Genomic DNA, 102,393 nt, shown 5'->3' with positions numbered 1-102,393 from the left:
TGAGCAGCTCTGCCATGTTCTCCATCCTGCTCCGAGGGGGGAGGTGAACCCCCCACCCCACACAGGAGCCCCTCAGCTTTGGTGGGCACAGAGCCCTCAGTGAGTGCCAAGGTTAATGCACAGCAGTGCTGCCCTCCCGGGGAGGGTTCACTGCGAGCCCCAGAGCTCTTCCTCCAGAAACAAATTGCTCTTCAACTATTGCCACCTTGTGGCGTCTGTGACCCGCTGCTTGTTCCTTTTATCTGCTAATGGTGTTGGTGAGAAGCAGCAGTGTACACAGGCAATTTTAAAATGAAATGTAAATGAATCAGAAATGCCTACGGAGGAGCCATTAGCATAAATCCAATCAAAGGGCTTTGTTTAACTTGTTAAAAATGACTAAATATTTAGTGAGTGTGGGTGGGTGAGGTGATTCTTGCTCACACTTGGGAAGTTTTAGAAGCAAAACTAATGCTGATATCCTAAATGGCTGAACTTATAAGCAATTTTCTACCCTGAACTGTGTCTCCTCAGTCTATAACTCACTGGAATATTGTCCCCTGTTCAAGATCACCCCTAAAATATTATCACAGAATGTGCTGAGTTGGAAGGGACCCGCAAGGATCATCAGTCCAGTTTCTTGCCCTGCACAGGACACCCTGAGAGTCACACCCCGTGCCTCAGAGCATTGTCCAAACACTTCTTGAACTTTGCAAGGCTCAGTGCTGTGACCACTGCCCTGGGGAGCCTGTTCAAACACCCTCTGCGTGCAGAACCTTTTTCTATTATCTGACCTAAACCTCCCCTTACACAACTGCAGGCCATTCCCTCCAGTGCTGTCACTGTCACCACAGAGAAGAGTTCAAGGCCTGCCCCTCCTCTTCCCCTCATGAGGATGTTGAAGAGCACAATGAGGCCTCCCCTCAGTCTCATCTTTCTCCAGGCTGAACAAACCAAGTGACCTCAGCCCCTACACACACAGCTTCCCCCTCCACACCCTTCACCATCATTGTGGCCTTTTCTATGCACACTCTTTAAGAGTTTAACATCTTTCTCATATTGTGGTGCCCAAAACTGCTCACAGTATTTGCTTCTAGGAGTGGTTGGCTCACTCTATGAGATATCTGGTCTCATCAGAGTGGAGTGGGAATTCCCTTGGAGCAAACCTTGCCCATCCCTGTCATGCCAATGGTCCCATCCAGGTGGGATGCTGAGGGTGCAGTGCAAGCACCACCAGCAGAGCAGGACCACCATGACCACCTGTGTTGTGCACCACAAAAATCACCCTGGGGATGGTAGACTCAATAGAGAGGAAATATTTTCTACAATGAAATCGATTAAACACTGCAAGAGTTGCCCAGAGAGGTGGCACATGCCCCGTCCCTGGAAACATTCATGGTCAGGTTTGTTGGGGTTTAAGTTTTCAACTTCAGCCTGGTTTAGTTGAAGATGTCCCTGTTCATGGCAGGGGGTTTGGAACCAGGTGACTTCTAAAGGCGCCTTCCAACCCAAACCATTCTGTGATACTATGAACAAGAGACATTCCAGTGCCTACAGATTTTATCCAACTGGCAGGAATGGGAAGGGTTCACTCCTTTGGCCCCAGTGTTACCTGCTGAGTGTCAGGAAGCTGCTGTTTGGTGGCAGTTTCAGTGGCACCAGCAGCCAGCCCCAGCTCCCCGTTCCTCTGCTGCAATCCACCCATCCTGCTTCCACTCCTCACAATCCCACATTCACAGCAGCTTGTGCAGAGATCAAACCAACCCTAAAGTAAAGTGGGGAAACTCCAATTTTCGGAGCACACATCTACTGCCTGACCCATCGGTTACACTCTGGCTGTATGGATAGTGCTAAGGATCTTGGTCATAGAGATGCAGCTCTGCAGCTTGGATTAAATCAAAACCCGAGTTAAAAACAGCGCTCAGCCTTGGCTCTGCTGTGACTCCTTGGGCTCCGCAGGGATCTCAAGCTGGCAGCAGACGGGGCTTGGGGCAATGCTTTGCATTTGGGAAGAGCAGCTATTTCCTGCTGCTCTGCTCTCTGGAATGGAGCCGCACCGAGCGGGTGTTAATTGCCTTTTGGAAATCAAAGCAGCGGGCACGGGGGCTCTCTGCTGGGCTTTGCTTCCCCCAGGCACTGCCCATCAGCGGCTTTGCCTCCCTGTCTGCACAGGGAAACGCCTCACCTGGAGGGATGCTCTCCCCAGGGAGCATTTGCCCCATTCCACACTGCCCCAGCCTCAGGTCCTGCAAAGGCAGATGCTGCTGTGCAGAGTTCACTTAATGCCAATGCTGGGCACAAATCCTGGGAAAACACACTCAAATCTGTCAGCGGGGAGGGGAGGAGGAGCAGTGGGATGCAGGGAATGGGAAAGAAATGGAGAAATGGGAAGATTTAATGTGTGATTGTTTCCCTCCCTGTGGGATTTTGTGGGTTTTACTTTTAAATGCTGGGGAAAAGCCCTTTAGGAGAATGTGGAGCACTTCCCACTACTGCCAGGTGCATCTGCTAGTGCAGGGCTGCATTTGGGGGTACAGAGATTTGGGGAGCCCTCACACCCTCCTCCATCCACCCCCACATCCCAGCCTGTCCCACCAGAGGGTTCTGACCTCCTGGCAGCTCCAAGGATCCAGCACTCCATTGAAACAGCCTTTGCATGTCTTGGTGCATGTAAATCAGGGGCTTTCCAGGAGTTTCCTGGAGGAGCCACTGCCTGTGGGCTCAGCAATCCTCATTCCTCCTGCTAGCCTGGACTGGGAGCAGGAGAGTTCCTGTGAGACTGTTATGGCAACACACTCACATCCAGCCCCTCAAGGAGATCAAACCACCCAGCCCCTGCTCAGGGGCTTGGGCTTGGTTTGTTTCTGCTTTTCCATGGGGAAAACACACCATGGCACAGTGGTTATCCCTGAGGAGACGAGAGGTGGCATTGGGCACACCTGGTCTCTTACAGGGCACCTCACCTGCAGCTCTGAGAGCACTCTGCTGATGTTATACCTGTTTCCCATATAAACCACTTTTCCTCATTTGCTCAAGTTTTAAGTGCCTGCTTGGCACAATTCTGGGTGGGATTCAGCTCTGTTTCAGTTCAGGTGTGTTTAGGGGATCATAATTACATACTCATCTAATGGATACTGCTGGAGCAGGAGAAGGGACAGGGACAGACTTGGAGGGCTGGCTGCATGTCACCCTAGGGAGGGAAAAGGGAAGCTGGGAGCAGCAGCATCCTTCACTCCCACACCTCTGGTTTCCAGGTTTGCTGAGGCCATTTTGCTCCTTGCAACAGCCACTTGTTTCCCAGGGAGCTGTTTGTTTCCCTGCTTGTGCATCCCACCAGCCTTAGTTCAGCATCAAGAAGTGCCTGGCATCTCAAAAAGCTGTGGATGCCCCATCCCTAGAACTGTTCAAGGCCAGGTTGGCCTTTACCAATCCAATATATCTAAAGCTGTCCCTGTCCATGGCAGGGGTTTGGATTAGATGAACTTTAAAGATCCCTTCCAACTCAAACCAGACAGGGATTCTAAAACTCTATGGCTTAAACAGCACATTTGCCCTCTGCTGTGCTTTGGCAGCAGGACATTTCCCCTCTGGATTCACCTAAATTCCCAACCATCAGTACCAACCCCCCAGCTACTACACAGGGCTGGCAGCAGAGGAAAGCAGGAAAATCCTGGATGGAGAATAAGATTCCTTGCCAGAGAAATTATCTGAAGCAGGTGGTTCCAGCTCGGAGAAACTCAATTTATATTCCCAAATGACATGCTGGGAGCTGCTCACAGCTCCATCAGCAAGCACAGCACAGGCAGGCAGATGTTTTGGCACGTGCCAGCAGCTGGAATAGGATTGCTGGCTCAGCTTGGCTGCACCCTTCACTGCAGACAGTAATTTGGGAAGTCAGTGTTGGAGGCTGTATTGGGTGGCTGCAGCTCTGGCTGGCAGAACCACACAGCCCCTTCTGAAACAAAGAGAGGGAGCAAAGCTGGGCAGGAGGAGACACTGCTGGATTATTTACAGTTCCAGCCTTGGGGAAAGCCTGGCACAGAAAAGCACTGGCTGTGCTTGGGAGCAAAGGCCATGGTGGTGGTGATGGGGTTGTGCCCCTGCCATCCCCACTGCAGGAGCAGCTCTGCCCAGGGCTCATCCCTGCCAAAGGAAGTGGGGAATGCTTGGGGATGGCTCCAGTCTGCTGGGAGGTGGCTTAGGGACACGAAGCCCTGCAAAGGGAGAGGGACACAAGGAGCATTCTGTGGGCACTGCAAGGCACCAGGCTTGTCCCCATGCAGGTGTTGTCAGCACAGGTGAAACTCCAGGTCTGGAGGGGGAAGGAGGAGGTTCCCACACGGGCTGGGCAGTGGCACACTGGCAGTGTGGCAGAGGCTGAGAGGCTGCTGCCTCACCAGGCCCTGTGTGCTTGTTTTATTTTCTGTGTGCTGTAACAAAGAGCAGCTGTGCTGTGCCTGCTGCCCCAGACTGGCAGAACAAAGGGGCTCCATTAAATGCTTCCCCCACATGTGACAGGCAGGGTGGGAATACCAAATCCAATGCAGTTTTGCAGAGATTTGTGTAAATCCAAGAGGGCTGCAGCAGAAGCAGCCACTAACACAGCAAGAGGCAGTGGGAGAGCACACAGGCACATCTCAGACACAAAATGCCACCTTCCCAAACTGCCCACAAGGCTTCCCAGAGCCAGGCTTGCTTCCACCTGAGGTACAGCTCAGCCTGCCCACCCTGGGGAGAGCCCTCACCACCCCAGCTCAGGGCTGGTGGCTGCTTGTACAAGCCATGTAGATGCCTGGGCAAAAAAAAAAAAAAAACAAATAGAAACTGAGAAGTGAACTTTCCCTTGCAGCTTTTGGGGAGGCCAAGTGCAGGAGCAAAGTATGAAATGCTGCAAAAGGGATGAGGAAGAGACAGATGCTGTGAGGGTGCCTCTTAGTAGGGAGGGTTAGAGCAGCTTTATAGCACAGTGGTGTTTAACTGCTGGTGCAAAAGCAGCCAGGAGCCCCTCTCTGGGCACACAGCAAGGGAACAAGCACCAAGAACCCAGCAGCAGCTGTGTACACACCACCCTCCCCATCCCACATCAGCAACTGATGGAAAATGGGCTCCAGGTGAGTCTAGTCAGACCCCATAGGTCACTGACAGGCAACATCACCCTGTTTGACTGCTACAGGGTGGAGCTGGCAAGGGACTGGTGCTGGAGCATCATCCAGGAGCAGAACCCCAGGAGCTCCCATGGATGGATGTAGAACCCCAGGAGCAGAACCCCAGGAGCCCCCATGGGTGCCCCCTCCATGGAGGATGCTCAGCTGGGTGCAGGGGATAAGTGCAGCCTGCAAAAACACAGAGGACACTGCACTTTCTTGAACTGCTGTAAACCACAGTGGGAATGTTTAAAAGAAGCTGCCAGGCAAGTGTGATTTACTTGGCTTTTGATAAAATCTCACATCAGAGACTATTAATGCACCTTATCAAAGGTTAAAGGGGCAAAGTCCCCGTTTGGCAACAGAAAACAAAGACAGACAACATCTGCTCCTTGAAGCAAAATGAGCAAACACCAAGGCACAGCAGAGGTCAATACTGGCATCATTACTATTTAATACCACTTGTATATTAATGAGAGGCAGGAAAAAGAAATAAAACAAGACAAAGCAAACCAACAATAGTCCAAACTTACTTTACTTTGTCAAAACAGAGAGAGGTAGGGAAAAAAATCATGCTGTGAGATGTGCTTTACATGAGAAATTAAATTATCACACTAAAGTTTGCCAGTGGAAGTAGTTTCATAGTTTCAGCACATTAAACATCATATTCAGCCCAAGTGGGGCTGAACCAGCTGGTCCCATTTTACCAGCAACTTCATTGTGAATTCTGAAATGAGGAAAAAAAAAAAAGACAAACACTTTCGCTGTCATTTCTTACCCTGGTTTTAATCAGCCAGTATTTCCTCATGCTCTTGTGATGCCACAGTTTCTTGGTTACAAACATTGCAGGGGAAGGCTGCATTGTTTTATTAAAAAAAAAAAAAAAAAAAAAAAAAAAAAAAAAAAAGAAAAAGTTTCTGCTGACATTTAAGAAACAGAACAGGGAGAGTTCAAGCTCTGATCATTTTGTAAACACCAGAGATGCAGGACCGAGTCAGAATCCCACAAGGATCAGAAATATTGCTCAGCTTTAACCCGGATGTGTACACAACACAGCACCTTGGCCAAAGAAATCTGAGCTGCAAATAAACCACACTGCAGGTCACCCATGGAAAAAAGACTGATGAAATGCAGGCCCTGCACCTGTAAAGGCTGCAGACATCTGTCATGTCCTCAAGCCAGCACAGGAGGCAGCTGCCTTTGATGAGTGATCAGGCACAGCACAGAGGGTTTCACCTTCTTTTCTTTCTCCTTTTTGCTCTTCCTAAAGTGTGTGGAGCAGTCCCTTCTCATGGCATTGGACCAAATTGCTCCAATCATGGAGTTTCTGCTGGAAGTTTTGGACACAGATAACAAAAAATGCCTTTGGGAGGGAGGGAGGGAGGGAGGAAAGGAAATGTGATCAGTTTTTAAGTCTAGAAAACCACTATTGGACTCCAGGAAAATGTTCCATGAAGCTGGTGGCTCCAGCAGTGTGGGGCCGCCCCAGGGCTGCTGCTGGATCCATCACTACTCTCTCAGGGTAGTGTTTATGGGTTTTGTTTATGATCCTGCAGGAAAAGGACACTTCCCTGTGTGCACAGGACTCCCTTCCTGATGCCCTGAGTCCCTTCCAGGAGCCCCTAGAGAAGCAGGGGCAGGTGAGTGCTGGGGGCAGCAGCACACCTGAGGCTGCAGTGCAGGGCTGGCTCACTGCTCCTCCTGCCTCGGCTTCCTTGGCAAAGCCACTTTTGCACCCCTTGCCTGCCCACACAGGCAGCAGGGCCTGGGGCTCACGTCCACAGGGACATGTGCAGATCCACCCAAGGATGCTCCATCACTGTCTGTGCCAAGAAATTGCTTTTAATTAATCAGGGCTTCAATTATGTGCAGTTCTCATCTCTATACCCTGGTCCTGGCTAGATTCAGCTCTACAGAATCACATCTGTGGAGTACTAATGAGCATGAATTTCCAAGTATTCATGTTTTCTTTCATGTTACCACCTGGAAATCTCAATTTATTTTATTTTCCCCTCTGTTAAAGAAATGTCTAGTCCTTACAGATGTGCAAAAAAAGAAAAAAAAAAAAAAAGAAGATATAAATATGATCCAATTCCCTCTTCCCTCCAAAAATATCAGAAAGGAAAATCATGTAAGTCAGGGTTCAAAATCAGCAAGGTTATCTCATGGTTTTCCTTATACTTCATGTTTGGGGTTTTTTTTAAATGAGGTGCTGGTTGTAGAGGTAATGGCTAAATGCTGGAGAAATGTTAGATCAGAGCATCTGATTTCCAGCTCTCAAGATATTACAGGGGTTTTTTTCAGATTGAAATCATCTCTCAAGGAACACACAGATGTGATACAAGGCCAGTGCTCAGCAAAATCAGATCGATGGCAATCAGAAGATTCCGAGATCCTCCGCCTCCTCTCCATCTGGGAGGAGGGAGAGGCACTAAAGGGTTCAAATTCCAGGTCAGGACTGCAGATGCCACGTCCTCAATTCATCTCTGCTGTCAAAACCATCAGCCAAATGCCCCACAGCTGCTCACTGAGAAACAGCTTCTGTGTGTGGAGCTCGAAATGCTTTCAGAGAGCAACATGGAGGAGCCTGAAAATCAATTAATTATACAAATATTAGTGACTTCCTAAATGTGCTCAGTGCTGGGAGCTCCCATGCACCTCTGGTCCCCTGCACCACAGTCCTGGGGCAGTACATTCTCTGGGAGATAAAGAGAGTAATTAAAATCAGGCAAGAAAAGCAACACTTTATTTTTTTTCTCTTTCTGCTTGTTTTTAGACAAGACTTTTTCAAAGCCAGTTGCACGAAAAGCAATCTTTGAATTAACAGGCAATTACTTAATTAGGTACTTAGCTGCAAATTACATGAAGCAAAGTGCCTGTTTTATCTATTTGGAAATGTAAACTGGGCCTTGTGCTATCCCTAACACAGAAATTCCCTCCTTTCTAGAGAAAACTTGTCTTGCACATAAAGCAAGAGACTCATCTGAATCCTGATTTTAATTGCTTGGGAAAAGGGTCTTTGGAAGCACAAAATGCAGTTTCAGGGAGAAAAATGAACTGAGAAGACACTGGAAATCAGACATGTTAGATTCCAGTGATTTGTATATTAAATGCATAAGAAAAAATGGGATGCTTTGCAAATCAGTGGTGGAAAAGGGTTGAATTGAGCAGTAGTCTGTGACAATCGTGGCTGCTGGCTACTAAAACACAGCCCAGCTTCCTCGAGTTGTGCTGAACCCATCACCACCTGCTGCAAAACAGGATTACATTTTTGCTGAAGCATGCTGAAAACCACATTCTGGGTAAAAAAGTCACCAGCTGACACACCCAGCCTCATTGTTGTGGTACCTGCAGTCTTCCATGGGCCACACACTGATCAAACCCCTTGGAGATGACACCTGAGGAAATGACACCTCTATCTCCCTGGGGCTACAGTCTTGGCTCTGCACTCAGAAAAATTTAATGTTGGCCAGATTTTGCCCATTGTCAGGTCCATTTGAACGCCTCACTTTCCTTTAGCTGAACATTTTGGTGTGACATGGCTCAAATGTGACTTTTTGTCCAGTTTCTGGCCAAAATTCAGCATCAGTGGAGGACCTGGATCTGCAGGTGTCAGGTCTCCTCAGCTCTGGTTCAATTTCCCACCCAAATTGTTCCCAAACTCAAAGTTTTCATATTGAAGGAGAAGGTGTCCGAGCAAGGCAGACTTGTGCTTCTCAGGGGAAATATCAGTGTGAGGAGGGATTTCTTCACAGAAGGGATGATTAGACATTAGAACAGGTTCCCAAGGAGGTGAGGACAGGTTCCCAAGGAGGTGGTGGAGTCACCATCCCTGGAGGTGTTTAAGGAAGGCCTGGATGTGGCACTCAGAGCCATGGTCGGGTTGACAAGGTGGTGTTTGGTCACAGGTTGGACTCGATCTGAGGTATTTTCCAATCAATTCTGGGATAAGGGGAAATGGCCTTAGAGATAGGAGAGATTCAGATTGGATACTAAAGAAGTATTTTTCCTGTTAGGTTGCCCACACAGGCGGTGCAGTCACGGTGCCCGGAGCTGCGCTCCAGAGGTGCTGAGGCTCAGTATCCAAGGGGTTACACAGCGGCACTGCCGCCTCGCACTGCTCCATCTTAAAGGTCTCTGCCAGCCTCGATGGCTGCGGGACTGCACGAAGGGAGCGGACCCCACACACACACCGGGGCTGCCCACACGGGCCAGGCTGAGGGGCGGGGGCGTCTGTGGGGTGTGTGTGTGTGGGGGGGGGCGGTGTCGCGACATGTCGCGCTGCAACGGCGCGCGCCCCCGCGCGGGAACGCGCGTGGGATGCGGCGTGAGGGGGAGCGGGAGGGGGCGGGAAGGCGGCAGGGAAAGGGAGGGAAAAGCAGGGAAAGGGAGGAAAAGGGGGGGGGTTTAACCCCCCCGTGCCCGGCGGCGGCGGCGGCATTTTCTATTCAGGCGGCGCTGAGGGAGCCCGTCGCGCCCGGTGCATTGTGGGACCGCGCTGGGAGTCCCGTTCGCGGGAGGAGGCGGAGGGCGAGGAGGCGGCGAGAGCCGGTGAGAGGGAGACCTGAGGAGGGAGGAGGAGGAGGAGGGGGGGTGCAAGGCGGGGAGATTTAAAGGGGAATTCGCCTCCGCCGTTCCCGCCGGGCCGGGCGCGGGGGGTGGCGCGGCGCGGCCGGGGCGCGGGGTGCCCGCCCGGCCCGGGCCCCGCCGCCCTCCCTCGGCCCGGCCCCGGGGGAAGGGCGGAGGAAGGAGCGGGGATGGGGGGGCAGCGCCTCACCGCGATGCGGCCGCTTTAAAAAAATTTGGACGCCGGCAGCGGACGGGTTAAATTTTTCGCCCGCCGACATTTTTTTTTTTTCCCTTTTCCCTCCTTTCTCCCCCTCCCCCCCACCCCCGTGCTTCTCTCCCTCCCCATTACGGAGTGTCGCCGTGGGGTGGGGGGGTGCTGCTCCCAACATCCCCCCGGCCGTCCCCGGCAGCCAGGGGTGAACCCCGCCCCGGTGACTCCGTACCTGCACGTGGGGACACGGGGGACGCCGCGGCCGGACACCCGCGGGCTCCGTCCCCGCCGCAGCCCGGGCAGGGGCCGCTGCCGCCGCCGCTCCGAGCGCTGCTCCTTCCTCCTCGCCCTCTTCCCCCGCCGCCTCTCCGGCTGCACAAAGAGCGGCAGCGAAGGCCCCGGGTTTGCCTCTAAAGGCAGCGGCTGGAAATTTAAGGTGTCCCGGAGCCATGTCTGCCCGCAGCGCTGCCCGCCGCATTCCCCGGATCGATGGTGGCTGCAGCGCCTCGCCTCGTGTGCCTCGGGCGGTCGGGCTGGCGCTGGGTGCGCTGGGGTTGGTTTGGGGTACGTACCTGGCTCCAGTTCTCCCTCCCTCCCCCCCTTTTCGCTCCTGTGCTCCCCTCTCTCTGCTCTTTAGGAAGGCAAGGGTTAAACTTTAGCTTTTAATATTTATTATGCCGCTCTTTTAAAGTAAGAAACGTCTGGGTTAGGAGGTGTTGTCTGCTGCTGGGGAGGGATTCTTGTCACTCACATCGCAGTGCTGCATGGACTGCCAGAATCGCAGAATGTTCTGAGTTGCAAGGGACTCTCAGTGCCATCCGTCCAGCTGCTGGCTCTGCACAGGACAGCCCCAAGAATCACACCTTGTGCCTGAGAGTTGTCCAAACTCTCCGTGAACTCTGCAGGGCTCAGTGCTGTGACCCCCAAAATCGCCAAAACCTGGAATGTTGCTCATATGGGAGTCTGCGAATTACACAGTTGTGCACAGCTTTAATCAGATCTCTATTAGAAAAGTTACCGTATTCTTGCATTGGAGATGTTTTCCATTTAATGAAATCGTCTTGTTTGTTTCCCGAGTTGTTTTCAAACGGGGGAACCGTGTCCTTACATTCCTCAAGGCTGCAAAAAGTTCCTGGTAGGCTGTGGCCTCTGCATCCATCCCTGTGTGAGTAGGCAGGGGGTGCTAAGCTTAATGCACTTTTTGGTTAGATGAAGGAAGATGTTTCTCTTGTGGGGCAAGCTGCTTTTTATAATTTTCTGGAATTAATTAGAATGAAGCGTTAAAAAAAGAATGAAGAAAAAAAAATTCCCCCCCTCCATGAAAAGCTTTTGTCTCCTGTTTCTGTTGACAGGTTGTTTTCCAGACACTTTTTTTTTTTTTCTTTTGCAAGTGCTTAGTGTCTTGCATTGGAAGACAACGGCTAGGAACTGAATTCATTGCTCATCCAAGACACGTTCTTGTAACTAGAGTTTGGATTTCTGCCCGAGCCTAGGCTTTGCAAGATTTGTTTTAAATAAGTGCCACACCTCCCAGAGAAGGAGGGAAAGCACAGGGAAGGGGAGTTGGGCTCCACATCAAAAAGTTCTCAGGCAACTTAAAACTTCAGTTCCTACAAATTACAGACAATAAATTGACTTAAAGGTTTATGGAACAGATGTGCTTGTTAGTAAGTGCTGTGGAGGGCAGATACAGCACAGTCTGTAGATTTACTTCTTTCCCTCATTTAGAAACGTTGAACTTGGCAAGTATGAGTCCCTGGAGTTCTTCTTTTCAGCTTAACCTCATTAGGGCATGACCATCAGTGTCAGGTTTTGTCAGTGATGCCACTGAACTCTGTTCTTGTTGCTGTTACATAGGAACCTTGCTTTCTAAGAAACTACTACTAGACAGATTGCTTTTAGTAATTCCTGAAAACTTGTTCTGTGAGAAAGATGAATTGTATTTTATCGCAGCCATTCCTGTTTAGAAGTCAGTGTCTCACTTAGGCCTCTTATTAGTTTTGGAGTGTGGTGGATGTGAGTCAGAGTGGAAAAACGTTCTAAAATTAGACATGCATTGTTAAGAATTTTATTAAATGAATTGCATCAGTGTCTTTTTACATTACTATTTTAATGGACAATTCTCTGATTTTCTGTATCATTAGTTGACTAAAAAAGGGTTGAAGAAGCAAGAAACTTTCCAGGATTTTTTTGTTTATGAACATGCTAGAAGGTGAACTGGCATGCTTGTAGGTGAAGCACTCTGCTCAAATACAGCCTCTTTGTTCTTGTGCTGCCTGTACCAGCAGAGCACCAGGACTGTGTTTTCTCCCAAGGAGAACAGGTGTATTATGAAGCTTCAGGACTGAAGCAGAGCCATTCTTTGAAAAGCATCCCATTTTTGAGATGAATATGTTAATGGCTGAAATCATGACCCCACACTGGGCTGAGTACAAACAGATGTCTGTGCTGAGCATGCTGCAGGCTCAGGGCCCAGGCTGCCTTTTGGCCTCTGTGCTCTGGGAATTATTATTTCTTTCATTACTTCTGTGTTAAATGAGGACAGTAAGTGTGTTGGATTCTTTTTTTAATGAAAACCTTACGCAGCATATCTGGCAGAGTTTAATTCTCTGATTCACCTGGAATAGTTATAGTTTGAAATGTCAGAAGGATGGATAAGGAGTAATCCCTTTGTTGGGAAATGAGTTGTGTGAGATGTGCACACCTGTCTTAACAGGTGAACAACCATAACGAGCACTTCCTTTTCCTTTTAACTCGCACCATGTGGAAAACACGTTGTCTTGCAGGACTTTCCAATGTTCCTTTTTCTTTTTTTTAATTGTTGTTTTTGTTTTCCACCAAGACTGATCAGCAGGGAAGGTGATCGTGTTGCTGTGGTGGGAGCGGCCGCAGCCGGCGGGACAGAGCCATGTCTGTTCGGGAGTCCTTCAACCCCGAAAGTTACGAGCTGGACAAGAGCTTCCGTCTGACCCGATTCACTGAGCTCAAGGGCACGGGCTGCAAAGTGCCCCAGGATGTCTTACAGAAACTGCTTGAATCTCTACAAGAAAACCATTTTCAGGAAGATGAACAGTTCTTGGGGGCAGTTATGCCCAGGTTGGGTAAGTAGTTGCTGCTCTGGACGTTGCTGGTCCTTCTGCTCGGTTTACTTAGTGACATAATCACATTTGTGGTTTGTTCAACCAGTTTGAAAATTGTGTGCTGTTTAATGCATGCACAGCATCCTGAAGGCTGAAGAATGAATCTCATGCTGTCATTTGTTGGCATCTGGGATACAAGAATTTTATTTTAATTATTTAACATCCTGCAGTGCACTCAGCTACAAAGGCAAAACACTCAGGAATGGCCATTGTGATGGGCACATGCTTAGGTGTTAGTCTGCTCTTCCCTTTCCCCCCAGTAGATGCTGTGCAAACTGAAATCCTCTCAGTTCATTTCTAGACTTTTGTGTTCATGCATTGCATTTGGAATTTGATGCAATGGATGAATGAATTTGGATGACTCCCAGGTGAATTTCCTCTCCCCTCCCCTCTGTTCCTGGGTCACAGAAAGTGAGCAAGAGCCCTTCCTTGCTTCAGCTGACTGGGAGCAAATTGTTTCACAGCTGTCATTTTTCCTTTGAGTCCTTTCCTTATTCCCCACTCTAACTCTTTTGCTCACCTGTAGAAGCTGCCTGGGAAAGGCTGCCTTTCCAAGACCTCTGTGTTCTTGCCAGCTTCACTTTCTCTTTGATATTTGCACAATGATGCAAGCAATAAGGGAAAACAACCTGCACAAGCCACCTACATGGGGAACAGGGCAAACGTAGGTATTTTGATACCAGCTACTGTACCTAATATTGATATAGATAAATTAATGTAGATAATGTGTTTAATGACACTTTTAATTCTGTTTGTCTATTTACTCAGCCCTGCATATTCAATCTCTTTGCAGTGCAGAATGGTTTTTTCCCCTCAACTTAAGAATATCAATGGAGCATTTATTCTGAAGTTATTATCAGTTTAGTGTTCAATAACCTTATTTAAATTATATAAACATTACTAATTGTCTATTAGCAGGCTAACAGGCTGCAACCCACTATTCTGGTAGAGATTGAATATAATCAGAGATTAGTAAGGCACCCATGCTCTTGCTTAAACAATGAAGATCTTTGTATGAAGTATCTAAGCAGCAATTGTGTGTGAAGCTGGGGTGGCACTATAATTTAATATTCCCTGATAGAGGACACTTCCATCTTTTCTCATCCCCAAAATTTATAATTTCTCATCCCCAAATTTATATGTATTTTTCTAGATTAGGTACGCAGTTCACAGCAGCATTTCAGTTTGGCAGTTTTGTAAAATCAGCAATAATTTGATTTAGATTTCTTTTCTCTTACAAACTTAGAGGCTCTAAACAATAATGGAACTGCCAGTAGACTTCTACAGCTATATGAAAAGGTATAAAAGTAGATTTGTGCCATCAGTGTGTAGGTGTTATACTATGTAACAGAAAATCTGTTAGTAATAGAAGGTGAAGAGTTCAGATGTCTTTTAAAATATGCCTTTGTGACTGAGTATCCTTTAGCAAATGTGTCTTTGGATAAGTTTGGTGTGAGATTTGCCTTTGATGTCTTGTGCTGAAAAGCTCTAGACATGTAACTTTGCCCCCTATGCACAGGCATCATGCTTTTGAAATGCAGGCAGGAGGGAGGCTGCCAGCAGCAGGTTCAAGCTCTCCCCTTTTTAGTTCTGCAAGAGATATTACCCAGAGCAAAGTTAAATAGGACTGAGATTAAGAAACTGCAAATCTGATGTTTATTCTCAGAGCTGTTACAGATCTGAAATCAGTCATGGTTCTGACAGATTCCCTTGTTATTCAGAGCTGTTTTGGTGGAACATTAACACAGCCTCAGAAGGACCATCATCCTAGCCCCAGGTCTGTCTGTCAAACAGAGTTGGTTTTGCAGCATTATGGCACAAACAGGTGAACTGAGGGCAAAACAGCTCCTGCACCTGAGCCACTTCTCTGTAACTGCACATGGGCCCTTCCCTGGGGGCACTGCATGTCAGGCATAGTGGCTTGGGAGCTTCTGTGGAGATTGAGCAGCCCTAAGTTACTGCTTGAGAGCTTGTTAGTGCTCTTCCAAGGCAAGATCTCTTTCCTCTCTAGGCAGGGGAGGCAAGATCCTCTCACCTGTATACTGACTGCCTGGCAGACCTCTGTTCCCTCAGATGACAGCACCTTGCTCCATCCCTGTACAGGACTCTGCCAAACCCTGGTTTGTAGCTCTTGCTAGGGTAGTGTTTCATTAATTCATGGTGAAAAGTTCCTGTGTGACATCTGCTCCCTAGAAATGGGCTGTGTTTCATTAATTCATGGTGAAAAGTTCCTGTGTGACATCTGCTCCCTAGAAATGGGCTGTTGTGGAGACTCTTGCCCTGTGGGGCATGCAGAGCAATTCCAGGTAGCCCAGGAAGGAGATCAGCTTCCTGCATTGCTGCAGGGCACAGGGCTGTCCACAGGGCAGTGTGGCTCAGCCAGCATGTTGTGATTTGTCACCTGCCCCTTTGCTGTGGGCTCCTCTGTGGCAGCAAATGCTGGGAGGGTCTCATATCTCATGTTGTGTTTGAAATATCCTCTGCCAGGGAAAAGGTTGTGGTGCTCAGAGCTGTGGTTTCCTCCAAGGGGTTCTGTATCCATCAGGGGCTCTGCAGCCTTCCAGCCGTGCAAAGCAAGGCTAATGCAGTTGCTAAAGCTCCAAGTGGGTCAATCATCTCTCACCAAGGGCCTGGGCCGTGACCTGTGGAGTTCTTGATCCTTCTGAAGTGAGGGAATGTCCTTTATGAGATGCTGTGTCCCTTCACAACTCTCACTGTGTTTTTGTTGAGATTGGAGTGACAGGAAAACCTATTTGCTTTTGACAATATCAGTGTACTTAGTTCCTCTTAACTTTAAATGTACTTACATAAAAGCACAGATGTTCTTGATGTGCTGCTATGCTGCTGCAAAAGAATAAAAAACATTTGTAGTTTAGTTCTTGCCTTCAGCCATTTGCACTTATGTTCAGTTCCAACCAGGAGTTTTCTTTCTTTGCTTGTTTTTTCCTCTGACTTGTGCTATGTGCTTTTTCTGGCAGAGGAATTTGCCTTGTTTGTTTAGGCAATGTTAGGAGTTACATTTCACAGACATGTTTTGTAAACTCTTTAGTTAAGAGCAGCAGATAATTCAGGGTGCAGTTACCCACCTCACTCATGGATTTCTGTCTTTGCAGGAATTGGGATGGACACTTGTGTTATTCCATTGAGACATGGAGGTTTGTCATTAGTCCAGACGACAGATTATATTTATCCTATTGTGGATGACCCTTATATGATGGTAAGTTGGCTAAACTTGCTTCTGGGTCTGTTGCTGATTCAGGCTTCTCACCAACCTGATGGCAGTTCTGACATTTTCTTCTAGATGTGTGGTGCTATTTGTGTGATTAATTGCATTCAGAGTCTTTCCTAAACAGACATGAAGAGGGAAAGGCATCATTTCATCCTGGAATCTCCCATGTTGGCCAGGAATGCTGCAGTGCTGCTTTCTATGTAGGTGGAAGTTGGGAGAACTGCCACCTTTCATTCAGATTTCCCTTCATCTCTTATTCTGTGGGATTTGGTTTGAAAAGCCCAAAAGGGGGAAAAAGAGCAGCCTGGGAAGTAGCAGAGAGTAAACTCCACTTACAAGCAGAACTACATTGTAATTGGCCTTTTTTGAGGTATTGGAATAACCAGGTAACCCATCAGAACTGGAAATAGCCAGTGTCAGTAGTTGGCAATAGCAGCTGGCAGTTTCAGAGTGCCCTGTGCACACCAGCTGTCCTGTGGTGCCACCTCCACCTGAACATGGGCACATGGAAATGACTGGAGGGAAGGTGTGTGCACCTTGGCCTTGGCTCATTCTGTGCTCCTGTCACATTTAGTCTGGCTCAGCAGAGATTCCTGCATGTGTGGCAGTGATCAGTATTGACTGGAACAGATCCTGGGAAACAAATGAGCTTTAAAAAATACTTTAATAAAGCTGTAAGGAAATGTTAAGTGAAAGGTGCTAGAATTTGTTTTCTGTGGTTTAGATGTGACTCATTGCCTTTCTTCTTGGTGTGACTTAATGTTTTATGTGCTGCTGTTGGTTTGTTTGCTCTGTGAGACCTCTCTGGTGGGTTTTGGATACAGTTTGAGATGGGGGCCATCTTTTTTCTTTATTTTTTTTTTAGCATGCTTGCCCATGTGTTGTGCACATATGTAAGCCTAGCTCCTATAATTTCTCTTCCAGGAGAGCTCTCTTTCTGCAAACTGAGCAGCCAAAAATCTCAGGCTGGCCTCTGGAGTATGGAGTTGTTGAGCTCTCCTGAGAAATTTGATTCAAGTGGGCTGCTTTAATATCATGTGGGAACTTGTCAGGGACCAGAGGAGAAAAAATGTTTTGGAGATCTGTGTTCAAATTCGTCATCTGAGAAACTCTCTTCTCACCTTGTAACAAACACTTGAGGGACAGTGTTGAAGGCTGTGGTGTAGGGGGAGGGGTTGCTTTGTTTGGAGATACAAATGCCACAGGAGTGGATAGATGGGCCTGTGCCCAGATGAGGTTTAGGTCACTGTGGTAGGAGTGGAATGTAAATTTGGCCTTAGTCCAGCTTCAGTGGTTGCATCATAGTTACAGTCTGTGCTGTGCTCCACATGCCACCAGCAGCTGTAACCTTGGTGCTGTCTGACTCAAGCCCTTCACTTTTCATTCTTGAGGGCATTTATTTTAATCTGGTGGCTGGCCACTTCCTAATCTGTTTACATATGTGTGTTTCTTCCTAAGAGCTAACTGAGGATGGGGATTCTGTCTCAAGCCTTCTTGCTGATGCCACCAGTGATGATCCAGCAGGATTTGCTCCTGGACCCTCTGCTCAGACCTCTCCTAGGGGCAGGAGTACCCCAAGGGACAGTTACAGGACAGTCAAATACAGTTTGCCACGGGTTTATGGATGGTTGTCACAAGCAGAGGAATTGTGATGCTTGGGAATTTTGAGTTGGTGTCCAGGCTGTATAAAGGGGTGTGCTCTGGCCTCCTCTGCTTGAGAGATGCTGCTGCTGCCCTGCTTCTCCAAGTGCTTCTTTCCCTGCTTTAAGTCCAGGTGTCCCCTGACCCACCCCTGTTGTTACTGTGGCACCAGTATCACTCACCTGCAGTGCACACTGTCCTTGCCCTTCCCCTCAGTCTCCTTACCCAGGCACTTCTGAGTGGAGTGGGTGTTCCCTGATCTAGAGTCTCTTCCTTTCTCTGTGCACAGGGTTTACCTGCAGCTCCTTATCTGATCTCTCTTCCTAATTGGAGGAGAAGAAGCAAAGAGGGAAAGCCAAAAGTGTAAACGAACCCCAAGCTGGGTGCTGTGACAGAATTGATTAGGAAACAGCTGAGGAAGGCAAAACTGCTTGTGGACTCAGCTGAACTTCCTATTTCTGCTCCAGAAAACAGCTTTCACTCTCCTACTGCTTATTTTAAAATTAAGTTCTGCAGTTATATGCAAAATCATTCTTCCTTCTTTTCCTCTTTCTCCATCACTTTCACTTTGTCCTTGAAAATGCTCAGTCCATGTGCAAAATTATTCCTAGGATGCACACCTATAAAATCTGTACCAAGCATAGGATTTATTTAGCTTAAATGGCTTATTAGGAAAGTTACAAGCAATCAATAAAAGGTTTTGTAATAATTATCAATCCACTGGGACTAGTAGTGAATACTGGCCTCTGTTGTAGCACTGTGGAGATGCATATTTGAGTACAGGAGCAGGGAGCTGGCTTTCCCCTTACCTCCAGGAACCTTTTTGTTGCTGTTTTAAGAACCTTCACTCAAAACTGGAGATGGCTGTCTGGTTCTTCATCCTTTGCCCTTACAAATTTTTGTATTTGTATTGCACACAGACTTTGTGTTTCAGGCAGGTGACCTGCAGGACCTGGCCAGGCTGGCCCCTGACTGTGAGCCCTGCTGGGTTTGCTGGTGTTCACAAGAGCCCTGTGTTGTTCTCTCTGCTCCTTCAGACCTGGGAATTGCACTTCCCTGAATTTGTTTCCATAGTGGTTTTGGCAGTTGGCAAAAGCGTTATAGACTGACCTCTGACTATCAGAGGTATTGTCCTTATGGTTTTAAAAAGTTATCTGGCATTCCTAACAGGGAACCAACCAGCAGTTTGCTTGGTAAATACTGAAGATAACAGAAAATGGCTTGATAGTTCCACCAAAGGGAAATGGCAGGCCTATAGAAATTTAACAGCTAATATCCATCAAATAGTACAGTACACAAGTCTTTTCTTAATAGTTTAAAATTTGAATTATTAAAATATATTCCAGTTCCAAATATCAGGGATTCCCCTGATGCCACCAAAAACTCTTGAATTTATGAAAAACTATTATATTTATTTGTGATGGAGATGTTTCATGTCATCAGCAAGTGAACTAACTGTCTGAAAATATTACCTATTTGCAAATTGTATCAAATAAGCATGTTGTTGCTTTTACCATGGTGATGTTGCCTTTGAACATAATGAAAAGCACAGACTTAATATCATAAAGCCAGGTGCTGGTTACAGTTCTGCAACTGTAAACCTCAAACATTTCCATAGAATGCATGGAGTCTTCCAGAGTAACACAACAGAATTTGTCTTATATTTTAAAATATCTTGCTGTCCCTTAGGGCATGGTCTGTAGGAGGAAATTCTGCATCTGCATCAGGAAACTTGATGTGTCATCTCTGTTGGGTCCATACCTCAGAAACCCTGACTCAGATCCATTAATTTAGTACAATTAGAGTAACTAACCTCATGCAGTGTGAGTGATGGCTTCTCAGTCCTGGAAGCTTCCTGACTTCTTAGAGCACTCTTCAGCAGACAGACAGTTTTTCTCTTGTACAAGTTTTTGTTAGTGGAGATATTCACATGCACACACAACAGTCAGTAAAGTTGTTGGTGCTGTAGCAGAATTCAGCCTGATCTTGTCACCTGGAAAGTGCCAGATAAACACATAAGTCTCTGTCACTATGTGAGTGGTGTGGGTACACAGCTTCCCCCAGCAAATCCAGTTCCTGAGAGCCCTGAGCTCCTCTATTCCCTGTGTGTGCTGTCATCCCCAGAGCAGAGGAAGCAGCCCAGTGTGGGTGTGTGCTGGCAGCACAGCTGTATCCTCAGGGAAGGGGAGTTCTATCCTAGAAACTGAGCATTGCAGGCATGGCCTCCAGAGTAGGGCAGGGAACAAACATCTTTCTCATCAAGGACCCATCTCCTGCATATTCTGAGCAATGTGTGCATTTTGGATTTACTTCCTAGCAGTTGTGAGTTCCATGCCATGGCCATCTCCATCAGGATGTGCAGTTTTGTGCTGGAGTAAAGTTAACAGGAATATACCATGTAAAGTAAACAGAGCTTCTTATCAGGGACAGACTGCTGATCTTAACTTCAGCCTCTCAGATTGGGCTCAGATCCCAGTGAGAACTCTGGGATTCCTGTGGAGTCAGTGCTGAGCAAGACAGCTGGGATGAATTCTCTCCATGCCTGTAAAAGGAAGGATACCTGCACTTCTAGGTGGGCACATAGCACATAATGGACCATACCACATCTCTAGCTGGGTTTCTTAATGCTGTGGAATAAGAAGCTGTGTCAGAATGCAAACTCTGACTCAAACACTGGAAGCTTTGCTTGTGAGAAGTGTTTAAACATTCACCAAGAGTGCTGCAGATTTTTTTTCTTGTCTCTCTTTGTTTTTCAGGGACGAATAGCGTGTGCCAATGTCCTAAGTGACCTTTATGCCATGGGGGTCACAGAATGTGACAACATGTTGATGCTCCTTGGAATCAGCAATAAAATGACAGATAGGGTAAGACTTCTGACGCTTTTTCTTGAAGGAAGAGTCAAACAGCTAAATGTGCTCAGAATGTAGTTACCTTTAGTGTATTTTCTCCTCAAAGTTTGAAGCTGTGTAAAGAAGAAATGGTCTTATTGAGTGGCTTAGTTCCCAGGATCTTGCCTCGTAAACATTCTGAGGTTGTGTGCTGAAAGTTTGGTTTTCTATGACATTGTAATCTGCTGCCTTCATCCCCACCAAAATGGGGTGCCTCCTTCTGTCAAAGGCCAGCATTTGATGGCAAATTCATCTATCAGTCTGGATAGATGATTATGGGATAGTTTTGCTTTTTTTTTTTTTTTTTTTCTTTTTCTTTGTGGAAGAGATCAGCATGTATGTTTGTTTTTCTGTAGTAAAAAAGGAACATTTATTCTTAGAAGGATGTAAGTTGAAACTTTGATGCTTAATGGAGCCCAAATGCCATCTTGGTTAAATGTTGCCTTTTAGCACTCCTCTGCTGTGGCTGTACCTGATTACAGCAGCAGGATAATTGTTCTGAATTTCCAGCACTCTGATTACTCTTGCATGACCTTTTGAACAATGTTTCTTCAATGTAAGAGTATCTTTGCACCTCTTCTACACAGAGCTGTAAAACTGTAACTGTGTGGGATAACATGAGGTTTCAGGAGGCCAGACTCTTCTAAGGGTTGCTTTTCTGTCATGAGTATTTGCCACGAGGGCATTTGTTTGGAGTGGTTAAAGCCTTGGACCAGTCTTGCAATGATAGCACTGCTGTGTATGGAACTCTGACTTCTGTTTTGATCTCTAGGAAAGAGACAAAGTGATGCCTCTAATTATCCAGGGTTTCAAAGATGCAGCAGAAGAGGCAGGAACATCTGTTACTGGTGGCCAAACAGTGTTAAATCCCTGGATTGTTTTAGGAGGAGTGGCCACGACAGTCTGTCAGCCTAATGAATTTATAATGTAAGTTAAATCACTAAACAGTCAAAGGCACTGGTCTGAGGGATACAGTAAAAATCCTTTAAGCATTGTGTTGTGATCTTGTGGTGTGTCTCTGATGAATAAAGCAGTCCCTTCTGCTTGCTTTTGTCCTTAGCACTCAACAAGATGCCACATCTCTTTGTATATATTTGCTTTTTTTTGAACAGGATGTCCTTTTACTTCTCCCCACCCCCCAGTCCTTTTTGATCCTGTTCTCCTTTTGACAGGAGAATTAACTGTCTAATCTTTAAAGGCAGTGGAGATTGTTTTGAACATAAATTTCTGCCACACTTATACATACATCTCTACACCATGTCCCAGTTGTCCTGTTAATGGCTGTAGAGAGCTACAGAACTGCTGTCTTTGGAGCATTCTGTCCATTTGACAGTAGCTGATTTTGAATGTCCCACTGTGGCATGTTACTCTGTACACATGAACTCATTCATGATCTTAATGCTGGATATCTTATTTGGGTAAAAAAGGTAAATTTTCCCCCTTATCCTCTCTTATGTCTTCTCAAACAATTTCAAAGATGAGATGTAATTTGGTGTGTGTCTGACTGCAAGCATTGTTTTTTCCCAGAAAGAAGGATTAGCACTTTTTAAACAAGTTTGCAGCATTTTCCTCAACAATATTGCATGGCAGTGAATCCCAGAGGGTAGTTCTGCAATTAGTCAGTTTTTTAACTGTGCAGTAAGATGTGTGGGTCTGTGAAAATGTAATTATCAGCACTTATTCCTAACAACTGTGTAGTTAATATATGAATTCTTTGTTTCCAGGCCAGACAATGCAGTGCCAGGAGATGTGCTTGTATTAACTAAACCCTTGGGAACACAAGTGGCTGTAGCTGTCCACCAGTGGCTAGATATTGTGAGTACACTGCAGAAAAAGAAATAGGGAAGAGGTGTAAAGATGACTTTCCTCATTCCCTCAACATGATAAAGTTCAGCTCAGATGGGACTCATCTGTCACCTCTCTCCTCCTTCCTCCTTGATATGCTCCAGCCTTCCCTACTTGTGTGCAACATTCCTTTGGAATCAAAGCAGTTTACAATTTTGTGCTTAGTGAGCCCATCTTAATTGCACCTAATTCTTAGTTATTTCTCAGGCATTGCTGTAATAACCCAAATTGTTTACTAACAGAACAACAGACTATCATCACCCTGGGCAACATTGTGCCCTACTCCACCTGCCAAAATAATTTTCAGCACTTGCTGGTGGCAGTTAGGCCAGGAATGCTCTCTCTGTTCTTGGCCTTTCTGCTTGTGTACATGGAAGTTTATCTGCGTTTCACATGTATTGCCCTGTGCATTCAGTAAGAATATTTCTAGCAGCATTATGGATGTAGACATACTTCCATCTGTTACTTCAGGCAAAAATGTAACTACTGAACTGAAAAGTAACTGCAAAATTGGCATCTGCTTATGTTGTCTGGCTCCCAGTACGTGACTTCCAAATTGTAACTGCTCAGTTTACACTCTAAAATGATGCATCTTTTCTACTTTTGGGACTCCTGAGCCAAAAGACTGGCAGAGGAGTGAGCTGGAATCTACTTTGGTTTGGCTGTTGGCCACTGCATTGTCAGATGAATTCTAATGAACACAGCTAGTGTTACCAAAGTGGGAGAGAACCAGCTTAAATCTTCATTGGAGTCTGAAGTGTGAGCAACAAGGGAAAAATATTTTTCTCCTTCTTCATATGGTCTGGCCTAGCAACTTTGACCTCTTCAGAATCCTGTGTTTTCCACAGATGCAAGGATCAGGGCCTCAGATAATCTTGATATGAAAATGAAGTGAAACAAGATCCCAATTCCATAGTATGTTTTCTGGCTGTAATCTTACTTCTTAACATATCTTCTTGTTGTACTGATGAGCAGACTTGCAAATTAAGGCTATTCTGAATTTCCACATATTTCAAATACTACTAATTTCCTCAACTGTCAAACAGAAAAACCTGGTCTGAAAAATGAGGACAGCCAGGAAATCAATATTGCTATTACTGTGTGTAAGCAGAATATATATTTGATTGTGGTAGGAAAATTTCTGAGTAGCTATGCTACCTTTTCTTTAGCTTTGTTTTGTGAAAGTGCAGGGAAAGTGAAACTAGGTTTAATTACCCATCACAAATCCACCTGTAAATCAACTTTTGATGGGGAATTGAACTTCATATTAAAAAGTGTGTGGGAGAAGGTATAGTATATAGCAAGTTTATGTACATGCAAGAAAGGCAAACTGGAGTGTAGAGATATGCATGCTTAAAGGCATGAAAGGGGCTGGGATGTGCCACTTCAGAGAGGTTTTCTTGCTCTTTGCTGTTGTCTACAGACCCTTCCTATTTGGAAATCCAGTCTTGCTTTTTTAACCAGTTTGGGAGTTTTTGCAAATTTTTCCACCCTAATTCCCTGTTGACTAACCCCAGTGTCTTGTTTGCTGTAGTGGGGAGGAACTTTCGTCCACTTCATATCTTACTGGTGTTTGTGGCTCTTCTACCCTCAGCCTTGAGTTCTGCTTCCACATTGTTTGTGATTTCCATTTCCATCATCTGACCAGTTTCTGTCCTGTGATCAGCCCCAGAACTGGTTTTGAAACCTAAGGCAGAATGACTGCTCAGATTTCTTTCAGTCATTCCCAGAATAAGAATAATCACTATTCTGTCATCCCTGTAACAGCCACATCTTATTTTTTGACTTGGTCTCTCATTTGTGTAAACAAAAATGCTTTTCTTTAATTACTAGATCCAGTTCAACCTAATATCAGAAACTCTGATTTATTTATTTTGGCTGACCAGTCTTTTCCCCTTTTGCCATTTCTGGATTCTCTCTTATACCCCTTGAAGTCAGCACTCATTTGTTAAAACAAGATCCTTCCCAGTGTAGCATCACCTACCATTTCTTAATAGTTCCTGCACCTTTTGTCAAGTAAGATGTTTGTTCTATACATTTACTCTATGGAATGGCAGTGTAACTATTGTGGCTTCAAAAATCCTGTTTTCTCTGACTTTCAGTTCTCTGTAATTTTATTTTCATTGCAAAAAAAAAAAAAAAAGTTAAATCAGTTGTAGTATGGCTTTTAAAAATAAAATAGTTGCTTTGTTTCATTCTGGATCTGGAATCACTTCAGCTTTGAATGAAACAATTACCCTTTATAAAGGTATTATTTCCTAAATTGCTGTGAAACCCTTTTGGGATGAAGAGCATTTATGGGAATATGATGAAGGGATGAGACCATCCCAGACACTGGAGGAAGATGCTGGTATTAAATTGTAAAGGGGGTTTATGAAACTGCCTTAATCCTAAACTAGAGTGATTATAACCTGCCTTAGCATACATTCCTCTGACCAGGAATGTCAGAATATCAGGGTATTTCCTCATCAAAGTGCCCAGGTGTGAAGTCAAGAACAATCTCTTAAAAACCCAAGAAGCAAGAAATTACAAATCTCAACATCTGGGAACAAAGTCTTTTTTTTATTTATTTGGCTGTGGGCGTTCAATCCAGAGAGTTGCCTTGAAGGAGTTCTTTCCCTAGGGTACTTTATTTCACTCCACTCAGCTGCTGAAAGTAGGATTTGAGGTATTTAGTGCCTAACAGATCTTTAAATGAACTTTGCTGGGGTACTAAGGCACACACCTGACTGGAACATTTTCCCCTTCTTCAACTGTTAAATAAAAAAGTACATTTGGGATTAAAGGTTTGGGGTTTTTGAAGTGGTCAGGGTGTGCTTTAAAATATACAGCTGAAAATCTAAAAGAACCATTTTTATTTCATCCATTAGCCTGAAAAGTGGAATAAAATCAAACTGGTGGTAACGCAGGAAGATGTAGAACTGGCATATCAGGAGGCAATGATGAACATGGCACGGCTGAACAGGACAGGTAAGAAGAGATGTGTGTGTTGGAGGGGAGGGCTTGTGAGTATTTCCAATTCCATATCAATTTCATTCCACTGCCTTGGGGAACTGTGACACTTTATCCCTTTCATTCTGCCCCATTTCTCTGCTGTTCAGTGTTAGCAAAACCAGCAAATTAAAATCAAACGCTCTCTTGTAATTATACAGCAAAAACACAAAGATGCTGGATATGATTATGACTCATGTGAGTGCTGCAAGTAACATCCCAGTGAGTTAAAGGATGTTTTAAAGAGAAAAATATTGGATTTGTTCCTTATTTTCTTGCATAGAGACAGCTTGGCTGTGATAAGATTAAAAGAATTTGAAATAGAATTAAAAAAGGAAAAGCTCTAAACTTATGTAAGCTTCAATTTAAATTTTGATTTTAGAAAAAAAAATTACTTTGTTCTAATTCAGTCTTGTACTGTGTTTTCCACAGTGTGGAGTATATATGTGGAATATAGGTTTTTTCCTGTTTGTCTTTTTCCTGTTCATGTAGTGGGTTTTTTGTTTTGATTTTTTTTTTTTTGCTTTGAATTTTGGTAAAGGTTCTGCTTTTACCCTAGAAGTTTTAATCCAGGATTTCCCTTCTCTGTTCAAAGCATCTTTTGGCAGATTGGAGAATTAAGTGTTTCCTTACTTACTTCTCAGTTGAAGGAACAGGAATAGTTAAACATCTCATTTCCCATTTATTCAGTTTTCATTTCTTATGTCATCCTCCTGGTTTTTCATTCTTTGTCAAAACCTTCCAGAAAAGATAAATGACCAGCATTGCCTTATGGAAAAGAACTCTGTCCTGCTCCTGCATTGGGAAGCACCCAGAGAAAGTCAAAGTGTTCTCGGTTTTGTTTTTCTCTCCTGTTGTCAGACGCCTTTAACAACACTTAAATACTTTTACCTGGTGCTATTGTCCTGCAGGCTGGGGAGCCCTTTTCCCACCCTGGAGCTGAAAATGTGCAGGAATTTCAGGAATGTATAGGTGGGGAGGCTGGGCCCCTTCCCCCACAGCCGCAGGCTTTGCTCTTCAGCTCTTAAACTTCCAGTGTCCACATCTCAAGTTCTGATGTCACCATTGCAGGGCGGCAGGGAAGGAGATGTGAGAAGACTGAGCATGTGTGGTCCTTGCCCTTAGTGGAGCAAAGCTGAGCTCAGAACCTCCCTGGCCCTCAGCTTTGGGAAGTTTGGATCTGAAGCAAACCCCTGTTTCTTAGACTGCCAATATAAATGAATAGCACGTGTCTAATAGCCCATGCTCATAAATGCAACTGCCATGACAGATTTTCAGCATGATTTAATGTCTTAAATACAGATTGAATTTTTTTAGTGTTACATGCACTATTGGTGAATTCCAGTTCTCTTCAAGCACGATTTTATTGATTTTATTTATTTAACCCCACCTGGTTTGCGTTAAAGGTACGCAGCTTCATTTGGACTGTGTACAATATTGTTCAATATTGATAATTGGGTATTTTCTGATGTGGTGTTCTTTCCCCCTCCCTCCCCTGTAGCTGCTGGCCTCATGCACACGTTCAATGCACATGCAGCCACAGACATCACAGGCTTTGGGATCCTGGGCCATGCACAGAACCTTGCCAAGCAGCAGAGGAACGAGGTGTCCTTCGTCATCCACAACCTCCCCGTCCTGGCCAAGATGGCTGCTGTCAGTAAGGCCTGTGGCAACATGTTCGGCCTCATGCACGGCACTTGTCCAGAGACTTCAGGTAGGTGACAGCTGGGCCACCCTCTTCCTTCCCTATGAAATAAATAGGGCAGGAGATTGTCACAGACATTTCTCCACAGAAATCCTTTCTTTCGGATTTCTGCGTCTTCTGGAGGCCAGAGGCTTCAGAAGACAAGGTAAACAATTATCATCAGCTGCTGGGGAATGCAACAGGGACACCTTGATTGGCTCATTTCCTATGTTTATAATTAAGGGCCAATCACCAGTGCAAGCTAGGGGACTGAGTCCTTGAACACAACTTTGTTGTAGATTCTTTCTATCTATTCTTAGCTAGCCTAGCTGCTCTGCAAACCTCTCTCTATATTCTATTTAGTATAGTCATAATGTATTATATATAATATCTTAATAAATCAGCCTTCTGATCAAGGTACAAGATTCACCGTCTCTCTCTCACCAGCTGCGACCCACTCAGGTGCGGTAATAGGAGATCTTTCTCCTTTTAATGCCTTTATTAAAAATCAGCTCGGGTGGGAAGAACCAATGGGTCGTGCTCACACCGCTGCTGCTCCCAGGAGTGGCACAGAGGAGGAGGAAGAGTGCAGCTGTGTCCACTGGTCTGTGGGCAGAGCTGGGGCTTCCATCCTCACAAGAGCATCAGGATATTCCCAGTTTTTCAGTTCAACATTCAAGGTTCTCTTTAGGTTAGAGTGAAAGGTAAAAAGGGTCTTAGCAGACACTGGAGTCTGTTCCTCAACTCTAGACATTACTTAGATCTCTTAATTCCATGGTGGCTCGTTGTTTTTAGGGGTTTTTCCTGCTAGATTTGGTGAGAGGTTTCCTCATTTGCATACCAGCCCCAATGTCACCTCCTGCTCACAGTCCCAGGTACCATTTTCCAGGAAGCAGCAGGGTGATACTCGACAAAGGGGGATTTCTAACCAGAACAGGCAATTAAAGAAAAGCTATTAACAACAGGTGATTACAACATGAAATTATTAACAACAAATAGTTACAACTCCAACTTTGCAGAGTTCACAGGTTAAACCAATTGCTGCTACCTTTAAAAAAATTGGACAACTTTTCTACTCATAGCACCCTACACCTGCACCTCAGAATTCCATTTCAAACGCACAGATTGGTGCTGTGTGTTCAGGGGCACAGTGGTTTGGCACCTGGCCAGGCTAATGAGCAGCAGCCACACAGCTGTTCACATCTGACTCCTTCAGCTGGACTTGAAAACCACCATCCTGTCCTGAGTGTCTTCTGCTCCCATATGGAACATTACAGAAACCCTGCAACCCTCCAGTTTGCAGTTATAAGTTAGCAATGATTCTGAATTCTTTTGAAACCTGTTTTTCTCTGTTAACCCTGGAACAGTGGATATCTGTAAATTCCACCACACCTGGCACAGTTTTCTCAAAAGCCAAGCCACTGGCAGTAGTTTTGCCTGACAAAGGATGGTGTTTGGGTTGGTAGTATAAAATTTAGTGTTGGGTGAGCCAGTGTTGGCAGCTGAGGCCTTCTCTGTCCACAGCACACAGACATCCAAGAATACAGCTTACAGCTTTTCTCCTTTGCTTGTATGAAATCTGACTTTAGGGATTGTGACAAGCAGCAGAAAAATCAATGTTGCTTTCTGACCCATTTATTACTTGAGTTCAATAAAGCTGCCACTTGTAGTGACAGTGAGTACAACAGACTGCACTGAAAACCTGGCTGTGGACAAAACCAGAGAATCATCAGGTGATGAGAACTTCTGATGGTTTTGAAGTTGCCTCATTAAGAGTAGACTCTTCTCTGATGAGCATGATCACTGTCATCTGCTGGATGTCTTTCTATTTAACTTCTGTTCTGAATCTTCTGTTTAATTTTATTTTTTCTAGTTTAGTCTGACTCTTCTTTCTCTTTGGGAAATGAAGAGATGTAGCAACTGATCTATCTTTTTCTCTTGTTTCATTTCCCTGCCATCTTCTGGCTCTTCAGAAGTATTACCCACGTTCTCTGCAGTTCACAACAGAGGGGGCCCCTTGAAGCAAAACAGTTGGAAGATTTGGAAAAAAGCATCACAGTGAGAGCAATAAACTTTCCCCCTAGTGAATACATAACTTATCCTGATCTGCTGAGTTGTTCCTTGGCCCTCTGTGCTTGAGCAGGCACTGTCCTACAGAGACTGTGTGGCTCAGATGATGTGTAACAGGATAAGGGACATGAACCCTTTCCAAATGCAGAGTCAGTCAGAAGGGAGCAGAAATATCTGGTGGCAGCTTGGCAAGCTGTGTCAGTAAGGTTGGTAATACCAGTCAGATTCTTGAAACCCAGGAGCCCACATAGCTGGAGTGCCAGTACATTTATTATTTGGAAAAAGCCCAAAATATGGCATGATAAGAGCTGGAGCTGCAAGGTGCCCTTGCAGGTGAGTGGCTGTGGCAGAGGTTTGGGTAGCAGTTGGTGTGGGAATGGTTTAGCTGCAAACCAAGTGCTTACATCTTCAGAGCTGCCTGTCCTGCACCTTGGGGATACCCAATTCTCTTTTCACTGCAGGAATGTGAAACAGTGCAGATGGATGCACTGCCAGGAAGTGGGAAATGCTTGACTTCAGACTCTCTTCTGGGAGTGAGAGCAAGAGGTCTTTTTGAAATGCTGAGCAGCTTGCATTGTGCAGAGATGGATGATGATGGGAAAAACAGCCAGACAGATCTGCTTGGTGCTGAACTGTGGGTGCCTCAAAACACATCTGTCTGATTTGATCACAGCACTGTGTTTCTCACATTAGAGGTGGCCACAGGGATTTGTCACAGGGCAGTGTCTGCCAGATCCCCAAAAAAGATCTGTGGCCACGTGGACACACTGGCCAGGAAGCAGAATAACCACCCACAGGCTTTGGGCTGGCACTGCAGGGCCTGGTGGGTGTCAGCAGTGTGAGCTGGGCAGGCTCTGCTGGCTTGGCTCCTCAGCATTCAGACCAGGCTGTTTGCACTCCTCCTGTCCTGGCCTTGGTTTATGTGAAGGCCAAGGGCTGCCCTGCTGTGCCTGATAGCCAGCTGTGGGGAGGCCTGCTGGGGCTGCTCTGCTCACTCTGACACTTCTCTGCTGGCTTCAGCTTCTAGACACGCTCTGTCTGTAGCTTCTTCATCTGGGAACAGATGTTTTTCAGCTGAGTGCACAGGCAATAAGAAATTTACTGGAAAACTATTTGAATGGATTTTAAGGTTATTGAGTTGGGGTTTTTTTCCCCTATGTGCATTTGCTGGGCACCTGTTGACAAAAGCCAGTGTTGAAAAGATGTATTATGTCATCTGTTCCATCCTTGAGGCACTCTTGCTAATGGTGTAGTCTCCTAAAATTGCACTTTTATATGATTCTGAACTCTCTTTTAGGGAACTCCTTGGTAATGGTTAAAGTTGTAGTCAGGCATTTGGTTTCAAAAGAATGAGTTGTTTGTTAGAGTGGCTACTTGCAGAGGTAAGTCAGAGTAACCCTGTTTAGGACATTGATACATGTATGTATTTTTCACTCCTAATAACTTTTGGATGGTGTCAGATGACTCTTTTAGTGTAGTAGAATAACTCAGCAACTTGGTATTTGTGGAGATTGGGTGGAAATAGGCAGATGGATGGAAAAGAAGGAAGGGCTGTGTCAGTGCCTGACAAGAGGCAAGGTTAATGATGTCATCCTGCTGTAAGTCGTTGCAGGAGAAAGCCATTAGCAGGAGCAAGGACTTGGTTTTGATTCATGGACTATTTGTATCTCTGCTCTTAATTACAGAGCTTTGTCTGGCCTACTTTTGAAGTGTTCTGTGTCTACTTCCCTGCTTGAAATACTTTTTGTTAAAACCAGCAACGTTCAAAGCCTCTTAAAAAAAACCCGTTTGTTCTTACAAAGATAAGCCAGGACAGCCACCAAATGTCTGCATCCTTTCAGTCCCCAAAAAGCACAGCAGCTGGGAATGCCAAGAGCACAGACTAGCCTAAAAAACACCTTAAGGATTTACCCAAAGGGTTAAAGAGACTGGTCAGTGTACCAGAGAAATAACTATAATACAGAAATACTATACAGAAAGCCTGCTGCAGGTTGAGAGTAGCCCATAGCCTTTTTAAGCATTGTTGATCAGACTGGGATGTAGCCTGCAGATAGGGAGTGATTTCTTTTTTTCACCAGAAACTGGGGTTTTGTTCATGCTTTTGATCTTGCCAGAGGATGATAAGGGGGTATGTGTACAAGTGATACAAAATTGCAGGAAGAGCATGTGTGTGAAAAAAAAATTGAGTGAAGATTACTTTTCTGCTCTTTCTTGTTTCCTTTTTATATCATACTTGCACATCTCCCTTCTGTCTAGTTTGCACCTTCTCTGCACTGCCACTTGCACCATGACATAAATTTCTCTTAAATTTGATTTAGAGCCTTCCATGGGAATGTCACACCATTCCTTTGCAATTGATTTGTCTGTTACATCTGGAGTAGTTACAGCCACTGTCATTCAAACTTATGGGTTTTTTGTTGTTGTGTTGGTGGAAATACTGGGGTGTTATTTTGAAATGTCAGAGGTAGGCATTTTTTGGCTGGCACACTTTTCTTCAAACAGTATTTAAGAAAATCGCTTTCACACTTCCACTTACCCTTTTAATTAACTCCTCGTGTTCAGTAGCTGTTTCTTCATGGCCCTGAATGAAGAGTGTCTTTAGTCACCACAAGGGGTCTGTGTGCTCAGAAGAGCAAACATCAAGGTGCCCACTGTGCTGAGCAGTTGCCTGTGGAGGAGGAGGATGTGGCACAGGAGCCCAGGGTGACCTGCTCAGCAGATGGTGGCTCTTTGCCCCAGGCTGGCTCAGAGCTGGTGGCAGAACTTGTGAGGATGAGGATGCTTTGGGTCAAAGACAAGTGAGGCTCAGCATGTGCCCAAATTCCTCGGTGTGTGAATCTCCTCTTTCCCTGTGTTCTCCAAACATTTTCAATTCACTTGCCAACCTATCTTTTTCAGTGCTTTGGGATTCTAAGAATGGAAGTGCTTTTGGGTTTAACTGTGGAATGGTGAGCTTGCTAACTCATTACTGTGCTGCTTCTGAAAGCCTTCATTAGTAAATGAAGTAATTTCTATTGTGTCTGAGAAAAAAACTTACAGGAAAGGCTAAAAAGGTTAGAAAATTGTCAGACAGAGGGGTCACAAGGGCAGTCACAGGGAGCACTGCATCAGGCCTGTGCTTCATGTTCTGCCTCTTGCATTCTCAGCAGGGCAGTGGTCCCTGCTTTGATGAATGATTTCATTGCAGGCAAGGGGATTACTCACAGAATCAGCTGCCACCAATATGTGGTTACAGGTATCTGCATATGACCTTTATCCAAAATGTTTCTGTGTAGAGGCACTCTGCAGTCCTGTGAGGAAGGTCACAATGCTGGTGTTGTTTCAGTATGTCATCTGTTGGCATCAATACCACGGCCTTTTGCCAACATCTTTTGTGTGTATTTGGCTTCATTTATCTGAAACTAAACACTGCATTCAGGCACAAACATCTTGCTGTAGAGCCAGAGCTCGGACTTCTCCTGGGTCTTTTCTTGGAGTCTTTGGAGTTCAGCAGACTCCACTGGAGTCACCAAGTGCTTGTCCAAGTAGGGCTCTGGCATGAAATAAATAGGGTGGGAGATCTTTCTCCTTTTAATGCCTTTATTAAAAATCAGCACGGGTGGGAAGAAGTGACGGGTCACACTCACGCTGCTGCTGCTCCCAGGAGTGGCACAGAGGAGGAGGAAAAGTGCAGCTGTGTCCACTGGTCTGTGGGCAGAGCTGAGGCTTCCACCCTCACGAGAGCATCAGGATATTACCTGTTTTTTGGTTTGACATTCAAGGTCCTCTGTCCAGCCAACATCTTAGGTTAGGGTGAGGGGTCAAAAGGGTCTTAGCGGACACTGGATTCTGTTTGTCATGTCTAGACATCACTTCGACCCCTCAATTCCGTGTTGGCTCGTTGTTTTTAGGGGTTTTTGCTGGGTTTGGTGAGGGGTTTCTTCATTTGCATGCCAACCCCGATGTCCCCTCCTCTTCACCATCCTGGGTGCCATCCTCCAGGAAGCAGCAGGGTGTTACTTGACAAAAAAGGGGAATTCCCAACCATCAACAGCAGGCAGTTAACAAAAACTATTAACAACAGGTGATTACAACAACAAACAGAACTCCACTCTGGCAGCAACCTGTGAACTCTGCAACCTTTTAAAAAAATGGACAACTTTTCTACTCATAACATGGCAGAACAAAGCTGAAATACTTTTCAGTCAGATGTTCTGATGCTCTGCTCTCTCTCTTTGCAGGAGGCCTCCTCATCTGCCTACCACGAGAGCAGGCAGCGCGCTTCTGCGCCGAGATCAAGTCCCCCAAGTACGGCGAGGGCCACCAGGCGTGGATTATCGGCATTGTGGAGAAGGGCAACCGCACGGCCAGGATCATCGACAAACCCCGGATCATTGAAGTGGCACCACAGGTGGCCACTCAGAACGTGAACCCCACGCCCGGTGCCACCTCTTAATAGAGATGAAATAGCTGTTTGTTTTTGAATAGATCTATTCCCTTATCATCCTACAATTTAAAGAACTGTAAAAAGAAAAGAAAACTTGTTGTGTCTGCACATCTGGTGGCCTTAGGTCAGTTTATGAGTGGATACAAATAATAAAATCCATTGCCTTTTTTTCCTGTTACATTAACTGAAGATGCACCTAATCTTGAGGCAGCTTCTGAGTTGAGAATTATATTGTTATCCAATACTGTTGATTCATTTTGAATCTTTAGACACTTATCTCTTGCCGCATAGGCTCTTTTTAAAGGTGCTTTCACGTAGCACAGACATTACCAGTAGTAGTGTCGAATAGCAGTTTGTGTCCTTTCATTATGTGTATATTTATCGTGAATCTAATTTTGATGCCTTGAGTGATATTCCAGAAAGGCAATAAATTGACAAGACACACAGTGGGTTACCCAGTAGTAAGAGGTTGCATGATTGCATTCAATCTTTGATTAAAAAAAAATATTTTATTTTATTTTCTAAATTTTTTGGTAAAGTTTAGTCTTACCAAGAGCATCTACGACCCTGGACATTGCTTGGTAGTGCACTCAGTTTAAACAGCAAGTGCTGACTTTTTGCATGGAAAGCGCTTCAGAGTCGAAGGAGTAATTTTGAATTTCATTATTTGTAGACCTGACAATATTTACTGTATTATCAATGATTGTTTTCTTTATTGATAGTAAGGACAAATAAATCTTCTTTTTTTTTTTTTTGCAACGTGATTGGATGTGCTATAGTGCAACAAAGGTTTTGCAGACCAAAAGGAGGTTACTGTATAATATTCATTTACAATTCACTATATAAATAACTACACAAATAATTTTTAAATATAATCAAACTAAAATAAACCTCTGTTCTGTGGATGGTAGTGTTTAATACATTTTATATTTTGTATAGTGATTACAAGCCTTTTTTGTTTCTATAAAAATCAGCAGCTGTTTAGTATAATTCTTAGTATTATTTTGTTCTTTGCTCAATACAATTTTCTGCACGCTTTTGTGATCTGTGTTTAAAACCAACATTGCCAACAATGCAGCTTGAACTTAAGCTTGTTATTCAAAATAAATATTTAATTTTTTTTATTGCTCTTGTATAAGTGCATGAACTTTTTTGATTCCTATCTGAAATATTCACTAAAAGAGGAGAAATCCTAATTTTTAAAATTTATATTGCATGTGTGATTATATTGATAATTGTGATCACTCCTTGAATCAGTTCTCCAAGCTGTGATGTCCAGTGGTAACCTCGAGTACAGCTGAGGGCAAGTAGGTTATCTCCAAGTTTATTACCCACTTGATTTTGTTTATTTTACTTACCAGCACCAAGTCAGCAACATTTTGAATTGTTTTCCCTGCAAGTGCTGCTGTGCCTGCTGTCAGCAAGAGGAGGGCTCGTGGAGGGGGTGCTGGAGCCCCTGTTTGCCCGGCCAGCACCGGGAGCTGCCCCTTGCAGCAGCCCCACCACTGACCCCGCTCTGCACAGACACTCCCTGCTGTCCTGAGCTGCGCTGAACCCACTCCTGAAGCTTCTCCCAGGTTCTGGAATTTCCTCCTTGATACTCAGACCAGCGAGAAGAAAATCTTGGATAATTGTCACTGCAGCAAGAATTACAAAGGCTTCCATCTATAAAAAACGAGTTACTGGGTCAGATTGAGTCTTGCATCATGCTCGGTTTAAATTTCCAGTCTTCCTCTAATGGCATCTCTGGCAAACCTTGGCCCATCTTTTTTCCACTCAGCAGTGTTTTTAACAGACACCTTTTGCAAAGCTAGAATGTTTTGTTTTTTTTTTTTTTTAATTCCCCCCTTGTGAATGGTTTAAACCACACAGTCCCCTCACGCTCCTTTTCCTGGAAAAGAAGTCTGAGAGTTGTGGGTTCACCACAAAAACCTCAAAGCAGTAACCAAGTTTTTGACTTTGCTTTGAGAAAAAAACAAACAAACAAACAAACAAAAACTGTTAGGTTTTTCATGGCAGTTCTGAAAATAAAGCATCAAAAACCAGTTGTGCAGAAAATACTGATTTAATTTTTTTTTTCCCCCTGCTGTTTGGTGATGTTTGTTCTGTTAATTTTCTCTGTGGTCGTGGGCAAGACTGGATCTGTATAGGTTATTTTAGTTTTAAAAAATCCTAAGTAGATTAAATAGGTGCAGAACAGTTGAGTTCTTCTGTATGGGAGTGCATGCAGAAAGGTCACTTGCAGTTGAAACTGGCGCTGGATGTGTGTCAGTTTCCCTCCGGCAGAAGAAGGTCCCTGTCGGACGATGCTGTTGGGTTTTTTCACTCGCTGTGATAATGGCTTCATCAGCCAGGTGTAAAACCAAACTTGTCCTTGCCCAGACGTGCCCGGAATGGCAGAAGGTCCAAGGGAAGCTGTCTGAAGGAGGCTGCTTGTCTCTGGACTTTCGGAGGAAGATTTCCTGTCACAGCCGCTGGAGGCAGCTACGAGGAAAACCGCTCGGGTGAGTCGATTTAAAAGCCTCTCTCCCAATGCTTCCCGACGGCTGGAATTTACATCCCAGAGCGCTTCCTGGTGCGCCGCTGAGTGGGTGATAACTTGGGAAGTCCTCTATGAGCATCACCTTTGTTGACCAAGTTTCATGACTTGTTTTGCTAAATCAGAGATTGGAGATCCCAGTGAGCTGTAGGAGGGTATCTTGTAAGGGACTGGCAAGTCCTAAATCCTTCACCATTAAGCAAAACGCTTAGAGATCCTTCTTAAATGAAAGGGGTTTTGCGATGCTGGTGTCAAAAAAGCTGTGAGAAAGCAACAGTGAACAGTTGTTTTTAGTAGCCACGTCATTTATACAAACATAATGTACTTTGTTTGCATACGCAGGAATCTCTGCATGCACCATCTCCCATTCCTGCTTGTAGAACTCCATCCAAGTTATGAAAAGAGTGGAGAAAAAACTCTTTCTTTGAAAAGAAAGCATTTAATAATCAAAATAGTCACTAGTCTAATCAACACATTTGATAAGTATATTTTGGGAAAGTTTGTAACATATAGTTTTGGAAAGTTTGTAACAGTTGTTGCTCTTTAGCTGTTGTTTTCCTCAGCGTTTTGCTTCCTCCCTGCATCAGGGAAAAACAGCATTTTAAATCTGTGGTAATATGTAAAGCCAGAATAGTTTGGCCATTTTTGTTACGTATTTTTTTATTTCATATTCTGTTCTAAATTCAGGATTAAAGCTTTTCTAATAATGAGATAATGAAAGTTAATGTGACTGCTGCAGTGAGAGGGCAGCAAACCTGAGTTGGATGGACACAGTAGCTGGTATTTAGTGCTCCACTGATGTTCCACTGGAAGTCAGGTGAACAGCTGGAAGAACCACCTGAGTTCATGTCTGCAGTCTGACCACAAGATGTGATTGCAACCCCTGTGACTGGTTCTTGGAAAGTGGAAAGGTAATAAAATACCCTCTTGTTCAGCCCTTTGGTAGGTGTTTTTCCCTGCTAGGTGGTCATGAGGGAGAATGGGATCCCTTTTGGGAGCTTGGAGATCAATAAGGGCAACATGTTAGTGAGGGAGACTTTTCCTTTCTGGCTCACTGGCGCTGCAAGAGCCAACCACAGCTGGGGTTTTTACACTCTGTGCTCAGAGCACTGGTGGATCCAGCTGTCTCTGGTATTCCCAAAGGGATGTGTCAATAAGGAATGGGTGGGCACCCCCAGCTGAGAAGTTTGGGACAGCTGCAGAGAAACCTGGCAGTAGCTCCTCCTTAGGATAAGGGTTGGCCAAAGCTTGGAATTCAGCAGGGGCCAGGAACTAAAGCAAAGGCCAAGGCAGAGAATCATCGAGACCCTTGACCCTTTCCATGTCCTTTGTCACTATGCCCCTTGTTTTGTTCTCTGATTAATCCATAGCTCCCTTTCCCTCCTTCTCCCTTCTACCATCCATGGAAGCCCTTCTTGACTCCTCTGGTAGTGAGAAATGAACCTGCACGTTGGTGGTGGATTTTGTTGTTATTGTCTCATCAACATCTGTTTTCCCTGGCATCTCAGTTAAAAAAGCTAATTTTGCTGAGTTGGAGCAGCTGCCACTTCTCACCACAGTAAATTAAGCTTTCAGAAGACCTCATCTTTGGAATTACAGTTCTGATCATAATGTGGATTTTAATAGTCAATTGAGATGCTTATTAAATTATAAGACTGTGCATTAGGAATGTTCCTGTGCTGCTGGAGGAATCTCAATCGTTTAGGTTTTATTAGTTTTGTGATTTAATGAACAGAAAACATTAAAACAAAAAGCCAAATGCAAACCATCTGTATAAAAATGTTCTATAAAATTCAGGAAACTGACAGACATAGCTGTAAAAGTACTTTGCAAAGACACAGCCTCTCTTAAATTCCATCCATTTTAATACAATGATTAATGCCACCATCAGTTTCCTTAACAAAGAAAATTTCTGCCTTGTTTCTTTTACTGGGTTCATGACATTCAGCCTGTATTTCAGTGATGCTATCAATGGATTTGAAAATTATTCACTCTGGACTCTTTAGATGCAAAGGATGGGGGGTTTTTTTAGGTGTCCACACATTCCTAATTCCAGGGGGTGTGGCTACACCGCCAGCAGCCTCCTGTCACTGAGTGGTGCCGGCAGTGCCAGATCGATCTTTTGTTGTGCTAAAGTTCGATCCCTCAGCAGCAGGGTACAAATTCAGGGCACTGACCTCAGCCACCCGCTCTCCTGCCAAGGTGGGCAGGGTGTCCTCAGCTCTTTGGGGTGTGGCAGAATACAACAGGGCAGTCAGTGACACGGGAGTCACTGGTGTGGAGATTGCCAGAGAGGCTGTATGTAAAAAGGAATAATGGTATTTAATGCACAGAGATATTGGGGTTTTTTGAGGGTCTTCTTGTTTTAAAAATGAATATATTGGGAAAGGGTTCTTCATCCAGAGGGTGGTTGAGCACTGGGACAGCCTCCCCAGGAAGTGGTCACAGACCAAGAAGGTCACAACCAAGAAGGCTGACAGAGTTCAAGCAGCCTTTGGACAACATTCTCAGGCACAGGGTGGGATTCTTGTGCTTGTCTTGTGCTGGACTTCAGGAGTAGGACTGATGGTTCTTGTGGGTCCTTTCCAACTCAGGATGTTCTATGATTCTATATACATTTATGTATGTGTATATTATGTATATGTAAAATTCTCCTAAATCAGTACAGCCAAATCCCTACTTTTTGTTCATTTTTTACAGGTATGAAGGACACCTTTGCATAAGGTGCTGTCAAACATGTACCTATGGAAGAAATATCTACATTGCAAACAGGTCCATGCCACAATAGGCATGTGTAGTATTATTCTGCTTCATCTTTTTGACAGGGCTTTTACCTAAACTTTGCAACACATGAGATTTATTGAGGTTCCTGTTTCAGTTTGGATTGTGAAAGCAATTGCAGCATAGATCTAAATTATATATAGGCCTTTCAATGCAGTTATAATTAGGAGTTCAGTAATAAAGCTATTACTCTAGTTGCTTTTTTTTTTTCTGTTCCCTCTCACTAGTTTGATTTGAAGGACTTTTAACTTTCTGTTTTCTTATGACTAATAGTTTTCCTATGGCTCAGGAGTCAAAGGTCTGATTTTATTGGCAATGAAGGGTGCTGTCACTGCTGCTGCTGTTGTACTTTCACAGTGCCTGTACTCTTACCTCTGTGACTACACAAAATCGTTTAGAGAGGTTTTTTTCCTGGGTTCCCAACCTTGTTTGTCCCATTTCCATGAACAGCCTGTTCTGTTATGTCCCTGAAGGGAGTGACTCCACCAATCATACTGTAAGAGCCATAAATACAAATGTGCCACAAACCAGAGCAGTTTGTAAACCTGCTGTAGTTTATTTTAATCAATGGGAGTTTTGCCACTGAGTTTTGAAGGGAACCAGCTTAGCTTTATAAAGGTTATGTACAGAAACCCTTCCTACCCATGCCTTGGCTTCTGTTCATCTGCAGCACTAACAGGAAGCTTTGTGTATTAACAGCTGAGTTTTTGATCTACCAACATGTCAGCCCAGATTCCAGCAAAACCTGTTGCAGAATGGGAGTTGAGCTTCCTAAAGCAGCTGTAAGCAGAATTTTGCTGCACATTCTGTCATCATGGGCCTGCCTGGAGCTACAGGAGACCTGTGATGGTGCCTGTTTGGGAACAGGGCCTGGACTGCCCATGAGTGAGGGTTTTATGGACAACCTGGCAGGTGTGAGATCTGTTTAAACACTGGGGCTCAAAGAATCTCTCCAAACGTTTTCATGGAGGGATGAGGCGAACTCTGACGGTCTCCTTAGAGACGGGAGATAAGGCATCGATCCATGCCGGCCTCAGGAGTGCATCGTGCCAAGCGCTGCTCTCCACACGGGGCTGATGTAATTCACTGCTCCAGAGAACGAGAAAAAAAGGGGAAGCGGGAGGACGAATACAATGAAATCTGCACGGAAAATTCCAAGCTCTCCTTGGCTTCCCTCAGGCCCTTTCCCCGGGGGCGCTGCCGGCCCGCGGCTCCGGCGCTCTGAGGGCGCGGGGTCCCTCACGGCCCCCTCCCGCCCTGCACACCCGGGGCACGGCGGAGCCCGGCGGGATCCGGGCTCTGAGGGCTCCCGGCTCCGCCCTGGCTTCCCTCAGGCCCTTCCCACCGCCGTCCCGGGGCTCTGAGCATGCGGCGGCCCCGGCTCCGCCCCGACCGGGACAGCGGTGAGGGTGCCCGGGCGTCATGGAGCGGCTCGGGGAGCGGCTGGGGGAGCGCTCGGCGGCGCGGCTGGACACCATCCTGCGGCACCTGTCCCCGCGGCTGGCAGCGGCCCCGGCTCCTGTATCCTTCTGCTGTGGGGTCGGGAAGGGGCGGCAGCAGCGCTTTGGCCCCTGTGGGTCGGGGCCCCGCTTCCCCCAGCCTGGCCCGCTTTGCCCCTCGCTCCCCGCCCTTGTGTGCCCGTGGTATGTCCGACAGGGACACCGGGCTGGCAGGGACACACGGGGCGATCCTGCCCTGTGTCCTGGTGCTGGAGAACAGCGCTTCCTGGCAGCCCCGAGCGAATATCGGGGTCAGTATCTGACCCACCCCAAAGCCTCTCCCTGAGCTTCAGCCCCGCAGGCTGTGGGGAGCCGGGGTGCGGATCTTGGCCGTGCCCCCCAGCACCGAGCCAGAGGCTTCCCTGCAGCCAGTTCTCCTCCTAGAGATTTAAGGAATTCCGCATGACTTAGAAGTTGCACGGGAAGTCACAGATTCCTCTGAAAGGTACAGACTGGACTGGCAGAGCAGCAGCAGGAAAAACATCAAGGTTTGGTTTGTGAGTGGCAACCGAGGTGGAAATGTTGGAGGCTGCCAACATAAGGCAGAGGAAACCTGGGTACAAATTAGTTTTTGCGTTGATATGTCCCGTGGTTCCAAAAGTTACGTGGAGACTGCTTGCTAAGAATATTTTTAAAGCTGCTGTCATAAATGTTGCTTTAAAAAAGCTTTTTCACAGAGCAGAATGCTAACAAGTTACCTCTGAATTACAATACATAGAATAGGTTGTGATCAAACAGGATGTAGAAGTCCTCAAATCGATTAAAAACAATACAATTAAAAATATGAAAGCAGATGGATAGTTGTTGACTCAGACTGCCATAACACAAGTAGGAACACAAAATTAAGAATAAATTATGGGAAAAACACCCTGGTTGTAACATACAGGAAGTAAGGAGAGGTGCTGCACAACCTGTTCGTGTTTAAATCTGGGTCATGATGCAAATAGCTTTGGACCAAAACCTGGTCTAAGCTGGGCTGGAGCAAGAAAGGTGTGTGGGTAAAGTAAATTACAGACTGACAAGAATGATTTATTTGATACATCAAATGGTACATCAGTTCACTGGTTTTGTTTTAATATCTGTGCCTCGTGGTTTTGGTTGTCCAGGCAGCCCAGACTTGTCCTCTGAATGTTGCAAAGTGTCCAGAGAAAAACCAGTGAGAGGAAAAGGCACTACAAAGCCTGGGAGGAAGGGGCTGAAATGGAGTCCAGCACTGGGTGGGCTTGTCTGCTGTCCCCCCAAGGGGGAGGTGGAGGTGCTGAGAGGGCCCCATGTTGGGGTTCAGCCTGTGCCTGTGTCTCCATCAGCTCTCTGTGGACATTTAGGAGCCTGAGTGATCAGGAGTCCCATATTCACTGAAATTGGGCCTGAAATGTGGTGTGTGTGGAGCACTGGTGCCCTCAGTTGGGGGATTCCTTGCTCTGGGACCTCCTGTGCCAGCTGGTCTCCCCATGTTCTTCTCTCTGTCTTCCACCCAGTTCCCAGCACCTTTTCCTCCCTCTCATCATTTTTTGCCACACATTTTTGCATGTGTTGTTCTTCTCCCGCCCTGTGTGACTCTTGAAGCTTCCTGGTGTGGGGACACAACTGCTGTGATGAAACTTTATTTCTCATTCCCAAAGCATCCATGGTTTTATGAGCAGTGGAGGAAAGTCAGTGGTTTTCATAAAACCCTGAAGCAAACATGCATGTAAAGAACAAAAGATCAGCATGAAGATGCTCATTTTTGTTATGGATGACACTTCAATACCATGCATAAAGCTCTTGTGTGGCTTCTTTAGCAAATGGGGTTTAATTGCCCTGTTGATAAGATTGTGTCTCTGCATAGGAGAAAAAAAAAAATTTTTAAAAACCTGTTGAAATGACTTGAAGTAGAGGACAAGCCTAAAGCTCTCCTCTCTCCCTGCTGTCCCTGTCATTTGGAAGGGACCTGATCTCTGCAGTAACTGGAGAGAAGGTGAGGGTTTGCAACACTCTCTGAGAACATGAAACCTCAGGTTTACTCCTCTTCCTTTATTGTTTCAGATTCTTTTCATTTATAGAATATTTCTTATTATAATTTATTATTATGGAAGCAATTTATTATTATGGAAGAAGAATGTGGATTGAGTGTCCAGCACAGCACCTGCCTTTAGAATGAACACCACTGTAGGATTGAGGACCCATATCTGTAGATAATGTTCCAATCTATTTTGCTTGATTGTATATTCCTTAATTCCCACCCCAGATAAGCAATCCTACTTCAGCCCAAGTCAGTGTTGCTCCTCATTCAGGGAGGTTTTGGTAAGCTCCATCTTCCTTGGTAGAGATGAAAGCAAAACAACCTTCAGAGCTTAGCTCTTTCTTCCCCTGTTGGGAAGGATGAAAGTTTGACAAGAAAGTCTCACAGATGTGTGTGCTTGGCAGAAAGATTTTTAAATGTAGAGGCTGATGAAGGAATAGAGATGGAAGCAAGTTTTGATATAGAAGAAAAGAATTGCTGAGCCAGTCTTACTGCATAACCAATGAGGCAAAGGGTGTGTTAGTTAGAAGGGGTTTTTATGACTTTGAGCAAAGGATAAACCCACCTCAAAAAATATGTTTTTACCAAGCAGAAAGATAGCACAGGCAAACAAGTCAGCAAATGGTGCAAGTAGAAAAAAGGTCTCAGAATTTTCCACTGCAAGAAAACTGAAAAAAAACTTCTAGCTTAAAGTGTAATGTACTAACTTTTAGTGATTGGAAAATTGTAACATGAATATGGTAATTATAGTATCTATGATAGGCTATAGATAAAAGTTAAGGTACAGATTGGTTCTACTGCATTAAGATGCTCAGCAAAGAAAAGTATAGAATGCATTGTAACCAAATCCAAAGGGTCTGGAGCTGACAGCTGCAGGCACAGGCTCTGCCACCCATGACCCTGGACTGCTGTAACTCTTGGATCTAATAAACTGCATTTTGGAGAGCCCCTGGAGTCCCACATCCCTCAGTTCAGCTCTTACATTCCCCCAAGCACACATGTTGGTCACTAGGCGTGGTTAACGTGTCCCTAGGCGTGGTTAACGTGTCCCCAGGCGTGGTTAACATGTCCCCAGGCGTGGTTAACATGTCCCTAGGCGTGGTTAACGTGTCCCTAGGCGTGGTTAACGTGTCCCTAGGCGTGGTTAACGTGTCCCCAGGCGTGGTTAACATGTCCCCAGGCGTGGTTAACATGTCCCTAGGCGTGGTTAACGTGTCCCTAGGCGTGGTTAACGTGTCCCTAGGCGTGGTTAACGTGTCCCTAGGCGTGGTTAACGTGTCCCCAGGTGTGGTTAACGTGTCCCTTGTGTCCCAGCTACACCCTGGACAACGCTGTGCTGAGCAGGGAGCAGAGGCAGTTCTATGAGGACAATGGGTACCTGCTCATCAGGAACCTCGTGTCGGACCAGGACATCGAGCGCTTCAGGTACCTGCACTGCCTGACGGGCTGGGGGCAGCTCTGGGGAGCTGGAGGTCATTGGGCTCTTCCAACATGGATGTGCCCTCTGGTTTGCAGGAAGGAGTTCACCAGGATCTGCAGAAGAGAGGTGAAGCCACCAGGAGTTATGATTATGAAGGACGAATCCCGGAAATCTGAGTTTGGTCAGTCTGAAAGCGTGGTTAATAAAGTGCAGGACTTCCAGGAAGATGAAGAGCTGTTCAGATACTGCACTCTGCCTGAGGTAAAACAAACAAAGGGTGCTGCTGGTGGAAGGGCCTGCATGGAGGTATCTGACCCTGCAGGTCACTCCCATAAACACACAAGTGAGGAAGGAGGATAAGTCAGCCTTTAAGAGTGAGCAGGGGATGGATGGAGGTTGGGGCAGAAGACTTAAAGCAGTGCTGCCCTGCCCCTGGGGCTGCTCTGCCCCTGGTGCTGCTCTGCCCTTGGGGCTGCTCTTCCCCTGGTGCTGCCCTGCCCCTGGGGCTGCCCTGCCCCTGGTGTGGAGCCAGTCAGGAATGTGACTTGGCCAAACCATGCCAGGCTAGAGGGCAATATCTGCCAATATTCATGTGGCAGATGCAGCTCTGTGGGAGTACTCTCCCCATCTTTTCCACCCTTCTCAGCAGCCTGCAGCACCATCTTCCCTCCTGGCCTCCTCCCACCATTCCCATTTGTGTGCCAAGCCAGATCCTGCCTCCTGTCCTGCATCCTTCCATCCTCCCTGACCTCCTCCTCCTGTACCCTTGTCCTCAGCCAAACATCCAGCTCCCAGTGCTTCCTCAGCAACATTTCTTCTTGTTTTTCATGGTTCTGATTTTTTTTCCTAATGTTTTTGTCTTTGTAGGTCCTCAAATATGTTGAGTGCTTCACAGGGCCGAACATCATGGCAATGCACACCATGCTGATAAATAAACTTCCAGATTCTGGTAAGGAAAACTTGCATTAGTGGAAAATGAATGAATTATTGTGTGCATGCCAGAATTGAACTTAGTGTTTTAGAAAAGCTGTAAAAAAAATTAAATCCAAATAACATTGAAGATTTACAAAGCCATTTTGGTGATAGTTTGTTTTCTTTTTACCTTGATTTAATGAGACAAGATAAGAAAACACAGGAGAGTTTTTGAGGCTGCACAAAGTCTAAATAGTGTGGCAAATGAGGCAAGCAGAAATATCCTAACTGTATCTATTTAAGGAGCAAAATCAATGGCCAAATAAGTATATAAATTGTATATAAAAGGCTTTTCTGGTGTGGATGATATTTCCATTTCCATAGGGGGAAAAATAATAAGCAAAACTTCAAGAATATTTATTTATGTTTAGACTTCATGGAAGAGAGCCTCTAGGCAGAGACTCTCTGTGGAGGCTGCAGTCCATAAATTGAGGATTTTTTTCCCCTCTTTTAAAGAAAAAGCTAAATAAACATGAGCAGGGTGCAGCACAGACAGGGTTGGTTCTGCTTGCATCACAGCAGCACATCCAGTGCCTGCAGAGAGCACAGCTGTTGGAAGGGCTTTGTGCTCTGGAGGTTTGTGCAACTCTGTGCTGGTTAAAGTTCTCAAAAATGGAGAGCAGCCAAATTGAGTGATAAAAAAAAAAAAAAAAAAGTGTGCTGGTGGTAAAGGCCAGCAAAAGGAGCCTTCTGAGAGGTCACAGGCTAAGCAGCTTTCACTGTGTGACCAAGAGCCACCTCCATGGTCCATTTTGGGCTGGGATGGAAGCTTGGCTTGGCTTCCATGGCTGGGCTGGAGCAGCCCTGAGTACACCAGGTGTCTCCAGCATCCTCAGGATGTGCCACAGTGGTTGAACAGAAGGAGAAGCTGTGTCACAGTGCTGGGCTGCAGGTTTCTGTGTGTGTTGCAGCCCAGCAGACCTTCCTGCACCCCATGCACCAGGACCTGCACTATTTCCCGTTCCGGCCCGCGTCCCGCATCGTGTGCGCCTGGACCGCCATGGAGAGGGCTCACCAGGACAATGGCTGCCTCATCGTGCAGCCAGGCACTCACAGGACAGCCCTGAAGCCTCATGGCTACCCACAGTGGGAGGTAGGGACTCATGGAGGGCTTGGGAAGGACTCCTGTAGGGGGAGCATGTGCAGGTCAAAGCTGAGATTTTCAGTGATTTTTTTTTTTTTCTTACATACTGACACTGATTTGGGAGAGTGTTTCTTGTGTGACCTCACTCCATGTGACAAGGGTGGATCTGTCTCTTTTCCCACCTTCACCTGGAAAAATGTCCAGCACGTTGTGGCATGCGAATATAAACACATGCCAGCATTTTCCACTGCCCTTGCCAAGTGTGAGGGCTCTGTCTCCTCCTGTCAGCTTGTTCCTGCCCGGTAGCATGTGTACTGTCCCAAAGAGGAGAAGTCTGACAGTAAACAGCTGGATGGAATAAAATATCAGTTGGTATCTTCCTCTTAAGAGTGTGTGTTTCCTGGCCTGGCCTGTCAGTGGTGATTGAGCAGAAGGCTGGACTCCAGCAGTGGCATCAGGCCACCCTTGTGGGCTTTCCCAGTGCTCTTCTCTGTTCTCTCCAGCTGAGAATTTCATTGTCCAAATCCAGCTGCAGAAAATACAGAAAGTATCATTTTTCTGTATGTCAGGCTTGAGGTAGAAGGATTAGCAAGCAATAGTCAGATTTTTAGCTTGGCATGTGGAATATTCTCTCCAGGGGAAAGCAGATCCAAAGCTGTCCCTGCTGTGCTCTGAGAATCAGCACTTCCTCTAATTCTAACTGAGTGATTTCAGTTCAGCATCTTCTTTCCTAGGGTAAAACCAACAAACTTTTCCATGGGCTGCTTGATGAGGATGAAAAGATTCCCAAGGTTCACCTTGTCATGGAGAAGGGAGACACAGTGTTCTTCCACCCCCTGCTCATTCATGGCTCTGGGATAAACAGGACATCAGGTTTTCGAAAGGTAGGAAAACATCTCTTGATATAGTTTTTTATATTCTTGATTTTTTAAAAACAAAATTATCCAACTATCCCTCTGTTTTTATCCCCCACCCCCTTTGAATCCTTTCTCAGTTCATGAATATGTGGATGAATGTTTTAAAGAGTTATCTTCCTAACATGCTTCAGCACTCTCTTGTTTATTTATTATTTTATTTTTAAACACCTGTCTTCTGTAAGAATAGCATGCTGTGCAGCTGCTTGAGAAAAACAGAACAGGAGTAGAAATGAGATGTTGAATCTACATTTAAATTAAAGCCTGTCTGGCTGTACTTGCTTTTCTGAAAGCTCCCTTTCAGCTGTCCCAGATATCAGGACTTTATCTAATCTTTTTTCCCTGTCTTCCTGGTATCCCATCTCTGGATAACAGGAATCTCCATCATTCAATAAATAATATTTATTTATATGATTGCACAAGCCATTTTCTATAAAAGATTTGTTGACATGCATGATTCTTTAACTGAAACAGGGAAAAGTGCCCTCCTTTGGAGGCCTGGTCCTGTCTCAGGAGGGATTGATCCAGGCACTGGTTTTGTTTTGGTTTGCCTGTTGTGTGGCCTGTTCTTTCAGCAGTTTGTTGGTGGATTCAAAAGAAGTGGGTTGTGACCCTCTGGGTGCAGGAACCAGGAGCCCCTAGAGCACACACAGGTCTGGCCCAGCCCTGACTCTCCCTATTTCCACTCCAGCTGCTGATACTATGAGATCAAGCAGTACAGCTCATGCTGAGGGAGTGAGGGGGAGAAGGGAAGGAAGAAGAGCAAGAGAAGGAAGTCAGCAGCAAGAGTATTCCTCCAAGGGGACACTCTCCAGAGCTCTTGGAAAGGAGGAAGGGTTTTGCTGGCATGATCTGTATGGAAGGAGTGATGTGTCCACAATCTGGAATGCCTGAGTTTTTCCCAACTTTTTGAGTTGTTTGTAGTGAGTGTGACAGGGAGTGACACCCACTTTCCTCACACAGAGCATCAGCTGCCACTTTGCCAGCTCAGAGTGTCACTACATCGATGTCAAGAACACAACTCAGGAGCACCTGGAGAAGGAGCTGCAGGAAATGGTTTGCAAGAAATACGATGCAACCAACGTGGAGCTCAAGGTGAGACTCAGTGCCCTTTGGTACAAACCAGCTCAGTTCCCTTTCCCCAGTCTCTCCTGTGGCACATTGGTGCTCTTTGCTGTGCCCAGCTTGGCAGATCAGGCTGTGCCAGGCAGAGGTGCTTGGCAGGATGAAAGACCTGATGGTCAGAGGATGACTGGCAGGCTTTTTTGGGGCCTTTTTCCTCATAATGTTCACTGGCAGCCTCTTCACAACCCTTGTTCACTGGCAGCCTCTTCACATCCCATGATCTCCAGAAATTCCTTGAGAAGCTCTGCTTGTAAATAAAAAAATGTGGTCATTTGCCCTGAATTCAAAACTATCAACTGGAATAAATTCAGTGCTTGTCCAGTTTTTATGTCCACAGTTCTAACAGTTTCTCCCCATGGTGGGTGGATTTTTCTTTTAAAACAAATAGCCACATCTGATCACAATAACAAATGGATTTTTTTTTTTGCTTAAATATAATCCCACATCAGTTGTTTATACTCGAGGCTATAGCAGTGATATATATCTGCCTCAAAAAAGAAATGGAACTAATGGACTCTTGCTGAATAACTGAGACCATTGAGTAAAATAGAAAGCAAATGTGAATTCTTCAGGGATCCAGCCACTGAAAGAAAAATAAACCTTGTTTCTGGGGTGAAAGTGTTCTGAATATCTTAATCCACAGCAGTTCCCAAGCGTGTGCAAAGCCAGTATCAAGGCAGTAAAGTCTAGATGTAAAAGCAGCAATTTCATTTTAAAATGTACTTGTTTTACAATATCTGGGGCTTTCTGGAGGAGGGACCTTCTTTTTCACTGTCACTGCAGGCCCCCAGCCAGGTATCAATTAACATTGACTCCATGATTCTCAGGAGGCTGATCAATCACTTTATTATTCTATACTTATTAAGAAACCCATTGCCCTTACAGACAGATACAGGTGTACCCAGTTGGTCCTTTGAGCTAAATACCATCACCATTGGCCAATCAGGAAACCACCCTCTGGTAAACAAATCTCCATAACACATTCCACATCTTCACAGCAACAGGTGGAGCAAGTGAAGATAAGAATTGTTTATCATTCTTTTCTCTGAGCTTCTCCCAGCCTTTCCCAGGATGATGCCTGGGAGAGTTGTGCCTGCTGCCACATTTCACCCTTGCTGGTTTGTGTTGTTCTGTTTCCCCCCAGTGTGCCTGGGTGTTTTGGGGTGCCCAGCTGTGTTTTGCAAGCTGATCTTTCATGGCTGTAAAGCCACAGCTTGCTTGCCTTTCAGTTCCTGGGGTTATTGAGGTGCTTGGTGAAATCCAGAGGGATGTGTAGCGAGGCTCTCTCCTTCTCCTGAGTGGAAATGAAGTTGTTCTTGTAAGCCCCAGAGAAATCTCTGTGTTTTTGTGTAGCTTTAAGGATTTTTTTTTAGCCAGAGTTGGAGTTTTCTCCCATAGGAGTGCCCAGGTTTTATTTCACCTTCAGCAGATGATAAGAACTAAGTAATCCTCTACTTCCATCTGTGTAAACTGAAATCCTGATCACTGTTTTCTGGCCCTCAAGGTGCTTTTTCTTTGTCTCATTTTTGTTTTGAAGGATATTTGGAACTTCCGAGCACGGCTTGTGCAAGGGGAAAGAATCAACCTGTAGCAGAGCAGGATGGAAACCATGGCCCTGAGCATGAGCTTCTCTGAGGGAAGAACACAGAATTCTGGGCAGGCAGAATTCCCTTTGCTGACCTCTGTAATGGTAACTTAGCCAAATGCTGCACTGCAAAATCCATCTATGCTAATTCAGAGTAATTGCACTGAGCTTGGGCAGCTGATGTATGTCAAAGGAAACCTAACCTAGAAAAACAGATTTGCTGCAGGTGTCTTAGACAATCAAAGAATCAAAGTCTTGAAAGAACACTTTGATTTTCTTGGCGTTTTCATTCTTATTTCTTAAAAGTTTTTAACATGACACAGCTTTAGAATGATGCTGTACCAATATAGGATTTTATGAAAGAATTTCCAGTGTTTCCAGCTTCCTTTTCTGTGCCAAACAAAAAAAAAAAAAAATCAGTTTCAGACAAGCCCTCAGTGACATGGGGAGTTACTAGTGTAGCTGATGAAGATGTGGGTGTTGGTACCAGCACAATCAGTGGTGTAAGGAAGTGGTTAAAGAGAAAGCAGCAACCACTCACAGAGAAAATTGGGATTTATGGACAGGAATATGATTGCTGGCAGAGCTCCTCAAGCATGGCTTGGCATGGCATCACACCTGACCAGGCAGCTCTGGCACAGGTGAAATATGAGTCTGACAGTGTTGGGAGCTGCTGGGCCAACAGAGCAGCCTCCCACTGGCCTTGCCCAGCTGATCCAAGGCTGTGTGAAGTGGGGGAATCCTTTGAGTCTGGAGGTCTGGGAAAAGGAGCCTTTTGCTGCTGCCAGGTTGAGGAGGTGTTTGGATGCTCCCCAGGATGCAGTGGTGGCAGGGTGGAGTGATGCACACTGAAATGATCCTCTTGCCTTTGACAGTGTTTTTCCTTGCTTTCTGAAAGATTCTTTTGCTTTCAGGATCTATTTTTTGAAATAAAGAATAAACCAGAGCAAAACTGCACTCGAGGGCTGTGTTGTGTCATTGCTGCTGCTCAGAAACTGGTGCTGGGGGTGTTGTTGAACAAAGCATCAATGCTCAGCTTGTTTCCACTCCCCTCCAGTCCACCCAAAACAGGACCAAAGGCTGCAGAGATGGGCTCTTGTGGCACCTTCTGCCTCATTTTGTGATTCATCTTCATGCAGCATTTCTAGGTTTTATTGTTTGTTTGTTTGTTTTTTAAAGGTGAGGTTTGAGCACAGTTAAGTATTGGTCCTGCACCTTTGCTGCTGGAGTGAGGTGTCTGGGCTGTGGTTCCCACCTGGAGCCAGCCATAACCTCTCAGCAGCCTCTGGTTTGACCACAACACCAAGAATTCTGATCAGGGGTCACTTAGGACAGAGCCCCAGTGTGGCTCAGAGGGTGATTTTGAGTGTCCTGGTTCCCATGCCCTCTATAACCTGGCACTGATCAGCTCCTGTGGAGAGCAAGGGCCCAGCTGGGTGGTTCCAGTGAGTTGGAGATCCCTCTGGTGGCTTTGCTGAGTCCTTCCCATGGGATTTTCGGGAGAACTTGGTGCATTCTGTCTGGTTCACAGCACAGGACTGATGGAGGCTTCCCTGTCTGGTGTCACTGGTGGAGCTGGGTTCACTGCAGAGGGAGCTGTGACCACAGAGAGGAGCTACAGGTGTCACACTCCCAGTTTCAAGACTGACTTTTTCTTACCATAGCTAGGAAAGGAAAGGAAGAAGTTTACCTTTGTTTTTAAAAATTTATGCACCTCTGCCTATGGATTTCAGCTTACAATGCCTCTTTCACAAGAACAAACCCATCAATGACCTTGGAGATCATCCAAACTCAGCCCCTGATAAGAGACTTGTGTCCTCATTCCTTCCCACACCCTGTTGGGTAACCTCCCTCTGGGGCAGGCTGTGCTCTGTGCTGGGCAGAACAGCTGGCTGGAGCTGGATTCTCCCAGGATGGATGTGTGGTGTTGCTGGATCCCTCCTCTGTGGCAATAACACTTTGAGAAATAAACTTCTAAATCTGTTAGGCAGAGCTTCCAGAGGCAGGGAAATGCAGAACCTGATGAAATGCTTGGGTTGCTGGGTATTTTGGTGAAGCAGCACTTACCCTATTAGAAAAGTTGCTTGAATTGAATCAAATTAAAAGTAAAATATTTATTTTGGTAATAGTGTGTTTTAGTTTAGCCCTGGCTTGGTAGAATCTTTCTTACAATTTGGTTTGCTATAGGTGTTCAGGTTCACATGTTGGAGGTACTAAATTGATACTCCTAAATTGATGATCCTAAAACCTTCTTTCCAACTAACTTCATGTTCCTGCAGGTTATTTTAACCATGTTAGCCCTTCTTGGACAATTTTTTTTTTAATAGCAGCATCCAATTTTCAAAAAGGACCATGTAAAAATTAGACATCTGGCTGCTTATTTGGCCATCTGCAGTTGCATGAAGCCCCAGTGTTTCAGACACATTTTTTTCCTGCCTTGACATTTCACGTGTTGAAAACAAAGGCTTCCTGCAGCTTGGTAAAAGACAATAAACACAGAGAAGATCTTCTGCTCAGAATTTATGTGCTATTTTCCAGACTAACAGTTCAGAAATGTCAGATTTAGTCTGACTCCTGACCTTGCTGACAGCGGTTGCACGCTCAGCGCTTTGATGTGAAGTCACTGGGTAGGTGCCAAAGGAAGGATTTTGCATCCCAGCTTTGGCTTCTGGTGCTGTAGATCAAAGTCTTACTTCATGCAAGAGAAATGAGGAGGAAAAGCAAGTTTAATTAACTACATTATAGTTTTTTCAAAGTAGATTTGTCGCTCTAAGCCGATCTGGGATGTGGGAGATCCTTTTCCAGCAGTCATTTATAATCAGTGGCAGTGAGTGATGCCCAGTGTCCTCACAGCTGTCCCCTCACCAGCTTAGAGTGCTACTGCAGGGATGTTAAGACCATGATCCAAGAGCAGCTGGAGAAAGAAGTAATTGAATTTGGACATGCAAAATATAAAAGGGTTTCTGCTCCAGACCTTGTGCTAATCTTAAATCACTACCTTATCTTGTAACTCACTAGTCATTTTGGCCTTTCTGCTGATAAGGCTTCTTGTTGCCTGTCTGCTGGAGAAGCACCCTTGCTCCACAGACAGCCCCTTCACATCCCTGGAAATCAGCCCAGGAGCTCTGCAGATCCAGCTCTGCTCATCACTGTTCCCAGCCTGGGCTGCCAGATTTGATTTAATCCACGTTCTTTGCTGTATTTTCAGTGGAAATCAACTCGGGTAGGATGGGCTTGTGCCAGCAGGTGTTTAGATAGGAGAGGCTGTTATTCAATCCCTCTGTAACTGGATTTGCAAGAAGAGGATATAGTTTATAAAACAGCCATCTGAGCACCTTCTCTGCTCACATCAATCCAATGAGCCTCTTGGCTTACACCAAGCAGGGTTCTGTGCCTTGGAGCTTGTAGCTTTTAATTTCATTTAGTGTTGTCTGTCCATTTCTGTTTGAGACTTTGAAGAGACAGTGAATAAGTTAATGGGTGTTTTTATGGCCAAACAGATCTGCTCATATCAGGAAGAAGCAGGACACACTGCATTCAAAGATGCTGTTCTCTAGGTTTGCTGTTGCTGCTGTTTTGTGGGTTTTTTAAATGCAGGTAGCTAGGAAGAAATGAGCAAAGGTAGTGTAAGGAAAAATAAATAAATCTTAAAAGTGACCTCTAAAGACCAGGAGGGAAAACCTAAGAGCCAGATTCGTGTGCTTTTTGCCCCCTGTGTAAGGAACTTGCCCCAAATGCTGCATTACAAAAGTATTTCATGCTAATACAAAATAGGTGCAGCAAGGCTGAACACCTGATGGACTTCAAAGAAAACCTGACCTACAAAATCAGATTGCTGCAGTAATCAAATGATTACCTAATAATAATATGGTGAGTTGTGCATTACCTATTTTTTCTAGTCATTCTCTTGATATACTTTTGGGGTGATACTCTATTAATGTAAGGTTACCAATAATATAGTTGGTAAAATCATACTAATATAAAATTCCATGTGTAATTATGTGTTTAAAGTTTTTAACATCCTTCTTCTGCACAAAATCAACCAGTGAATCAGTTTCAGTTTGAGCTTACATGGGAAGTGACTGGGAGAGCTGATGGAGAACGTGGATTTTATTTTGTTTTTTTAAATAAAGATTAAATTGTAGTAAAACCAGCTTTAATGGCTGCACTGGATTATTTCTGTGGCTCAGAAGTTCTGTTGTGGCTTGTGTGGCTGAATAACCAAAGTGAACCCTGGAAAGGCAGGTGCTGGGTCTGAGGCAAACATTGGGGTGCTGCAGCTGAGAGTCACCCAAAAATCCAGTAACTGCTGTTCCTGCAGGATGTTTGGGCCAAGCCCATTTTGGAGAGAGCTTTGGGCAAAGCACCTGCCAGGCTCTCCTCCTCTCCTTGCTGTGACCACCCTGAGTGATCCCAGCTTCCCTGTTTTTAGAGCAGAGTATGCAGGAATTGGGGTAGTAGTGCAAGCCCTGGCACAAGAAAAGCATCTCAGAACAGTGAGGCACTCAGATTCCAATACATCCATCTCCCCCACTCCTCGTTTTCTGCTAGAGCTTTAGCAAAGGAACTGGTTTGGTTTCTTCATCCTATTTTTGCATACCAGCATTGCTTTCACTCCCATGGAGATACATGTCTTACATATGCCAGTCCTGGGGGCATTTATGGAAATAAAGCATTAACCCTCCTTTGACATTTTAATTTCTGCAGAATCTCCTTTCCTTGGGCCCAAGAGACAGGAACTGGCTAAAGTGTGAAGCTTTCAACGTGCTGGCTGAAGGCTGATACCAGCGTGGAATTCCAGGGTGGTTTTGGGGACTCCAGGTGAGAAATTCTGCAAATTCTATGAAAGCTGAAGTTACAGACCACAAACCAGTTCCTTTTGGTGATTCAGCACTCAGCTTGTGAGAAAACAAAGATGTTGAGGAAGCAACTCATCCTCTTCCTCAGAGCAATACCATGCAGACCCAGGCAGTGTTTGAATCTGTACTCTGTTTATTCTGAATGAGGGATCCACAGGAGACGTTGCCATTGCCAAGCAGTGTCACAGCCATGCTGCTGTCCCCTGGCAGTGACACCCCACTCAGGAAATAGTACCAACAGGGACTGAAATCAATGCTGCAGGCAAAGCTGCACCAATAAAAGCACCAATAAGAGATGAGAGCTGCAGGATGCTGAGGTGAATCTGTCCAGTTGCTCTAAATGAACATTCACAGAATTTGCTCTTCCAGCCCCTGTGCAAGCAGACAAGAGTTATTGACAAGACCACTGGCACATGTGAGATGTTTAGGGGCACTTTGGTCAAATCACTAAGGTTAGGGGGGGTTTAGGCACTTAAAGATATCCTGTGATCCTACTGGGCAGGAAAAGGCTCAGGTCCAGGAAAAGCTGGTTAAATGCCCTAGGTTTTCCTTACAATGAAAAATGCCTGTATGGAGACAGCATTTCTCAGGAGCCACCTCTTGGAGGGAGATTTCATCCTGCTTGGTCTGACACACCTACTTTTACTATTTAATATACCAGAGAAAGGGTAAAAACCTTTAAATATAATCACTCAGCTCTTTAAAACCACTCACAAAGTGGTGCCATATTCATTAAAAAGTTTTTCCAAGTGGGAGCTACAGGTGTAGTGTGGATGGTGCTGGGGGACAGGGAGCTCTGAGTTTCCAGCACAAACACTGCTGCCTTGCAGGGCCAAAGCCATTGGAAGGGTTTTGTAACAGGTAAGCCAAGAAGAAACTCAGGATATCAGTTTGACATCTATTTCTAAGGGTTCAGAGTGAGTAATTTTGAAGCCAATGGAGAATGCTCTGTGCCTACAACCCTCTCACACCCCTTTCTGTCCAAGAGCTGAAGACAGGTTGGCATGAACACATCAGGGTATTAATTTCATAAGTGCTTATGGAATCTACAGTCATTCCCATTCATGATGATTTGTCACCTAATAGTGAGGTCACTCTGGTGTTGCTAGCTGGAAAGAACAGGCATGACTGTGCCTTTCACATGAAGTCTTCTTCAGTCAATTAAAAAATATCAAAGTTCAGTATCCATGCAGCAGCCTGGTGGACCCTTGGCAGATGATCTTTTAATCAAAAACTGATTCCCCTACTGATTCATCACTAAAACTTGAATCCTCTTGGCAGTCCAGTATAAATGTGTTTCAGACACAAAAATCCATCCATATGTTAGGGAAAAATCAACTCCAGGTCACTTAAGACTGTTGAGAAATTTTGGTTGTTCTTCTCCTCTTGGTAAAAGTGTTTCTCCACCAATCTTTGGACCTTTTTTCTCCTGGAAACATGAACCATGGAGAAAAGAAGTTAAATGTGTGGTAGGATCTCCCAAACACTTCTCTGGCAGAAATTGTGGTAGGGCTAAATTACCTGACTAAACACTGACAGACCCTCTAGGCACCTTGACATTCTGAATTCTTACAACTTTGTTCAAATGCCATTTCCCCACGGGTAAATAAAACAAAGCTTTGAGAACAGAAAGCAAAAAGTAGAATTCCACTATAACCCAGCCTGCAGGCACCTGTGTGTACCTGACAGAATGCAGAGCTGTTGGCTTTGCTGGGAGCTCACAGGGACACAGAAGCAAAGAGGGGGACAGGGCACAGAAGCAAAGAGGGGACAGAAGTGCCACAGGAAGCAGCCAGAGTGCTGAGGTGCTCACTCACACTCACCTTTAGCATCCCATCTCGCTCCCACTTGAAGAGGCCACAGTTACTGCAAGATGAAGATGGAAGTGAGGATCACTGTGCTGTGCTTGCTACACAGGATGGGGGATCCTAAATTAGCCCCACACCCAGCCCATGCTCCTTGGCACAAGGGATAACATTCCCCTTTTAGGACATGGTTTTGTGACTCACAACAAGTTACTTGTGAAGGGACAGTCCCTAAGTCCCAGTCACTGTTTCATGAGGCTCATGTCTTACCTGCAGGGCTTTTTGGGAAGCCTGTCAAGGGAAATAGCTCTGCTTCCACAAGGACATTTGAAAAATCTCTTGATGGCATCATGCCAGAGGTAGTTGTGGTTATCCTGCACACAGGTCTCCAGAGGCTTGAAATAGGTGTAATTACACTGTCAGGGAGGAGAGAGAGTGGATGAGACCTGTTCTGGGGACTGGCAGCAGCTGAATGTTCAGAGGAAAGCATTCCTGTCTTCTCCCATCCTGAGGAGCCCAGCAGCTGGATCACCACCCCAAGCTTTGTCACTGCCATCCTCCCCTTGCCACCACCCTGTGGTCCTGCTCCCAGCACTTCATGGGACACAAGTCCCTCTGTGCAATCCCAAAACAGGCAGGGAAGGCAGCAAGAGGGAAAGTTCAGCAGGGGCTGAAACTTTGGAAGTGGGAGGGATGCTTCCCTTCCTCTCAGTACATTTGGGACAGTCAGAAAGCTCCACTCCTCTTCCTGATGGCCAAGTCCCTGGAAATGCAGATAGTGAACTCCCACCCAGTGTTAATGTTTTCAAGGACTTTGCTTATGTTTTCATGAAATATGGAGAACTGAGGGTCCTGGTACAAAGCACTTAATGAAGAAACAGAGAAATTCAGGAGAGCAATACCCATGGAACCACTGGCATAAGCACTGAGCTGAGATGTTGAGCACAGCACTGAAACCTTGCTATGTCTCAGTCACTCTGAGCTGCTCTCAGCAACAGGCATGAGGAACAAAACATCAATCCCTGCCCTGGACCACAGCCAAGAGAGTGGCAGATGGGAGTCTGCAGGATAGACCTGCACCATTTTGTAGGATCCATGTTCCACTCCCCTGCTGGTACCCTGGCTCCCCTTCACTCACTGTTTTACATGTCACAACTCGGCATTTCACTGCTTTAATGTTCCTCATCTTCTCCTCCAGTTCTTCCTTTTTCACCAGGGGCTGAAAGTATTTCTCCTGCAGTTCAGCCTCAACCTGTGGGCACACAAAATGTGCTGTGAGGACACAAAGAGGGGAGAAGCCACTCCATAAATGGCCTTAGGGCAAATTATTATCAGGCCTGCTTGAAGCAGACTGCAGCCTGGGAGCAGAGAAACACAACATCTCTTGTTTCAAACAATCCATTATTGTACACGTGCTGTAGCTCACAGCACTGAAATGCAGAGTGGGAAGGTTTAACAGCAGCAGGAAGTACTGAAATGAGCACTGAGCCATGAGGACAGTGCAGAGAAGTCAGGGAGGCAGATGGAATTAATGGAATGGGTTCTTAGCCAAAATATTACTCCCCAGAAGACCTTCAAACAACTATGACTTGTCAATAAGAGTCCAAGACAAGAGCCCTGTGCCATTGGAGGTGCTGTAACCCTGGGGAAGTGCTCAGCAGAGACTCCCAGGGTGACAAACCCAACCTCTCAGCTCTGCAGGGCACCTGATGGCATTTCACAGCTGACATGAGCCCCAGAGGAAGGTGGCAGCTGGCTTTATGTGGCTAAGATGTCAAGTAATGAGGGACAAAACAGGCATGTGGCTCATTTGATTTTAAGGCAGAGGGATTTCTTTGATTACCCACCAATAGGAAACTTCACTGATTCTTCCAAACACAACAATAAAACTGGTGTCAACTGGCAACATGGCCTTACCCTGGCTATGGCAGCAGTGCTGACCTGCAGGCACTGTGCCCTGTGTGCCAGAGACACCCAGCCCTGCTCCTCAGGACATCTGGAGCCTGTGAGATGCTGGGTGTCTGCTTCTAGCTGAAATCATGAGGAGTCCACTCAGCTCCTAGTCCTAAGCTCTCAGTCACAGCTGGATGGAGGCCATACCTCTTTTAGGACATCTGTGTGCTTGGACTTGGCCTTCAGGATTTTCTGGAACTCTTCTGACTCCAGATAGGCCAGCTGCTCACGCCGTTTCTTTTGGGCAGGTTCCAGTTCATCCATTTCTAGAGAGACAAAAAGGTTCAGTCCTACAAAACAAGGCTGTGGTGGCTGAACTTGCTCACTGCAGGAGATTTTGGAAGTCTCAGGTCTCTCAGGCAGATGTTCAGGTCAAACAGCAGCCTTTCATAGTTTGGGAACATGAAAACAAGTTCAAATACGGCTTCAGAAAAAATAAAAGTATTTTTTAAAAATAATATTGTATGTTCTTTCAAAGCACTGTACTAGGAATTTTCACATTACTCCCAGGAATGTAAGCAGCGTTCCCTCACTGACTGATGAAGAAACTTTAAAGGGAATTAAACAATTCATCCAAGATCACACAGTAAATCACCAGCAGGCAAACTCAAGTTCCCACAAAAAAATCAGAAACCTTCCCAGGTGGGAGGGTTCTTGTTTTCCCTTGGTGAAGTCAGCTTTGCACTGCAGATGCTCAAGTGCCAGAAGAAAGGGAACAGAGATGAGCACAGGGAGATATCAGAGATGACATCTCACACTTTCTCCACAGGGTTAGAGATTTTTTTAGTGTTTCCAACAAACCCTTGAAGTTCCAAACAGACCTGACTTGGCCTCTTTTTAGCACAGCAATTAAATCCTTAACCCACAGCAACTCCTGCTGTGTCAGTAGGACAGAAGCACATTTTTCTGTTGTAGAAGCTAACAGCACATACCACCGTCTGCTTCTGCACCTTGTGGCTGAGCAACATTTTTCTCAACCCTTTCAACAATTTCCAGGACATGCTCAGCATCAGCCCGTTTCCTCTTGACACTGTTTGGGTCTGTTCTGGGGAGGATCTGGCCTTTTGCTCGCAGTCGCCGGATGGCAGCCAGCTGGAAAACAGAAAGAGCAGGGAAATGTTTGTGACCTGGCTGGCTCCAGCTCCTGATTCCAGAACTAGCAGAGAAAGGCTGTCAGCTGGGAAAACATCCACTGGCCTGAGCATGGAGCTGTCTGGAGAGAGGCCCAGCAGAATTCCCAGCTCTGACACACACACCCAACCTTTTGTGATTTCCCAAAGCAGAAATCACCTCTCCACAGGTGTTACCAGGCCTGGTGTCTCTGCAGCTCAGCTTTACCTGCTTCATGTTGGTTTTTCGGTTGTTTAGGTGGCTTGGAAAGGTTTAGGGTGGCTTTGGACAGTTTGGCACTTTAAAGGACGAGAAGAGACTTCAGATCTTTTCTCTGTCTCGGTGTTTATTAATTGTTTATCTAAAAGATTTTCTTTCAGCTCAACAGAGGTCTGTACAGCAAGCTAGCTATGAGCACACTGCGAGCCCCCGGGGCGGTTACTTATTTTTATACTCGAAGTTACATATACAATATTTATAATTTTTCTCCAATACTTTCTACTTTTATTAACTAGTGCACTTCTAGTAATAACCAATCTCAAAGTGCCAACATCACTACAGAAAATGGAGGCCAAGAAGAAGAAGAACGGGACATGCCCTAATTCTTCTATCTTACTTCTTTAGATCTTCTTGTACAGAAATCTTAAACTTTGTGTTTCACACTCTAATTAACTTATCTTTTTACCATTCACCCAGTGAAATCCTCCCATCCTCATACAGGTGTCATCTCCTGTGTAGGATCAAAGTCCAGCCACCAGACACTTCTGGCAACATTCCAGGACTTCCGAGCCCCCCAAGGGTGGTCTCGGCCACTCTGCACATCAGTCCTGAGGTGCTGAGATCTCACAGCTTCACACATCAGTAAGTTTTTCAGAGAAATCAAATCAAGTGAGATTTTCACATAAATTGATAATAATTAGGAACTAATAGAAAATTTATTACAACTATTCCTTCTCATAGTCCCAGAATGCTAAGACTTTCTCATTCTAGCTGGAAAAGTTTCTTTGACAAACAAATGAACATATTTTTATCAAAAAAAGATGCAGTCCATTTTGGCTGGACAACAAAATTATCCAGACTCATGGCACAACACAACTAAACCAGTTGCTTACCCACCTGTCAAACAAAACACCTGCAATACACTGCACTAGCAGTGCCAGAGTTTAGCACTCCAGGGATTTTCAGCACAAATCCCTTCCCTTAAAAGACTGACTGAAGGCAAGATGGCAGCATGGACTTTGGCACTGACAGGTATCCTGTGTGCTGGAATATGGCCAGAGTGATCCCACAAATGAGAAACTTCACTAACACCAGAACTGAGCTGACCAAAGACTCCTCTTCTATCACGAACCAAATTTCCCTTAACCTCTGTTTAATACTTTAAAGATCCAAAGAGCTGGTACCTTTTTGGCTTCTGCCAAGCTGTCCAGCTTTGGCCTTGGAGGAGGAGACTTGTCAAAGAAGAGGATATCTTCTCCTTCTGAGAAGCCTGTGCCTAGCCTGGGCCTTTGAGGAGTTGACATTTTTGCAGCTTTGGGAAACTCTGCCCCAGGCACTGGGGAATGGAGGGAAGTCTGTTTGGAGGAGGATGGGAGAGCAGGAGTGCTGGCTTTACTTGTGTTCTGGAGAAACCTTGTAAGACAAGAATAATTCATTCAATTAGAGACATAAGTCACAGAGAGAAAGGTATAAGAAACAAACAGGAGGGGATGCAGGCTATGATTTTTTGCTAATTGGCCTTTAACTGCTAAAAGAAACACACAGCAATCTTGGCATTCAGAAGAAAACAAGACTGGTAAAGGACTCACTGGGTCACTGAAACCAAGAGTGACTTGAACAAGACCAATTGTTTTCAAAGCTCAGATCAGAGACAGACATCACACAAAGCTGAGAAGAAGTGAAAACACAGCTATCCTTATGGACACAACAACAGAACCTTCCTGTGAAAGCCAGTGTGTGTCTTACCGCCTCTGAATCTCTTCAGATCGCTTTTTTCTGGCCTCCAGCAATTTCTGTTTCTGTTGCTTGAGCAGTGCTGAAGCAGAGATAGACTGGAAATCTGCCCCTTGCTTCTTTTCAGCATCTGGGAAAAAATAATAAAGTAAAATCAAAAGGCCACTTTGTTCAGAAGGAGGTAAAGTGATTTTAGGAGTGGGTCTTCCTTCAGGCAAAAGGACAATACCTGTTTTGGTCCAGTGTTTGCAGAGGTTTCGTGCCCCAAAAGTTGGCTGTGCCAGCAGTTCCCTGAACTCTTCAGAACACTGCATGGGTCTCTTTGCTGCACCTGAGTGGAGGAGCAGAAATAGAACAGATTTGACCTGAGGATGGGAAGCAGGCCTGGCTTCTGAGATGTAAACTTGGCTAGGTTGGAAGAAACCCTTGCAGGTCAGCTGAGCACTCCTCAAAGCAAGACCAACCTTTACATTATATTTGGTTGCCCAAGGTCTTGTCATTTGTCACAGACATTTCTATCCCTTCAGCAACTCAATCAAATCCTCACCAGCCCTGGCTGTCTGTGTTACTCCCACCATTCCTGTTTTTAGGATCCTGAAGGCTCCACACTTTATCCCTGGAGAATCCAGAGCAGCCAAAAGCTGCTGTGGACATACACTATGATGTCTGAAATGGAGGCAACCAACAGATGGAACTGAAAGATGTAAATAAGTCTAAGTGACACCTAGAACACAGTTTGAATAACCTGTCACCTGCTGTCCAAGGAGCATAAAGAGTGTAATATTAAATGCTTTACAGAAACAAAACAGAGGCAGGGAAGACTGATGACATGCCAGGGGCTACAAAAGGAACGTGCTTTGACACAAAAGAAAAGCACTGGAAACAAGGTGGGTTCTCAGGAGGTTGCCTGCATTGCAGACATGACTGATTTATACTTAGTATTCCTTAGAAGCTTTCAAGGTGGCAGAAGTCATTTATTTTAATCAAATAAAATAAATCCTCTGGTTCAAAGTTCTTAAAACTTCCAATTCCCATTAATCTGGCAAAGATCTTCTGTCACTGTCCAAAGACAGAACAGGAGACTTAATTTGGGGGCACTGATGAAAAAAAGATGCATGAAGCCACACAGTTGCTTATTACATTTGCTTTGAAACTGTGATCTAAAGGGGGAAGAGGAGTTTTGACCAACTGAGGAAGCAAATGACCCCTTCTGCAGCAAAGTGACTGCCAGGTTCAGTTAGTGACTAGAAGGCCCTGGGACACATCTACACATCAAGCTGGAAACATCTAAAGAGTGAAGAGACCACTTGAATAATTGGGTACCAATTTTCTGCCTGGTTTCCTGGACAATTGCATCAGATCCTTTCACGACCAGGTTGGAGAGAGTGGTTTGAACCTTCCTTTTTGGCACAGCAGCTGCAGCACTAGAAAGAGGAAACAAATCCAGAATATCAGAGTTTTCCCATACTTAGAGCAAGGACAGAAGCCTGAATACTAGCCCAGTGCTACAACAAAACTTCAGCCACCCTTAAGGACCAGCTGTCTGGTTTTTCTAAGGATGTGAATCTAAATCCAAATTCCAGCATAATGGTTAGGATCTCCTATTTCTCCCTTTGTTGAGATATGTATTTCCTGTGCATTACAGGAAAGCTAAACATAGATCAAAGCTTTGCTTTGCTCACAGGTTGTTCCAGGGATGGAAAGGAGGGTGGAATTGCTTCATTACAGTGGAGTCAAACCAGGTGTCAGAGGGCAGTGGTAAGGGAATAAAAGCTGTGTCCAAGCACAGGGCTGGATCCAGCTGTGACTCTTCTTTTCACAGCTGTCTTCATGGGATCTGGATAAAGGACCTGACCCCTATGAGATGCATACTGATCTTGGTCAGTCCTGTTTCCTCATTAGCCCAGAGTGACACTGTATTATTTCAGCCAGGGAAGACATGAGGAAATACAGAAAACACTGACTCTGGGATTAAATACAGTAAGCCATAAGAAAATATAGTTACAATCTCAAACTCAAATTCTTGGGATCTCAAAGTCTATTAATCTACACAAAGCTGCCTGGCTTCACACCACAGTATTAATGTAGAGGTAAAAACAACCCTTACCACATCTTAGTATCAACTTAAAATTTTCCTGTCAAACAGCAGCTCTGCCACCCTGTGTGGCCAGTAGGATTATGCCAAGTGTGGGGCTTTATTCCTGCTTGGTGAAAGTTAAGGCAAAGGCATTCTCTAAATGAACAGATTCCCTTAGACATAGCTTCAGACTCCCTTCTATATGTAATTCTGGGAAATTCTGTTCAAAAGCAAGGGAAAGAAATGGTTTATCTTACACTGAGGCTGCATATGCTGCTGAAGAGACTCCTCCATAGTAAAACCCATCCTGGCACAGCCTCTCCTTCAAAGTGGGATTTTTCCGAGCGGCTTTTCTGGGAATGCGGCCCCCAGAGAAGGTGGATTGCAGATCTGCCCGCCTCGAGCTGAGCTTCTTGTACTGGGACTGGATGTGGTACTGACAGTATTCACAGTCATTCTGAAAAGAAACAGGAGGAGCCTGTTACACAACACCAGCAGTCACAATTCCCCTCAATCCTCTCACCCATGTGCATCCTGGTATGGCTAAAATGAAGTAACATCTCCACTGTGGTACTCTGGCATTTGATCAACTAAGCAAAAATATGCCCACACTTGAGCAACAAAAAACAAAGCTAAAATTGCCTGTACTAATCACTAGAAACAAACCTGTGCATCAAGGAATTTTAAGGCCATTCCTCAATGTCAACTCATTTCCCACCTAGGACATCTTGCCCAGATTCTGTAGTCTTGACTCTACTCAGTTTTATGTATTGTCTGCATAGACTGCTCCTAAAGTAGGTCTGCAATCACAGTCTTGATTGGCTACAAGTACCTTCTCTAGTTTTCTTCTTCCCAGTTCTTCATTCCTTCATTTTTTCTCCTCCTTCTGATACCCTACTATCTTCAACCCTTCTGACTTAGACAAGGTTCCTTTCAGGTATCACCATAGCCATGAAGTAACATAATGCACAATCCTTTAAACTAGTACAAGTCAGTAATGTCCTAAAAGAAGGATCCCAAAACTTTTTTCTCTCATTTCCGGTGCCCCATATTCAAGTGTAAGTATCCTGACAGTTTGCAGGTATCCTGGACAAGGGAGCTCATTGGGTGAAAATCATTCCAAAAAATAGCCATTCCCAAAAAAAAATATTGTGTTGCTTTTCTCTGGATGAGTTTTCTAGTGCAGTGCATGGAAGCTTGCACTGGAGCAAAGGAAAGTGAAAGGGTGTGGCATCATGGGTCAGGACCATCTCCTTTCCCTGCAGCACCAACCTGGCATTTAGGGAAATCCCCTGCACAGTGACAGCACAGACACAGCTCCTCTGGGTTTCATTTCTCACTTTCTCCACCCACTTTAGTTAGTTGCAAGTCAAGATCCAGAAACAAGTAAAAAAGTCAGAGTATCAGTACAAAATCAGCAGCCAGATTTTCACCAACAGCTTAGGAATGCCCTGACCACTGAGATACAGACCAGGTTCACAATCTGTGCACAGGGATCACCATTCTTCTTCCTGGCTTTGCAGGTGCCCATATCCAGAGCTTCTCCCATGAGGAGGATCTTCTGGGGATGGTCAATGGACAGACACACCTAGACAGAAAACAGAACACTCCTGGTTAGACCTCTTTATCACTGGTTTGTCCCTGATCTGGCTCAGTACCTCTGGTACTAACAATGTAGTCTTAAAATGCAGGCCTAGCTTAAGGAAGTGACATGTCCTATTCAGATTGAGAAATTACTCAGTTAAAAATAAAAAAAATGAATTTATTTCTCACAAAGAGAAGAAAGGCATTTAAGTTCTATGCTCAGAGCCTCAGGAAACCAAAGAACACCTAAGGCAGTTGTAATTGTGCTGTAAATGCTCCTGTGCAGCTCCTTGGCTCTGATACCACCATGACCCCCACATCCAGCAAGGGATGGGAGGAAGAGCTGTACCAGGGCTCTCTGTCCTTCTCCAAAGGTCTTGGTCTGATCAAAACTGAGTCCTGTGCAAGAACAGTGTCTGTGCAAGAACAGCTTCACACAACCAGATACAACAGGGATTGTGTCTGTAGCCAAGGGACAATTTCAGAAGTCAGTTTTAATGCAGTAATAAATGTGAGCATTTTAGCTGGGAAGAGCCATCCTTGACAGTTAAATGCAGCCTCCTATTAAATCTGGTGTGCCTTTCTGCTCACCAACGGGACTATCTACTGCTTATTCATGCTAATTTAAGCAATTATATAGCTTAAAAGACAATTAATGAGAGCCTTAATTTTTCTATTTGGAGAATTTAACATGCAGAACACTACATGATCAGCTACTAGACTGAAATTCCCCTTGACAGAAGTAACTGGAAACAGGTTCCATTCCAGTGCAATTAAAAATATATTAATTTATTAGCAAAATGAAGCCATCTTAAATGTTCTGCATGTTCTGCATTTATAAATAATCAATTAAGCAAGTGAACTACTATGTATCAGCTGACATATATTTACATAACACATTGTTTGTTTAATAAATCAAATATTGCTGCCTCTCTGTTGTGATTTTTGAACCAGAAACATTTTGAAAACCTATCTCATGCTTGAATTGGAAGAGAGAAAATGTGCTTCCCCACCTTTTTCAGCTTTGAGAGACCTCTAGGCTGAAATAGGTGTTACACTGAAGTAGCTGAATAAACTGAAATGAAAATACACTCTCTATATTTGTGGAAGAGCCAACTGCTATCAAGAGCAGATTAAAAATGGAATAAACTCTGGGTCTAAATGCTTAATAGGACTTCTTGAAGTTCAGTCTCCCAGGAGGCCAGGAGCAGATATGCACCATGCAATGCAATTCAAACTGTTGGGCAGACTGCTGCAATTTCAACCTGAAGATGCGCTATAAAGTGAAATCTCAGCCAAATACGAAAAGGTTCAGCTATAGGTTTTTATCTACAGCTGAATGAAAAATCCTCTCACCTCATCTGAGCCTTCTTTAGGTTTCATGGGGTTGGCATTGAGCAGGCCAACGACTGTGCCTTGCTCAGTCTTCCAGTGCTCCTTGTGGACCTCACCGAACAGGAAGAGCGAGACGCACTCGTTGAGGTCGCGCAGGTCGTTGAGCCGCCAGATGCTGAAGGTCCTGCCCTGGAACAGAACAGAACATCCCCTTTCCTTCCAGCTGGGCTGCACACACTGCCTGGGTCCCCTCTGGCTGCTTCTTTTAAACAGATACTCTGGCTTCCCCCTCCCAAGGTTTTCATGATTTAGAAAAGCACAATTTGTAACCTCAGTAGAGCTTAGGTACAGTATCTCCAGCCATCCATGGTGTCAGTTCTGGGGTTCCTAAAGGCCAAAATAGCAAATAATTCTGCTGCTACCCTACCAACCTTTCTGATATCAAACTGGGCAGCACACTTGTTTGTTGAATAAAGAGGTTTTTACCCCACTGAACACACAAAACCATGGCATATCCAGATCTGTTTCATCAATTACTTTCTACAGGACACAAACAATACTGGATGAAACCAGACAAGCCAAGATCTTTACTACAGAAGTTTTCCATTAACTACATTGTGGAAACCCAGAACACTGGGAATATCTCTGTCTGCTCTGGAGTGCCCTGATCACCAGGGGAGCCCTGACTTTGACCCTCATTCATGGAGAAAGTTTCCCAGACTTCAAGATAGACTGGAATCCACAAAAGTGTGCAATAGATTATAGAGAGCAGTGTAGGTGTATCACTTGGTGAGAAATTGAGGTTTTGTGATTTTTAGTATGTAGTGGATGGAAGCAAGATGGAGGGCACAGGGTGTCATCCTGGGTTTCTTCTTCGTGCTGCTTCTTCCTCCTTCTCCATGGGTTTGGGTGGCATTTTGTAATTGGGCAGGAAAGTCCCCATTGTGGGCTCTGTGGGATCAGTTATTGGGGTAAAGGGGAAAATAATTTGGTGTCAGTTCTTAGTTGGATAGCTTAGCTTTAAAAGACCTTGTAACAAGAGATTGTTGGCCATTTTGTGCCTTCTAATGAAAAGGTGCCCAACTCACAGCAGTGAGACTGTTTTACTGGTAAGAAATAATAAACAGCTGAGTCTGAACATGAAATCCCATCTCAAGTGCCTTCAATCCAGACCCAGAGGAACCCACAACTGGGACCCCCACACTTCATGAAGTTGGCTGATTAAGTTGAAGATCTAGGAAAGTTCCTCAGGAAACACAACCAGCATTTCACTTGAACTGAGCAAGGGATACAATGAAGTTACTTACATTATTTGCACTCTGAGGAGTGACCTTCTTCACTATGACTCCAAATGTTACCCAGTCTATTTCCTCCAGATTCTCAGTAGCAAGCTTGTTCTTCAGCTGAGACAGCCGGATGAGTTTCCTGTTGGCCATTTTCCTGTCCATTTCCGCTGAAGACACCCGGGGTTTTCTACATCCAGTGAAAGAGGTAAAAGACAACACATCCATTGGCACCAATGCACAATGAAAACCAACCAGCACTTGCCTGGGGAGACATCATCTTCCTGCAAAACACCTCTGTGCCTTGCTTCACCCTGAGGTCACTTGAAATAAAACCCCCCATATCAGAAAGCTACTGATAACACTGCACTGCAACTCAGCCCCAAGCCTACATGAACTCTGCTCATTTCAGACTAACCAGGAATGGCTGACTGAGCTGGGAATGCAGCTCTGGTCCTCTGGTGAGGACACCGTGAGGATTCAGAGTCCTCTTGTGGCCACACTGAGTATAGGAATGGTGAGTGGCTCCTGAGGCTTCTGTGTGCAGCAAAACCTGGCTCAACTGGAGCTCAGCTGGGCTTTGCACATGGCCACTGCTTCCCTGCTCTGCCACTGAGGATATCCCAGGGAAGGCAGTGCTAATGAAATTAGAGCTTTTCTGTTAGAAAAGAGCAGAGGTGAAAACAGAAACATGGTACTGAGCCAAAAGTCACTGTTACATGATTACTGATTACCAGCCAGTGCTGTGGCTTTGTGTTACATCCCTTCATGACAAGTGACTAATCTGACATGGTTAACATATACATGGTGTTTTCTTTGCCTTTACTGGAGGGGTTGTCCCCAGATAGGGCTCAGAGCTGGGCTGCTGACCTTAATCTCAGTCCTGAGAAGGTTTCTACAGACACTGGCTGTGTGGTTGTGCTGGAGCATGCAGGCACCTGAGGAGTCTTCTCTCTGGCCACCTTACTGGGGGTGTTCCCTACAGCAGACTGGAGAGGCTGGAATGCCAGACTGAGGACTTGCCGTGGAGGAGGAATCTTGTTCTCTTATTGAAGAAGAAAAAAAGGCACAGCTCTCATTACAAAGAATGAAATAATTAACTTATTAATTAATTAACAAGCTCTCTGGCACTGTGACCAGACCACTCCTGGTACACTGGGTAGTGCAACACTGTCCTGGATGTGTCCACACCACTGCTGGGAAATATAAGCTTTTGATAACAGGTAGACTGGGAATGGTACCTGCTGAGGATGCTTTTGATTTCTGCCTTCCTTGCTTGGCTGGTGGTAAAGGATTGCCCAGCTGGGCTGAGAAGCATGGTGACTCTTGCAGCTTCTGAACTTTCCTTTCCTTTAAGGGTGGACAGGGAGATTTACCTGGCCAAGGGAACAAAAAACCTATGAGACCTCAGGATTTGCACTTAGACTCTAAGCACTGCTCCAAACTATGTAATTCCTGAATAACAAGTCCAAGCCAGTGCCCCACATGGAAACCTTTCAGCTGAAGTTATCAGCTGAAATGCAACAGCTGAAAAAGTGCCAAAGACTCTTCCCCATGACAGCTTAAGACTTTGGATGTCACTGCAACCTCAAAGCTGTGGAAAGTAGAAACATCCCCTGCTTTGCAAACTGTTGCAGCAATCTTTCCATGAAGTTTCATTACTACATCCAGCACACTCTAGCAACAAACACAGCTGCATATACTGGGTGTACCAACATCTGCCAGTAAAAAGGGACTGGAGCACTTTGTCATGAAACCTGCCCAATGCAGAATTAACCCATGATGCAGAGACCAAAACTGATTTCATCTGTAGCTGTGTGGGAACACACCAGATCACCACTCCTCCTTGCTACTTAGTGCCTGCTTCAGGATTACTTGAAGTGTCCTGCCTGTAAACTCACATGGGTAAGCCAATAAATCATAAATCCATTTAATTAGTTTCATTACCAGGGGTTTTCTTCTCGGGGCCTGAACTGGATTGCTGCCCAAGAGCAGTCTTCTGCAACTGCTCCTGTAACGTCTTCATCTGCTCTTGCAATTTTCTCAGCTCAGCTAGGAAAGAAAGGAGAAGAAAAAGGATAATAATGAAGACAGCAGGAAGCCATTGCACACAGGGATGTATGAGATCCCTGGAAGTCTGGCAGTTTTACTGCATCATGGAAACTTAAATGAAGACTTGAGTCATAATGCAGATTTACTTGATTCTACATAGCTCATAGTGAAGGCAAACTTTTCTATGGAACCTGGAGCTGGGTCCTCTCATAAAAATATTTTACTTAATTGTGGTGTGTTCCTTCCCACGTTGAATAAAACTTTTCTGCTCACCATGAGACAATTTAAATGGCTGATGATTGCACTCCTTAGCATAAAGTACTTCCTTATCTAATCAAAAACACAGCCTGGACACAGGAAAGCTCTGCTTCCATACTGGTGGGGCAGAACCTCCTGGCAATAATCCTGGGGGGGAAGGGACTGGTGTGCTGGTGAAAGATGCCAGGATGATATCTGATGCCCCAAAGACTGAGGCAATATTGCTCTGCATCAGACAAGGCACAGGTAACCTTCCCTGTGCTACTCAGCACAGCTCTCTCAGTCTCCCTGGCTTATTTAGTCCTCTGTCTTTCTTTTGGGAAAACAGGTTTGGTGAGTTTGGCCACTGGGTGCTGAAAACTGAACTTAGAAACTTTCACAAGGCCTTTCAGTATTTCCTCTCCAGCCCTCATCAAGAAGGGGCAGGCCATACCTCCTGCCCTCTAGCTCTCTAGAGACAGAATACATCAAACAAAACAGATCAAAGATGCTGTTGCAGAAACCTTGCAGTTCTTCATTGGTTTTCTCCTTTGCCTGACTGGGAGCTGAAGTGGGGACAGCTTTCTCTGCCTCCTCCTCTTCCACCAGGTCCTCTACATCTCCAAACAGCATGGCCAAGTTCTCCTTCTGCTCATCAATCGTGCTGTCCTCAGCATCAGCCTCCTCAGTGTAGGATGCATCATCTTCTGCATCAAAGAGCTCATCGTACTCATCTGGTTCTCCATCCTCATCCTCGAGAGCATCTTCCTCCTCAGGAGAATTCCCCTCCTCAGCTGCTTCATTTTCTTCCAGAAGAGAAGCCAGCAGATCCAAGTCATCATCACCTAAGGCAAAAATCAGAGTTATTTCTGTCAAGTGAAAGAAAATCTGCTAAGGAAAAAACATCCAAGACACCTTGATTACAAGCTAATGACAACTGAAACTAAACCAGAGCAGTAAGCAGCATTAAAAAAAACACATTTCAGGTTTAATTAAAGGCATCTAGAGCAGCTTCTGGCTGTGAGGCCAGATGGAAATGTAGTTGCAGATGCTCTCAGCTCGTGGCACAGGCTGGCAAGTCAGCAGAAAACTTGCCAGCTGCTCAGCACTGCCTTTTCCTCCTCTGCAGTTCCTCAAACAGCAGCTGCTGTTCCACTGAAAAGCCTGGAACCTGTAAACATGTAGCCAACAGAGACACTCATGCGGCTTTTGCCAAAGGAAGGAGAAGAGGGATATGCAAGGCAGGCAACAAAGCATCTTACAGGTTACAGTGTGCTCCTGGAAAAACGAGGAGAACGAAGAAATAGGGAGAAAAATGGAGAAGAGATAAGTACAGAGAGAGGAATGTGACAGAGCAGGAATGAAAATCTGAGCAAACCAAGAAACTGATTTAGCCTTTGCTGATGAGGAAAACACCAAACCAGGGAAGGCAAAGAGCAGCCTAACAGAAAAGTGACAATAAAGAAAGCAAGAGGCAACCTCAAAGGACTCAGCAAATAAACTCAGTGGAGTGTTAATTCCTTTGCTAAAAGCCTCGCTAGGTTTTCTGAACACCTGAACTTATTAGCTAACAGGCTGATAAGAAGAAGTTTCCCAGCCAAAGGAAGAGAATTTTCTCCCATACCTTCCATAGTGTCACCAGGATTTCTTCAAGAGCTCCTCAAGGCAAAAATATTCTGTTAGGAGAAGAACATACATGTTAAAGTATATATGCCTTATCTAGAAATATATATTGTTATCGTGCTCAGGCTCCTTATTTGACAATTTGCAATCTTTCAGCTTGGTTTTGTTTAGAGCCACAGATGAGAACTCCACTCAATTTAAAACCCTCACATACATTTTCTACATCAAAACTCTGACCCATGCTGAACCCGCTGCAGTGTAAGGACACTACTTTTATATAAAAAAGCCCATTACAGACACAGAATTTAAGAAATGGCTACTACATTCTCATAGTAATAACCATTTTCACCTCACCCAATTACACCGAGTACATCATAATTACAACTAGCATTTAACTAGTTATTAAAGTCTAACAGTTGTTATTCTCAAAGTGTTTCTCCCAGCTTCTCCATAGGTCCATGAAAAAATAAATCAGCACGGCCGGACATGAATGGGCCAGGGAAGCTTGGCTAACAAAGATGGGATATCCACTGAGGTCAAATGAGTCAAAAACCCAAACTCGAACTATGCTTACAGACCTTCCTGCTGCAGAATCTTTTGTTTCGTCCGCTTTTGATAGTTTCCTCATGCTCCAAAATATTCATTTGCAGCAACACTGCTTAACCCGCGCGAGCAGGGAAGGCCGGTGACCACTGCGGACCCCGCGCTTTTTCCCTCACGGTTCCCTCCTCGCTCGGCCGCCTCCCTCACCCAGAACCTCGACCTCCTGTGGGGCTCCCTCCCCCGGGGCTCCCCGACCCTCGGCTCAGGCTCCGTACCCTGGTATCGCTCCGTGTGCCCGGGGATCGCCGTCTGCCCCGGGATGGCTCCGCTCTCCCGCTCCCCTCACGCTCCCCGCTCACCGCCGCGCCCGCCGCCAGTACCCGCCAGAATTCGGAGCGGCTCCGCCCCTTCCCGCGCATGCGCGCTCACGCCATCTTTAGTGCTGGCAGTGGCGGCGTTGCCGGCGCCATCTTGGCTGTGGGCGGGCGGAGGGGAAGGCGCGAGCGCCCCCTGAGGGAGGCGATGGCGGCGTGGGGATCCCAGAATCGATGGGATTGGAAAAGTCCTATCGAGTCCAACCTATAAGAGATCACTACCTGTCAACTAGATCACGGCTCTGACTGCCATGTCCGGACTTTCCTTAAACATTTGCAGGGACGATCACTCCAATGTGGAACCATCCTTTCTGTGAAGATATTGCTCCCACTGTCCAACCTAAACCTGCCCTGGTGCAGCTTGAGGCCATGTCCTCTCATCCTGTAACCTGGGAGAGGAGCCCGACACCCACCCGGCTACACCCTCCTGTCAGGGAGGTGCAGAGAGTGAAAAGGTCCCCCTGAGCCTCCTTTTCCCCAGGCTGAGCCCCCTCAGCTGCTCCTCCTCAGCCTTGTGCTCCAGCCCCTTCCCCAGCCCCATTGCCCTTCTCTGGACACTCTCCAGCCCCTCAGTGCCCTTCCTGAGCTGAGGGGCCACAACTGGGCACAGCACTCGAGGTGTGGCCACACCAATGCCCACAATAAAGGGAAGAATCACAGCCCTGCTCCTGCTGACACATTATTCCTGATCCAGGCTCTGGGTAAGCCCATTTGGCTGCAGAGCTGCCTGTGTCTGGGCAGAGTGGCCTCAGGAGGGGTCACAGCAGGTGCCATCCTCATCTGGACAACCTAAACAATGTCAACACTTGTTTTACACCCTCAAATTCAATCCTTATTATTGTCACGTGCAGTGGACAAAATTTTGTAGGTTGGTCAGTTTTTCTTTGGTAGAACTGTAATTCTGTGAACAATAGTTCTGAGGATGTACAAGCTCATTGCTGGACTGCACTAAGTAATGACAGCAAAAAATAATCTTCCCTGTAGCATGAACAGGTTTCAGTGTATTGTGGCTTTATTCTTTGCAGTTCCTTGCCCCTCCTGATTTGTGCTATTAGACCTGCTCTTTTATCTTTCTGTGAAGACCTATTTCACCTAATGCCCATGTTTTCCTCTTAGCACCCCTGTGCTAACATCTCCTCTCTCTGAAACCTCAGATGATTCATTTTGATTTGACAAATGCATAAGTTATTCCTTCTTCAGCCTTTCACACTGATTTTCTGTGTTTTCATTAAGGTTAATACTTCTCAGATGAAATCAGCTCTATTATTCTGTTAGTTTGCTTCTGGCCTAGTAGCATTTCCATCAGATTTTGATCATTGCAGAATATGTAGCTGTCACAACTCCCATAATAAAACTGGATTCAGGGTAAAAAAAAAGCCTATAAATCCTACTGTCAAAAGGAACCAGTTAAGAGCCAGTAAGATATTGCATCTACTTGTAATTGATGAAGAAGGTTGCAAGGAGGCTGATAAATACCTACTCACAACAGTCTGCTCTTGTGTTACCTGAAATTATGGATGAAGCTATAGATGAGCTATAACAGGAAATAAGAATCCAGAGTCTAAAAGTGATAATTAAAACAACAGTGACAACAAGCAAAGTAAAAAACTTACTCAAATTACAACGACAAAAAAGGGATTTTCTCCTTCTTGTTGAGATAAAAACACCTGGGAGGACAAGAATAGAACTAATCCACTACAGTTTTTTTCTATACAAGCTTTTCTGACATAGGAATTTGAAATCCTGTTCCAGTCTTCCATGTACTCACAGGCACAGATAAATTCATAATTGTAGCAGATTTATTTTGATACGTGAAAATCCACTATACTCTTTTTAAATTAGGTTACATCCATCTCAGTGCTTTCCACCACAATACTGTACAAGTTCAAATGCTTGTATTATAATAAAGAAAAATTAAGACAACATCATAAAAATGAACAGTTCTATAAAACCAAGTGACTTGAGTACAGCAGGAGCTACATGTATCAGACCTAGCTGATCCATTTTAAACCTTACCCACATCTGGCTAAAGCAAGGAGTTACATAAGCCATCAAAAATGTAACATCAGATTAGTATGGTCACAAGGGCAGCAATGAAATGGCCATCTGGAGAAACATCAGGGTTCACTTCCCATTCTCGATGAATACCGCACTATTCCATTTTGCTGAAAGCTCCTCAAACAGCTTTTTTTGTGTATTACTTTCCTGGTATGTAGTATGTAAGAGATGAAGTATTTACAGGCTCACATTTATTTTATATATATATATATGTGTATATATATATTTGATCAGCAAGTATCTCATCTCTCCTCTGACTTCAGTGATTCAGCCCTGTTCTGCAGAGTAGCCATGGAGCAGAGCACTTCAGGGGAATGTTCCTGAAAGGTTTCATAGCAGCAGACACACTGCAAGTTCTGTACCACATCCATGTTGTTAATCTATGAAAACTCCTTCCCTAAAGCAGATTACAAGAAGATTAGTCACTACAGGACATGGGAAGAGTTTTTACCCTTTTCCCATTGAATTAGCAAAGCAAACTCCTGAAAATCTCCTTCATAGGACATAAGAGCTGAGCATTATTTGAGCAAGAAGGAAAAACTCCCAAGTGTTTGGCAGGTAAAATTCCAGAAGACAAAGAACTGGAGGGCATCACTCAATTAATGCAGTCCATAACATGAATCTGCAGTGTGTCCAAATCAGGTAGAATTTCTTCACATTTAGGACATGCATAAATAGAAATATTCCGCTGCTCTGGCCAGTCTTGACTATTGGTTCCTGCAAGCAGAGAAGATAAATGATGAACTATTGTATTACCTTATTTTGCTCTCTGCAGAGAGATAACCACAGGGAAGCTGTCTGCAGCCAAGCAGAGCTGCTGTAACCTGAACCTGCCCCTGAGGGCTGGAGAAGGTGCCTGCAGTACCTCTTTGGACAAGGTGAGGTGAGCGCTCCCCATCCGGCATCCTGGCTCCGTGGCGACTCTGCATCTCTGCCAGAGAGCTTCTGTGGGTAATAAACAGGTCAAGGGCTCTGAAAACAGACTCCTGTCAACTGGTCATGCATTCAGTTCACAACTGCTGCTCAGAAACAGGGCCTAGAAATGCCACTGCTTTGTGAGATCATGCCAGAGGTCTGCTGAAATCAGGGTCATGCAAGTGACACCAGCAGCAGGATTTGGGCAGCCACACACCTAGGGATCCAGGGCGCCCTTCTCTGGAAAACTCCAAAGACTCTCAGCTGTTCAGGGAAAACTGCAAATTTGCTTTAAGTAGAAAAGCAAGTTATACCATAAAAAGGACTCAGTGTGCAGTTAATGTGAAACATAACTTGATTCAACTACCACAGTACTCAGAACTGTGTATTCACCATTGCCTCCTGGAGAAGCAGCAGATATCCCTGGCACACATGCAGGAAGATTTGCTGCAGAATCACAGCTAAAACTGAGGCCAAAACCCAAAGAGACTCACATGGATCACCAGAGAGAATTTACCAAGCATGCATTATCCAAAATGAAAACTTACTAAGGCACCCAATTAAGAACTAACACATGTTACAGAGATTCTACCAGAAAATTGAGAAGTTGCCAATTCATTTTTTTTTTCTCCTTTTAAATTCAAATTAAGCAAGAAATGTCTGCAAAGTTATTTGCCTTTCTACTGAGATGCTCACAATGTTGGTCAACACCAGAACAGAGTAACAGGACAGTGCAAAGGCAGTTCAGCCAAAGGCTGTTCTCACCGGCCAAGGTCTTCAAAGTTTTGCTGCTCTTTTAGTAGGTATGCCAGCTGGACAGCCAACTGCTCCTTCTCCTCATGGATCTTCTCTCTTGCTGCCCTCTCAGCATGGAAATCAGAACAATAAACCTCCATCTGATCAGAGAAATGAAATCAGGCTGAAAATTTGTAACTTTGAACCATATTTGTATATTACATGTCAAAATCACAAATCTGTATCATAATCTGCATCTACTCAAAACACACACACACTGCAAAGCCATGACCTGCCCTTCTCCTAAGGTGAAGGAAGCCTAATGCTTTCTGGACTCTGTAAAAGATACTCTGAGTGCCTTACCTGGGACACAGGTATTGCCTCTGCTGTACAGAGGCAGAAAGGAGGCACAGACAAGCAGTGAGGAGGTGACTTGACTGATTACACTGACATATCTGAGGTTCAGATAGTGGAACTAGGCCAAGATGCCAGTTCTGTGCCTTAAATGTGAGGCAAACCCTTTTTAGTCACTTAACACATGCTGGTTTGAGTAAAATCATTCCTAAAACATATGCAGTGATTCTTAAGCCAGTGGTTCTAAACACACATCTACTCCCAACTTGTTTGTTATGCCAGACTCCAGCATACACAGTTTCTCCTAGAGCCCAGAATACTGTGGGTAAAGGCTCTGCAAGACAAGCCAAGTAAGGGGTGTTATGCTTTCAAGTTGAGAAAATGTATTCAGCATTCCAGAGTGAGCCATTAAATACCTCCTGGTTTCTGAATACTGGGTGGGGAAGGAGCCAGTTTGTGTAAAGAGCTGATACCTGAGCACGGAGCACAGACATAGTTTCAAGGTCCTCCTCTTGCTTAGCAATTAGCTGCTTCATTTCATCTATCTGGAGCTGCTTTGCAGCAAGGGCTTGTTCTGCCAACTCCACCTTTGCTGTCAGTTGTTCCACCACAGCTTTATCTACTCTGTCCAGCTGCAAAGAAGAATTGTGATTACGACATGAACTCCTTGAAGTGAAAGTTTGCTTCTTACTCCTCCTGTCCTTGGAAAAGGTTCCCATTTTGGTCACCAAAGGAACTTGGACTAAGACAGCAGTGGTGACTGATATTTTACCTTAAAGATTAGTTTTGAGCTTTCAAACTACATTGTATCAAGTTATCAGACAACCCCCTAGTGGACACTGTAAAAGATGTTTTCCCAGTTTCTGAAATTACACAGAACAATGTGGCACTTCCACAGTGCTTCAGTTCCTAACAAGGCCTCACTGTGGCAGGCATTCTATTTAAGAATACAAAAATGTTTAGAGATTTACCTTCCCACATTTTTATAAGTGATGCTGCAGGAACACTGATGTATCTATCACTTCTGTCTGAGGACTGGACTCTGTGCTGCACTGCACATTAGACCTTACCCAAAACCACCATGGAAGTACTGATGTGTGGATAAAGTTTTCTGTAACTGACAGCACAGGATCTATGTTTATCAGAGCAGTGCTGCTATGTTGCATGTAATTATGTAGAAGGGATGACAGTTGTTTCCTGACCAAATTTGATTTTAAAGATGTTCTCCCATCCCTTCCCCCTCACCCCTAATTAATTATGATTTCTTCTTGTGATGAGTTTACCTCTTTGAGTTTCATTTCATCAATTTTTTTCTTTGCCTCAGTGAGTTCTGGAAGGAGCTTGCTATATGAATCCTGGAGGTTATTGTATCTTGTCCTGTTTATGACAAGAAAAGAGATGAAAATTTCAAACAATTATTTGAAATCTGAATAATGTTAGAACTTAAAAAAAAAAGCCACTACCAGCTCCTTGCAAATCAGCATTTCTGGTGAGAAAAAGTCATGCCCCATGTCTCAACATCTCTCTTCCAATGAGTTGTGTGCTGCTCTATCCATTGACTGAGTCAAACCAGTGTCCTTACTGATCACTGCATTTCATATTGAAGAATCCATCACTTGGTTTTTTTATATAAAGCTCACAAATTCTGTTCAATGTTATACCCTTCTTAGGAAGACATCCAAGTCTTGATTCAGACTTCAAGTGAAGGAGAATTTATCAGACACAGACTCTGAAGACAATGAGCAGCTTCTGCAGCAGCTGAAGATGTGTCCTTCAGGAAGTTCAGCCTCTCTGACCAGCTTGGACTGACATTTTCACACTCCTTACACAGACTGCACATGAAAGGGAGCAGGGAGCCAAAGCAAACAGCCTCTCTTTACTTCAGCCTGACCACACACTTGACTCTCCTAGTGCAAAGATATTGTAGGGATTGCAGACCTCTTCATTAATGTCACTTTCCCAGCACTGTCAGCATCTGACTTGTCCCTGCCCTCTAGGAGGTGTCCATATTTACCCCTGCTGGTCAGTGGCACAGCTGTTGTCACTTCTCTGCTTCCTCCACTTCAATGTTACACCTGGCTCTATTCCACCTTGGACTTTATGGTTAAAGGAACATACAAGTCAGAGTTGAAAGCTCAAGTATTGCTAAGTGAGGGGTTCAGTAGAGGAAAGAATACAGACTTCTACCTCATAATCTACAAACACAGCATGGTTTCAAAGGGTACAGGACACAAAAGTAGTATTTCACATTCAATTCTCCTTTGGCTGGGTTCCCTTGGACTTCTCTTCTTCACTGATAATGCCTTCCTGGAATACAAAGCCAAGTCATACTCACTTTTCTTCATGTGTCTTGGCTTGTTCCAGCTTGACCTCTGCCTGCATGCTCTCCACCTGAAGTTCCAGCTTCTTGATGGTGTATATCAGCTGCTGCTTCTCCTCCAATTCTGATGCAGCAGCCAAACTTTTTCTTTCCAGTACCTGGCACCTGATAGAAAAGAAAAAAAGATTGATCTCTTCTCTCACCCTATCCTAATGGATTTTTCCCAAGAGGCATATAGCAAAAAGAGTATTTGTTCACTTGAAAGGCATATTTTGATGAAAAACAGGGAAAGACAAAAATCAGTCTATACACAACCATCAGAAAACAAAGCTATAGAAACCAACATTAATTTTCTTACTACTATGAATCTCAAAGAACTGGAATTTGACAGGAAACTAAGCAAAAAAAAAAAAAAATAGGGTCTTGTAACCACTTCTATAACCTACACAATTTTCTTCAAAAGCCCAGAGCTTTTCTTCAAAGCCCAGCTCATGTGAAAAGGTTATAACCAAGTCCCTTGGCTTTCTCCTCTAAAGCCAGAATAGGGATTGATTATGTGAAGCAGAAAATAGAAAAGATTTTTTCTTTACATCATGGAGGGTTACAACCCAAATCTTATAATTCAAGGCACTGGGGCTCTATTTGCAGAACTAGATTGGCAGCTCAGACTTTCTGACAATTGCTGTATTTCTGCACTTTACCACTTACAAAGAAGGAGCACTCTTTGACAGCACTTCTATGAAACAGTTATTTTAGTTGGTATTTGTAGAGCTGGTGAGTTTCCCAAGATGGGAGTTGTCAGACAAGTACTGGGTGTCATGACAGAACTTTTGCTCTTCTGAGCCTTACTTTTCTTGAAGTTTCTTCTGAATCAATTCTGCTTCTTTTAACTTCTCATGGGCTTCCTGAAGCTCTTTAAACAGAGCACAAACTTGCAGATTCAGGGCTTCTACTTCACTGCCAACCTTTTAGAGAAAAAAAAAAGAAAATTACATATGGACATTTTAAGATAGTAAAGTTACAGGCTAAGAAAGATAAGTAGGAAGTCTCACTAGAGAAAACTGCCTAAGTTAGTTTGCACAGTTACAGTCTATGCTCAGTAGTAAGCCCTCATCTACACGGCTTCACAATTATTCCACACTGCACCCCCTCCATTGTTCCACTAAAGATTTCCATTTTACCACAGAGGCAGGTAACATGAGCTCTGCTGACAGCAGCCTCTGAAGAAACACAACAGTGTACATGGAAACAGCTGCCAGCACAAGGGCTGACCTCAGTGTCCACTTCAATGAGGAGTACTGACCAGGCTGTAACTCAGGCAAAGTGGAGATAAGAGCACTGGAAAACATTAATTAACCAAGACATCATCTGCTTTTCCTAGGAAGGGCAGACTGGTCTTGTTTAACCAAGCCTGCCCTAAAATACTTCTCCTGACCTTCAGAAGGGCACAGGTCTCCAGCAGGTCCCACAGTACAATTCCCATGCAGCACTTCACAAACTCACACCTCACATACAAGCACTCTTAGCTGCCTGTATTGTGCAGTTGCACTGAACCAGCCACTGAACCACTGAACCTTGGATCTCCAAGGCTAAGGGGTTGCACTCTCACCTCACATAGCAACTTACAGCTGCAGGCACAGAAGTTGAAGCATATGACTGGAGCTGAATCCCACCCCCAACACTCTTTCAAATCTTAATTGAGAATATCAGGACTAAGTTTCTGCTTGGAACTGCATCTCAATCTAAAATAGTTATGCCCCACCATTGTAACCCCACTGAAAACATGAACAAACCTAAAGCAGGTGCCATATGAGCTCCACGTTTAAAGTCTGTTTTACAGTATGCTGTCACTGGATTCTGATCCAAAAGCTGACTTAGGCAGCAGTGAGGAAATTCACAGTCTAGATGATTTCAGGAGGTAGAAATTATTGTATTTCTCTCTGCTTACTGGGCATGGCCAGGGCAATGTGGTATAACTGCAGTTATGCCAAGCTTCCTGAATACTTGGCCCCCAGTCCCACCCCTTTGCAGTGGCTGCTGGAATGTGGAACCACCTCTAAGATGCATCAAAGTTCACTTCCATTACCTGGGCAGGACAATTGCCCTTTGCTCCCTGAGTGCAAGTGGAAATCTAGACTCTGAGGTTGGTGACCTCAACAAGGCAGCTCTATGTTGTTGCATATTGACTGAGGACAGGAACTTACAGCTTCTGAACTCTCTTCTTCCTGTTCAGTTTGTGTCCCACTCTCCAGGCAGTTTCTGGTCTCCTTCTCCAGCTTTGACAGTCTGGAAAAGAGAAAGAGCCAATAATGATGGATTTGGCTTATGCTTCAGGTGAGGTTGTGACTATACAAGGATTTCATGCAAGTGATGACTCTCTTTGTAACATCACAGCCACAGAAAAACCACAAGGCAGAACGGAAAGCACAGACATACAGGAAGGCCTGCACAATCATGGGGGTTCTTGAAGAACACAGGACACTGTACATTTAATTAAAATGGATGTGTAAGTCTGCAGGTGTGATGAAGGTCATGACATTCAGTCCAAAGGGATCTTTGGTACAGTCCAAAAGTGCCAGCTCTTTGGAAACAGATCATTCTGTTCACTGAATCCAGTGATCAATATTGTCTCTGGTCTCCTGTGGTACTTTCAGGGGCTGAGGTTTCTGAGAATTGTTTGGTTATGGCTCATTACCTCTTCTAGGAAGACCACATAGAAGCAATTACTGTGACACCAACCTTTCATAGTAGATAATGTCTTACTCTGTTTCTCTGAAGTGGGGATCTGGAACTGCTTGGGCAATTGGCCACTCCTGAACAGTTGTGCTGATTTACACCCACAGAACTGAGACAGACCCTCATACAGGTCTCACTGTGAAAACTCTGGAATTAAACTTATTTTAGACATTTCTAAGGAGCCTTTGCAAGCTCACACACTGCTAAATGTAGCATGGCAGTATCACGAAGAGGACCTGTTTTAGACATAGTGATTTGGTTAAGGCCACACACAGAGATGATTCATCCAAAGCCAAATAACTATGGAGGAGTAAATGGGGAGAAGAGCCTCAACTAGTCATCCTATCTTTCTGGGTTAGTTCAAACCCAAGAGGAAATTGGTCATTTGCCTTGATCTGTGGCACTTCAGGAAATGAAAATAAAATCCCTTGCAAGAAAACTGTGGTTTATCCCTATACAGAAAACCACAAAATGTTATTACAACAGAGGGCTCAGGAAATTCCTCAAATCACACCGATATTTCAGCTTGTTGATGATCATTCAGAGACTTGGTAACTGCAGCAGCCCTGAAAGAAAACAGCTCCAAATGTTACAGTGCACCTACTTCATACCTCTCTCTGTGATCCTGCAGCTCCTCCTCAAGTTTTTCCCTCTTCTGGGTTTCATTTCTAAGGCTGCAGAGCAGCTGGCTCACAGTTAGCTCCTCAGACTCCAAATTCTTTGATTCATCTGCAGATTTGCTCCTGCTTCAAACCAAACCAGACCAGATGTAAATAACAACAGCAACCCCTTTAGCAGCACACTCCCTCAACCCTAATGCTGGAATCCAGTCTGAGAGGCCACCAATTCACACAGTGCTGGAAACAGTGCTCTGAGCAAAGGGCTCATTCCCAATTGCCAAGAGCCAAGAGCAGCAGCCACAGCCCCTGTGAGTGCAAACGAAGGGCACAGGCAGTCCCCTTCCAGCTGAGGGAACAATTCAGCACTAAGCAAGGGAAGCAAAAGCAGTTATGACAATACAAAACCCAGTGCACTTATTCTGACCTATTTTGCTGCCCTTTCTGCTGTCCATTCCTACAAACAATTTTTTCTTACAATAAAGCACGGAACATTTCTACCTCTGCCTTGCTCCTTTATGGAAAAGAAAGCATATCCCACCAAAAATGCTCATCAGAAATCACTTTCTTGTTCAGAAAAAAAATTTCTTTAACACTTCACCCTCCTCATATTCTATAGCTCTTTTCAAAATCATATTTTGCTACTGTAAATTGAACCAGAACAAATACAAAGCTCCAAAAAATAGGATAAGTGATAAAATAATGTGTTCCATTATATCCATTTTTATGGCCATCTAGACAGAAAGTCAAAATCCCCAAACTGCATGGATGACAGGGAAGTTAGACTGTATATTTCAGAGTCTCAGCTGTAAAACAACATGTGTTTAAAGTTCTCCTTTTGTAGTTCAGAAAAGAAAGCAAAGCAGAGTCTTCTGTGTGCTTCTGAGAGCTAGAAACCTCTGGTGAGCAAAATTCAATACCCAAAAGACAGTGTTCAGCCAGGATATTTTAAGTAAATAATTTTTATCAGGGGATTTTTAGTGCAGTTCTACCCTTACAGAAATAAATCCATCCTGAGTGGATCACATTTCACTGAACTTGTTAACAGCACCCATCTGAAGTTTCAGCACTGGACAAAGGCACGTGGTGACACTGGAAATATTTTCAGAGCTACGTATGCCCCCTGTTCTTGTAGATATGGCCCAGATTCTCCTCCAAAGGTAAGCAAGTTCCACAGGGAATGTCTTATCATCAGTGTTCTCACAAGCCACAGCTAACAACAAGCTTAATACTTGCAGCTTGGTCTGTGGTCAGCAACTCTTTCAGTTTTGTCCACAACTGTAACATCCTTATTTTTTTTCCTCCTTCAACTTATCTGCATGCTGAGGGACAAGTTTCTCTGATATTACACTGAAGCACTCCCTTGCAGTGACATAGGAGTGACAACATGGAGCACAGCTTTCTGGCCTGCTATGTCCTTAGCATTTTCTGTATCCTTCCCTTTCAAAAGCAAAGGCACAAAGTAAATAAGAGTTCAGCCAAAACCATCTAGCTGCTAAACTGGGCAGTATCCAAAGCAGAAAGCTGAACAGTATCAGATGTCTATGTCCACGTGGAGTAAAGGTTCAGCCAGGGGCAAGAAAGTCCCTTGTGTCCTGGTGCTGATGTAAAGATTGAATTTTGAGAAGTAACCTGAACAGAATGCTGCTACCTTAAACCCAATAACCTGAAAAGCAAGGACTGTGTTGCACTGTGTGTCTACCCCATCATGGAAACACTTCATACCAAGCAAACTCCAACAGGGTCAGATCTGAAAGACTGTAAGACCTCTGACTCTTACCAACACCAGTATAATTGGGTAGAGGACAGATACTCTATTGGATGGTCTCCAATGATTAGGAGGGAGCAAGTCCCTGCAGCCTCTTTGTCTTTTCTGTTTGGCCTCCCTTAAAAGTCTGAAGAGCTGGCAAGTCAGAATGTCCACAAATGCCTGCCCAACTTGCCAGAGTATGCACTCCCTCTTGTCAGCTAGTAAAAATTGGAAGGAAAAATGTCAGAGAGCTGAGGGTCTTGCTGCATGCTATGAGGTAGAGCTACTGCAATGGAGGGGTGCAAAGCCAAAGAAAAAGAGGATTTTCTAGTGCATTCCTCTTAGAAAGAAATTCCCTTACATTGAAAACAAAACTCAAGGCAGAAGTCTGAATCACACATATCACACAAGAACCTACATACATGTAGACAGCAACATCACTGGGCATTTCACCACTATTCTCTTGATGTTCCTTTGCAGTTCTATTTATTTCCCCTTCCTAGGAGAGAAAAAAACACTATTAGCTCAGTATTTTATCTAAGCAGAACAGCAGGACTTTATTTATTTAAGGAATGAAGAAAAACAGGGAGAATTGCTATCATGGCAATACAGATAAATAAAAAAACTCCCACAGATAATCTTCATGTTTGGAAATTCTTAATTTAAATACTTCACATGCCTTTCCCTGTATCTCTTCCAGCTTGATTAGAGAATAGGAGCAACAATGAGACTTGCCCTTCTCCATTCATCAGCAATTTCCACAGCCACTCTCCCCTGTGAAGATGACTGGGCACACAGCAAGTCAGCAGCACTGCAGGTGACTTTCAATATAAGCCCAGAGATCACTCTCCAGCCTCCTAAAAGAACAACTCTTCTTTCCCTCTACAAACCCCATTCCTTGACAAACTCCCCACTCCTACAAACCCACTTTGTAGCCCAAAGGAGAATCCTTCTAGCAAATAAAAAGGAGAATGCACCCCTATGTTTTCTCTGACAACTCCAAACAAATTTTAATTACATTTTTAAAATTTCTTGTTGCACATCTACTTCCCAAAGGGATGATATGGGGAATAGAGGGGTAGCAGAGGCTACATTTTCACATTTCAGTTTGTGAAGAGATTCCAGATACAAGAACAGTAAAAAAAGTACATTTTTTTGCCTCTAGGGAGGCAATCTCTCTAGAGTTTTGCATTTAAGCTTTGTTTGCCTGCATCTCTATTTATCTGTCAGTAGGAAGTAAGCCCCATTTTCAAAAGAAAATGCCCCATTTATGCACAGGTGTTGCCTCTTAACAAAAGATGGTTGAAATTTCTGGGAACATCAGGACTTAACATTTTTAATTACTGCAATAGAGGCTATCCATGAAATTAATTTGCTTAGAGCTTTAGAGTGGAAGGACATAAAATAATTCCAAGTCCTTTAAGACACGAGTGCTCTACAGCAGGTAATCTAGGAATGACAGAAAGAATGACAGAATTATTTAGTCTGGCACCTGGCTGCAGGTTACTGTGCTCCTGTTGCTCCCTTTACTTACATTCATCCCAATCTCCACAAAGGAATCCTCAGCTGAGATGTTCAGCTTGAGCTGCAGCTCTGAAATGATGGCGAGCAGATCTGCCTTCTCAGCCTGGAGCCGCTGCACCTGGGCCTTCAGCTGCCTCACCTCCTTCTCAGGAGCCTGCTGGGACAGACACACCCTGCATTAGCCAGCACCAGGGAACAGCAGCCCAGGAGCACACAGCCCAACACAACAGGGTCCTGCATCCCTTCTCTTCAGGCCTGCCTGAAAACCCAACAGGACAGACTCCTAAAGTGTGTTCTAGTTCACTCAACAGAAGAAGTCTAAACTGTAAAACCAAATAAATGAAACACTGGGCATCCCACTGCTGGAAAATATGGGACTGGTTCTCTGAATGCACACATAATTAGGATGTAAATTTTTGCCTTTTGCTACTACATAGGGTATCAACCAACTTCCAGAATTATTGCATTTTTCACCCATATCCCTATTCCTCTTTTCCCAAATCTAAGATTCAAGGGAGAAAAGACCAGTGGGCAGAGAGCTTTCCCACACACCCCATTCTTAGCTTTTCCCCACCTTCTGGCTTCTTTGTACCCCATTTCCATCTATAAATCCTCCCAATTCCTTGACCTTCATACAAAGTCCTAGATCCCTTCCACAAAGTCTCTGTTCCTCAGAGACTCTCCCCAAACTTCCCTCTTTCCAATTACAATCATCTCCTTTGCCTTTTCCCTTTCTCTAGGTTACTCAAAACCCTCTCTTAAGCCTCTACATAACCAGCAAGATTCATTATTTCCTCTCCTTTAAATGCTGCTCCCCATTATGAAACATTTCCCTGTGAGTTTGTTTCTTCCTCACTTTGTAATCTGAGCTTCCACCTCCTGATAATGTTTTATAACAGCACATATCATCAATGTAAATTCTGAACAATTCCTGAAGTCTGAATTACATTCTAAGATACGATTATCTCCAATCAAATCTCCAAATTATCTCTGTGCTGACAGTGTCTCTCATCCCACAATACCACTCTGACCCTCTGCTGCCTCTGATTTTGTGCTTATACTGTAAGAGGATGCATTTAGAGTCAGTTCCATGGAATGATAGAGATTTTAGATTTCTCAAGCAGGCTGGAAAACTCTGGCAACAGCATCCTTCAGGCATTCAAAGTACAAGACGCTCTACAACAGGCAGAAAGATTAGAAATCCTCTGGTTCTCCTTAAAAAATATTCCAGATTTATAAAATTCTGAACAATTTATGAAATTCTGAATTTTCCTGACAATCCTGAAACAAGTTTTCATTCTGTAAAGACTGTGTAAATAATACTTACACAATCACACTATTTAAACATGACTTTCTCCCCCCTTGCATCTTCTGACCTATTGGCCAATTTTGATTTACATGCTGAAACATTTCTTACAGAGCTCCATCAAACAGTCAGGAGGAAGGGAGAGTCTGCTAGTGACTCTGTTGAGAAAAAGGTTAATACACTCATTTCTCATCAGACAACAGAGAATCCACATGGGTCTTGGAGGTACCAGACACCAGAATGCATCAGTTTGGCTCTGCATGAACTTCTTAATTAACTTTTCACATGACCATTTGGGAACAAGGCAGGTTTTGTTTTGATCAGCTTTGCCCACAGATGCCTTCAGTGCCACCTGCAAAATGTTGCCTGGCTACTGTGCAACCACCTGCAACATTAGGAATGATGTGTAACAGAGCCAAAGGCAGGACACAGACAGAAAGCTCAGTCACACTCAAACAGAGCAGCAGAAGCACAGATCTAATCTGACCTCAGCAAAAGAGCTTTCAGAAAATAAGGCTGATACAATAAAAATAGATGACACTTTTTTTTTTTTTTTGCTTGTTTACATGTCAACTTCTCCCTGGAAACATGCTCCTGGAAACACAATAAAAAAAGCAATTAAATGATCATGCGAGACAGATAATCTAACAAGTAAAGGGAAGGATAAAGTAAAGAGATATCCAAGAGTAAATGAAAAATTAGCAAGAAATGCTAGTTCTTATTTAGTATGTAAAAAAAGTTTAATTATTATTGTTTACTAAATGCTAACAGAAAAAGTAAATTATCTCAGGTGTGCCATAATTTTCTGTTTCTACATTCTGAAAGGCCTCACTTTTTATAAAGTAAGTCAGGTGAAGACCACTTCTTAGAGCTAAGGATAAAAATGGAAATATTAACAAATCTCCAAACCATCCCAGTGTGATGAATCCTAGAATCATAGAAGGGACTGAATGCTCCAGATTTTCAATTCAAAAGCATGTCAATCTAACCAATTCCTTATTTACCATTTCAGCTCCTCCTTCTCTTTCCTTTAAGCTCTGAAGTTGCTGCTGTAGCTGTTCATTTTCAATGCACTTGGCCTGCAGGCACTGCTTTGCCTCCTTAAACTTTAACTCATAAAATTCTCGCTCTTCTTTCTGCTTCTCTCTCCAGGTGGAAAGTTCCTCATATCGGTCCTTCATAGCTTGGTTGTGCAACTTCATGGCTTCTAAATGGCAGCCAGAGAGAAGACATTGAATCACATCAACACTCTGTCCATGAAACAGCAGATTTCCACTACACTGAGCTCAGCATTCTTCAGCATCAAATGGGTTGGCAATAATTGCGTGTGAAATGTGAGCCTCTGTCTGGCGTACCTTAAATACCAAAACTAAACTTATCATAGTCCATTAGCACCATAATAAACAGCTTTAAATCCACTGCTGGGATCACATGCTCACACTCACTGACTTCTTGACTTTTTCCTAAACCAAGAAGCCAGAAGGATTGCTCACAAGAGATACCTGGTATCTTGCTGTGTGTGGTATCCACATGATCAGCCCAAAACTGCTGAACTGAGCTTCTGAAACTACCCTGAGACTTGGCAGGGAAAACATCCTAGACTGGTGAATTGCTGCATGCAAACAGATGCTATCAAATCAAATGTCTCAAATATGCCCAACAATGCTCTCCCGCAATGTGCTGTAACATTTTAGTTAACTGGTGTGCTCTGTCTCACCCCTTGAAAACGCATGGTTTATTTGGTTAAGATTCGATTGCAAGCATTGAAATATACCAAACAACTTAGAGCCAAGTCAGTTCCCTGTAAGTAACAAAGCCAGTATGTAACAGTATCAGTCTTGCAAAATGCTCACAAGATTTTTAGGCAGAGTCAGTGAAATTATTTTAGACATGCTTGTTTTTAAGCAAGTAACTCAAAGCTGGTTACTTAAAAATCCTTTATACTTGTACTTTCCAGTTACTTCCATTACATCCTGATGTCATATGATAAACTGCCCATGAATCCTTCAGGTTATGGAAAGAAATAGAGTCTGGAGAATGATTCTGCAAGTTATGGGTTGCAGCAGCTGTAAATGTTACCTTATATAAGACCTTTTAGCAAAATACCAGACGTACTTCTACAAACAACTTTCCTGCTAGATTCCCATGAGACAGAAAAGTTGGATCACGTCCAAAAATGATTCAGGAAGAATTTAAACACCAGTGTAAAATCACAATACAGGAGATATGTGAATCCATGCTCTGCTGTCAAATAAACAGTGAGATACTTCCATCTTTTACACAGAAAATTCTCAGATCCCCCAGGTTTTGCTCTAATCATTAAAGGAAGAAATACCTGACACCTAAATTTCCAGATCCAGAAGTAAATGTATCTCAAATCATTAGGAATTTTCAGGGAAGGCTACTGGTTTCTCCCAGATGTACCCTGCCATAGCCACCATTCCTTTTTGAAGTATGGAAGGTACAGTACCCATCCCTCCTAATGCAGCTTTGGCAAAATGTTTGTAATGGATCAAACACTTCCACAATACAAACCAAAATAGTCCTTTAGAGGTTGATGAGCAAATAGCACATCATAGGAAGAGGTTTTTCATGTCACCCTCTAAAATACACAGTGCTTATATATAAAACTCAAGAGCAAGTAAGCCACCCTTACATTGGGTTGTTCTCCCCCTAATGTACCACACCAATTCAATTTGATGTGTGCTATCAAATATCCTATTGATGTGTTATTATCAAACTGGCATTGTAACTTGCAGAGTTGTTTATACAGCAGATGCTACCCAGCAAGGGCAGACAAGCACAGAATTCATACTCATAGCACAAAACAAACCCTTCAGAAGAGACTCAGGGCTCTTGCATTTCAAGACCAGCTCACGTGTGCATTCACCTTTTAACTCATTGTTCTCAGTGATTAGTTCTTTCATCTGTTGCACCATCTCTTCCGGAGTGTAGGTGTTAAGGGCTGGGGCTGCCACGCTGTCCACTCCATTTTCCATTTTGCTCTTGGAATGCTCTCCATTTTCAGCAGGACGGCCCTTCGACTTGCTGGACATCTCTGAAGCAGCTGTTACAAGGTTTGCCAAGAGCAAACTTTCAATTTCTTGCCAAATTATAAAGAAAGCATTACCACACATGCATTTTATTAACATATGCAAGCCACATCCCTTGTCAGAGCACACAGGCACCTTCAATCCCACTACACCAGAGCATCCGTGAGTCTACATTAATCCCCCATGGGCCTAAAACACATGATCCCAAAGACGTCTTTCGGCTAACCAATCCTTCCTCAGGAGCGCATTTCTCTGGGAATGAAACGAGACTCCCGCATCTCCCACTCCCTTCCCATCCCTGACAGCACCCGGGCCCCGCCGCCCGGCCCTGTCGGCGCCCGGCCGAGAGCCCGTTTCCGCTGATTTTTAACTTTCATTTTCGCTTTCTTGTCCCCTCTTTCTGTTCTCCTGCAAACCCCACCGCGGTGCTGGGGAGGCTGCGGTGCCTCCAAGCGCCTCTGCCCAGGCACGGCCGCTCCGTCCCTGGGCCAGACCGGCCCCCAGGAGCCGCAAAACAGCGCTTCCCCGCCTTGCCCTTCCTTCCCGCGGGCCCACCCCGGATCCGCCGAGTCACCGGGCGAGCCCGGCCATGGCGACCGCCAACCCCCCGCTCCGGGCTGGCCTCAGGGACCTCGTCCCCACTCACCCCTCACGGCGCGCCCATGGCCGCTCAGCTGACGGACGGACTGCCCGCCCTCCCCCGCCGTCCCCGCCTCCGCCTCCGCCTCCGCGGGGACTTCCCAGCCCCGCTCCTCCCGCCGCCTCCCGGGCGCGCCGCGTTCGCTTCCTTTTCGCTTTCCCGGCTCCTGCCCTGAGGGCCGCCGGCCCGGCGGGGCGAGAGCCAAGTCCCCCATGGAGCTGCAAGGGGGCGTGGGGAGCACTGCCCCCGAGGGGGAAAAATCCTGCGGGTCCATGAGGTTGGAAAAGGCCTCTGAGATCTTCGAGTCCAGTTTATGACTGAGCACCGCCTTGTCAACCAGGCAGTGGCATTGACTGCCACTTCCAGACTTTCCGGGACAGTGACTCCACCACCTCCCTGGGCAGCCCGTTTCAATGTCGAATCACCCTTTATGTAAAGAAATTCCTTCCAATGTCCAGCCTAAACTTTCCCTGGAACAGCTCGAGGCCATGTCCTCTCATCCTGACGCTGATTTCCTGGCGGCAGAGCCCAACATCCCCCCCCGGGTACAACCCCAGGTCAGGGATTTGTAGAGAGCGATAAGGTCACCCGTGAACTTCCTTTTCTCCAGGATAAACAAACCCAGCTCCCTCAGCTGCTCCTCCCAGGACTCATGCTCCAAACCCTTCCCCAGCTCCACTGCCCTTCCCTGAACCCCCTCCTGCGCCTCAAGGTCCCTGCTGAACTGAGGGACCCAGAACGGAGCACAGCACTCGAAGTGTGGCCTCAGCCCTGCCCAGTACGAGGGGCAGCAATGGCTTCTCCTGGCGTCAGGCAAAAGACAGGATCGAGAGGGGGGCGTGAGGTGAACAAAAAGGAGCATTATTGCACAGGACATTTTAGTGATTTTTGCCACAGGATCAAATCAATTAGGAAAGGTTTTGCCATGCTGTGGGGATACAGTCCATTAATGGCTGTCAAAGGATGTGGTTGGAAGCTTTTAAATGGCAGATTCCCGGGATGGGGTTAGCTGGGGTCATTCACCCTGCACAGCCCCAGTGCTTTGTGACTCTGCTTAGCAGGATGTGGGGCTGGGAGCTCCTCAATTTCCAGTTGGAAAGTAACAAAGCCAACCAGGACGCTTTGGTTCCTTCCTTTACAATGTGAAAAATTGGAGCTGTTGTAGCTAAAATGTCAGTTGCTGATGTGGAAAATACCAGTCTTTCCTTACATAATCCCCATGGCTTGAAAATAAGCCCCTTTGATTTGAAAATGCTGCTTTGCCCTGTCATTTGCCTATTGTCTAATAAAATCGTGCCTTTCCACGGGCTGGTTCCCCAGCTGCCCTCTAAGTGCCACAGCCAGGGATTTCCCAGGATGAAGGAGAGAAGTAATGAGCCCATTGGATGTTTGAATGGTGGACACTGGCAGGGAGGAGTCCTTTTACAGGTTCAGCATTTAAACAGGGTGCAGCTTACAAATCTGCCAAGAAATAGAGCCAGCAAACATTTGGGACCATCTACATGGTGCAAAGAACAGGTCTGATAGCAGATTTATGCATGCTGAGTCCATAATCCATGTGCTTTTTGCTTACACTGCTAATGAACAGAATCTGTCTCCTTGATGGTAGAGTGAGATCTTCTCTGTGGTTGGGAATATGATTTTGGAATTGCTGTCGTCTCCCATCACTGCATCTGTGGCTGGATATTAGACAGGAGTGTATGGGAGTTAGAAGAGGGGCAATAATGAAACCTTCTGAGAGACTGAGGAACAGAATTACTAGCAGCCCATCATGGCTTTTTATTTGAGCTCTGAGCTAGGTTCTTGCAGACAGCAAGACCTTACTGCACGTGCAGCAAAGAAAATTGAATTTTTCTTGTCAGAGGAGTTTAAATAAACATTAGCTATTTTTTTTTTTTGCACTCCTGATAGCTACTTGTTCCCTCAGTAATCCCAGGTCTGGGATTTAATTCAGAAATTTAATTCAAAATTAATCCAGAATTAATTTTTGGTAGCAGATATTATTTAAGCCACAAATACAGAAGTTTTGGGGGAGCAGTTTATCTCTTCAGTGTGTGCTTCACTGCAAGTAAGATTTATGTATCTCACAATGCTTTGAAGAGATCCAAATGCAAGAATTGTCCTTGCTTGCAGTTCTAAAATGGAGGTGGGTTGCCTGGAAGCAGAAGTCATATATCTGATTCTAATTGCAATGAAACAGTTTGCTTTTTTAAAGCCAAAGAAGAATTAGAGTCCTTGTAGATACAGAAAGGAGATAAATAACCAAAGAGGCTTTGGGAAAAATAAAAAATATGAGACAATTTATTTACATGAAAGAAAAAAATGGCTTCTGTCTAAGGAAGATTAAAGTGTTTGCACAGAATTCCTGTTGCACATCAGCCTTGTGGGGATACAAGGGATAAAGCAATTGTTTGGGCCCACCTATTTTATTCTGATTTTTTTTTACCACAGTTTCTCATGTGATGAATCCTTTTGACAATTCTGCAGGTTACAGGTGACACACAGAAATGAAATGTGTGGACTCTGTGTAGGAAGGAGATCTGTTCTGGCTCTCCTGGTGAGTGGGCTGAACTGCTGGGCTGATTTAGGAGTAGCCCATCTCTCTATGCCATACAGCAATACAAATATTTGGAGGTAAGAGGTATAAAAGTGTCCAGCTTTCCCCAAACCACTCCATAACATTTGTTTGCAAAAAAAACCCATTGGTCACCTCTGGGTCTGAGGGCTCAGATGCAGTCAAGTTACTTAAGAGATTTCCTTGTGGCATCTGAGCCATGGAAACAGTCTTTGTGTACACCCTGACTCCTAGCAAATGTGGGAAAATTCAGTGTAGCTTAGTCTGAAATGATGAAGAATTGTGCTGAATTATCACATCAGTCTGGGCTAACATCTTAGGTGTTGTTTTTGCAGTTATCTGGGAGCTGAGTCCTGAGAATCAGCCAAGGCTTGAACTTTGGAAACACCTCTCTATGAATATCTCTATATATATACACTCAGAGCTTACAATTTATCCATCTCTCTGTCTGTTGTGGCTTATGTGGAGCTCACGTGCCTCTGAATCCCTTCTGCTGGCTTTTCTCTTTCTGTCTTTCAAATCTCAGCATTGCCTCCTTGACTGTTGCTGCAGTAGCTGCTGGAAACTCCTGATTTTGGCCAGGATCCCATGGATAATGTACAGACATAACCCAAAGACTCTCAGGACACAAGGAATAGGCCCTATCCTGTCTGGATCATGTCCTCTGAGCAGCTCAGGTGCCTAAAGAGGCTTTGTTTAATCTGCCACTGAGCTATCTGCATGTCTGTGGAAGAACTACTAACCTTGATTAATACCTGGGCCTCTTGCCAGCATAAATGCTGGAGTGTTTGCTGTGACTTCAGATTTGCTGATTAAGCTTAATTTCCGGCTGACAGGTAATTTGAAAACACCATCAAGATATGTTCTTTGCAGGCTTTGAGCAGATTAAGTGGGGGAGAGGGGTTGTTATAAAGCACATCCAACTTCTGCAGTCAGCAGTACTCTGTGATGAATGTCACCATAACCTAGAGAGAAGATTATGAAGATGAAATGCATTCATTTCTTCCAACAATTAAGTGCTACCATGGCCTGGGGAGGGCTCACAGCCAGCTGGTAAAATTTACATTAAACAGAGTTAGGCCTTAGATTATCATCTACAGTAAAACAGCTACAAAGAGCATCAAAATCAGATGTATGACCTGAATGTGTGTCTGCCACTGACAGATAGTAGGACAGCTTAAATCTGGGATCATCATGGATTTTTGATTATCAGTCCAGCATTGGATCTATTGCTATTGATACTGTTCTTACCTTCCAAAGGAAAATAATCAAAAAGGAAGTTCAGGAAGCCAAAAGATAACAGAAATGAAGTAGTAGGAAAAAAATGACCCAAGGTCCTGTTTTCAATCTAATAACCCTGCTGTGGGCAGGATATGTGCAGCAAAGTGCCAAAAAATGTGTCTAACTAACTGCTTTTGGCCCATTGTGAGTTCAGTGCAGTGTTTTGTGTACCTCTTTCCCTCCCACATATAGCCAAATGTATAATTTCTTTTACAACTGCAGGTATGTAACACTCCTGTGCAATGACAAGGAGAGTAAAGATGCTCTAGGACAATTTTTGGATGATCTAATACAGTGACTGCTGGAATGTAGGGAAATTGTGATGTCACAGTTTTATTTTTCAGATTTTTCCTTCCTCTAGTGAGTTGCAGTTTGATTGTGCCAAGTTGCTGGAATTCCTCACCAGCAGCTCTGATTTCTTTCTTGAAACCAACTCATTCTGTCACCAGTCAAAAATATTATCTGTAGGTTTTTTTCCTAATAAATTTAGTGATTTGAGTCAAACTAGCAAAAATATCCCGCTTATGGACAGTCTAGCATGAGCAGCAGAAATGAAAAACATTCCACACTATTTCCTCCAGGTACCTGGCCCTGTCTTAGGAGCTCTGATGACAAAGTAATTTTCTGCCTGTCAGTAAGCTGCTTTAGAAGTTTTGCAGAGGAGAAGAGCAAAATGTTAACCACAGGTCTGACGGTTTTGTGATTGGTTTTGTGATTTTGTGTCTGTCATTGCAGAGGAGATGAACTGGCTCCTGGCTGTGGAATAACTTATCCAGGTCCTTGTTCAGGCTGTCTTCCCTTTTGTGACTGCTCAGCAGATACTGGTGTCAACTCAGGATGCAGTACATTTCACTCAGCAGCTGCCATGCCAAAAATAAGATGGGTAAATGTGCAGAAAATCTAAAAACCAAACTGACCACCATCCTTGTTTTCTCTTTCCAATAGATGGCAGCAATTCTCTTTCCATATTGTCATCTGTTGAACAGGTCAGGAGCTCCAGAATACCAGAAGAATTAAAAAATACAGGCATCTTTGCCCTTTTCTTTTGCTCTTTCTGAGTGTGAAATTTGCACCAAGAAGGCAGCAGAGTGAGAAAATGTCTGAAGCCCTTGGAATGTGGCATTGCTGCCAAGTACAGCCGTGCCAGGAAAACACAGGCAGGTCAACCAGCAAACGTGACCCAGGGCTCAGACATAGGGGAGGGAGGTTTTCTTTTGCTTAAGAGTGATCAAAAGTTAAAGTGGGACTATTTTAGGGTTTAATTGAGAAGGAATTGGAGAGCCATGGAAGAAGGGAATGGAACATGAGGATTCCAGGTCAGATGGAGAAGTCTCAGACAGCCAAGGCGCAATGTCAGTGCATCTTGTGGAGGAACAATCACACACAGTGGACTGTCCCCTTGGAAGAAGTAACTTCTTAATTTTCTATATAAATCTTCAAGAGGAAATGAAACAAGAATGGAGCTGAGGAAGGCTCTCTTCAGAAGGTTCTGTGGCAAAAATCTCTGGCAGATAAGACTGCTTTCTGTATCCTGAAATGCACCTGTGTTCCTCATTAGAAGAGAACAGCTCCATACCACCAGATGGGCCATGGGGAGGGATGAGCCAGGTTCCCATCACACATTATGACATAAAGAAAGCATTGCTTCCTGGCTGCAAAGAGATGGTCAAAATAAAAATATTTAGACTTAACATTATTTTAAATATTAAAAAATTATATTATTTTAAAAAGCATAACTCTCAACTATAGCCTGGAGGCAAATGAGTTCTTAATGAATTTTACCACTTAAATACTTTTAAAAATATCTTTCTAATGTTTTCAGTCATACATGCCCCTTATTTTCTTTTTACCTCAAATGTCTTGCTAGGATGTTTGGTTGAAGAGCTCTTTGACTCCACAAGCTGTTTTCCTGCTAAATGTGGAAAATGTCACTCTAGTGGGCTGTGTAATTGCACTCCTCACTATTTCTCTTTTTACACAATCTGGAGGAGGGACGTAGTGCTACCCCAGTGAACTGAGTTGCACTGGAATTTTTGATGGGATGCAGAATAGGAAAATTCCAGAACATTATGGAGGCTGTTACAGTACAGAATTTCCCAATAAGACACCCCAGATCACACTCCTGACAGGAGCTAACTGTTTGGTTTTTTTCTAGAGCATCTTGTGGGTCTGCAAGCCATAAACCCTGAGCAGACATGGAACCATGTCCTCATCTTGCTCTTGAGATACTGTGTTTTCTACTAGGTGGAAATGAAGCTTGCAAGAACATCTCATAAATTGCAGTATTTCCCTGATCATTTAAGGGATATTCTCATGTTGCAGCCTTGACTTGTCTCAGTGATGGCAGCAGGAATACCCCAGCACCCCTGGGAATATAGCTGCTACAGGGAGCCTTGGAGTGCAGTTTGTATGGTGTTTAAACCTCTTTGAGACAGCACTGCCATTGAAGGAAGTGCAGGTGCACACATACAACCAGATCAGAGTGAACCAGGCCAGAGGTTTTTGATCTGGATAAGTTTTTACCTAAAGCAGTTTTGCTTGTGCTGACTCAAAACATGCTCACACAGTTTTGGTAGAAGGCTGGGGAGAAGTAGCCTTTGGACCTGTTGGAACAGGTCCAGGAAAAGGCCATGAAAATAAACAAAGTGCTGAAGCACCTCTCCTGTGAACAGGCTAAAAGAGTTGGGGTTGTTCAGCCTGGAGAAGAAAAATTCTGGGGAGACCTTGTTGAAGCTTTTCAATACTGAAAGGGGGCTTGTAAGAAAGATGGAGAGAGACTTTTTAACAGGACTAGTAGTGACAGGATAAAGGAAAATAGTTTTAAACTGAAAGAGGGTAAGTTTAGAGTGCACATAAGAGTGACCTTTTTTTTGCAAGGAAGGTGGTGAAAATGGGCCCAAATTGACCAGAAAAGCTATGGATGGATGCCCCATCCCTGAAAGTATTCAAGGCCAGGTTGGATGGGGCTTTGAGAAGCTTAATCTAGTGAAAGTTGTTCCTGCCCAGGGCATTGGGAGAGCAGTGAATACTGGGAATAATTTGGTTTGCAAGAAAAAGTAGAGAAGGAGAACTTTTCTGAGGCTGTGTGAGGCAGTAAACTCAGACTGAAATTCTGTCAGAAAACAAAGTGCTTTTCAGACAGCTGAGGGCGCTGAGCACTTCTTAAGTGAGGTTGACATTTTTCAGGTTTGGGCTTTAAGTTGCAGCACTAAAATGCTCTAATCACACATAGCACTGCTGGTGAGCAAAGCCTGGGCAGGGGCTCAGGGTCCAACACTGCCAAGAGCTGAAAAATGAAAGACCCAGAGCTGGTTAAACAACTGCTTATGTGCTTCAGTACAAACAAAAAAATTATTGCCTTCATTTCAATGGCACCTTGAAAGAGCTCTGATCACTGATTCCCCTTCTGAAGCAGCAGGGTTTTGTTTATTTATTGCAATTTCAAGTAGCACCATAAAAGTAGAACTGGAGAAAAATGTTAGGCACATATACCTGTATATTTTTATTCTGGTCATCTTCTGTCGGTTTTCTCTCATCCTGGTTTTATCCTTATCACTGAGATTTGCTTCTTTGCATGACACACCTTTGCCAGAACCACCACCTATAGCTGTCCCAAATTTCTCAGGAAATGGCCTCTCTTGTGGTGAAATCTGCATTTTGGGCACGTCTGTTCAGGTCTAGAACAAAGACACAGTGATTTCATTTCACCCAGACTATGATGCATGATTCTTTGTAGGGATTTTTAATATAAATCAGATTTCTCTGGATTCTCATTTATCTTGCATTGATTTCTCTAGTTTATTCAAGCTTCTTAAAATTGTTCTGTGGTTTTTGTTTATTCACCACATTTTATTAGCAAATCCTTAATTCCTTAGTGCTTCTAAAGCTTCTTAAGACACGAAACAATGGTTCTGATTTTTTAAACTTTTATTATTACTTCTGGTGGTATGAATAAAAATTAGTTTACTTTGATGAAATACACTTAATACATACACTTATTTTATTATAGTCAAGTAATTACTGCAGCTAAAGTCTTTCTTAGTTGGATACTTCATGTCTTTAGAAAAAAGGTTAATCTACTTACTGTGGCAGTCATTTCTGCAATTTTTTCAGCTCTAAAGGGACATCTTGGATTAGAAATTTAAGGATTTTTGAGTCAGTCAATTGCCTTGTTTTCATCCACAGAAACTTTGATTTGCATTTTCAAGTACTGGTAATTAAATTAAAGGATCTGTGACTTGCAAGGCCATTTGACATTGGGCGTGTAACATCTCTCAGTGTCTTAGGCTGCAAAATGTGGCTGAGGGTGTTTATTTTATTGCTATCTGTTAGAGATGGGGCAGTTATCTTGTGTTAATTGGGCAGTTTTCTTTATCTCTTCCACATGCAATCCTCCCTCCAGGGAGGTATCTGCTGTTAATGGGCCATTGAGTGTCACTGAAGGACTGGTAAAATTCCATCATCCCACTGGGAGATGCTCTGCCCAGGGGGAGGAGCCAAGCATTCCTACCTGGATATATTCTGAGATTTGGAGCTACTCAGGCAGCCTCTTCCCACTGCATTCCCAGAGCAGCAGCTTTCTTCTCCTCTGGATTCCCAGAGGAAGACCAGGCCCATCTACACCAGCACTGAACCTTCAGAGGAAAGCTCCACCCTTGTACAGGATCCCTGCTCCAACAGAACCACAGCTGGCACTGCAGGAGGGCTGAGCCACCATTTAATGGGACTGCTGCCACCACCCTGACACACAGGGGGTCAAGTTGTACTCTGACTCTGTCAGTGGTTTATTTTTTTTGTACTATTGCATTTGTATTTTTAATTTTCCTAGTAAAGAACTGCTATTCCTATTCCCATATCTTTGCCTGAGAGCCCCTTAATTTCAAAATTATATAATTCAGAGGGAGGGGATTTACATTTTCCATTTCAAGGGAGGTTCCTGCCTTCCTTAGCAGACACCTGTCTTTTCAAACCAAGACACTTAGGTACATGTGTGCATGGTGAGTTCCCCAGATGGAGATAAATGACTTAATTCAGGGTTTGTGTATGACAATGTGTCTGTGATGGTGTCTCCTAACCTGAGCTGTGCAGAGCCTCAGGGCATGGCATGGCCTCATTTTTTGTTCAGGTGCCCTGGCACCTAAGGCTCTACATTGTGTCATAGAACAAATGTCTTCCTCTTTGTCTTCTGTGGTCACACAGCCAGGCTGCAGCTGGCGTGGGACCTTTGGGAGGGATTTGCTTTCATCCTGAGCACAGGACTTGGCTCCTGAGCTACCCAGCTCCTCAGTTTCCCCACTGAGGGATGAAGCACAGAGAAATGATTCTGCAGAGAAATGGCAGAGCATGTTCCTCTTGTCCCACTACTCTCTTCACTGAGAAAACATAATTTCTCAGTACTCCTAATGTGGGATTCCCAACTCATCTCAGCACTTCCAATAATATAAAAAATGCCTTTGCCAACACATAAGTTGCTCATGGTAGAGCCAGGCAGCACTGGGACCATCTGTTTTCTCCACATGAAGAAATACCTGGGTATTAAAGGGAGAGGCATGCAGAAATCAAGTCCAGCTGCCTGATGAGATGCAGACTGATACCCGCATGCCAAATGGTTGAATCCATGTTTCTGCCTGTCAGATCTGCTGGGGATGATTCAAACTGGATTTATTTCTCAAGGGGAAGCCTGTGGATGTTCCCAGTGGCAAGTGACCTCTCTCGGGTGTCTCCTACTTAATATTTTGTCTTTGGGCTTTGGGTGCTCCAGGCAGCACACAGCTATCAGACCCAATTTACTGTTTGAGGGGCATGGGCCTCTGGGCAGGTCAGTATTTTACAGGTGTGACCCTTGAGATGCAATGACACAAGACAGAGGCCTTTTATCCCTCCTGCCAGCCTTTCTGCCTCCCTCTGCAGCTTTGATTTCTTTTCAGCTGGGACCAGACCCAGGTGGGGTTGATGGCTGGAGACTCTGTATCCAGCTCCTCCTGAATCAGGCAGCCTTAATGGCAAGTTAGGGAGGGGATGGATGCCACAGACAGCCTCCACTCTGAATCCCTGCAGCTTCCTGACGTGACATCCATCCAAGGCACAAAGAAGATGAGGGAGCAGACCTTATGATCAGGTTTACAATTTGATCAGTTGTTATCATAGCTGCAATAAGCTGGTTACAGAGATGGGAACAAGCTGGTGTCATAGAAAGTCAGCTTTGAAATTGTGTTTCTAGACATGCTGAGTTCTGTGAAGACAGAGAAATAGCCTATTAAAATATCTTGTTAACACAGGTTGTAGCCTCAAAGCTGCTGCTTGCTTTATATGTGTTTTATTCTTCCTCTCATTTTCACTTGTTTCTTTGCTGTCTTATATAAAGGGATATTGTTTTATTTGGGTAGATTATTGGATAATATGGTGTACAGGAGGTAAACACTTGTGATTACTTATATTTGCTCAGCTCTCTCAAGGTGAGCAGGACATGATGCAGACCCAAACAAGAACCCAGGCAGTTTCTTTGCACTAATTCCTATCATAGAATCACAGAATATCCTGAGTTGGAAGGGAACCACAGGGATCATCAAATCCAGCTCCTGGCCCTGCACAGGACAAGCCCAAGAATCCCACCATGCGTCTGAGAGTGTTGTCCAAGCACTTCTTGAGCTCAGACACGCTTGGTGTGTGACTGCTTCCCTTGGGAGCCTGTGCCCATCCACCTTGGTATGGTGTTTACTGTCTCACTCACAGCCATCTCTTCTTATTTCTGTTTTTCCCTAGCTACCTAATTTTTCTGGCTGGCCATTGGGTTAGAGAGTACAAAGGAGAAAGGATATCTGGCCTCAACTCCATGCTGAAGAGAAAAAAAGTCACTCTTGTGCTTGACTGAATTACATCACTACTTCTGTCTATTCATTTATTCAAGAGACAATGAAAGGGAAAGGAAATTTTAAAAATTTTAGGCACTTGCTCTCACTGAAGGGTTAGCATAATAAATGAGTATAATATTAGTTTGACTATTACATTATTTTTCCTTATGTATTTATTAGCATTGCAATGTCAGAGTAGGGTTAAAAGACAGAGTTCCTGTCCAGATTCTATTGCTTTGATTTAGCCAGCTATTTATCATTCTCCAGGAAAGGGACCTGTGACAAAATCTGAATCAAGCCCAATGTCAACCATCACTGATATCAAATATCACTGCCACTATTCCTGACAAGGTTTCCATTTAAGAGATTGTTTCTACTTGCAGTTTTTCTCTAGTGCATCACTGTAGGGTTTGAGCTCCCCCTGATGCTGTAGTAAAACCTATGGATCTATACACAACCTGTTCTATTTTCTGCAGAGTTTTTTCCTTGGCCTGATAACTTTCCCTTTGAAACCATCCCCTTTTTTTATAGGCCGTGCTCTGGGTGGGGATTTAATACAAATTTCTTATTTAAAAGCCCCAGCAGTTGCTCCTTGAGGCCAAATCTGAGCTGAACACAGAGTCACAGCTGGACATGGTGAGTTTTGGCAGCAATAGTGTGTTCCAGAGTAGAGAGAAAATAGGGGAAGGCACTTCAGGGTCCTGGAGGATTTTTGTATAGGAGATGTGAACTTAGGGCTGGGTTAGGACATCTCAGGAAGGTAAACTTCTTAAGAGGCATTTTCTCTTCTTTATTCTTTGACAACAAAGGGCCATCTAAGATTTTGGTCTGCCTGAGACTGCAGCCAGTAAAGTATATTTTGGGATTAAGCAGGGAAAGATTGTGTTTGGGAGTGAGAGCTAGGTTAATACATTACTTTGGTTTTGCCCCTTGTAAGCTCTTCAGTTTGTTATCTCTACAAACCAAATCTCAAAGAACTTCCTAGATTAGAGCCAAGGTATCATTTGCCCAAACCATCACCCCAGACACATCTCATCCTTGAACCTGGGAAAGAAGAGTAATGATGAGTGAATGTAAGTAGAGGAATTTGAGAGAGGAAAAAAAACTGCTATGGGAATGATTTTACACAGATTAATTTATTTCACGGACCAC

General features: G+C 44.6%; 4 protein-coding genes across 11 annotated transcripts; 2 read left to right on the top strand and 2 right to left on the bottom strand.

The window, feature by feature from the left end:
- The first annotated feature begins 9,591 nt into the window (after nt 1–9,591).
- On the top strand, nt 9,592–34,941 carry SEPHS1 (selenophosphate synthetase 1). Of its 2 annotated transcripts, none has more exons than XM_063153742.1 (9): nt 9,592–9,674; nt 12,746–13,004; nt 16,157–16,260; nt 20,670–20,777; nt 21,574–21,728; nt 22,526–22,616; nt 25,517–25,616; nt 27,139–27,351; nt 33,612–34,941. In XM_063153742.1, the coding sequence occupies exons 2-9, from the start codon at nt 12,812–12,814 to the stop codon at nt 33,824–33,826; spliced, it is 1,179 nt and encodes a 392-aa protein (XP_063009812.1). In that variant the 5' UTR covers nt 9,592–9,674; nt 12,746–12,811; the 3' UTR covers nt 33,827–34,941. The 2 variants fall into 2 exon arrangements, with proteins under 2 accessions (XP_063009812.1, XP_063009813.1); XM_063153743.1 differs by lacking the exon at nt 9,592–9,674 and adding an exon at nt 10,358–10,467.
- A 5,590-nt stretch (nt 34,942–40,531) lies between these two features.
- PHYH (phytanoyl-CoA 2-hydroxylase) lies at nt 40,532–50,695 on the top strand. Its single transcript, XM_063153741.1, has 9 exons — nt 40,532–40,658; nt 42,864–42,919; nt 43,953–44,063; nt 44,154–44,319; nt 44,926–45,007; nt 45,942–46,123; nt 46,849–46,998; nt 47,992–48,123; nt 49,691–50,695. Exons 1-9 carry the CDS (start codon nt 40,560–40,562, stop codon nt 49,742–49,744), a joined length of 1,032 nt encoding a protein of 343 aa, XP_063009811.1. The 5' UTR covers nt 40,532–40,559; the 3' UTR covers nt 49,745–50,695.
- A 4,021-nt stretch (nt 50,696–54,716) lies between these two features.
- MCM10 (minichromosome maintenance 10 replication initiation factor) lies at nt 54,717–72,571 on the bottom strand. Its single transcript, XM_063155775.1, has 19 exons — nt 72,499–72,571; nt 70,511–70,831; nt 69,645–69,749; nt 68,939–69,073; nt 68,568–68,742; nt 67,722–67,887; nt 66,436–66,603; nt 64,967–65,083; nt 63,753–63,952; nt 62,742–62,842; nt 61,648–61,749; nt 61,431–61,548; nt 60,869–61,097; nt 59,288–59,447; nt 58,503–58,621; nt 57,541–57,654; nt 56,673–56,818; nt 56,421–56,463; nt 54,717–56,026 (listed from the first exon to the last, which is right to left on the bottom strand). The coding sequence occupies exons 1-19, from the start codon at nt 72,569–72,571 to the stop codon at nt 55,943–55,945; spliced, it is 2,676 nt and encodes an 891-aa protein (XP_063011845.1). The 3' UTR covers nt 54,717–55,942.
- A 1,736-nt stretch (nt 72,572–74,307) lies between these two features.
- OPTN (optineurin) lies at nt 74,308–90,602 on the bottom strand. 7 transcript variants are annotated; one of them, XM_063153734.1, is made up of 14 exons: nt 90,541–90,602; nt 89,732–89,908; nt 87,846–88,048; nt 85,546–85,692; nt 84,434–84,510; nt 82,256–82,390; nt 81,113–81,194; nt 79,758–79,873; nt 78,924–79,073; nt 77,872–77,965; nt 77,062–77,220; nt 76,265–76,395; nt 75,450–75,529; nt 74,308–75,301 (listed from the first exon to the last, which is right to left on the bottom strand). In XM_063153734.1, exons 2-14 carry the CDS (start codon nt 89,895–89,897, stop codon nt 75,180–75,182), a joined length of 1,662 nt encoding a protein of 553 aa, XP_063009804.1. In that variant the 5' UTR covers nt 89,898–89,908; nt 90,541–90,602; the 3' UTR covers nt 74,308–75,179. The 7 variants fall into 7 exon arrangements, with proteins under 7 accessions (XP_063009804.1, XP_063009809.1, XP_063009807.1 ...); XM_063153739.1 differs by having other exon boundaries at nt 75,450–75,526; XM_063153737.1 differs by having other exon boundaries at nt 82,256–82,387.
- Nucleotides 90,603–102,393: the final 11,791 nt, after the last annotated feature.

The sequence above is a fragment of the Melospiza melodia genome, chromosome 4 (genome assembly GCF_035770615.1).
Source record: "Melospiza melodia melodia isolate bMelMel2 chromosome 4, bMelMel2.pri, whole genome shotgun sequence".
NCBI classification, from domain to species: Eukaryota; Metazoa; Chordata; class Aves; order Passeriformes; family Passerellidae; genus Melospiza; species Melospiza melodia.
This window is presented reverse-complemented; position numbering and strand designations above follow the sequence as displayed.

What these genes read in the sequence shown, in the direction of transcription:
- SEPHS1 (XM_063153742.1), top strand. Translation starts at nt 12,812, where the DNA reads ATGTCTGTTCGGGAGTCCTTCAACCCCGAAAGTTACGAGCTGGACAAG. An exon ending in GCAATAAAATGACAGATAGG is followed by an intron (nt 20,778 to 21,573) that starts GTAAGACTTCTG and finishes TTTGATCTCTAG; the next exon opens with GAAAGAGACAAAGTGATGCC. An exon ending in GGCACGGCTGAACAGGACAG is followed by an intron (nt 25,617 to 27,138) that starts GTAAGAAGAGAT and finishes CCTCCCCTGTAG; the next exon opens with CTGCTGGCCTCATGCACACG.
- MCM10 (XM_063155775.1), bottom strand. Translation starts at nt 72,571, where the DNA reads ATGCGCGGGAAGGGGCGGAGCCGCTCCGAATTCTGGCGGGTACTGGCG. An exon ending in TTCTCAGGACTGAGATTAAG is followed by an intron (nt 67,888 to 68,567) that starts GTCAGCAGCCCA and finishes CACTGGATGTAG; the next exon opens with AAAACCCCGGGTGTCTTCAG. An exon ending in GCTTGGCAGAAGCCAAAAAG is followed by an intron (nt 59,448 to 60,868) that starts GTACCAGCTCTT and finishes TCTGTTTTCCAG; the next exon opens with CTGGCTGCCATCCGGCGACT.
- OPTN (XM_063153734.1), bottom strand. Translation starts at nt 89,897, where the DNA reads ATGTCCAGCAAGTCGAAGGGCCGTCCTGCTGAAAATGGAGAGCATTCC. An exon ending in GAGAAGGAGGAGCTGAAATG is followed by an intron (nt 85,693 to 87,845) that starts GTAAATAAGGAA and finishes TGTCTGTCCCAG; the next exon opens with CAGGCTCCTGAGAAGGAGGT. An exon ending in GCCAAGACACATGAAGAAAA is followed by an intron (nt 77,966 to 78,923) that starts GTGAGTATGACT and finishes TGTCATAAACAG; the next exon opens with GACAAGATACAATAACCTCC.
- PHYH (XM_063153741.1), top strand. Translation starts at nt 40,560, where the DNA reads ATGGAGCGGCTCGGGGAGCGGCTGGGGGAGCGCTCGGCGGCGCGGCTG. An exon ending in TGGCAGCGGCCCCGGCTCCT is followed by an intron (nt 40,659 to 42,863) that starts GTATCCTTCTGC and finishes TTCCCACCCCAG; the next exon opens with ATAAGCAATCCTACTTCAGC. An exon ending in GATACTGCACTCTGCCTGAG is followed by an intron (nt 44,320 to 44,925) that starts GTAAAACAAACA and finishes TTGTCTTTGTAG; the next exon opens with GTCCTCAAATATGTTGAGTG.